The 135,486-nt window shown below is 41.3% G+C and overlaps 2 protein-coding genes and 1 pseudogene across 3 annotated transcripts in view; 2 read left to right on the top strand and 1 right to left on the bottom strand.

The window, feature by feature from the left end:
• The window catches only part of LOC132002909 (cuticle collagen 1-like), a 13,793-nt gene extending 13,015 nt beyond the window's left edge, over nt 1-778 (top strand). Inside the window, exon 4 of the mRNA XM_059378220.1 lies at nt 338-778. Coding sequence (XP_059234203.1) covers nt 338-778 — 441 coding nt within the window. The remainder of the gene's footprint in view (nt 1-337) is intronic.
• A 17,074-nt stretch (nt 779-17,852) lies between these two features.
• On the bottom strand, nt 17,853-111,932 carry USO1 (USO1 vesicle transport factor). Of its 2 annotated transcripts, XM_059385280.1 has the most exons (25): nt 111,705-111,932; nt 85,532-85,618; nt 84,267-84,331; nt 74,512-74,588; nt 62,958-63,058; nt 62,437-62,539; nt 62,235-62,290; nt 55,555-55,675; nt 48,414-48,592; nt 44,313-44,453; nt 42,276-42,364; nt 41,728-41,882; nt 41,114-41,325; nt 39,615-39,635; nt 33,353-33,463; nt 32,910-33,028; nt 32,572-32,753; nt 31,520-31,641; nt 28,793-28,931; nt 27,436-27,599; nt 26,440-26,529; nt 23,940-24,038; nt 21,423-21,530; nt 19,612-19,827; nt 17,853-18,887 (listed from the first exon to the last, which is right to left on the bottom strand). In XM_059385280.1, exons 1-25 carry the CDS (start codon nt 111,768-111,770, stop codon nt 18,798-18,800), a joined length of 2,913 nt encoding a protein of 970 aa, XP_059241263.1. In that variant the 5' UTR covers nt 111,771-111,932; the 3' UTR covers nt 17,853-18,797. The 2 variants fall into 2 exon arrangements, with proteins under 2 accessions (XP_059241263.1, XP_059241269.1); XM_059385286.1 differs by lacking the exon at nt 39,615-39,635 and having other exon boundaries at nt 111,705-111,931.
• Nucleotides 111,933-131,060: 19,128 nt separating this feature from the next.
• Nucleotides 131,061-131,180, top strand: LOC132009514 (small nucleolar RNA SNORA70; annotated as a pseudogene).
• Nucleotides 131,181-135,486: the final 4,306 nt, after the last annotated feature.

Raw genomic sequence — 135,486 nt, 5'->3', positions numbered from 1 at the left:
AGTGCGGGGCTCTAAGCAGGACAGTGCGGGGCTCTAAGCAGGACAGTGCGGGGTTCCAAGCCTTGGTCAGGGCCTGGCGCGCTGATTCGGACCCATCCCCAGACCCGGGGCCCCGAGCTCTCAGTTTGTATCGGAGAGGGCAGATGGCCTCAAAACGCAGGTGAATCAGGCAAAAGCCGAACCAGTGCCTGGATGCGTCACCCCAGCCTCAGGGCCCCCCTTCGCTTCACCTCCCGCAGGGGTCCCCTGTGCCCGACCCCCCCTCATCTTTCAGGCCACGGCTCTGAGCCTGGACACGGGGCCACCTGTGACTCGGCCTCTGTCCTTCCGTCCGCAGCCAGTCCAACGCGTGAAGGGGAATCCGGAGAATGCCGGCGCCGGGAACACGGCCGACGCGCCAGCCCCGGGGCCGTCCCGTGTCGGGGGCCCGACGGATACGGTGAGGCCCGCGGTCGGCACGGTGGCCTGTGTCCAGCTGCCGCCCGCGCCCCGCGAGCCTCGACGCGACCCCGCCGCTCCCGCTCCGCCCTGGACGGGGAGCGCAGCTCGGGGAGGCTCTGACCCCGCACCCCCCGCCCAGGCCGGGCTCCCCGACAGACAGCGAGGGGCCTCTGTACCCAGGCACCCGGGGGACCCCGGCACCGTGGCGGCCAGGCTTCCCCCGACGCCCCGAGTGCTGCGTCCTCCGGGTCCCCCCACGGACGGAGCCCCGCGCAGCACCGGCTCCCCCGCCGCCCCCGCCGCCCCCGCCGCCCCGGAGCCCAGAGGGGACGCGTGAGCGGACGGCGGCGCCCCTGCTCGGGGGAGGCCCGGCCCGTCTGTGCCGCGGTCTGGGCGCGGGGAGCAGCGGTCGCGGTCGCGGTCACCAGCCCCTCCAGGAAGGAAATTCCTCGGGAAAGAGTTTTCGCAGCCCCAGGAAGGTCATGTCGCCTGAGCTCTGTGGCTCTGAGCAGTTTCTCTCACGGTTCCCGAAAAATAAACCAGTGCAGCTCTTAAATCATTGCTGAACTGTCTAGGATTTTTATGAAAAAGTCCATTTCGGGGGCGCCTGAGTGGCCGAGTGGGTCGAGCGCCGGACCCTTGTTTTCGGCTCCGGGGTGATCTCAGGGTTGTGGGGTCAAGCCTGAGGTCGGGTCTGCCCAGTGGGGAGTCCGCCTGGGATTCTCTCTCCCTCCCCCCCAACACCCCCCTTCTCAAATAAAATCTTTCAAAAAAGGAAAAGAAAAGAAAAAACCAATTTCAGGCAAAATTGGGAAGCCACAGGAATTTGCTATCTGGTGCCCTGTCTCCCCCACCCCATTTTTCTTCCTGCCCTGGGAATTAAAATCGCCCATGCTCAAATTGTTTCTACCAAGTCTGGAAAGATTCTAAAGTCGGTCATTTACACTTTTAATGCTTACAGTGCTCTTCAGACGATTAAAATAATCCTGACATCATTGGTTTCTAGTACTGGAGCTGTGGCCTCCGGAGTGAAAGGGAGTAGCCCAGATGGTAACAAACGGAATAATTCTAAATTGGAAAAATCTTAAAGGAAAAGGGTCAGAAAGGGACTGGTTTAGCAGGAAATATTTAAAAATACGCCAGTTTTCTGCACGGTTCAATCAGATTCTCCTTCAAGTGGAAACAGCTGCGCTGACCAAACGGCTTCAGAGAGTGAGTGCAGAGGGATGGTCATGGGGGAGAGCGATCCGGAGAGCCTGAAACCGCATGCCCCGCCGGCCACCAGCCCCCGGCCACCAGCCCCCGGCCACCACCATTAGGGACAAGCTGCCACAACACTCGATTTGACTGTCGCGCAGCTGACACAGAGGCACTCAGACTTTTCGTGGCGTCTTGTGCGCAGCCAATGAAACCATAACTGAGAGCTGGCCTGGGCGGGGGGTGGGGGGGAGAAGCTAACGCACTTGACAAACGAGCCCGTCTAACCTTCAAGCTAAGACCACCTTGTTTAGATGGGGTTGAAGGGACCAAGCAGGCGACTTGATAAGAACTTTCTATGGACTTGGTTGCATCAATCTTGACCTTGGAAGAAGAGGAACGATGCAAACATGAGCATTTGGTCATGAAAGTTTCATATGAGCAACATTTTGTGGGCTTAGACAGTGGCGTGCTGGCAAGCGGTTAGCAACTGGCTTCCTGGGGCGGTTGGCGAGCTGATGTGTAGTTTTGCGGTGGCATCACTAGCGGAGTTGTGAGGGGTGTGCAGCAGCCACGCCGTAGCCACGTGTCCTCCACGCAGAGAGATATGATGGGCCCAGGTGGCCTCGGGAGCGTAGATAAGGACAGACGTAGCAAGCAATTAGGAGCTGGTGAGCTTAGGGTACTTGTCACCTTTGTTCTTAATTTAGTTTATTTAATGGTATGTTTATATATTTGAATTTTCATGAGGCCATTGTTTGAACGCCAGCTCACAAAATCCCTAAAAGAGTAACCAGCTCCAGCACACCAGTAGGCAGGAAGATGAAATCAGAAGGTACAAAGAGGCAGCCACAAGGGAATCTTGCCGTAGGAGGGTGAGTCTCATCCAGTTCTCTTACGTCTATGTAGTATCTTATATTCCCAGACATGACACAGAAACATTGAGAAAATTTGTAAAATAAAAAGATTATTTTTATGGTGATTACAATTGTATGGTACCTCTGGAACTTTTCTGCATTGTCCTTGATGTGGAGAAGTGTGTTCACGAATCAAGAGTCGAGAAGAAAGCTGGGGGCACCTGGGTGGCTCAGTGGGTTAAGCTGCTGCCTTCGGCTCGGGTCATGATCTCAGGGTCCTGGGATCGAGTCCCGCATCGGGCTCTCTGAATAGCAGGGAGCCTGCTTCCCTCTCTCTCTCTCTGTCTACTTGTGATTTCTCTCTGTCAAATAAATACATAAAATCTTTAAAAAAAAAAAAAAGGGGATTAAGAGTCAAGAAGAAAGGAAAAGGAAGTATTCGGACAGACAGGGCTGTCGTCACCGAAGCACGTGCTAGCACGGGATGAAGGAAATAGGAGAAAAGGAAGAAAATCATCGAGCTGGGCAAAACCAGAGCAACCTGAGAGATGCAATGTGGCCCTTCTCTGATTTGGAATAATCTCTGTCCTTCAGAGTCTCAGACATCACAAAAGCTCTTGTAGCAAGACATGAAGTTTAGAAATAGAAGTTTACTCTCTTGCGTTATAGATTTGCTGACTTTTAAAGGAGATGTGACAAGAGAAAACATTTTGAAAATCAGAGGGTAAGGAGCTGGGGAAACATGTGATTTTCACTTCTTTCTTACACCGGAAACTTCTACCCTGAAATATGGGTTAGCATTTGAAGGGGATTAGTATACGTCTCCCCGAAATATGCCACTTTGACATAGGATAATTTTGAGCGGAAGGCAATTGAGAATTAACACCTTTGGAAGGAGCAGATTCCTACCTTCTCCTTATCTGCCTGAAAGCAGGGCTCCATCTCCCTTTGTAAGGGTGCCCTCCCCCACCTCTACCGGGAAGAGAAGGGCACTCTTAGCCTCGGGCACTGAGACGGAGAATGGAGAGTCCACGCCGACGTGAGTTTGCATAAAGAAATTTTACTAAAATAACCCTATCCTCTATTGGCTCTCCCACATATTTCCTACTTCCCCACACTTTCTTGTCTTGTGAACCCCAGATCTACCCCCAGGATGAGCCCTTCTTCTTAGTTTCACTTTTTTTGAAAAAATATTTTTAAAAAAATTTTAATTAACATATAATGTATTATTAGCCCCAGGGGTACAGGTCTGTGAATCGCCAGGTTTACACTTCACGTAGTTTCACTTTCTTTGAACTTCTATGCACATAAAAGAAATGAATAAATTTGTATTCTTTTTCTATTAATCTGTCTTTTGTTAGTTAAGTTCGCAGGCCCCCGCTCATTAAACCTAAAAGGGTAGAGGGAAAGCTTTCTTACTGGACATATTAAAGGTAACTTAGTGGTTTTCAAAGCTTGCTTGAAGATTTACTGGGCTTACCTGTGGCAGATGCACAGCCCATCAAAAATATCTATTCTTGCAAATCAAAACCACAATGAGATATCACCTCACATCTGGCAGAATAGCTAAAATAAAACCCACAAGAATAACAAATATTGGCAAAGATGTAGAGAAAAAGGATCACTCGTGCAGGTTGGTGGGAATGCAAACTGGGCAACCACTGAGGAAAACAGTATGGCGGTTTCTCAAAAAATTAAAAACAGAACTGCCACATGACCTGGAAATTCCAGTACTAGTGTTTACTCAAAGGATATGAAAACACTAATTCTAAAGGACATATGCACCCCTATGTTTATTGCAGCATTATTTACAGCAGCCAAATTACGAAGCAGCCCAAATGTCCATTGATAGATGAATGGATAAAGAATATGATATATAGATATATCATATTCTTTTATATATAAATTAGTATATATAAACATATATTTTTATATATATATAAATTAATATCTATAATGGAATATTATTTAACCATGAAAAAGAATGAAATCTTGGGGCGCCATGGCTCAGTTGGTTAAGCGGCTGCCTTCGGCTCAGGTCATGATCCCAGGGTCCTGGTATTGGGCCTGCATTGGGCTCTCTGGTCAGCGGGAGCCTGCTTCTCCCTCTCTCTCTGCCTGCCTCTCTGCCTACTTGTGATCTCTCTCTGTCAAATAAATAAATAAAATCTTAAAAAAAAAAAGAATGAAATCTTGCCGTTTGCAACAACACGGATGGACCCAGAGACTATAATGCTAAGTGAAAAAAATCAAAGACAAAGATCATATGATTTCACTCATATGTGGAATTTAAGAAACAAAACAAATGAAGAAAAGGAAAAAAAAAGAGGCAAACTACAGAGAACAGACTGATGGTCACCAGATGGGAGGTGGGTGGGGATGGGGGATGGGGGATAAAGAGCATATTAAAAAAAAAAAAGAAAGAAAAAGAGTGCACGTATTATGATGAGTACTGGGTAATGCAGAGAATTATTGAATCATGATATTGAACACTTGAGACTAATATAGCGTGATATATTAATTCTACAGGAACTAAAATTTTTTTTCAAGATTTTATTTATTTATTTGAGAGATAGAATGAGAGAGAGAGCATGAGAGGGGAGAAGTCAGAGGGGGAAGCCGACCCCCTGCCGAGTCCCTGTGTGGGACTAGATCCTGGGAGTCTAAGATCATGACCTGAGCCAAAGGCAGTTGCTTAACCAACTGAGCCACCCAGGTGCTCAGGAACTAAAAAATTTTTTTTAATTTTAAAAATAAAATATCTGTTCTTTTTCCATGGTAGACATGACTAATTGAAGAGAATATTACGCCCCACTGAGCGACATGTGGTGTCATGATCTCAGCTCAGTACTAGCTGTCATAGAGTGAAGCCGACTCGCCAATTCTGGCTAAGGCAAGTCATCAAAAAGGCCAACAAACATTGCCAAAGAAATAAAAAGAACAAAAATTTCATGTGGTCATAGGCAACCCATGAGTCCTCTTCTCTGCCACTGAAGAAAATACTCAGCAGCTTCAAGGCAAACTCATGGTTGCAGGGAGCTCAGAACCCATCGCCCCCGCTCTACAGATTGCAAAGAATTGTATCTAATTCCAAGGACGTGGAAAAGAGCTTAATGGCTATTTAACTCCATTAAGGACAATTGGATGGGCAGGCCATTAACGGTAGGCTCAGTTTCTGTGCTTGTGCCCAACAGAAATCATCTGCATTTCAAGCCTTTAGAAAAATTGCCGTCATTTAGATTTTAGTCGATAGAGGTTTGGGGAAGTTGATGCAGTGATCAGTGCTGGATAGATCCCAGCCGTCTGGTCTGTAATTCCTTACTAACAGGGACAGAATCCAGGGTGCCGGCATCTGTGAGAACCATCTTCCAAGGTCATCTCTAGTCTAATACCCTTTTGACGACAAGTGCAAATGTTTATTAATATAGACGTACTCTTCTCCTACAATTTCCTTAACTGGTTTGGGTAATTTCAATTATACCGAGTAGGAAGGATAGAAAAAAGAGAATAAAGCCCAAAACTTTCCCGATTTTTTTTTAAATGTAAAGAATGATACAGAGTCAGATTAGTTGCACAAGAACTTAGTTGCTGTGTCATGGGCCGTAGTAAAACTTTCAAAAACAGTGACTGACTATGGGTCCATTTTCCTCCAAGGTCCTGCAAATCACCTCTAAGAATGCTTTCAAAGTAATCTGAACAGAGAGCTCCGGGCTGGCTCCGTTGGTGCAGCTTGCGACTCTTGATCTCGGGGTTATGAGTTAAGCCCCATGTTGGGCATGGAGCCAACTTAAAAAAAAATTAATTTGGGATCGCATGGGTGGCTTAGTTGTTAAGCAGCTGCCTTTGGCTCTGGTCATGATCCCAGGGTTCTGGGATCGAGTCCCACCTCTGGCTCCCTGCTCCACGGGAAGCCTGCTTCTCCCTCTGCCTGTTGCTCCCCCGACTTGTGCTCTCTCTCTCTCTATGTGTCAAATAAATAAATAAAATATTTCTTAAAAAATGAATTTGAACAAAAGTTGCCCTTTTTTTTGAAGATGCAAAAAAGAACATAAAATTATCAGAGGACTGTAGGCATTGTCAGATAATATAAAGCAGAGGAAAATCAGAAAGAAAGAAGAAAAAGTATGGAGGGCACAACTCAGCAGACTATTCATCAGAGGACTTAAAGGAAATATTTCTTTGCCCAAATAAACATAAATACAATGGAGCACATAAGCCAAAATTGCTGTTCATCATTATAAATAAATCCTCTATAAAGCTAAATATAGCAAGATAGGCTTATAAAACTTTGTCAAAGAGACTGCCACATCATTTGAAAATGACTTCTCTAAAAAAACACCAGTTCCTTCCCTATGTCTCTCTCTCTCTCTCTCTCTCTCTCTCTCACACACACACACACACACACACACTGGAGAGAAAACTTAAAAATGCAAAAAGAAGGAAAGTCTGAAACAGATGAACATCATCAATACTTTAATTTTAAAAATTTAAGGAGTACTTAGGCTAATTGAATGGCATTATAGAAAAATGTGGTTCAGGAAGGCCCACAAAGTCGATGGGCAGCAAACATCAATGAGCCATAAGGAGTAACCATGTTACTCCTTAGCTAGGACAGGAAGTGAGCTCCTTATTAACAAAGATTAAATACCCAACCCGAGAAAAACACTCATTATGACCAAACGGATTCATCATGAACAAACCTTTGGTGGCTATTAAGAAAAATTTTTGTTCATGACTATAAATTGCAGAAAATGCCCAAATTAATATAAGCTACTTATAAAAGACATTTCTTTGAGCATTTTAGAAGAAAAGGGTAATTTCAAGGAAACCTCCTGAATTAATTCATAATTAATGTTCCATGTAAGTCACACACAGACCCCAGCAATTTTAAGTCCTAGGATCTCACAGGGAACCGGAACAGGAGACGACCGCCCCCTCTCCCTTTCTTGAAGGCGATCGTCCTAACACCAGGATCGCTGGGAGAAATCATCCCAGATCCCCCTACGCGACGGTCCGTGAAGCTTCGCCTTCCCAAAGTGTTGCTATCATGCAACTCACTCCATGCAGTGTAGACTCTTATGATTTTAAAAGTCTCAGGCTTTAAAATTAATCACAGAAAATTATTATTTGGCCAATTGAATGAGCAATAAGACAAAACAGCAAGATCTTTGAAATGATGGCACACAAGTTCTCAGATTTCCGATGTGATTGTGAACAAGTGAACGGGACGCATTTATAGAGTCAGGATTTACGGAGTACCCGCTCCATGCCAGGCATCCGTCGAGGCACTGGGACCCAGGGATGAGGAAGACAACTTTCTTACCCTCGTGGTGCCTGCATTCGTTCTTGCAGTTATAGGGACAGAAGCAAGTATTTGTGGGCAGTGATTGTGTTGGGAGGTGAATAAAACGGCGTCATGGGCCGGAGGCTGGAGGCTGCTGGGCGGCACGGCGTCCTCCAAGCCCCGTCCCATTCCCACCCACCTGACCTCCGCCTCGCTCTGCTCTACAGATGGCCTTGTCCACCCCCCGGTCCCCTGCCTGGGGAAGACCACTTCCCCTCATCCCTTCGGTTCACATCTTCCTGCTGTAGGAAGCCAAAACAGAACACACAGACAACTTCTGGAGTGGAGAATTTGGCCCGTCTTGGGTCAGGGGTACAACCTTGAGTCCAGTCAACTAACCAGACAGAAACATCTAGAAAAGGACAGATAAAATGTACTTACAAAGAATGCAAGGGAACAGGCTTCCCAAATTAAAACCAAAACAAACAAACCCCACACAAGTACTTAAAGGAAAAGAAACTCAAATTGCCAAGGTTATGACAATTGTATCAGTCTGCTCGTGCTGAGAAAACAGCAACTTTCCCACATGATTAGACTTTTCCCAAAGGTCACTGTGCTTTTAGATATCAGCACAGCTTAAACAGGGATCAAGTTATTTTGGTTAGGGAGTCCAGGTTTACCAGAAACATTCAGGCTGTGTTATTTCAGAGGTCAGAATGAGTTAGGGGGACTCTAGTCTCTTTGGTTTATCTCAGGGAGCAAAGCTGTGCTTGTCCTGAATGTGATGCGGAAAGTGCTCAGTCATCTTGGAAGCAGGCCCAAGTGTCAGCTTTTGCCCCTGCTGGCCGCGGCTTCCTCTTCCTCCTCCTCCTGTCCGCCTTTTCTTCTCCCTCTCCTCCTCCTTTTTAAGTGAGCTCCACGACCGGCAGGGAGCCCAATGCAGGGCCTGAACTCAGGACTCCGAGATCAAGACCTGAGCTGAGACCAGAAGCTGGACGCCCAACCGACTGAGCCACCCAGGCGCCCCTCAGCTTTTGCTTCTACAATACACAAGCTATAAGCACAGCTGGGGCCCATCCCCACCTAAAGGAGGCAGCTAAGGGGGTTGCTCTGAAGTAGACAAAAATCTAAAAGAAAATGTTCACGGGACGTGCTAATCCTGGATGATGCTAAGCCTGGTTAAGCCTAATTACACAGCTGTAGACATCTACACTGCAGGCGCCCGAGTCTTCCCGTGTGACCAGCACCTTCTGTAACGCGCGTTCATGCCTACCTCAGGCACGTACAGGATCGGCATGTGTAGCCAGTGCTCAGGAGCCTGGGAGAGAAGAATGTTAGTTACGACTTGTTAACACTTCCTCCATGTGCCATCCAGTTATTAAACGTGTGTGTACTAAGTTGCAAGCACTGTTCCATATTAACAGTGCTTGCAACTTAGTACCTACACGTACTCTCATATTAACTGGTAATCATGTAATTCCTGCAACATTCCTACGAACACGAGGTAGGATTATTACCTGTTTTATAGGTAATGAAGCCGAGGCACGGGGGGGTTAAGTACTTGGCATCAAGTCACTCAGCTAGAATGTGGTGTAGTTGGAATCTGATCCCAAGCAGTCCAGCTACAGAGTCTATGCTTTATAAAAAATTTTTAAAGCAACCTCTAAGCCCAACATGGGACTTGAACTCTTGACACCAGGATCAAGAGCTGCATCTCTACTGACTGAGCAGCCAACCAGCCCTGCAGTCTGTGCTTTTAACCACGGTCGCTCTAGAAAGGAGTGTTACTCCAATTTTACAGATGAAGAAATAATCAGTGCTGCAAAATTAAGTAACTTGCTCAAAGTGACTAATAGAATGAGTGGATATTTAAAATCAATATTTCTTTCCAATATGACTGAGCACTTCACATGTCTTTGACTTCAAGCCAAGTTTCTTTCAATAACAGTAACAGCAGAAGCAACAAGTTAACAGTTACGTAGTGCATAGTATGTGCCACACACTGTTGTCGACACGTTACCTACCTGAACGAGCTTAATCCACAGCTCTGTGGCATAGATACTATTATTCCCATTTTACATGGGAGGAAATGGAGGCACAGAGAAGATAAATAGCTTGCCCGCAGCCATATGGCTGGAAAATGGCAGAGTCTAGCTTCCGACTCAGAGTCAGATCTAACTAGGGTTGGGGGCCGTCGCGACAGCGGACCTGATGATGGGATGAGTCTTAAAAGAAGAGACACCAGAGCTTTCGTTCTCTCCTTCCACGGGCAGAAGAGGTCATTATGAGCTCATAGCAAGATGGCCCCTTCCTACAAGCCAAGAAGAGGCCTCGGAAGGAAACCTACCCCTCCCGTGCCTTGATCTTAGATTTCTCCATTTCCAGAAATGAGAAATTCAGTTCTATTGCTTAAGCCGTTTAATCTATGTAATTTTGTTATGGTAGCCTGGGATGCTTAAGACACATGGAAATTAAAAAGTGTAGGAGCAAGGGTTTGACCTTAGGGCTGCCTGTTCTTTCTACGACAACTAGTAGAGCATTTGTTCATCCCTATTAAATGCATAGGGTAAGTGGAAGAACGACCTGACATCAGTTCTCACCAGCAGGAGAACACGATGTTTCTAACGAGTTCAGTTTGCAGGTGAGCAAATGCTTGTTAAGAAAGAACCAATGGATAAAAAGAAGTTGTTTAAGAAGACACTGATGTAATGAGTTTTTCACTAATCGTCAGACGCTGGTAATTTTACAGGGCTCTATGCACGGTTGGCCCTCCCAAAAAAATATGTTAAATGAAAATTATTTAGTAAGACAGGACTTAGCATTCCAAGTATTTTTAAATAGTTCAAAGTCTATTTAAAACCATAAAATTTGAATTTCATATAAGTATGAAGATTATGTTAGAAAACTGAGAGGTGGGGTTTAGTGCTTGGTTACATCTGAGAGGGGGACAGTGAGAGACAGCATCAGCCAGGAGAAGGTCAGAGGGAGAAGCAGACTCCCCATGGAGCTGGGAGCCCAACTCTGGACTCGATCCAGGGACTCTGGGACCAAGACCTGAGCCAAAGGCAGTTGTTTAACCAAGCGAGCCACCCAGGTGCCTGAGAAGGTTCTACTTTATCTTTCTAAAAAAAGATTGTATTTATTATTTGGGAGCGGGAGCGTGCAAGCAAAAGCAAGTGAAGGGAGAGGGAGAAGCAGAATCCCCGCCGAGCAGGGAGCCTGATGCAGGGGCTCAGTCCTGGAAGCCCAGGATCATGACCTGAGCCAAAGGCAGATGCTTCACTGACTGAGCCCCCAGGTGCCCCCAGCTTTCCTCCTTAACAGTATTTTAACTCTATCCACATCTTTCCACCCCCACAAAGCTGTGTGCTCTGAGAGGGGCTGCCCAGTCACTCTCCGCACCCCACGGTGAACTGCGATTAGCTGAGACAGTCTCTGTGGCCTTCTTTCCTTTGATGCTAACTGGTTTGCCAGCAAAGGGGTCTGCCAGCCAATCCTGGCCCAGAGACCCGAAGACACAAATCGAGTTAAGGATCTGAAAACCAGTCCTGCTTCAAATGCCATTCCATCGCCCATCAGTCACTGTCACAGGTGTGGATTGCCAATCAAACTCATAAGATACAATAGACTTTATTCTAACACTTCATTTTTTAACTTTCCAGAGGGATACAAACAGGAATGGTAACTGGACATTATCTTTACGCCATCAGGAGGCTCAGGGACTGTCCACGTATTCCGCTTCTCGCCCCCATCACCCCCGGGTCATGCACAACTGCTAACTAAGTTCAAGGTGCCCAGGTTCTCGGGACCGCTTTCTCACTGGTGTTACCGCCGCCAACGTGCAGCTCGCCCTGGGCAGGTTCTGCAGATCGGGATTTCAAAGCCGGCCAGGCGGGGAGCTGGCTCTCAGATGATTCCTCTCCAGCTTAACGTGGTCATTGCCAAGGAAGTAGTGAGGTGAGACGGCAGATCCAGGGTCACCGTCCCCGGCAGGCTTAAATCTGTCCTGAGACCCAGGCCTGATGTTAACCTCTCCAGGACATTGGCAGGCAGCTTCAAAGGAAAGGTTTCTGGCCTCTTAGGAGACACAAAAGAACATGAAGTCTCATTCGTCCGGGCATTGTTGTGTCTGAAGTTGATGCTCAGAACTACATTTTCCTGGGCCTTTCCATTTCCCGCGCTCTACCCTAAAAGATCTCTTTTCCCATCTTCTCCGCTTTCCTCAAGCCTCTTCCACAGCTCCTACTTCCAGCAGATTTCGTGCTTTCTCCCGGAGCGAACAGCCGCAAGCAGAAGAGAACTTCTGCACATTCCTGCAGCACGTTCCGAACAATTTCTCTTCCTCCCCCCTCCCTGTCCCCCGCCTTGTTCCTGGGGTTCGCTGTCCACACTCCACTGCCAGGTCACACCCTGCACGTGCGCTTTGGACTTTGTCACTCAGGGACATAATTCCAGCCGCTGAAAGCCTCCTGCTCTCTGGTTCATCATTCCCGCCCCACACAGCCTTTAGATTTTCTGTTTTAAAATCTCTCTCACTCGACCGCACACCCCCGTCCGGCTATGGCCCGTTTCCCTACGGCCATTGTGTCGACACATCTCAGGAGCTTTCCATGTCTGTTGTCCCCGAATCTTCCAGTCTCCCTTTTCTGAATCTTCCGTGACTTCGTAACCCATTACCTTAACTATTTTAACTCCATAAACTCCATACATTTTTTCCCATTGAACACGGGTGGCTACTATGACTCAAGATGAGTGGACTGGGAGAAAGTGCTTCCGTGTGCGAACGCGAACACTGAGACAGCGGCGCATTGCAATAACCGTCCAACGCGACTGGACTAAGATTAAGAAATGCTCATGCCCAGACTGGAAGGGAACAAGCCCTTGAGAAGAGCCAAGGACTGAATAAGGGCAAAATGGAAGAAAATGCAGAGATGAGGACGTTTTCGGTTTTAAAACCAAACGTGAGAGTTCGGTTCCAAGGAGGAGCCTGAAACTTCCTTTGTACGATCAGGGAAGCGGACGGGGCCGATCGGCGGGGACCGGCATCAGGAGCAGCAGATTTAGGGGAGGGAGGAACATGGGTTTGGTTTGGGATACGCTGGGTTTGAGGAGCCCTTGTGACTCCAGCCAGAGACAAGGAAGGGGACGCGAAGCGGAGAGAAGAGAATCGGCCTGAAGATACGCGTTTCTGACACAAACGTCGAAGCCCTGGGTGGTAAGTTTCACACTGTTGCGTCTACTCTTGACCAATGTGACAGTTACTCTGACCTACGTCACCGTCCATGTGCAAAGCACCCAGCCTGGAATTAATTAAATAAGGTGGGGTTCAACACAACCATCTGCTATTGAATTTACTACCGCCTTCCAACTGCACCATCCCCCTCCCAGCTTATTCTGAGAATTTCTGACAGATTAAGAACTAAGGTTCAAGAAGGTAGAAGCATGTGGTATTCCAAGAGCTTCACCTCCCCTTCCTGCCTTTGTATAATTCCCTCCTACAGGCAGGCGGGACCTAACTCGCTTTTAACCAAAAAAGTATAGCAAGATCATGGAGGTGACTCTGTGATTATATTACTTTTTGTTTGTTTTGTTTTGAGAGAGAGCAAGCGAGCCGAGTAGGAGTGGGAGAGGGAGAAGCAGGCTCCCCCCTGAGCAGAGTCCGATGCAGGGCTTGACCCGAGGACCCTGGGATCATGACCTGAGCTAACGCAGACGCTTACCTGAGCCCCCCAGGTGCCTCGATTATATTATGCCTCAGCCTAGACACCTGACCGGGGCTACAGGGCTCCTGCCGGTCTGATGAAGCGAGCGAGCGTACTGAAGGACACGGGGAGGCAAGGAAGCAGGGGCGACACCAGTTGCTGAGCGCAAACTCCAGCCAAGCACCCAGCAACAAACTGAGGCCTTCAGCTCTTCAGCTCTGAAGACATCGATTCTACCATCATTGTGAATGAGCTCTGGAAGCCTGTTCTCCCCAGGTAAGCCTGCCGATGGGATCACAGCCCGGCAGACCTGTGATTGCAGCCTTGCGTTGCGGAGCAGAGGGCCTGGTTAAGCTGTGTGCAGACTCCTGACCCAAAGACTGTGAGATAATGTGTGTGGTTTTTTTTTAAAGATTTTATTTATTTATTTGACAGATAGAGATCACAAGTAGGTAGAGAGGCAAGCAGAGAGAGAGAGAGAGGAGGAAGCAGGCTCCCTGCCGAGCAGAGAGCCCGATGTGGGACTCGATCCCAGGACCCTGAGATCATGACCTGAGCCGAAGGCAGCGGCTTAACCCACTGAGCCACCCAGGCGCCCCTGTGTGTGGTTTTTAAGTCACTAAATTTGTGCGTGGGTTGTAATGTGGTACAGAAACCCATGTAATACTTTAGCTTTCATTCAGCTCATCCTACCCTTAAACCTGTTTTCTTTGCTGCAAAACAGTGGTCTACTTTGTTGCTGTTGCTGTTATTTTATTTATTAGAAAGAGGGAGAGAGAGTACAAGTGAGGGGGTGGGCAGAGGGAGAGGCAGGCTCCCCGCTGAGCAGAGAGCCAGATGCTAGGCTCTATCCCAGGACCCTGGGATCACGGCCTGAGCTGAAGACAGACGTTTAATGGCTTAAACTGAGCCACCCAGGTGCCCCTACGTTTTTTGTTTTAAAGGCTTTACTTATGCAAGCATATTTTGGGTTACGAACAGAAGGATAGGGGCTCCTGAGTGGCTCAGTGGGTTAAAGCCTCTGCCTTCGGCTTAGGTCATGATCCCAGGGTCCTGGGATCAAGCCCCGCATCGGGCTCTCTGCTCAGCGGGGAGTCAGCTCCCCACCACCCCCCATCTGCCTGCCTCTCTGCCTACTTGTGATCTGTGAAATAAATAAATAAAATCTTTAAAAAAAAAAAAAAAAAGAACACAAGGGTAAAAAAGAATCAGAATGTCCGCCCCATGGTCACCACGGCATCTAACTCACATCTATCTACCAGGCTTGTGATGAGGAAACAAGCTGTTTTCAGGGGCGTTAGGCACATGAAATGCCCCAGAGATGTGAAAGCACTTTTTTAAGCAAAGAGCTGTGAAATGGCAAGCTTTGCCACTATAGATATTCCTCTAGACTTAGAGAATAAATTTTTGTATGTATGTATGTATGTGTTCTAATAATAAATTTATTTACGTAAGTCTAGAATTCAAAGCCAGAATTGGAAAATGAGTTGCAAACCAGATATTAGAAATTCATGTGTCTACATTCTCATAGGTGGAAAATGTAATCACAAAATTGTCTCACGTGTTGTAATGAGTGAAGTCAAAAGTAATATATAATTGCAGCAAGGGCAGTGTAAAGCATTTCAGACTAGAACAACTAGTCACCATTGCTTACGGTGGATATGGAAAAAACCTACGTCTAGACAAAATTAGTTAATTTGCAGGAAGGGAAACCACATCTTAAGATGGGTATGTGTCACATATTAATGTTTCCCCTCTGGTTAATTTTGAAAGATTGCAGAAAATCCTAAAGTTTTTGAGTTGTAGATGGAAAAATTAAAAAATAACTCGTCAGAGTTTCTGATAGGGAAGCAAGTCACTAATCCACTAATGGGACAATTTAATAACTTGCATTAAAAAAAAAAAAAAAAACCTTTCAGTGGGTTAAAGCCTCTGCCTTCAGCTCAGGTCATGATCCCAGGGTCCTGGGATCGAGCCCCGAATTGGGCTCTCTGCTCAGCAGGAAGCCTGCTTCTCCCTCTCTCTCTCTCTCTCTCTCTGCCTGCCTCTGCCTACTTGTGATCTCTGTCAAGTAAACAAATAAAACCTTTAAAATAAATAAAATTTTTAAAAAAGACTCCCTCCTCAACACTGAAGACCGAGTCGCACACAGGCTTAGCTCTCGGCCGCCTTCTCTCCCCACTCACTCCTTACAAGAACTTATCTTGCGGGATAGACTTAAATACCATCTATGTCTTTTTCCAGTGCTAATGAACTCCCATCTTCTACCCACCTGCCTATCAAACATGTCTACTTGCATAAATGTATCTGCTTGGGTCTCAGATTCAGCAAGCCTAAGAACACAGCTGTGGACCACCACCCCAAACTGGCTCTCCCAGTTTTCTTGAGCTCAGCACGAGACACCACTTTCCCCTGGAGTTACTCTTGACTTCTGGCTTCTTACGCCCCTGTTCCCGCGGGACACACGCAGTTCAAAGAGTCCGCTCAGCTCTACCTGGAAAACCTATGCCCAGTCCTACCACGAGACACTCCACCCCACCGCACTGCCTGAACTACATCTGCCTCCTCCCCATAGGCGTTTGCCACAGAGCAGAGAGTCATCTGTGAACCAGAAATCAGACCTGGTCACTCCCCCGGCTTCCCATCAAACACAATAAACGGCGCACTCCTTTCCAGAAGGTACTACCATTTACTCTTCCAGCATGTAAGTTACGTGGGAAAGGGACGTGCTCTTACTCTCTGCTCTATCCCCAGGGCCCCAGCGGTAGCCACTCAATACTCATGAATGAGTTTTGCTCGAACCGTGAAGGTGTTGAGGAGCACTAGGAGGCCCTTACCTGGTCGCAATAAAACTCTGAACTTAAGGGTTTGATACTCGAACAGTCGACCAGCCTAGTAACTGAATGCTTTCGAATGCGAGCTATGACTTTACTTTTATAGTAACTTCGGGTGAGTCTTCTTTTCGTGCAGAGGGGCTAGAGGTATAAACCATACTTGAATAAAATTCAAATCGTAAGGACCGACGTGCCGTGCTTTGTCACAAATGTCCCAGCGCCGCAGCTCTCTGAGTGCAGCAGCTGCCTTTTGTGTGGGGCTGATGTGACAAGGCAGGAGGTGTGCAAGCATCGTAACAAGTGCCTGGGGTGGTCGTCAGGCCTGCGCGGAGGCGAAGCTGGGGAGCAGCGGGGCACACAGGGTCTTCCCCAGCGGGCTGCGGACTCGCAACAGCAGACACCGGCAGTCTCTTCCACTGGCCTGCGCGCTTGGGGATGCCTCCTGTGGGAGCACACAGGACGGGGCAGGCGGGGCGGAGGCACCGGAGGCAGCCACTTGAGGAGGTTCCAGAAGCAATCCGAGCAGAAGCCTATGGCTACAGTTTGGAGGATATCCCTCTGGGCTCTGGCCTACGCAGTGTAGCCACAAGGCCTCCATGTGTCTGCTCTGCTCCAGGGCTGCCTAGAAGACAGCTTTGGCAAACTATCACTGATTTTGCAGATGTTTTTTCCTGAAGATCTTCGTTATTTCATCATCTACAGAAGTCTTTTTTTTCCTAAGATTTTATTTATTTGAGACAGGGAGAGAGCGAACGAACACAAGCTAGCAGGGAGGCAGAGAGAGAAGCAGACGCCCCACCGAGCAGGGAGCCCAACTCGGCACTCAACCCCAGGACCCTGAGATCATGACCTGAGCTGAAGGCAGACGCTTAACCCACTGAGCCACCCACCCCCACCCCTTTTTAAAGTCATCTACAGAAGTCTTATTCATACTTCTGACCTATTTTTCTTTATCCTTGTGACAGCAGCCTGAAATAGAGTCATTAGCCATTTGTTCATTATGTGGTGTCAAGTTCAGGAAGACTTTTACAGAGTCGAAGCTGGTCCAGTAATAGCCATGAGGTTCTTGGGGGACAGGGGGCAGAAGCGGGCCGGAGCCCTCCTGGGTGCTCGGTGACACACAGCCACCTGCCCTTTCGGGACACGTGAAGCTACTTCTCTTTCAGAAGTCTGTGCCCCTGAGCGGACCAAACTCTTCCTGAGGTCGGGAGGCAGGCGCTACACATTATCCTCCAACTCTTGCTGTCTTGCGTTTAAGTAAACCTCCTTCTTTAAATGGAAAGCATTGCTAAGAACTCCAAGGCTCAATTTAGAAACACCCGAGCCCTTCTCCAACCTCTTCTGTTTCTGTTCCAAATTAGACCCTCCAGTCTTATGGAATCCTAATGAGTTCTGAACGAGAAGACTGCTTTCAGCAGTCAGTTATAATTACGTACTTTCAGGAAGAGAATTCCTCTTACCACTTCCATTTGCCTCAGCTTTTAGTAAGAATAAAATACTTTCCTCAAAATCTAAAAAAGGGAACCATGACCAGGGATTAAGTGAACATAGTATCTATTTTTATTATGAAACATTAAATTTTGACACATTGCTTCATTTGCTTTTAAAAATCTATTATCTGACTTAAGCCTATTCAGCAAAAATGCCAATAAATTATATAAATCATAGTTCGGGTCTTTTTAAAACTAGGTCCATAATATGTTTCATGATAATCAAATAACAAAACTAAACCTGAACTGTGTGAGCTGTTCATTTGTAATGTTTTAAAGTTTAGCTTAAAATAAAACCAAAGCCAACCACATGCCAATATGCTGTTGCCAAAGTTTCCAGAAACACCCTCCTCATCTCTGTGCGCCAGTATCCTTCCACTTCCCTGACGTACACGACGCAGCCAGATCAGGTGTCAAGGCACTCGCTCTACCCTGTCCTAGCCTGCCCGTCTCAGGAGTCACACCGGCTCAAGGGCTGATGATACACCCCGGTCTGTGCTCTCTTGCCTTTGAGTAAATCCACTTCTTTAAAGGGAAATCATTAGCTAAGAAGCCCAATACTGAATTTAGAAACAGTGATTCCAATACATGTTAAATCAAATGTGTTAGTATTTAAAGTCACATACTCTGAAAAGTGAAAATAATAGACAAATACAGAACTTATGTGAACAACCAGTAAACTAAGATAAATAGCACTGCCACCACATGCTCCAAAATGGTGCGTTTTTAGTGTCTGAAGTTCTTTGCAAATTATCTTTTGGGTCAATTCAGATGAATTTCAATAAAGGATGTGTGTTCTGCAAGAAGTCAGTTTTGGGGTTTCCAACATGGGTGGCATCATTTAAGAAAAGTACATCAACAGTCTTACTAGTGAGTGTTTTCAACTTGGGTTTCTAAATCTTTATTTTCTGTGGAGGCAAACCAAAGCACTGTCTTAAGACTCCATCTTCAAAGTTACAATACAATCTCTATCATTCCTAGAGGTCTGGAGGCTAGATCGGCCCCTGGTCCTTGCCATCGTCTTCGTCTTCATCTTCCTCATCATCCTGGTCTCCGGATTCAAGTTCATCCTCTTCTTCTACCTAAAGGGAATATGCACACTTACCATTATTAACATCTGATCACTTCGCATTCAACACATACTGACACAGTCTTTGATAAATTCTTTATTCCTTCCAGTAATTGTCGATTACAAGCCATCTGATTTCCTTGATTTACTGCTCAAGGCTCTCTGCCATTTTTTTTAAAAGATTTTATTTATTTATATATTTATTTATTTGAGAGAGAAAGGGAGAACACAGAGGGTGAGTGAGATGGAGAAGCAGACTCCTCGCTGAGCAGAGAGCCAGACTCAGGGCTTGATCCCAGGACGTGGGAGATCATGACCCAAGCCAAAGGCTGACACTTGACCGACTGAGCCACCCAGGCGCCCCCCTCTGCCATCATGAGACCAGATGGACAAGTTGACTTGCTGACAGATGGCCATACCTCTCTACACACAAATGTGGATCAAACATGACAAAAGAGAATGAACATGTGGATGATGAGAGTCTTGTGACCACAGGAGCCAATCAGTTCACCTGTAGGCTCAAAGCCCAAAAGAGAACAGTTAACAGATGCTGGAAGTGGTACCTGTGTGTCCTAAGTCGACTCAATGACCACTACAGGAGAAGAGCAGACGATCCTGCATTCACAGACCAACACAGTGACGCCTGCGACACGGATGTGGAGGCACAACACTGCCACACTACAGTACAAGTCTAGAAAATACACTCTCGGTCATTTCTGGGAACATTTCGGTCTTACCGGATGACCAAGCTCCTTGAGTTTATTCTTTAATGAAAATATTTTCTGGTCCTGATCAGCCAACAGCACCAACAGATCGTCCTGTTCTTTTTTGGAATCTGTAACGTCCATCTCGAGCTTGTTTTTTTCGTTTTGTAAAATGGCAATGGTGCTGTTCGAGGCGTCCAGCTGCTCTTTGATGGCGCTCCGTTCCTCAGACAGAGCTTTAATTTCATTCTGGGAAAAGAAAGATCAACCCATCTAAGATTAGTCCTCACTCTCACAGGTGTTTTAACAAATGGGTTCAATTCTCTCTCTTTAAGATTTATTTATTTTTTGACAGACAGAGATCACAGGTAGGCAGAGAGACAGGCAGGGGGTGGGGGAAGCAGGCTCCTTGCTGAGCAGAGAGCCCGACGCGGGGCTCGATCCCAGGACCCTGAGATCATGACCTGAGCCGAAGGCAGAGGCTTTAACCCACTGAGCCACCCAGGTGCCTCTCTATCTCTCTCTTTTATTTTTAGGTTCATTCTTTCTGTGACAATCTGAGGATTTTGGGGGGGGTGTGGAGGTTTTGGGGATAGAACACACACATACACACACCCTCATCCAGTAACATGAGAATTTATGTTAGGCTGTATATCAAAGATGGTTATTGTGAAAAACAGAGTTTAACATCCAAAAAATAGTTTTAAGTAGCTATTTTTCAAAAAAACCTAAGAGATAAAACCATTTCAGATAACCAGAGTAACAAAATAAAGACAAAAAACATTTTACAGGTGAAGCCTGATGGGCATCAGAATTAGAACTCAGGATAAAAACATTTTTTTAAAACCCAACTTCATGCATACGATCAAATGGGAAAGAAAAACAGCTGCAAATAAAATCCACGGCATAAAGACAAAATAATCTGACCACGCTCCAAAAGACATCATCACACGGGTTGTATTCATGCCTTTTAGTTTTATTACTTTCACCTCACTCTTCTCTTCATGTTACTTATTCCGATTTCTCTGTCACACAGGCTGGCAGGCTCTTTCGTGCCTGTGTCCTCAGCCTAATGGAAAGCCTACGTGTGGCCTGTGTTTTAGCCAAAGCTATACTCTTTACTTCTTTTTAAAAATTTTTTTAGGTTTATTTCTTTATTTGAGAGAGAGAGAGAGAACATGAACAGGGAAGCAGAGGGAGAGGGAGAAGATTTCCAGCAGATTCTGCGCTGAGCGTGGAGCCCGGTGCAGCGCTGGATCTCACGACCCTGAATTCATGACCTAAGGCGAAACCAAGAGTCGGAGGCTTAACCAACTGCATCCCTCAGGTGCTCCTGTATTCTTTATTTCTTACTGTCATTAAAGATTGACAAGAAAACTTAACTTTTCGGGCGCCTGGGTGGCTCAGTGGGTTAAAGCGTCTGCCTTTAGCTCAGGTCATGATCCCAGGGTCCTGGGATTGAGCCCCACGTCGGGCTCTCTGCTAAGCAGGGAGCCTGCTTCATCCTCTCTATCTGTCTGCCTCTCTGCCTACTTGTGATCTCTGTCTCATAAACAAAATCTTTAAAAAAAAACAAAACTTAACTTTCAATGATTTCTACTTTCAAATTACATTCGTAGCCACTCTTACTTCACGTATGTGGTATCATTATCTGAAACAGCATTTAAAAACCTTCACTCATGCGATCTTCATTCATCCAAATAGCAATGCACACGTTGTGAGATAAAATTACACCCTACAAATTTGCCTCATAAAGCTAAAGATCTGAGACATCAAATAAGATCAAATTTCCTGAGTTCATTTTATAGCATATGCAATAAATCAAAGTTTCACCACAGCGCAACCTTTAACTCCTTCGTCTCCTGTAACAGCGCCGACAGCCTGCCTTCCACGTCGGTGGTCTTTGCAGTCGTTCCGGCTTCACTGTCTCCTGGTGCAGGAGCTGATTTCGCCTGAAGGTAGAAATTGGAGGGAAAAAAAAGTTTCTTTAAAGCACAATCAGTGTGAAATCCCAAAGGTGACTTAATTTTCTCGCTACTTTGAAACTGTATTTCCAGTAACAGGAAGCAGAATTCCTATGTACTGACACACATGCTAGCGAGGACAAGCGGTGCCTGTGGTGGAGCGGGAGGCCGAGGCTGAGGCAGGGGTGGTGCAGCAACACATCTCAGGGGAGCACGGGGAAGGTTGGGTCAAGTAGCCTCAAGGTCAGACCACAGCTCTAACAGCATGTACTAAGCAGAGAGTAATTCTCAGCGCCCTCTCCTCACAATACTTCTGCAAGTGGAGTCCACACTGTCATCTCAGAGAAGCAGGTGGGAAACTGAGCTGAAGGCCATTAATTGGTGAAATATAAAGATTTTTTCTTACTTTTTTTTTTTAGATTTTATTTAGCAAGCATGGAGGGGAGGAGCAGAGGAAGAAGGAGAGAAACTCAAGTAGATTGAGCAGAGCACGGTGCCCGATGATGTGGGACTCGATCTCATGACCCTGAGATCACGACCTGAGCCAAAACCGAGAGTCAGACACTTAACCGACTGCACCACCCAAACACCCCAAAATGCAAAGATATTCTTTCTTTCTTTCTTTTTGTTTTAAAGATTTTATTTATTTGAAAGACAGAGATCACAAGCAGGCAGAGAGACAGGCAGAGAGAGAGGAGGAAGCAGGCTCCCCGCTGAGCAGAGCCCGATGTGGGGCTCCATCCCAGGACCCTGGGATCATGACCTGAGCCGAAGGCAGAGGCTTTAACCCCCTGAGCACCCAGGCGCCCCAATGCAAAGATTTTCTTAAGTGCTCCAGGAAATATTCTTAAATCATGGTTTTCCAATCTTCCCTGCCCTTTTTCTACAAAGAACTGGGAAAGAGGGTGTTGACGTAACAAATACCTAAAAATGTGGACAGGATGTCAGAATTGGTAGTGGCCGGAAGAGCTCTGAGGTACATGTCAGATGAAGCCTACACTGCCTTGAAGAGACTGTCAGTAGAAACACGGATGATAAAGGCAATTCTGGTGAATGCTCAGAAAAAAAGGGAATAGAGAGAAAGCTTCTGTGGTCTTGGAGAAAAGATACCACCACGGGGCATCTGGGTGGCCCAGTGGTTAAAGCCTCTGCCTTTGGCTCAGGTCATGGTCTCAGGGTCCTAGGATGGAGCTCCACATGGGGCTCGCTGCTCAGCAGCGAACCTGCTCCCCTCCCCCCCCGCCCGCCTCTCTCTGCCTGACTCTCTGTCAAATAAATAAATAAAATCTTAAAAAAAAAAAAAAAAGAGAGAGAGAGAGAGATCATCATCATGAATAGAATGTTGGTAGAAGTATGTAGGGAAAGGAGGTTTTGGGGAGGCCCCAAATGGAAATGAAGAACACGTTACTGGAAAGTAGAGCATGGAGATCCTGGTTATCACGTGGCAAAGAAACAGGCTGAATTCTGTTTTAGTGCTTTGTAGGAAGTAGAGCTTAAAAGCGATGAACTTGGGATACTTTGGTGAGGTGATTTCTTTTTTTTTTTTTTCTTAAAGATTTTATTTATTTATTTGACAGACAGAGATCACAAGTAGGCAGAGAGGCAGGCAAAGAGAGAGAGAGAGAGACAAGCAGAGAGCCCAATGCGGGACTCGATCCCAGGACCCCAAGATCATGACCCGAGCGGAAGGCAGAGGCCCAACCCACTGAGCCACCCAGGCGCCCTCGGTGAGGTGATTTCTAAACAAAGTGTTAAAGGTGTGGCGTGGTTTCTCCTTGAAGCCTACTGTAAACTGTAACAGGAGAGAAATAACTTGAAGAAGAACGTTAAGCGAAAGGGAATCAGAACATGAAGATTTAGAAAATTCTCAGCCTATCCCTATCGCAATAAACAACAGAGCGTGTTCTGCTGCAATACAGAGGATATGGCTGGGCCACCTCCATAAAGAAGTTACTCGGGTGGCCCGGGGACCCAGCCAAGCACCTCGGCAGAGGCTGGAATACAGCAATGATGATCCGGATCTCGTCTGGCGACGTGGATCCCTGGGAATGGGATGGGTCACTAAGAAGGTTTTTGACAATTCTAGACCAGCAGAAAACCTGTCAGCTTGGACTGACGGACCGAAGGGGACACAGATGGGATAAAATACAAGATACCAGCACAATGAACCATGAAATCACTGATTACACGGATCTGCTGAGTCTGACACTAACGCGCCTGCCAGCTGGCCCAGAAGCCTGGGTGACCAGAACTGCGGCCAGTGAGTCACCTAAAGGGAAGGTGCTCTCCGACACATTCACTTCTGTTCCTTTCGCTCCTTTTACCGAGTGCCTGAGAAAGAAGCCTTAGCCTTGTGTTTACTATCTTGCAGGAATAAGAAAGTAATAATGAACATACAAATGTTTCGGTTTTCCTTAACAGCTCCTGCTTTTCTGTCTGCAGTCTGCTGATCTCCACAGACTGTGAGTTTAACTGAGACTTTAATGTCGCCAGCTCCTAGGAGACAAAAATAATTGCGTTGTAATTTCAGTAAGGCAATGTGTATTTACAGAAAGAAATTTAAAATTATTTCCTTTGTTGGTCCCTCTCTCTAAAATCACAGCTTCCAAGTTTTAAAATCTAATTCTAAAAAACTGTCCTTGAACTTTGCGTTCAAGATAGAGAATTAAGCAAGTTCCTTATACATATTTTCACCTCTGCTTCCTCCTGAGATCCCATGTAAAAACACCGTAAGGGGGGAAGAGGGGAACGAGGAAGGAAGGGAACGGGGTGGGGGGGGGGGGAGGGAAGGGGAGAGAAATGCACAAGGACAAAGAGAATAAGAGAAACGAACAAATAAAATTGGGGAATTTCAGAAAGCAAATGTCCGCGGTAACGGACCGCAGCGCACCTGAGAAAGCTAAGGACCTAAAGCGATGTGTGGACTTGCTACCTGACAAGCAGTGCCTGCCTACCGAAGGGCTTGGAATCTGGTCCCACCAGGTATCTCTGCAAGTGTGGGTAAAAATGGGGTCAAAACCAGCAGGGCTGGTTGAAGTCTGCTTAGGAAGACCACTGGATCCCTGTTTCAATCTCATGTACGTTCTTCTTCTCTGGCCAAAGACTAGACATTTAGTATTTGGAAAGGGAAAGACAGGACATATTTAGACCACGGGCCTCCTAGCATAGATCAAAGTAGTTAGTGCTGTAGTGAGAAGGAGGGAATTAACTGGAAGTTTATGTATCCTTGATGTTGACATTCCCAACCTTCTCGCCCTCTCCCCACCAAAACCGCCCAAGGGTAAAAAAACCAATTATAACTGTGGTTCTCAACCAGGGGCATCTCCCTGATAGGACTTGACTCTGTCTGCAGACACTGGGTAAGCGGTGGGATACGGTCATGTAGAAAGCTCTTTTGTTCTCTTAAAACTTTTTATCACATACATATGAGGCTTTCCTTTGATGTTTTATTCAGTTATCTCAACGAGTTACAAAGACATCCAGGCTACGGACAATTTTAATTCTCTTTTTATACAGGATTTTGCTATATAACAAAACTGTCATTTAAAACATCTTTCTAACAATGTAAAACTGATAAGAAATAAATTACAGAAAGTAAAAATCCAAAGACAATGCTCTTTAGAGATATCTAACTTAAAAAAAAAAAAAGGAAATAAAGAAATAAGTTTCACTGGGAAACACAGAGTACAATTTTTACTTGGGACTTATAAACCCAGCTCATTTATCAATAACTTAATTCCCTTTAATTTTAATACAGTTCTCATGTAAGCAGGCTTCAGAAAACCAAAATGGCATGTGAATTTTCCTCACACAAACTTGTAACTTAAGAATCCTTAACAACAAATTATCTTTTTTGAAAAGACCAATTGTAGAATGTACTTTGGGGTTCATGGACATTATCAAAACGTGACCCAGTTTCTCTGTCTACAGTCATTCCTCTCAGATCAGCGATGTCCGTGGCTGGGATCACGTGCCCAGCGGAGAAGCCAGTCAAGTCCTGGGATGGTGGGCTTGTTCACTTCCTCCTTCAGTATTACTTTTTTTGTTGTTTTTTAAAAGAAACAGAAGAAACGTATGTTCCTTTTTATAAGAAAGGAAGAAGGGAGGGTAGGACAGAAGAAACAGGAAAGGAGGAAAGAAAAAAAATTGTATAGGAAAAAACACAACTTATTTAGGGAGAATCTACTAACGAGCAATCTGGTACTTTTCTACTCTTTTCTTCCCAGTACTTAATTCTGTACGTAAGTGGTTCTTTTCTGGCTCTTTCCTCGAACAAACACATTTAATATTCTCATTGGATAAAGTTAAATTGGCACGATCTAGTGTCACAGGAAATTATAAATATTACAAATAAGCAAGTATGAAAAAGTTTAATTTGCTTTTCTAGATATTATAAATTACTACAGCAGAAAAAGTCTGTTTTGCTTTTTAGGTAGTCATCTAATTGAGATAAACACAAATTTATTCCCTTTTCCAGTTTCAAAAACAAACATTCTTCTGGACAGAATGGTTTAAACACTCAATACCTTTAACCATGCAATTATCATGGTCAATAGTATATGAAAATTAGGCATAAGATTTTATATCTTCATATTTGCAACTTATAAATATACTTAAATTTTCCTTAACTGTTAGCTCACTGATAATCTAAAAATAACCTAGGTGAGATGCTCAAATCTGTTAAAAAGAACACAATTAAAAAATAAAAACAGTTAACAAAAAGCAAAATACCATTTCCATATAACTAAAAAAGCTTCTGGACTTCCAAATAACTATCTTCACTATCAAGTTTTGCTTACACTAACAAAGTAGTTCTCAATTAATGAAACTACATGGCTGTTACTCTATTATAATTAAAACAACAGGAAATAGAACTTGGATCAAGCTGGAAAATTACCTGTTTTAATTCTGCAATTTGTTCAGAATCTCTAGCAGAAGCTGGTGCTGAAGACTGTTCATTTGTGCCAGGCGACGCTTGGGAAGATTTCTACAAATAGCATAGAAATAAAATATGAAATCAATTCAGTCCAAAGAGACAGGAAACAACAGAAAACTGTACACATATAAGCTATGCCTTATAGAGGTTTACCAAAAATTTCACATCAATATTTTAATTTTTATATCCAAGATAAAATTTCAACCTAGCACACACTGTCTACAAATTTTCCATAGCTAATAAATTTATACTTATACCAAGTAATTTATTAAATCTAAGCACTTATCTGAGGCCATATGGAGAAAGAGCATAAACACAGGTATTTACTAAGCGATTTCAATGTATTAAAAGAGCTTTCTACAGAGTAGTCATTTAATTCTCACAGTAACAAGACAGATATGACCACTACCCATTTAGAGATCAGGAAACAAGTTTAAAGAGGTTAACTAAGTTGCTTAAATTCAATTAGTCAGGAAGTGCTGAAGCTTAAGACAGTCTGACACCAAAGCTCATATTCTGATTTTTTTCTTAAGTAAACTCTGTGCTGAACGTGGGGCTCAAACTCATGACCCCGAGATCAAAAGTCACATACTTTACCAACTGAGCCAGCCAGGCACCCCCAAAAGCTCATATTCTAAAGCCTTACTACGACTCTTTGGCTTAAGGGATCCAGGAAAATCAACAAGCAAGATAATGAGAATTATTCTTTTTAATTTTTTTTAAAGATTTAATTTGTTTATTTGACAGAGAGAGATCACAAGTAGACACAGAGGCAGGCAGAGAGGAGAGGGAGGGGGAAGCAGGCGCCCCACTGAGCAAAGAGCCCGATTCGGGGCTCGATCCTAGGACCCCGGGATCATGATCTGAGCCAAAGGCATAGGCCTTAATCCACTGAGCCACCCAGGTGCCCCATGAGAATTACTCTCCACTTCTTAAACCTTTTTACCACTTACTCACCAAATTCTCAATCAGAGAGTCCTTTTCAGCCAGCTGGCTTTGTAAAAGTTCCTGATTACTTTTTAATTCTTCTATTTCTTCTCGTAACCTACCAACTTCTTCTGGCTGAACGCCATTCACCTGAGTCCCATCACTGTAGGAACCTTGATGCTGATTATCTTTTCCTATGAAGACAGGAACAAAATTTGAAAAGCCAGCATAAAACTTAAGTTTTTCATTTCCTGAATGAGAAGATTTAAATGTAAAAATATAAAATTTCCTTAATTCCGCTACTTTGGCAGCACTTTTGTAGACACACTTCATTTTTGCAAAACAGTGTATTGATAGAAATGGGAAGTGATGATATTTTCAGGTTTCTGGGAAGAAAAAAGCATAGTCTTACTAAGACTAAACTGCATGGTTTGGTGATCTATAATTAAGAATTGCAGTAGTTTCCAGGCACCTGGATGGCTCAGTCAATTAAGCATCCAACTCTAGGTTTCGGCTCAGGTCATGATCTCAGGGTCATGACCTGAGCCCCCTGTTGGCCTCTGTGCTCAGTGCAGAGTTTGCTTGGCATTCTGTCTCTCTCTCTCTCCCTCTGCCCCTTGCCACCTCTCTAAAATAAATAAACAAATCTTTTAAAAAATTAGAGTAGTTTCAATTCCATTTCGGTCAATTAATATGAGAGAAAACAAAATCCCTCTTAAAATCTTCACAAAGGAACCGCTTTCTATACGTACTAAAATCACTGACCAATTGTTATAAATAAGGAAGTGAAAGAGGTAGTTTTTTCTGAAAATTTTAGTCACCTTCATATAAATAAAACTATTTCTAAATGGCTAGGATTCCAATCATAAGCACTACAGGATGATACTATTCACAAGCATTTGACTCTTACCATGTGCCAGGAAATGAACTAGAATTTTATATATATTATTTCATTTAATTCTCAGACGACACAGATGCTCTTATCAGTTCCATTTTGCAGAGGAGGAGATAGAAAGGTTAGAGAAGTCATTCTCAACTGGCCATACACATCAGAATCACCCAGGAAGCTTGTAATAATTATTGCTTGGCTCCAACACCAACTAATTAAATCAGACCCTTGAGTGGGTTCTCTGTATGGGCGGCATTAAAAACAAAACTAAACAAAACAAAAAATGGGTCTCAGGATATTCTATCTAACTGCACTCAAGGCTGAGACTCAATGGATCAGAAACTGAAACAGGTAGGAAAGAACTTGGACTTCAAACTCTGATTTAAAAATTTGTTAACGGTGATTAAGGTTAGAGAAAAACTAGTCCACAAGAATAATCTATTTGATTTAGTTCAGCTTTTGGGGACACTATAATAATTATGGCTAGCTATTACCTACCTAGCTGTACTTTAAGAAGATTGTACTGATCTTTGTGTTGCTGAATCTGAGATACTTGCTGTGTGACTGCCGTTTGGAGCTGTTCGTTTTGACATTTTAACGTAGAAATCTGCTGCTTTAATTCCTCAAGTTGCAGATCCTGGGAAACAAAACATAATTCAGTGTTTTAAATTTTGTACTTGATTAGCATTAGGAAAATGAGCAAATTAAAAATCAGAGATTATTTTGGGTCATGATATTTTTAAAGTACTCAACACTTCCAGAATCACTCAATAATTAAGTAATAATACTTTAATGTATGCACCAAGGTCAATCACCATGCAGCAGAATGGTACGATTGCCAGGAAGGCCCCGTTAATAAGCACCATGGCACGGCCTACAATCTCACTGCAATTACTGGGGTGGGGCAGTCAATTTTAAAAACTCCATTTTATGGTCCATCAAACCATTTAAGAAATTTATACCAAACAACTGAAGAAACTTAGTATATAAATATATACATGCATCTATACTACTTTCAACATCAAAGATAGAACAGAACATTTAGAAGGCTAAGAAAAGAGCCTCCAACTCTCATCACCCTAATATAACTAGTTGAATTTGATATATTTATTATCTGCTAATTTTTTCTCAATTCAAGTGTTTTCAAGTTGTCATACTCAATCCATGTCATTTTATAGCCTTTACTTACTATTCAGTTTTAAGCTCCTCCTCATATTGCTAGTTTTTCACAGTCATAACTTTCAATGCTTACTCATCAGTAGATGCAATATAATTTACATTCAAAAGCAACACTGAGGTTGCTTTCCTTGTTTTCTAAATAATAAATATGATTACAATAAATATCATAGTCATATTTTTGTTTTCCTGAATCCTGAAGAATTTCCTTAGGATGGATTCTCAGACGTCATTCAGTTTATATAAATATTTTATAGTTCTCAATGCTTGTTGCCTAATTGTCAAATGGCATTTTAAATGGTGAGAATATTTAAAATTAACATTTCTGAAGCAGAGTCATTATGGTAATTGTGTCAAATCACTCTTTTCTTCTTCTAAATTAACCACATTTATCAGCCCCATGTGTAGGCTGTAACATCGCATTCCAAGTATTTCTTTTCCATTGCTCTAAAGATATTACATTTTACCATCTGGAAATGACTCCATATTTGTACCAAAATATAGATGAAAAATCCTAATAACCATGGGTAGTTTAATGATTTAAGTTTGAATCGTTCAAAGATGATTCTAATTTACTGATCTGCTTACAAACTGAAAAGCTCAGGCTAAATGCTAAGTATACCACTGTATTTTTATTCTTAGAATTCCAATCTCAACAATAAAGATTGCAGGGAAGGACACAGGCCGCTCGTGCTGAGAGAGCCCTACCCAAGCTCTTACTTGCCACACTTGCTTCAAGCTGTGCATAGTCAGCAGCGGGGGGAAGCGGGGGTGCGGGGTGCAGCTGGCCCCCCCATGGACAGCCACCAGTGTATTGTTTTCACTTTAATAGCATTTTAATAACAACAGTAATCTCAGGTTCCAGATAATACTGCAGTCCTTTTTAGGATTCCCATCAAGGTATATGCCATGACAAAGAATTAAATGAAAGCAAAAAACAAGAAACACACTTTGCCGAAATGTAATGGGAAATCTAAGGTGCTCACACAACTCAAGCGTGCAGGTTCTCTGGTAGCCTGCCCAGAAACTGTCAGTTAACGACTTTGCGGGGATAGTTTCACTCTCATCATCATTCTCCACGCTAACACACCCTCCGCTGCTCTTAGCATCACCTATTCAGTCCTGCAAGACGGAGATCTCAGGACGGCATCTGACCCTTTCTGCCTCACGCCCCAACCAATCATCACACAGTCCTGTCACTTAAGCCCACTCGGCTTTCCACGTTTCGCAGGTCTGCCCTCTCCACAGCTCACTGGGAGGAGTCTGAGAGTCCCAGGGACACACGTTTTTGAATCCTGTTCCGACCACTGGGTGATCCTGGACAAAGTCAAATTCTCCAAAGTCTCAGATTCCTCATTTATTCTTGGATGGAAATATGAACTACCTTGTAGGGATGCTATGGGAATTAAATGGAAGTGTCTGAATTTGTTTTGTGAGCACCTAGAACACAATAAACAAAACACCGTAGCCATTATCCCCATCAGCGCCCCCACTTCCCTCCCCCAGCCCCTCACGACCACCTCCTTCTGGACGGCTCTCACCTCGGCCTTGCTTCTCCAATTTCTGCTTGGCGCAGCCACCAAGCGTTCTGTGTGTGTGCCGGGGACATGTCCTGCTCCTCCTCTTCCTGATGCTTCCTTTTGCCCAGCTTGTTCCTAGCTATCCGCTGGGCACTCACTCACATTCTGTTTTCTCCAGCTCCTGCTCTTACTTAGCTACATCAGCTGCCTCTCTGCTGTAACAGGCCCTCCAGTATCTGTATCACTAGACTTCATGTTACGTGTGTCACAATACCCTATTTATAGTTTTCTCTCCCCGGGACTGTGATAGGGGAACATGTCTCATTCATGACTTTATCCACCACATCCTGCACAATGCTTAGCACAATATTGAGCTCTGCTTGTTGAATACTCAGATAGCTTTGAATTATTTAGGAAAATGTGCTCTAATTTCTGTAACTTCTTGCATATGAAATGCGAGCAAAAATCCTGCCCCAAAGTAGAAAAGTATCAGTACATCAGACAGTGTTTACAATTTATCAGTACATACTTGTTCTCGAATCATATTTTTGTAGTGAGTCACAATACTGTCATGTTGTTCTAATGTTTTCTTCACCTCTTCTTCTTTTTTATCCTCTTCACTGGACTTATAAATAGCCTTAGTTATCACACCTATAAAAGAAAGCTTATTAAAATGTATTTTAGGGGCACCTGGGTGGCTCAGTGGGTTAAAGCCTCTACCTTCAGCTCGGGTCATGATCTCAGGGTCCTGGGATCGAGCCCCACATCGGGCTCTCTGCTCAGCAGGGAGCCTGCTTCCCCCTCTCTTTCTGCCTGCCTCTCTGCCTACTTGTGATCTCTCTGTCAGATAAATAAATAAAATCTTAAAAAAAAAAAAAAAATCCTATTTTAAAATTTAAAATCTGGTGCACCTGGGTGGCTCAGCTGGTTAAACGAGCAACCCTTGATTTCAGTTCAGGTCATGGTCTCAGCATTGTGAGATCGAGCCCCCATATTGGGCTCTGTACTCAGTGTAGAATCTGCTTAAGATTCTCTCCTGCTGGGATGCCTGAGTGACTCAGTCCGTTAAGCATCTGCCTTCACCTCAGCAGGGAGCCTGCTTCTCTCTCTGCCTGCCACTCCCGCTACTTGTATCCTCTCTCACTCTCTGACAAACAAATAAATAAAATCTAAAAAAAAAAAGAAAGATTCTCTCCCGCTCCTTCTGTCCCTCCCCCGACTCATAAGTGTGCATGCATACATGTGTGAGTTCTTTCTCTTTAAAATCAACAAAATCTTAAAAAAAAAAATTTAATCCTATTTTAAGATTTAATCAGCAAAACATATGGCCTAACTGTATGACAGAGAAGATATAATCTTCCCAATCCTCTTGAATGCCAAAAATCTTTCAACGAACTATAAACCAAGAGCTACTAAAAGAAATAACAACCCACTTTTGGCTTACTATATAATCTACATGTGTCCAAAATATACACATACAAAATAATCATAGGTACTTTTTTTAAAAAAAAGATTTTATTTATTTGACAGACGGAGATCATAGGTACTTTTAAATGAAAATCAATATAAACTCTGTCTTACCTTCAAGTTCTTTTACCAGCTTCGTGAACTCATGATCAAATATCATGTATTCTGGACTGGGAAAGTTTGGCTGTGGTTTCTGAGATGCTCTGGAATACAACTCATGTTTGCTGATAAATCCTAGTTTCTCTATGAAGTTTTCTTTGCCAATCCTCTTCTCTATTAGTTGTTTTAATTTCTCTCTACAGAAATAAGCATATTGAAATGCTTTAAAAAAAAGTCATAAGAAAACCTAAAACTTGGCTCTATATTATATTTTGGCAGAAAAAAATTTATCATTATCACTTGGATGAAATCAGCAGGTCATTTTTTTCCCCTAGCGTGTTCCCCTCACTTACTTCATGTAGCTCTCAAGTGAGTTATCATTGAAGTAAATTGAAATGCCCAACAAAAGGGCACATAAGCCTTGGACCAACTGCTCTTCCTCGCCAAGATTTTCTGCAATTTGTCCTGTAAGCTGAAATTTTTGTTAAGGAGACTAATGGCTCATAACATCTAGAGTGTTCTCCTTCACAGTCTGAATCGGACGTGTATCTCATGTAAGGGTTTCTACAAAGCTTCTATATATAGTCCGAGCAAGCATGAAACGAACAAAGGCACCAGACACACACACACACACACACTTAAGCGAGCATCATCTCTATCTTAACAGTTTAAAAAGATGCAACACAGCTTTTTAAATATTATAAATTCAAATATTTAGAACGCAGAACTCCCTCTCGCTGAGAGGAAGAAATAGGAAGAAATACTTACACGCATCTTACTAAAACATAAAGGATACAAATGGAACATTGGCCGAATTGTGAAGGAAATGCGTGACCGCAATGGGACAGTTGCTCAGCCAGGTACAGAGCAGCATCAATAATCCAACTCTTGTCTGTATTTTGCTTCCCTGCAGCAAACAGATAAGTTGGCAGAAATCTCATTTTACCTTTTTTCAAACTTAACGTTACCCTAAGATCCCTCTCCATTTGCATTAAAGATTTTTTAACACCTTACAAAAGATATGTTAGGAATCCACATGTAAAAAATTGAACAAGAGAATGCACTCTTGTGTCCTCTCCGGGCTGTACTTCCCAAAATGAACAGAGAGCAGAAACTGGAATTGATTTCTCTTCATAAACATATACCAGATTATCGAAAATACTGCTAGTGGGAAAACCTGGTCTGCTAAGGCAGATGCACGATGTGGCTGCTTAAAAAAATTATCAATCTGAAAACACTTCACAGTAACATAAAGTTGCCCAGATGTTTCAATCAAAATTTTAAAAACAAGTTTCTGATAAAAGGACAAATTCTACCTCCTTCAAAAAGTATCAGGAAAAATAAAAGGAAATAATCTCCTGAATTATTTAGCCAAATTCCATCAGAGAATATATTCCCTAACAAGATAATAAATAAACCATGTTGCAAACTCACTGGCAACATGCCAGACAATGAGAATCACAAACATAAGGAAGAAAAAGATTTATTTAAATTAGCTAACTGTCCCAAACCACTAACTATACTACTGCCAACCAAACAATATTGAAAACTAGTACATCCATCAAAATGACACTTTCTTACATTTTAATGAACATATTTATATCTCCTATGGGGATAGTCTCTTAGCTCATACAGCCACTGCCCATATTATATTACATAACCTATTTTTTGTTTAAGAGTACAAAAGTTGTTTGAAAGAAATAAATGGAATTTAGCACAGTAATGGATTACTTTGAGGTAACTGCAGAAAACATCCAAAATACAATTATTCAAAGCCCAAAAATGGATTTAAAGTAACCATCACTGTGCTTTGAAAAATTACTCAAGGCCGTTCCAATTTCATGAATCTTGAGGACAGTATCTTGGCCTTTCTATAATCTATTTTCAAGTGTATTTCATATTTACTTAAAGAAATTCAGACTAGACCTCTTCAAAATGATCCGCAAAATAAGCATTAGCTTTTACATGATGCATTATTCTTACTTTTTTCTTGCCTCTATGTCATTACTATGCCTATGGTATATCTTCATGTTACCCAAGTAGATTTGAAAGTTAAAAAATATAGTTATTCTCAACTGACTGTGTGCCACAGAGGACTTTCAACTAGTTACTCAAGTAAATAAATATTTCATTGATTTCCCCTCGTTATATATAAAAATTTTATTATGACTTGGAATACCATCTGCAAGTGCCATCAACACCTACAGTGTATATAGAGGGCTCTATCAGATCACGGGCTGGTGTCTGAATAAACAGAAATGTAACTATCTTCTAGAAGTATACCCTTTGGGGTCTAACTGAAGAATAAGAAAGCAAAGCTAAACAAAACTAGTTAGAATCAAGATAGAATGCAACATCTCACTTAAACTATGGCATCAAAAGAAGATAAAGTATTCAGGAAATGAGCCTAACCCGAACTGTCTAACACCTAAATGAGGCTGGGGCACCTGGGTGGCATAGTCGATTAAGGTTAAGTGGAAGACTCTAGATTTCAGTTCAGGTCATGATCTCAGGGTCCTGGGATTGAGCCCTGTTCACCAACCCCATTTGGGTTCTAGGTTCAGCAGGGAGATTCTTTCTCTCTCAAATAAATAAATAAACCTTAAAAACACACACACACACACACAAAACAACTAAACGAGGAAAATTTTAAAAACACTCCTGAAGAGAACTAAAGCAGACCTAAATCAGTAGAAAGACACCAGTGATTTCATCATTTTGATGAAAAACTCAAAATCATGGAGATAGTAATGGTACATTGATCTGTAAAATCTAGGTAATCCAAATAAAATACCAAAGGGTTTTTCTTCTCCCCACCGCACTAAACAACCTGGTTTTCAAATTCATATGGAAAAATAAGGAGCAAGAGTAACTAAACTTAGTTAAAAAAAAAGAAAAAGAAAAGAAAAGAGAAAGGGCAAGGAGGTGATACTAGGTCATAAACGACAAGAATCAAGGGACAGAATAGGAAGTCCAGAAACGATTTTACAAATGAGAATTCAGTATATGAGAAAGATAGCACATAATCGTTAGTGGGATACAGGAGGACTTACAAAATGTTACAATGAGCTAGCTATCTACAAAAGGTCAGAGGGGGACACCTGGGTGGCTCAGTGGGTTAAAGCCTCTGCCTTTGGCTCAGGTCATGATCTCAGGGTCCTAGGTTCGAGCCCCACATCTGGCTCTCTGCTCAGCAGGGATCCTGCTTCCTCCTCTCTTCTGTGCCTGCCTCTCTGCCTACTTGTGATCTCTGTCAAATAAATAAATAAAATCTTTAAAAATAAATAAAAATAAAAAAGGTCAGAGGAGGGTGCCTGAGTGGCTCGTGGGTTAAGCCTTTGCCTTCAGCTCAGGTCATGATCTCGGGGTCCTGGGATCGAGTCCCACATGGGGCTCTCTGCTTGGCAGGGAGCCTGCTTCCTCCTCTCTCTCTCTCTCTCTCTGCCTGCCTCTCCACTTACTTGTGATCTCTGTCAAATAAATAAATTAAAATTAAAATTAAAAAAGGTCCGAAGATCCATAACTCACATAGTTCATCAAGAAAAATGGAACAAAGATTTAAATAAACACAAAAAACGAAACCAGAAAATATGAGACAAAAATATAGGCAAGTTTGTTCAAATCATGAAGTGGGGAAGGCCTAAGTATGATATAAAATGCAGAAAAGTGATAAAAGTCTGATACAAAAAAAAGAAAAAATCCAAAATAAAACTTCACCAAGGTCAAAAACCAAATGACATATCAGGAAAAACATATTTGTAACTTATCACAGATAAGGGTTGGATTCCTTATTATAAAATGAGTTTCTATAAAATTAGAAATGATTTAACAACCCAACAGAAAAATGAGCAGATGATATGAACTGTAAGAAATGAGAGTTCACAGAAAAACTTTAAATTGTGTATAAACACATAGAAAACTATTCAGCCTTTTGGAAAGAGAAATGCACATTAAAACTCACTAAGATAACATTTTTTCACCTCTCAACAGATTGGCGAAAATACAAGTCTGATAACATACTGTTGGTGAGACTGTAGGGAATTACATAATGCAACCCGCAGCAGTCTTACTTGATTTTGCTGGTGGTTCAAAATGGTATTAGGTAGGAGGAAAAAAAACAAACAGTGGCTCTACACAAAAAGCACCTGAAGGCAACAGAAGAAATAAGTAATAAGAAGGCAGGGAACCAGGACCAGGGTGGGTGGGGCCGACACTTCTTATTGTATACTTTTTTTGTCATTTTGATTTCTAAATACATATATATGTATTTTAAAATATGTACATGTATTTTTAAAGACTAAATTTAATTCTAAGAGTGGCAGTATGGTATCAGTGAAAACGTGGCTGGAAATTAGAAGAACCAAACCCTCCACTGCCCTACCTTGTACAAGTTCAATATGTTATATGTAATAGTTAACAGAGGACTTTGGATTAGATAATCTCAAACACAGAAGTTAAAAGGATAGGCTCTGAATGTCAGGATTTGTATCCTGGTTCTAAAACTCAACAGCACGAAACCTTATCATCATCCTTCAACAGGTTAGATAGTGAATACCCACCTCACTGAGCTGGGGAGCGGATTAAATGAGTTACTACATGTTAAGAACTTAGAACGGCACATGGTACACAATAAGCGTTCTACGGGTGCTATAAACTGCGAATTATTCCCTCTGGTTACGCAATTCTTTGCTCTCTACCTATTAAAAGTAGGACTAATGCCCCAAATTTAAAATAGACGGCGGAATAAAGATTGAACTAGGAAAATGAAAAAACAATAAATATTGCCGGCATAATTTTTTTTAAAACTCAACGAAATACAGGTGGTCCTTGCTTTGCTACATTCATATAAAGTTATGCATATTGGAAATAGACAGTGAGGACTGTGTAAGAATGCTTTTTTGTGCAAACTATATTATTCTGATGTTCATCAAACCATGATTTATAATAAAGAAAATGGAAGATAATTAAATGTCTGAAAATAAAGAGATGGTTAGCTGATCAATGGTGTATCTGGTGAAGTATTATGCAGTCATATAAGGTGACACTTATTTAGTGTTTAATGACAAAGAAAATATTTGTAAGAAAAGACTCAGAATATAAAATGGAATCTCTTGTATGAGCACTCCTATGTAAATAAACAGTATAGAAAAAAAAGACTGGGAGGGCCTGGCTGGCTCAGTGCGTAGAGCATGTGGCTCTTGATGTCAGGGTCATGAGTTTAAGCTCCATGTTGGGTGTGGAGCCTACTTTAAAAAAAAAAATTAGCCAACAGTTACTTTTGGGTAGTAGAATTCTTACCTTCTAGTTTTTATTTTTAGTTTTCCAAAATGAAAAGAAAATAAACTATTAATACAAAAATGCTATAGTATTTGTCCAGTGTACAATTACACACTGTCAGAAAGATCCAACAAAATCCTGATCAAGCTACTTTAGCCTCTAAAAAAAAAGTTAGATATTAGACCTTAAAGGCTAGTGATACATTCTATGTCACTGCATTCTGATCTTCTGATGGATTCTTTACAAGATAAATACCCAAGAATAGCAAAAAACAAAACCCACATTCCACTTTGCAGAATAATTTCATGGAATTATTCATTTTATGTTTACATTTGTCTGTATGATTGTTTATAGGTTCAAATCAAGAAAAAGTACACATCTCTTCTTAGCCCCCAAGAGTGTATGAACCACTATGAGTTGGAAAAACAAATGGATGCTGAAATTATCACTTCAGCACATTCTGTGGGTTCAGTTACTAGAAATCACAGATTTTATAGGATGAAAGAGAACCACAAACAAAATAAATGAAGCTGAGTCATCTTACCTTTAACACAGACTATTATGTTTTCCTTTTTATTTTCTAAATAAAAATCCCTCTTATTCCTAGTCTGTGGATTTCAAATTCAGTATTTTACATTACTTATAAAAATAAATAAGCTAACATTTTAAACTTCTACCCTTCGAGTATTAAAATGAGTTTCTAGAGTATTATGATTAGATTTACTTTCTAGCAGTGGCCTCTGGGAATAGAAAATTAATGGGAAAGAGGCATGATGGAACTTTCTGAGATTATGAAAAAGTTCTACAGCTGATTCTGGGTGGTGGTTAGAGGTATATCCACCCATCAAAAACGATCTGATTGAATACTTAAGGCCTGTACATTTTACTGTGTATGTTATACTTCCAAAATATTCCCTTCTAAATGATTGACACGCATATTTTAAAATACCTAATATTAAAATACCTAATATTAAAAATTCTGGAAGCTAAAGCTGCCAAGTTTGTCTGTGTGTGTTATTAGCAGGTGTTAAATCATACTCATCCACAAAGATACAATTCCTAACAGGACTTCAGTTTATTACTACCAACACTGCACAACTGAATGCATGACCAAACGTAAATATTAAGGTACACTCCTTTTTTGCCAAACACTCTGCAAAAAAAAAAAAAAAAAAAAAAAAAAATCAAAACCGAACACAAATCACACTCCCTCACACACATCAAAAACTAACCCCTAATGGTAACTGTACCATATGGGTTACATCCAGAACTACCCATTGTATTCAATTAAAAAATCTTTCAAATTACAAAGTTACATTTACTATTGTACATTTTCTGTAATCTAAGTAATAGAAAAGTCACCATATTCTTTGACATACTGACTAGCTGAAGACAAAATCCTTCACCCTCAATTTTACTAGCCTCAAAATGGTTTCAGGGGGAAATAAAGAAACAAGCTTAGGTGAAGAAACACACACACAAAAAAACCACCAAAAAAACCCAAACCAAGGAATTCCAGAAAGTGCAAGCATACCCAGAGGAAGCACAGATACAGCTTCAGCCTCATCCCCACAGTTCTTAGTAACACCACTACACGGAGAAAACATCCCACGGAGAAAAACCGGAAGCCACTTATGACAGAGAGAAACTTGCTGATGCATGAAAGTGTGAGTAGAATACAACTTCAAACAAGCAGTTAATAAAACCATCAGCAAAACCGAAGACAAAGAAAAGCCTTGTTGTAAGAGGGAAGTGCCTAAGCTTAAACAAGCGATACATACCCGTCTGTCGATCTTATCACCCTGTAAATTACACATGACAAATTACTCAGAAATATTACTGCTTTAGAAAAATTTAAATCTAGAAAAATCCCTCACAGATGGTCTCTACAAACCCAATACTTTGGGACAGGACAGTTCAAAACCTTTATTATGTAACAGTGTTTCTACATTTTGGAGGAGAAAGGATCATTTTATAGCACTGTGATAACTCAGAGTAGAAGACATCACATCTGGAGAATTTGTCGTTATGCATTAACTGTGAAGACAGTGGTAAAGCAAACTCTCTGGTGGCGGTGGTCAGTTAATTGCTGTTAAGCTTAAGAGAAGCTGTTTTCAACAGACAACAACACGAGAATGACAAGTAGTAAATACATAAAGATATGAATATTTGGGGGTAGTTTTTTCAAATCACGAAGAAATAAATGATAAATCAAAGATAAAATAAGCTTTCAACCTAAGTAAACAGATTTTAAACAACAAAGGGAGCGGAAACCCCCCTTTCACCACAGTTAATTCTTCATAATTCTTTACCTTTAATTTATAGCTTTCTGTGGATGGCACTGATGTTTCTTTAAAAGCTCACAATAAAACAATTCAATGAGTGTGACAAAATTCAAAATTAAGAAGGACACAGGACCTTATCACAGGGAGGGAGGCAGGAAAATTGGAAAATTCTAGGGGACAGCACAATTTTAGACTTAAGTACATGTTTACTCTGAGTGGTCCTGAGTGGTTGATGACCGTAGTTTCACCGAAGAGTGAACCTGAACTGTTCAACAGCAAGGTTGGTGCATGGGGACAAATCATCCATGAGTAAGTGATATTCCTAAACAGCTTCACACCCACACTTCAGTGAAGCTCTGCTGTTCTCACTGGGGTTTAGATGTTCTAGATGTTCACCGGGGTCTAGATGTTCTCATCAGGGGTCCAGAGGTCTGCAGTTACATTTTTGTCTGTCTTACTACCTAAGTTATTAGCTTTAGGATTTTGATGATTTGAGAGCTCACAGACATCAAGGAGTCCAATGGTTAACTGTATCAGCGATGGGCTGGTATCCTACCTTTGCTTCCTACAAGGAAGACTGATTGGTTTGGGAAGAGAAAAAAGGAGGCACATAGCTATGAACCACTTTGTTCGATGCCCTCTTATAAGCTGACCAAATTTGGCCACAGGGAAGAACGCTAGCAGAACTGTGCAGGAACACCGCGGATGATATAAAAGGAAACAAAGAAACACAAGTCCCCTTCTGTCCAGAATATGCGTTTCTATCATGAAGCAGACCTTACTAACAATTTGACAAAACCACTCACGTAAGAATATCTATTGCTTTCTCTCCATAAACTGTTTCTGGTTACAATGAGCCAATGGGCAGGTAGGTCCACACCGCTTTCCTTTTCTATCTGCATGTACTAAGGATATCCTTAAATTCCTGTATCGCTGACATGCAAATGTGTGGCAGAGACTTTTCCCGCCTTCAAGTGTTCCACTCACCACGTTACCTGTGAAAGGATGTTGGTGCACTGCTGTAATAAAGACACCGGAGGGTTGCCAATACTCGTAGCAAGTTGAACCCTGAGCAACTGTTCCTTCTGGGTAGCATTTTCTTGCAAAGCGTGGGCAAGGGCCACGGCAGCACACCAGTTTGAAAGCGAATCGGTGGAAAATAGACCTCCGCACAGTAACTGACCCGCGGAGACCGAGTTACCTGTTGCTACAAAGACAGCAAGCAGAGGGTAATAAAAAATTAAATGTTGCTTTACACACACACACAAATAGTTCGAAATAATATTTTAAATTTTGTTAATTAGCAGTATTGAGCTACATCTGTAAAAGTCTGCTTTTCAAAACAAAATGAAAGATGACAAAAAGGACTTTAGAAGAAGTGTGATAGAATAAAGAGATGTAGAACATGTTAGGCATCAAGCTGATGAGATGATATTCCAGAAAATCACTGTCTTAATTAAAAACTATATTTCTAAAGCAAATTCAAGGAAATGCTGTATTTCAAATGTTCCACTACATCTAGGGTTTTTCATCTTAGGATATGTTTTATCATTAAAAGCTTGAAAGACTACTTACTTTTTAAAACAGAAATTAGAAAAAAATTATTTACCATCAATAGTGGAAGGTAGGAGCGTTGACACAATTTCTCCTTGTCCTTTCTGATTTTTATATAAGAAACACTGGAAACAATAGAGAACAGCACAGCGCAGTACAAATGGCTGCCTTTCATTGACCATGGACATGAGAAGAACTACAATTGCCGGCCTGTTGCGTTTAAAAAGAACAGAACAGAAAGAAACATTGCAACCTAAGTATATGAATCAACAGCCAGTCGTTGCCGCTGACTGAAGAACCATAATAATAAAATAGTATTTCCATCAAGTTAATATTTCCATCTCCATTTCACAGGAACATTAACTGCAATGGAGACAAGCGATCTGTTTGCTTAAAGCCCAGAGGAGGGGGTGTGGTATCTGAGCCCAAATACCTAAGCTCCAAGGACCACAAACTCTTTTAAAACAGCAACATGCTTATCTTGTCAGATGATTTCTAGTTTCAGAACATACAGTTGAACTTCTTAAGGGAATAAGATGTATATACGAGATATACTAAAAACCCGAAGTTTTCAGAGAAATCACAAGATTTCCCTTTTCCTACCTTGGTGGGTTTGAAGGTGCATTTACAGAAGCAAAGTAGTCTTGGTTTACTTGGTAGCCTCGAATAACTTCTGATACAGTATTAATGGTCTATTAAGGGGGGAAAAATAAAAGTTTAGAGAGAGAACGTCCAGGAAGAAAACCCGTTTTCAAAGGAAGAAAATGTTTTATCCTTCTGTGTTTTGCTTTTAAATGCCAAAACTCAGACACCAAAAAAAGCAGAGACAGCATTATAATCTTCTAACACTTTTTTGAAATAACATTTTAAAACATTAAGTGCAGGCCTCTAATTAGAAATAACACCTGACTACAAGCATTTAAAATATCAAAAAACTAAAATTAATAGTATTCTCTAAGAGACAGAATCTGTTTCTACAAAACAAGGATGCTTTAGGATAAAATCAGAGAAGACATTTAAAATCTAACAAATTAAATTTCAATTTAAGGATGAAGTTGAAAATACCTCCAAGAAAATAGAATAAAAAGACAAACTAAGTCCACAGAAAGTCCAACAATCTTTCAATAGAATTGCAGAAGCAGGACATAAAAAAAATTATCAGAAAATATGAAAAACATTCCCAGAACTGAGAACACATGTCTATAGCTTGAAAGGGCCCAGTGAGTGACAAAAAATAATTGAAGAGGGGAAAAAAAGTCTGTAGTACTGTACATCATCAGGATATTTCTGGAAACAAGAAAGAAAGAGAAGATCCCAAAAGTTTCTAGAGAAAAAAAGATTATATAAAAAGGATTAAGATTAAAAATGGCTTCAGATTTTTAAATGGCAGTATCGAAATAATGTCTGAAAGTTGAGTGTTATGGTTTCCAACTCTGAATGGATACCTAGTCAAGTATTTGAACTGAAAGTAGATGACATCAAAGAGCTAAAACCAAGTTCTCCTGCCATTTACCTTTTTCGGGAAGTTAAATAAACTAAGATAACGAGCCAAAAGGTTTAGGGGTAAAGACACGGCCTGGTCACTAAGGGATTTCAGTCAAGAGAGAAGTAAAAAGAGATCCTAGGGGGCTGGTCAAAGTCCCAGGACAAGAGGTGAGCACAGAAGGAGACAATAACCAGCCCATACTGGAGCAGGAGGATGGAAGCTTCCAGAAAGAAAACCAGCTGGGATAAAAATGATATATTAAGCACGTGATAGCACTAATATGCAGGCACACAGAACATCAGTAAGACGAAAAAAGAACACTACTACAACTTAGGAAAGAGAAAGGGATATTTAACAAAACATACGGGCAACCTGTCAGGACCCCTCTCACTCTTGAGAGCTTTTTCTGTATCTTCACTTAATAAACTTCTATCACTTAAAAAAAGAAAGATAATTAGCTCTGTTCCCTGCTCTGGCTTAGCAGGGAATAGTATTTATATAGTCATAAAATTATAAGCCCTGAGTACTGATTTACACACAAATTACTGGGGTGACAGAAGGAAGTCAAGTGAGAGGGTTATACAATGGGAAGCAAGACTGAAGTCAGGGTGGAGGGAGGCTAAAGATAGTGGGTTTTGTTACAGAACTTTTATTATCATCTCTTCTTTTAATGTGCATGTGTTAATTTGAGAAGAATTTCAAAACAGTTCAAATAAACTCCACCTTTCTTTCCTTCAAACTAACTTCCTTTTTAATGGGCAGGCAAGAAAAAATGCCAAACATCAGGGAGAAAGAATGTACCATTCTAGGAATATGTAAGACTACTTAAAGTCTCAAGTCTTATTTGACTAAATCATACTGTTCTCAAAATTAAAACCATCAGTCATACTGGGTATTCCTGCTGAATACAATAAAATTAATGAAATCCTGTATGCTTTCACATTATTCATATACTATTGAACTTGAGGACGGAGTATACCTTTGGGGCTTAATACTGTCATATTATGCTAAGTAGATTTTTAGTAGGACCAGTTAGGAATTAAACATATAAAAGTGGTTCACTTCTACTGTTTTTCCTTTAGCTGACATCTAAGTCCTCTTAGGATTCCCGATTTCAACGGGCCCCAAGCAGCCCCCGGCCCCATGCAGTTTACCTCGGTCAGGATGTCAGCAGGAACGCCCGTGGCCATGAGGATGGTGCAGAGCTGCTGCAGTAGGCCGCACTGGAACATAGCTTTCTGGCAGCTGCTCGTAGCCCCGGGAGGGTTGGTGGGAGAGACCAGCACGCGAACAAGCTGCGAAAGAAAGAGCAAACAAAATGTGTCTTTTTTTTTTAACTTTTTTTTTCTTTTTAATTTTTTTTAATAAACATATAATATATTTTTATCCCCAGGGGTACAGGTCTGTGAATCGCCAGGTTTACAGACTTCACAGCATTCACCATAGCACATACCCTCCCCAGTGTCCATAACCCCAGCCCCCCACCCCCCCCCCCATCACCCTCAGTTTGTTTTGTGAGATTAAGAGTCACTTATGGTTTGTCTCCCTCCCAATCCCATCTTGTTTTATTTATTCTTCTGTGTCTTTTGAAGATTTGAAAAGTCTGGAGGGAAAGGATCTGTATGAACATGAGTATCTGGGTGAAGGCTTCCCTCCCCTCCTCGGCCAGATCTAGGGGCTCTTCCCTTCACGCTCTCAGGGAACAGCTCGGCGACAGCGCGCAGTATGCTACACCTTTTGCGCCACTTTGTCGCCTTCAGGGGATTGTGAATTCCCGAGCAGAGACTGCCTCAGTCATTTTTGTTCCAAAGAACAAGCCCAGTATTTATAACGTAGTTTATATTCAACGAGTGAACGGATGAATGGAGTAACAGGGTGGTATATTTCTTATCAAAGTAAAGATGAACTACCTAATTACAGAGCAGATCTGGGAACAGAGTGGCCTGAGGTGTGATAAATTCCCCTTCACTGGGAGCTACTTAAAGAGAGACCAGAACAAACTGAAGACGTGGTAGAAGATTTACGCATTACGCAAGCGGTTGGCCTCATTGATTGTTAACACTAATTAAATCCTTACAGCTCAATGATTAGTCTGAACTTGAACATGAAATCTGAGAAACAAAAAAATGTCATCCCCAACATTTTCAGCACTGTCATATCTACAAAATAATTTTATATGCATCTTGTATTTTAAAACTACACTCACAGGTCTGTGTGTGTACAAAGCCTTATATATTAAGATCACATGGGAAATTTGTGATAACACTTTATTAAGAGGGTTGATTAAGGGGTGCCTGGGTGGCTCAGTCAGCTGGACATCTGCCTTTGGCTCAGGTCATGATCCCAGCGTCCTGGGATCAAGGCCCAAGTTGGGCTCCCTGCCCAATGCAGAGTCTGCCTCTTCCTCTCCCCCTGGCCCTCCCCTGCTTATGCTCTTTCTTTCCTCTCTCAAATAAATAAATAAAATCTTAAAAAAAAAAAAAAAAAAAGAGGGTTGATTAATACACTGATGTCACTAGAAAGCAACTTTAGGATTCCCTATTAGTTTAAATCCTTAAACCTTTCTAGTTAGGCCTCCGAGGCTTTTGTTTTTTTAATTTATTCTCCTATCCTTATGAGGCTGGGTGGGGGGTGGCAGAGGAAATATATATTCATGTATATATGTATATATGTGTATATGTGTATATGTATATGTATATATGTGTATATGTGTATATGTATATGTATATATGTGTATATGTATATGTATATATGTATATATGTGTATATGTGTATATGTATATATGTACATGTGTAAAACAAATACCAAGCTAGATGTCATTTCTCCCATAAATATTTCTATATGCATCTCTAACTAAAAAGGATTTTAAAAAACATAATCATCATGCTATCACCATACCCAACAAAATCAACAGTAATTCCCTAATACAATCTAATCACTTGGGTATCTTTATTGATGATGTAAAAAAAAGAAAAAACAATTATCCATTTTCTAGATGACAGAGAAGTAGGAAAAGGTGACTGAAGAAAGAGGTAATACTTAATATGAGGGTAAGAAAATAAGGGAAGACTTAATAACAACATTCAAATCTGTAAAATACTGTAAGGAATGGACTTGTATTTTCCCAGAAAGCAAACCAAGGGGAAGTCTGTAGAAGTTATATCAAGACAGACTTTAACCCATTATATGGATTAAGTTTTTAATAACTGGAATTATCCTAAAACGAAAAGGATTTTCTCATAAGGTACAAAGCAATTTTCTCATGAGCTTTCTGAGAGTTGCTGGCAGTAACTGTTCAAAAAATGAGGGTATATATGCCCGTAGGCATAGGAGGCAGAACTAGTCATAACACTATCATTTAAGGACAAAATTAAAGTGTTTTACGACTAAAAAATGTCTTGAAAAGATGAGCATCCCCCAAATTTAATCTGTAAAAGCTGAATAAAATATTCTTAAGCACATCAATTTCAACTTACAGAATTTTTAAGATCAATCATGATTTCAACTGCAATGATGAATAAACTCCAGTTAGGATGTTTACTATTCGAACAGGACCATTTATCACCATTTTTGGTGTATTTTCATTTGGTGCAACATAGAGAACTCAAAGTACAAGCAACCCTACATACAGCTATAAAGAAATAGCATTGGACAGGTTGAAAAAACAGAAGATAACCTGCGACCTATGAAGTCATGAATGTATCAACCACTCGATTTTTGACATGGAGATATATTAAAGTGAATTAAACTCAAGCTCTTTATTTTGAAGTTTATGTTCAAGATTTTATTCAGTTTTTTTAAGTCAAGAGTACTTAAAGAACCAATTTACTACCTACCTAATTTTTGTTGATATTCAGTATGCTAGTCTACATTTTTGGTTTTGTTTTTTGGTAAAATAGTACTTTACATTTTAAACAGCAACACTTTCTTCAAAAATAATTCCTTACATAGTACCCTAAACTACAAAACACGTGTGGACTCCTCCAGCACTTTAAAGATCACTGCTCGGCAGGACAGACCTTAGTTTTTGCCCATCACCAGACCCTTCACTCTGTCTAATCACCTTTTGAAAGGTACTTTTCTAGAGGAAGTTCCTTTATTAAGAAAGTGGTATTGGGCAAAGATATCAAGCTTACTACTTTGGATGCTATTTTGAAAAGATAAAAACTAACACAGTCTTGAAATATGTAATACTGACATATGAAAACAGAAGTGATGAAGGGAGGAGTGTAAAACAGAAAGATTCTACCCATGTTGTCCTATAAAATATTTTCCTAACCACTATAATGTATTATCTAAATAGGGACAGTTTAGAAGTGAAAGAGGGCACTGTTACAGTAATTACAAAATGAATACTATCCAGGCGAAATGGGGCATCTGGTCGTCCTAATAATCGATCAACTCCCAGGGTATGCAGCAATATTCAGACTCTAATTATTAGAGAAACTATCCATTTAGTTTTAAGGAAAACAACTTCAGAGATGCAGACATAATGCAGAGATATTAAAAAACCCACAAGACTCACCAGAGAGTCGGTAAGTTGGGAGGCTAGCGTATAAATTTAAGGATTGAGAAGGCATAATAAAGGAATAAGTAAGTAAAATACTTCAAAGAATTTCATATATTCTCTGATGCAGAAATCATTTGGGATCCTACTGTCTTCAATTTTACTACCATCACCACTAAGCTTTCACCATAAAGCTTAAATAAAATTACCTGTGATGTGTCAGTTTAACCTGCATCCGATTTAAAACAGATTATTAATCTTTGGGGGCAGGTACATTAATATTCATTTCCTAGCGGTCAGTGCCTAACTCCCAGTAAATGTTTACTGAATGAATTTATTTGTTGAACGTAGTATTCTGAATATTAAAGCCTTAACTGAAGAAATCAGATTTTAAAAATTCAAATCGACAATCTAACCTCTTATTCTCTGGGTGCAAAAGGTTCATCAGGACACTATATATTTGGATTTGCTTTAAAATAATGCAGCAGGACAAGAAAGTGGGATAAAATGAAACAAAACTGCCAGGCGTTAATAATTATCGAAGCTGAGTGATGGACGTGATAATGGGGCGGGGGAGGCCGACGGCAGAGGATCTCTGAACATACCTGCAAATTATACTAAAAGATTTTTTAAAGCCCATCTGAAACCAACTCAACATCCTAAATTTATCAAACACGAGCAATTTGCTTTGCTTTGAAAGGAACAATATCAAAATTCTTATCACATTTGTATCTAACTACAGTATACCTGTAGCATTACGTGCAGATTAGTCACTTTCTGTGCAGACCAGCCAGAATTTTCATCTCCAACATGAAACCAAGGTTTCATACGTTGAATATATGAGCCTTCTTTAAAAAAATTTTGATTGGAATTGTTGTTTTTTAACAAGTTTTGGAGCAAAATCAGACAATCTTCCACTACTATACCTGGGAAAAGAATGTAAAATGCAAGCGTTAAGGCTGATAAAACCCAAAGGTAAATTCAATCCCCAAATACTTTTTGCCGCTGGGGCGGGGGTTGGGGGTTGGGGTGGGCAGGAGGGTGATGTGCTGAGGGAGGCGGAGAGAAATTTTTTTTTAAGATTTTATTTATTTATTTGAAAGAGAGAGAGAGAGAGTGAGAGAGAATACAAGCAGGGGAAGCGGGAGAGGGAGAGGCAGGCTTCCCAAGGAGCAGGGAGCCCGATGTGGGGCTCGATCCCAGGACCCTGAGATCATGACCTGAGCTGAAGGCAGAGGCCCAACCGACTGAGCCACACAAGTGCCCCGAGAATCTTTTTTTTTAAAGATTTTACTTATTTATATTAGAGAGAGAGAGAGAGGCAGAGACGTGCGTAGGCATGCGTGCAGGGGAGAAGCGAAGAGGGAGGAAGAGGAACCAGCAGATTACGCTCCATGCTGAGCTCACAGTCCCAGGCAAGGCTTGATCTCCTGACTCTGAGATCATGACCGGATGACCTGAGCTTGAGCCAAAATCAAGAGTACAAAACTTAACTGACTGAGTCACCCAGACCAAACACCCCCACCACTCTTTAAAAAAAAGACAAATCTCCAAGCTCAGCATTTCTTCAGTTCCGCAAGGTAGAAAGCCTCTGCTGACTCCTGATGGCCACAGGCCACAAGCTGTATGCTCTGATTCAGGTCCCCACCGATCTCTTGACCACTGTGTTCAACTATCCACTCACCTCAGTAACTCATATTTTTTCTTCAGATTCCAGATTAAACATCAAGCCCTGATGACCGGGCTAGTCTCACCAGCTACATGCTTCATAAAAGCCTGTTCCTTTTATTATGCAGTATGTGTCTTGTCCACTAGGTTATAATTCATAAAGACAGGAATGTGAACGTCCTACTAGGATATAGTGACTTACTCTATGTCCTCAGCAGAGACAGAGAAAAGATATAACTATCAGGTTCCTATTAAATATTTGTTGAATGAATCAACCATATCTTAATCTCTAAGAAGTACCTGACATTGTCGTCTTGATGTCTTCCTTGAAACTTCCTCTTGCCTTGGTTTCTAAAACACGAATTACTCTCTTCTCATTTTCCTTACATGCCTCTGGCCACTCCTCAGGCTTCCCATGGTTCCTGGCTCCGGTTCTCCATCTACTCCTCTCTCTGCTCACGACATACTGTTCCACGGGGTACTTGCACCCACACCACAGCTTACACTGCTTTCATGGCTTAAAGCTCTCCAATGATCTCCACTTCAAGTGCCAATTTAACCAAGGATCTGTTCCCTCTGTTGACAATATGACTGATACTGGATGCTCACAGCTGATAGGCTCCTATGCATACTACATCCACACTTTTACCTCTACTAGTTGAATTTTATGTTTACAAAAATCAGTTGCTTTTTTTTTTTTTTAAATTAATAGACTTTATTTTGGGGGGCACCTTGGCAGCTCAGTCCGAAAAGCATAACCACTGTTTATTTTGGGGTCTTTTGAGTTCAAGCCCTTTGTTGAGTGTCAAGATCACTCAAATAAACAAAACTATTTTTAAAAAGGACTATTTCTTAGAGCAGTTTAACAGTGTTTTGTAGAGAAATTTTCAATGTTAATGTAGTCTATGTACCCATTTTTTCTTTCATGGATCGTGCCTCTAGTATTGGACCTAAGAGTAAACAACTTCTGTTTATGTTTCCACATAACCTTAACTACAGTATATTGTTACAATTGTTCTTTTCTATTATTAGTTGTTGTTAATCTCTTACTGTGCCTAATTTGTAAATTAAACTTTATCATAGGTATGTATGTATAGGGAAAAAAAACTGTATACGTAAGGTTTGGTACTATCTAGGATTTCAGGTATCCACTCGGGGTCTTGGAATATATTCCTTATAGATAGGGTTTTTATAAAAACTAAGTCTTTGGCAAAACTCAATGAAAGCAAGTCATTAAGAACAGCTGTTGTTATATATGGGTAATGTAAGTCTAAAAAACAAGAAAAACCCACGAAGATCTTGCATTTCACTTTAAAGAAACCCAAAAGCAAACCCTACCTGATGTATTATAGATGTGATATAATAAAGATGCAGAAAGATGATGGGAAAACTCCAATCAGTTGACCCATATTTGAAGAAAAGGGTCTGGCCCTGACTCAAAAGATCACTTTATCAATGCATATTGAAAAAAATTATTACATTTAACTTGAAATAAAAATGTTTAAGGTGTATATTTAAAATATGTTTAAAATCTCTGATTTAACCAGTCCTGCGCTCCAAATGAGAGGCTTCCTGACTTCATACTGCTGGACCATGTGGATCCTCACCTCCTGAGGAGGAATCACTGTATGTCTCTTATGAAGGCCCATAAATCTCCAATAAATAAATCTGCCATTAAGGAGCATCAGAAGACCCTGGAGGAAAGAGAATGTCAGAACCCTCACCATCACTGGCAGGCCTTCCCTCCACTGTGCAAAGTTAATTCTAGAGCTTTGAAGGCTACCATTGGTCACAAGGAGCCACTGCAACTTATCTTAGAAATCCTAAAGACAAGCCAATTCTACCTTGTCTTAAAATTGTTTTCCTTGGTCGCCTCTGAAAATATATACCTCGCTAATCACCTTTGTACCTCCTTCTCATCTTAGAATGCTTAATCTTTCAACTCTTTCAAGATGCTACCTCTAATTCCTAAATACTGGTTAATAAAACCTACTATATACCCTCAATCACTTCATGAAAAAAATTTTTTTTTAAGATGTATTTATTTTGGAGAGAGAGAGCATGCACAAGCAGGGGAGAGGGGCAGAGGGAGAGGGAGAAGCAGACTCCCCACTGAGCAGGGAGCCTGACGCGGTGCTCGATCCCAGGACCCCCCAGATCATGACCTGAGCCGAAGGTAGCCGCTTAACCGACTGAACCACCCAGGTGCCCCAAAATATTTTTTTCTTTAAAGAAGCTACCTTCGGTGCCTGGGTGGCTCAGTCAGTTATGCGTCTGCCTTCGGTTCATGTCATGATCTCAGGGCCTGGGAATGAGTCTCACATGGGGCTCCCTGCTCATTAGGGAGCCTGCTTCTCCTTCTCCCTCTGCTGCTCCCCCTGCTTGTGTTCTCTACCTGTTAAATAAATAAAAACAATCCTTAAAAAAAAAAAAAAAGCAGCTGCCTTTTAACATTCTGAAGGGCAGGCAATTCATGCTCTTGATTCCATGTACGAGTCAGAATGTGGAACCTCTGACCCTCCCAGCCCAGTGTACTTTCCAGAGACCACAGTTCCTCTGCCTTCTCACAAAATCTCCTGTTTCCTTGAGGATCAGGCCATGTGCCCATATGATCCCTTACCACTCCTCATTGCTTATGTAACAAAACCATGGTCACTATTCTGTTCACTGACAGCATCACTGGCATCTTGCTCAAAATCTTCTTTCTCTACTTCCTGCTGTCACTCTTGACTTCAGTGACAATCCCTCTAATACCTGGACTTCTCAGTTCCCTGACCTCACTGTCAGAATTCTCATTCTGTTACAAAACCTCCCACCTTTCCCGCTCCAGTATTTTCAACCTAGCTGTTCTACGGCTTCCCTGAGACTTTCAACCCAACAAGTCTTCTTTCTTCCTTTTTAGGAACCTTCTCTATCTCTACTTTCAAACTCCCTGTCTAGCTTAGATTATACAAAACTTCATTTCTTCACTCTGTAGATAATAAACTAAGTTCTCTTGTCTTACTTTCTTTTCATAGCACCTTCCTTTAAAAACAAAATCCTGTGAAAAATTAACTGCTTGGGTTTTTTTCCTCTAGTGCACCTCGGCAGCTGAGTACTGGAAGGGAGTGGGGAGACAAAAGCACCTAATCAAGCAATCTGCAGCACTGTAAAATCACAGTGAAAACCCTCAATGGGGCTTTTATCCCTGCCTGGAAATCTACCTAATTACAACAGTCAACGAGCTCTCTTATTCCCCCAAAGACTTTTTACCTCCCCATAATTCTCAGCTGGGTCCTCTTCTTTCCCTCTCAGCATGACTCTATTTTCAATTCAACTTCCTACCACCAAATCTGCAAAAGGACCTACCTCTCCACCTGTGCACTCCCCATTATGATGGAAGATGGGCTTCTTTTCCTGTCTTAAAAGCCAACTCCAAACCTACTCTGGATTCCAATCCTTCCTCCTTTGTTAGGTATTCTGACTCAATGACTGATCATCCTCTCTCTCGTATCCTCCCTCTTCTCAACTTGCTTATATTGGTTGTAGTCCCTCTCGTTTTAAAGAAAAGACCCTCATAGATTAGAGAAGAATAATCTGTATCTCCAAAGATACAGAAAAAAAATTCACAAGAATTCAAGATTCAAGGGCACCTGGGTGGCTCAGCTCGTTAAGCAACTGCCTTCAGCTCAGGTCATGATCCTGAGGTCCTGGGACTGATCCCCACATCAGACTCCCTGTTCTGCAGGGGAGCCTGCTTCTCCCCCTCCATATCCCTGCTGCTCCCCCTGCTTCTGCACTCTCTTGCTCTGTCAAATAAATAAAATCTTAAAAAAAAAAATTAAAAAATATGAAGATTCATTCATGATAAAAACTTAGCAAAAATAAAATTTAATGGCGAGACGTCAGTACTCTTAATAAAGTCAACAACATTCAACAGTGTATTAAAGATTGTAATTAGTGCAATGAGATGAAAAAGAAAAGAGGTGTAAGAATTGAAAATGAAGAAAAAATGATTAATTTTATGAGTAGAAAATGTGATTATCTACACAGAAAGCCCAATTAGAACCAAGGGTTTAATAAGGTGGTTGGACACAAGATTAACATACAAAAATCAAGTAATGACCAGTTTGAGAATGTAAAAGAAAAAGATCACACTCATATGGTAACAAAACAAAATGCTTAGGAATCAATTTAATAAAAAAAGATGTAATAGGGGTGCCTGGGTGGCTCAGTGGGTTGGGGCCTCTGCCTTCAGCTCAGGTCATGATCTCAGGGTCCTGGGATCGAGCCCCGCATTGCGCTCTCTGCTCAGCAGGGAGCCTGCCTCCCTTCCTCTCTCTCTGCCTGCTTGTGATCTCTATCAGATAAATAAATAAAATCTTTAAAAAAAAAAAAAAAGATGTAACATTCTTTGGCTCAAAATTTTGAAACATGACTCAAAGATCTAAAAGAAGATTTGGGTTAAGTGACTTGGTTATGAATGGGAAGTCAATACATAAAGATGATAATTATCCTTAAATTAATCTGTAAATCCAATATATTTCCAATCAAAATTCCAACGGGTGGTGCCTGGCTGGCTCATCAGTAGAGCATGTGACTCCTGATCTTGGGGTTGTAAGTTTGAGATCCATATATATATTTATATTGTTATTGTTATTACAGTCATATTTAACATATAGAACTTGATTAGCAAATGCATTTCATTCAAATGAAACAACAAAAGGAAAAGGCGTGTTAAGGCAATTAAGAAGAGGGTTTCTTCTTAATTTGTGAAAATTCATTTTCACAAATTCACAAGTGTACAAAAATACACTTCTCGGATATAATTGATCTTTACCCACAGTTCCTGAAAACCCTTCAGAGCCACGAAGGCGAAATGGGGATCTTGCTATTTATTAATGAAGGTGATTTTGGGATGCCACCCAAGGGTAGGCACTGGTTGCCAGTAAGACCAACCACTTGACTATAGGTTGGAACTTTTCAGTGCCCCCAAGAAATCTCCCCACCTCCAGGGACAAGGAAGAGCATAGAGCTTCAATCAGCTAATGGCCAGTGACTTAGTCAATCGTGAATTTTTAATGAAGACTCCATAAAAACCAAGAGGACAGTTTTTTGCCCCTTTTCAGAGAGCCTCCACACCTGGCAAACCAAAATGCTTACATGTGTCATTGAGCTGGGACCCAAGCTTCGTGAGGACAGAAGCTCCTTTGTTCAGGACCTCCCCCTATGTATCTCTTTATCTGGCTATTGATTCATATCCTTTAACAAGCCAGTAAACGTAAGTGTTTCCCTGAATTCTGTGAGGTAGGTCAGAAGCACAGGTATCAGCCTGGGGCTTGTGACTGGTATGTGAAGGGGGAGGGGGAGGGAAGTCTTGCAGGACTAAACCTTCCACCTATGGAATCTGATGCTATCTGTGGGTAGACAGGGTCAGAATTGAGTTGAATTCTCAAATACCCTGCTGGTATTTAATATTGGAATTGGATGTGGAACCAACCAATATAAAAGATTTTCCCTATATTCTAATGGATAAGATATTATTATGAGGTTTAGTAATTAATAAAGTGTAGTTTCAGTGCAGAGCGAGACCAACGGAATGAAACAGAGAACTCAGAAACAGACCTTCACATGTATAGATGTTTGATTACAAATCTCATACCATCATTCAAATGCAAGATCCTACTAATTAAATGTAAAAGACAATTGCAAAGCCTTTAGTAGAAGAAAATGATGAAAACTCTCTTTACAACCTTGAGGTAGAGAGAAATTTTTAGAATAAAACACAAAAGAACAAACTATTTTTAAAAATTCAATATATGGGGGTGCCTGGGTAGCTCAGTTAAGCAGTTAAGCTCAGTTAACTGGGTAGCTTCAGTTCAGGTCATGATCTCAGGTCCCGGAGCCCCCAGAGCAGGCTCTGTGCTCAGTGGGGATCTGCTTGTCCCTCTGCCCCTCCACCTGCTTGTATTCTCTCTCTCTCAAATAAATAATAAAATTAAAAAAGAAAATGCAGTCTTTAAAAAAAAGCCAATATATGTGATTGTTAAAATTTTAAACATTAATAGAAACACTACAAATAAATAGGATAATTAAAAAGAAACCATACTCCACAAACCATAACGAAGGTAAGAATATAAAGTATGAGTCCTCATTTCTCCCTCTAAGTGCATTCCCTAAAAGTTAACAATTCAGTGAACACAAAAGGAAATCTCTTTCAATCCATCTCCTCATACTGTACCTCCATCACTGTTCCCCTCCTCTGTAATAATGTCCAGGAGTCTCTCAAAAGCATTTTCAAAAGCAACAATTTTCTGGATTGCTCCATTGCTTCGTGTTAGTGCCTGCAGTAGTAACACACCCTTATGGAGGAAAAAAGACCACGTTTAGTAGAGAACAACTTCTACAAGACATTTCAAAATCACAGAATTTTAGAAGTGCAGGAATTTTGCAAGTTTAACTCTTTCACGTTACAGACAGGAGAGAAAAACGGCAGGTAAGGTGAGCAACAGGCCTCCCTAGCATTACAGATCTCAGAGGGACGGAACCTAGACTGGAATCCATGTCTACTAACTCCTAATTCCATTCTCTTTTCACTGCACAATATAATATACAACAATTCTTACATTTTCATCAATCATTACTTGGCTTTAATTATGGCCTAAGAGACCTGGGCATAATTCTACATATCTCAGGGATGATTCTGTTTGTGCTTCACAATAGTAATGGTATGAAATTATGAATTAAATAATATAAATCTTCAAACATCATCACATTCTAGGGACGCCTGGGTGGCTCAGTTGGTTGAGCAGCTGCCTTCGGCTCAGGTCATGATCCCAGCGTCCTGGGATCGAGTCCCACATCGGGCTCCTTGCTCTGCAGGGAGCCTGCTTCTCCCTCTGACTCTGCCTTCCACTCTGTCTGCCTGTGCTCACTCTCGCTCGCTCTCTCTCTGACAAATAAATAAATAAAATCTTTAAAAAAAAAAAAAATCATCACATTCTAGCTGAGAAAGTTCACATTTTCCTATAATTAGCTTGCCCCTAAATTCCCAAGAATTCCCACAGTAGTCTTTGCTTCTGATTCTTAGTTTGTCTCAGCTAACCTGTATTTAGTTTATATATTCTGCAACCTCTTCATTATCATTCAAGAAAAACTCAGTTGCCCACTTCTGCTTATTTCACCATTAAATAACAAGTATTTTGTAACAATAGCATTTGCTATTTCTTTGAAATAGGATTTTTTATGAAAAATTTTTTTTAGGATAAAAGCAGGTATTACTTAAGAGAAAGAAGAATTGCAAAGGGGTAGTTCAAAAGTCCTAAAAAAGGCAAATTAGCTTACTGAGTAGGTATTCACATAAGACCAAAAGAAAAAAAAAATTGCCCCTGGTCTTTATCTATTTATTTATTTAACAGAGCGAGACCAGGAACACAAGCAGGGGGAGGGGAAGAAGGAGAAGCAGGCTTCCCGCCGAGCAGCGAGCCCCATGCAGGGTTTGATCCCAGGACCCTGAGAATGTAACTGGAGCCGAAGACACTCCATTAACTAGCTGAGCCACCCAGGCACCCCGCCCACAGTCTTTAAACTAGACTTGTTCTACTCATTTTCCTGTCAAGTTTCAACACTGAGATAAGAGAAAGGCAAAGGTAGTTTTTTTTCAGGTGTCAAATTCTCCCATTTAATGCTGTTCGGTTTAACTGCTACGAAAGTGGGGAAGGAATACAGTAGAAAGAACATTAAAGCTCTGAGTTAGATAAAGTGGGTTTTAAAAATGATTGTCCTATGTACTAGCTGTGTAACCTTAAGCAAATTACATAAATTTTTAGTATACCCATGTGTAAACTAAAGATAATATATTTGTTATAGGACTTTTATTAAAAGTAAAGGAGATAAAATAACTTCTATGGAAGCTACCAGGTTTATATGTACACAGTACTTATATTTTAAGTTCTTAACACATGTTCATTTATTTTTCCTGACTATAAAGAGATATATCGCTCTAATCAAACATATCCACTAAATGCTATTAAGAATGGAAGTATACTCACTAGTTATTTAAAGTAAGTGGATACCAAGTCCTTACTTTAAAAACTGTTAATTAAAGGCATTTATTATTCATTAATTCTACTTTTCAAATATGTACTATATTTCAGGGTAACAAATTAGACTACTTGATGAAGTAAAGTTCTTCTTTGCAGGAGATTATAGCTTAATACATGTGAAATAATGACAGAATTATAGAAATCATCATTTTGGAACTCTTAACAAAATAACCGATTAAAGCAATGATCACTAATGGAGGATCAGATGTACCTGATGAATCTGATGTAAGTAAGGCTGGTAGAGAATTTACAGTGGAGAGATCCAAATCAAACCCACTGATCACTAAATGTGAGACAGGCAGATATTACCTGTCTCCTCATGTGTTGTAAAATTAAGTTCACTGTATCATTAGGAAACATCCTAGCAAATAGTTGAACCAAAACCTAATCAAGTCCTTTAGATAAGTTAACAGACATAACAGTCAAATGTAAGAAGAGAACCTTCTCTGGAAAACAACCATAAAAGATATCTTTGAGACAAATGGAAAATCTGAATATGGAATGGTAATCTTATTGAAACTGAGGGCTAAGACATCATTGTTAACTTGTTAGATGTGATAATGGCATTATAGTTATATCAGGATATATCCTGATATATTACATACTTTAATATATATACCATATCTATCTATATATATCCTGATATATTTTACTATATAAATACCCTACGTACTTTAGTATACATACCATATATATATATAATATATATAATATGTGTGTATGGATACACATACTATACATACACAGTATGTATACTAAAGTGTGTAATGGTGAAATTATATTGATTGTTTCAATGTTTGTAAATGTCCCAGTCAAAAATAAATGACAGTGGTGAGGAGGAGAGAGAGATGAAACAAGTATAACAAAATTTTGAAAACTGATGGTTTGTCTGTATTCTCTTCTTTCTCATAATAATTTCTTATAATAAAAAATTAAAGGGGGGCCTGGGTGGCTCAGTGGGTTAATAAGCCTCTGCCTTCAGCTCAGGTCATGATCTCAGGATCCTGGGATCAAGCCCCGCATCAGGCTCTCTGCTCAGCGGGGAGCCTGCCCCCCCCCGACCGCCGCCTCTCTGCCTGCTTGTGATCTCTTGTCTGTCAAATAAATAAACAGAATCTTTTAAAAAGGAAAGAATATTAAAAAAAATTAAAGATGGAATTACAGTCTATCACTTAGGAGTGAGCAGGTAGTTAACTCCTAGAGTTTTTCAACTTTTCTTGCTAATTTTTAAGCACGGTAACACAAATAAAGAGGATCATGTCAGTGCACCTATGGTAAATGACCAACTAATTCTCTAATCCAGATCAAAATTAATCTTTCAAATATAAAACAAACTGGGGCTAAAATTCTTTATAGATATGCACCCTGGGAAGCTAGTCAATGTTGACAACTATTACTGAGTACAATTAGAAAGCTGATTAAAAAGAAGAAAGGAAAGAATTTTTAAACGAGAATTAAAAAAAAGAGAAGACACAAGAGGAGGAAAAGAGTAGCAGACGGTTCCACGCGACCACCGGTAAGTGCCAATAAGAACTACCGGAGCTGCTGTTTAGTTGCCTCGGGGGGCTGGTGTCAACCAGCCAAAAAAATTTCAAATGAATCAGTTTACTAACCTCAAGAAAGGATGGCTATAAAACATAAAAGCCAAGAATCTAGATGTTAAAAATATATAACTTAATTCCTAATCATAAAATTAATGAAAAGCAAAATAAACAGAGAATCATTTTATCTGTCTCAAATAAAAATTGGGGAAAAGATGGGGTGCCTGGGTGGCTCAGTCAGTTAAGCGTCTGACTTTCTATCTCAGCTCAGGTCTTGATCTTAGGGTCATGACTGCTAGGCTTGGAGCCTACATTAAAAAATACCAAAAAACAGGGGCGCCTGGGTGGCTCAGTGGGTTAAGCCTCTGCCTTCCGCTCAGGTCATGATCTCAGGGTCCTGGGATCAAGTCCCGCATCGGGCTCTCTGCTCAGCGGGGAGCCTGCTTCCTCCTCTCTCTCTCTGCCTGCCTCTCTGCCTACTTGTGATCTCTTGTCTGTCAAATAAATAAATAAAATCTTAAAAAAACAAACAAACAACAACAACAACAACAACAACAAAACAAAAAAAAATTGAGAAAAAGGTTAAGAGCAGGAAAAAAGTAAAGGTTAAAGGAAATGGTACATTTAAGAATGAAACTAATGCAGTTATACACACACACACACAAATTCTATGTGCAAATGGAAATAAATGGTAATGATACTAATAGAAATCCATGAAGAATTTCCTTATTAAATGGCTTAAATGGTGGTGCGCCTGGCGGGCTCAGGCAGTGGAGCATGCGACTCTTGATCTCAGGGTTGTAAGTCGGAGCCCCATGTTGGATGTAGAGATTACTTAAAAATAAAATCTTTAAGGGGGCGCCTGGGTGGCTCAGAGGGTTAAGCCTCTGCCTTCAGCTCAGGTCATGATCTCAGGCTCTTGGGATCGAGCCCCACATCGGGCTCTCTGCTCAGCAGGGAGCCTGCTTCCTCCTCCTCTCTCTCTGCCTGCCTCTCTGCCTACTTGTGATCTCTGTTCATCAAATAAATAAATAAAATCTTTAAAAATAAATAAATAAATAAATAAATAAAATCTTAAAAAAAAAAAAAAGGTAAACAAATAATAAAATAAAATAGAATGGAATTTTTTTTAAAAAAAAGGTTTGTATGGTATCATTTTATTTATATTGAGGGCCAAGAGAACAGAACAACATCAAATTTAAGATATATGGTAATATTTTAGTGAATGGAAGATTCTCAAAATTCCTAAGTAGATGAATACCCATCTAAATAAGAAAAAAATTTTTTTTAAAGATTTTATTTATTTATTTGACAGAGGGAGATCACAAGTAGGCAGAGAGGCAGGCAGAGAGAGAGAGGAGGAAGCAGGCTCCCTGCTGAGCAGAGAGCCCGATGCGGGACTTGATCCCAGGACCCTGAGATCTTGACCTGAGCCGAAGGCAGCAGCTTAACCCACTGAGCCACCCAGGCGCCCCTAAATAAGAAAATTCTTAAAAGAATAATAGAGATTTGGGAGATTCCTTGGTGGCTCAGTTGGTTAAGCATCTGCCTTTGGCTCAGGTCATGATCCCAGGGTGCTGGGACTGAGTCCTTTATCAGGCTCCTTGCTCAGCGGAGAGCCTGCTTCTCTGTCTACCTGCCGCTGCCTCTGCTTGTAAACGTGCACTCCCTTTTTCTCTCTCTCTAACAAATAAATAAAATCTTAAAAAAAAATTTTTTTTAAATATCCCTCTTATGAGTAATATTACTATATTATTTCACCCCTGACAATACATACTACAAAATGTTAAATACAAAGTTTAAAAACTGTGTATGTGAACCAGAATTCAAGAGCACTTCACTTGTGTCTCTGCTTTGCCACTAACCAGCTGTGAAGCTAAGAGCAATCCAAATGGTATTTACTGGCAGTTAGGATGAGAAAGGCACAGGCCAGTTACTACACATACAAAAATGAACAGACGTCACTAACAATAAATCATTTGGCTTCCGTTAGTCTTGGGCTTCTCAGTGTTAATATGGAGAATGAATTAACCTGATATGCCCTCCTAGCTCTAGAATCTGATTTTATTTTATTTATTTATTTTTTTTAAAGATTTTATTTATTTATTTGACAGACAGATCACGAGTAGGCAGAGAGGCAGGCAGAGAGAGAGAGGGGAGGAAGCAGGCTCCCTGCTGAGCAGAGAGCCCGATGCGGGACTCGATCCCAGGACCCTGAGATCATGACCTGAGCCGAAGGCAGCGGCTTAACCCACTGAGCCACCCAGGCGCCCTAGAATCTGATTTTAAAAGGATTTTTCCAATTGTTGTCTCAAATATTACGGTCTGGGGGTGCCTCTTTGGCTCAACTGGTGGAGTGTAAGACTCTTGACTTCAGGGTTGTGAGTTTGAGCCCCATACTGGGTGTCAAGATTACTTAAAAATAAAATCTTTAGGGGCGCCTGGGTGGCTCAGTAGGTTAAAGCCTCTGCTTTTGGCTCAGGTCATGATCCCAGGGTGCTGGGATCGAGCCCCCGCATCGGGCTCTCTGCTCAGCAGGGAGACTGCCTCCTCCTCTCTCCCAGCCTGCCTCTCTGCCTACTTGTAATCTCTATCAAATAAATAAATAATATCTTTTTAATACTTAATTAATTAATTAAAATCTTTAAAAACACTTAAAAAATTTTTAAAAGTACTACAGTCTTGACTAAATTGTAGCTAACGACCAGAAAAATGTTCAAACAACAACAAAAAATACCACATCAATACAAAATACTCAAACTAATATGCAAGTAATAAAATAAATCAGAATGGAAAATAACCCCAGAGCAAATCATGCTCTAAAGTTAGATGAAGATTACAAGGAAAACCCTTTGAAATGTATATTCAATCAGAAGAGGGTGAGGATTCCAAATGCAATGCTTTAAGTTTACCCAGTTCAGTGTCGGGGGATGTTTCCTTTACTCTTCCTAGAGGCAGAGTTTGGTGTCAAAAAGAAAATGAAATCCTAAACTTGTAGAAAGCATAAATTTGAATATGAAAATCATATGTCTACACCAAAATACTGGACAGGCAGGAAACAAAGAAATAACAAATAAATAACAAAGAAAGAAAATAAACAAAGAAAAAACAAACACCTTTTGTATATGACTTAAAAAGGTCTAAAAGATTGGCCAATATCCCTAAGTTCCAAAGCTAACTTCTTACAACACTGAGTAAGGATTGACAAAGATTTCGTGCAAAGAGAGGGAGAGAAAGTTGCATATTCTTAGACTTCTTTTTCAAAATTAACTTACATCATTACGTATAACTTCCCTGGAATCCGCTAATAAGTCCATCAATCTTGAAACACCTAGAACATATAACCATGTGAAAACCAGTGGTTTAACCAAACTGAAAATAAATTATACAATTTATTAACACATCATTTCAGTCCCCCTCTTTAGGTATGAGCCTCACTTTTAAATCAAAATTATTTAAGGAAGGTGAATCACTTACCCATGGGACTGACTAAAATAATTTGCTGCACCTGAGGTCCTAGTTGTTTTAAAAGAGAAGTAAGAAGCTTCACACCAGGCCAGCGGACATGGAAATCAAATTCCTGCAATATAAAAATTTAAAATATTTAAAATCTACATATTTTACATATTTAAGAAAAACATTTACATATTTAAGAAAAACATTTTTTTCAACTAATAGTGGTGTCAAAAACCACAAACATAGTTCAACAAACTTTAAAAAAGTAACTTGAGAAATAAATAGAAAGCAGTTAATATAAATTGATTAAACGGTTCCTGACTAGGTAAAATAAAAACACATATAAGCAGACAATATTTTAACAAATTATACAGTCCTTAAAACATGCATGTGAATCTCTTGCAATGATACAACAAATTTCATGACCTTAAAAAGGTATATGTTTATATAGTATATGTTGCTTCCTCAACAACACCCAAAAAGGCAAAAATAAAAAAAAAAAAAAAGCTTATTAAGATGACAAAAATAGCAAGATTCTTTACCTCCAACAAAGATAACAACAGAGTGACATTTTCCGGCTGCTTAATAAAAATTTCTGTAAACTGGCTTCCCAGATCCTCACTCTGTCTTGTGGAATTTTCTTCTGTAATATTCAAAGATAAAGTACTTCAATATGATGCTGTTATTTTAAAGTATCCTTTTTGTTGAGGGGTTAAGCAGAAATGAAAATTTTCTTAGAATAGTATGGCTGGTAATGATAGCACAGTTATGCTGAAAAGATTATCCTTAAAATAACTGTCAATATCATTTAAATAAATAGTTATTCTTTAAATGCTTAAATATGGGGCACCTGGGTGGCTCAGTGGGTTAAGCCTCTGCCTTCGGCTCAGGTCATGATCCCAGAGTCCTGAGATCAAGCCCCACATCGGGCTCTCTGCTCAGCAGGGAGTCTGCTTCCCCCTCTATCTCTGCCTGCCTCTCTGCCTACTTGTGATCTCTGTCAGATAAATAAATAAAATCTTTTTAAAAAAATAAATGCTTAAATATGATATTCAGGGGCACCTGGGTGGCTCAGTGGGTTAAAGCCTCTGCCTTTGGCTCAGGTCATGATCTTGGGGTCCTGTGATCAAGCCCCCCATTGGGATCTCTGCTCAGCAGGGAGCCTTCTTCCCCCTCTATCTCTGCCTGCCTCTCTGCCTACTTGTGATATCTCTGTCAAATAAATAAATAAAATCTTAAAAATAAATAAATAAATAAATATGATAGTCAAAGAAAAGATCTAAATTTTCACGTCTTTTCAAAGACATTTTTAGGTTAAACTTCTCATTAGGGTACAAAGCAGCTTAGTAGGGGGAATAGCTCAGTGGTAGAGCATTTGACTACAAAGGAGCTTAGTAGAGTGATGGAAATATTCTACCTCAAATATGATAGTGATCACACTATGGCATCCATATGCCAAAACATACAGGACTATATAACTGCAAAGAGTAAATTTCACTGTGTAGAGATTATACCCAAAATCAGCCTCCCCCACCAAAACATTATTAAACACAAAGTCCTTGTTGACTGTTAGTGTAGCTGTGTTAAACGATTTAATTACAAAATTAAACCAATCATCTGCATATTATTCAGTATTTTCTCAAAAATATCAACATGTATATACTATAAATTGTCAATAAAATCAGAATTTGATATTTACTTTTACATTTATTCCTTAAAAGATTTTATAATTGTCCTTAAGACTCAACAGTCTTTAGATTAAACTATACATTGTTTCAATGTCAAAAAAATGTAAAAGACCACTAAAAACTGAAGTGATGATCACCAAAACAAATTACCATTTAAAATCTGCCTATGCTATATACACAACTTAGAGACGGCAAATACACTACTCCCCATACCCTCACTCATGCCACACAACCAACCCTTTCCTACATATTGCTCAGGGCAGTGACTATAAACCAATGGAGCTGGCAGTCAAGCTTCCTCAAATAGTCCTTTTCTAATGTGAGATTTTAATATTAACATACTTTAGAAATGGAAAAAACCCAACAGATGATGGGAAAAGCAAAGCAACCCAACAGTGACAGCGATAATCACATCTAATTATTTGTAGAAAAAAGAAGAGAGCAAAAGTAGAAGTGTTTTTCAATCCTAAGTACCCACATAAGCCGCTTTACCCTTCAGAAACTCTAGGAAATATTTCTCTTATCATCTCATGTCAGTAAAGAACTAAATGCTTTTGGGCCTTGAAATTACATTACTTACAAAATACTTCAGTTTTAAAAGGATTATTCTGGCAGCTGTGCTGAGAACAGAATGTCAGGGGAACAAGGAAATAGGGAGACAATAATCAACCGCGACAAAAGGGAAGCATCGATCAAAGAAAGCAGTAAAGATGGCTTAGACCTCAGTGGTAGTAATTTTTATGAAATTTACTGTTTATTGAGATGAAAAACAGTGTGAAGAAGCAAGCTAAGAGTACAGAGAGAAGTTCATTTTGACATAAAGATTTGAGCGGAGACATCAAGTAAGCAGTTGGACAAACAAGCAGTTTGGATTGGAGATACATATGAGTGGTAAGCATATAAATGATATTTAAAGTCACAAAACTGGATGATAAAGAGCATTTATAAAGTACTCCCAGCTAACATCGCACTTAATGGTGAAAGACTGAATGTTTCCACCTGAGATCAGTGAAGAGGCAAGAATACCCATTTGACCACTTCCAGTCAACTCTGTACTGGTCATCTTTGTGCCATAAGGCAGAAAAAAGACAAAAAAGGCATACAGATTGAAAAGGAAGAAATAAAACTGTCTTTATTTACAGGCCACATATTTATGTAAAAAATCCTATCAACTCTATTAAAAAGCTATTGGAACTAGTAAGTGAGGTTAGCCAAATTATGGGATAAAGGGTCAGTATACAAAATTAACTGATTTCTATATATTAGCATATATAGAAATTGGCATATATTAGAAACTGAAAATTTTTTAAAAACTACCACTTAATTTTTTTTTTTTAAGATTTTATTTATTTATTTGACAGACAGAGATCATAAGTAGGCAGAGAGGCAAGCACAGAGAAGGAGGAAGCAGTCTCCCTGCTGAGCAGAGAATCCGATATGGGGCTCGATCCCATGACCCTGGGATTATGACTTAAGCCAAAGGCAGAGGCTTTAAGCCACTGAGCCACTCAGGCGCCCCAACAGTACCACTTAAAACAGCACCAAAAATTATTAAAGATTTAGGGATAAATTTGATGAGATATATAAGAATTATGCTTTGAGGGGGCACCTGGGTGGCTCAGTCAGTTAAGCATCTGCCCAGGCTCAGAGTCCTGGGATTAAGCCCTGCATCCGGCTCAGCAGGGAGTCTGCTTCTCCTTTTCCCTCTGCCTGCTGCTTCCCTTACTCTCTCTCTCAAATAAATAAATAAAATCTTAAAAAAAAAAAAAAAGAAGAAGAAGAAGGAGAATTGCTTTGGAAACTCCAAAATGGTACTGAAAGAAATTAAAGGAAGTCCTAAATAAATATATCAGTGTGTTCTGATATTAGAAGGCGCAACAGTGTTAAGATGTCAGTTTTCCCCAGATCAATCAACAGGCAGAACAGAATCTGAGTCAAAATCTCAGTCAGCATTTTTTGTTAGAAATTGACCAACTGATTCTAAGATTGATAAGGGAATGCAAAGAACCTAAAAGAGCCAAAAGAACTTTGAAAAACAACAAAGTTGGAGGACTTATATTTCAAAATTTCAAGATTATAAAGCTACAGTAAGCAAGACAGTATCCTATTGGATTGGCAAAATGACAGACATACAGACCAATAAAATATGAAGTCCAGAAACCGACCTATTAGTTCAAAATGGATCACAGACCTAAGTGTAAACTAGAAACCATAGACCTAATCACAGGAGTTAGAACTACAAAACTTTTAAAAGAAAACATAGGAGAAAATCTTAGTGATTTAGGTTTAGCAAAGATTTCATAAATAGGAAACAGTGTAAACTACAAAAGAAAAATAATAATAAAGTGGATTAAAATGTAAAGCTTTTGCTTTTCAAAATACTATGTTAGGAAAATCACAGACCAGAAGAAAATACTTGTGAAACAAACACTGCAAAGGATTTATATTTAGAATATATAAGGAATTCTTACAACTCAAGTATAAGACAAAAAAAAGGAACAGTAAAAATGAACAGAAGATTTGAATAAATACTTCACCAGAAGAAAGTTATATGGATGACCCCCCCCCCCAAAAAAAACCAACCACATGAAAATTTGTTAAATATTATTATTCATTACAAATTAAAATTAACATGAGATACTATCTCACACCTATTGGAATGGCTAACATTTTAAAAGACTGACTGTATCAAGTACTGGAGAGGATGTGGAGGACGAATTCTCACATATTCTCACACACATCCCAGTGGGCATGTAAAATGGTACAACTACTTCGAAAAAAGTCTGGCAATTTCTTATAAAGCTAAACACATGCCTCTTATATCCCTTAGCCATTCTGCTCCCAGGTATTTACTGAAGAGAAATGAAAACATAGATCCACACAAAGACTTGTATATGAATGTTTACAAAAGCTTTACACGTAATAGCTGAAAGCTAGAAACAACCCCAAATGCCCTCCAAGGGGGCAATGAACTACAGAATACCACTCAACAATTTTTGAAAAATGAACTGTTGACATAAATGGGGCACCTGGGTGCCTCAGTGGGTTACATACCTAAGTCCTGATTTTGGCTCAGGTCACGATCTTGGAGTCATGAGATGGAGCCCCACCTTGGGCTTGGAATTTTCTGCCTCTCCCTCCCCTTCTGCCCACCGCCTCCATCCCCCTCTCCACCCCACTTAAACTCTCTCACACGCATGTGTGCTCTCTCAAATAAATATATAAAATAAAATCTTAAAAAGAAAACAAGAAAAAAAAAAAGAAAGCTGTTGTGAAGGAGAAATCCGAATCTGGTTTTTATTAGAGTGGTGTGAATATGGTGGAGAATAAAAACTCAACCATAGGGGCCAGGCGGTAATATATGAGTGAAGCGGGCTGGGTGTGAGACAACAGGAAGGCTGGAGAGTATATGCCCCGCCGAGGGGAAACAGCAACCGACTGCCAAGTGTGAATGCAGGCCCAGCTGTAACTGGACCTTAAGTTTTTTAGAAACAAATCTAAAATCCAAAATCTCATGTGAAAGCTCCCAATTTGTAATACCAGCAACTTATTTAAATTATTTTAAATATTAAGTGGGTCAAACAACCTTGCTTCTTAGACAGACAATGCCCTTGGGGCAAAAGATCGTGACCTCTAGAGAAAAACTCAAAATAAAAGTATTGACATTTAGAAGATTATTATTAAAACTAATCTAAAAGAGAAAGGGAAAAAAATACACAGACTTAGTGAACTCTTCCTATGAAATGTTTTTTAAAATGCTTAAAAGTTTTTATATGGATCAACGTAAATAACTGAACTATGGGTTTAAGCTTTGGTCAGTATTTCTCAAAATGCAGGACAGTGTGGCATGTTAGTGAGTATCTCATGAAATCAAGCGCCTTTGTCCAAATGTATGTGGATTAAACAAAGTTGAACAGGTTTCTTTACTGCAGAATTCTCAGCACTTAATGTACTAATGTATATCTTGTGATGCTTCAGAGGGGAATGTTACGTTTATTTAACTATGGGCTCTTTTAATACAGAGGACTCTGGGACTTTTGTGCCACACTTTAAGGAATGCAGGTTTAACCCAAGAAAATATTTAATGTAATGTCTGCATTGAGCACAAGCTAATAACTTGGCAAGAATAAGAATTAATAATCTGATTTGGGGGCGCCTGGGTGGCTCAGTGGGTTAAAGCCTCTGCCTTCGGCTCAGGTCATGATCTCAAGGTCCTGGGATCGAGCCCCACATAGGGCTCTCTGCTCAGCAGTAGCCTGCTTCCCTTCCTCTCTCTCTGCCTGCCTCTCTGCCTACCTGTGATCACTGTCTGTCAAATAAATAAAATCCTTATGAAAAAAAAATACATCTGATTTGTTCTGTAGTTAAACTATATCAAATACTGTAGTTTAACAGGATAGAATTAAGATCTATGTTTTGAATCAAACTAGTAAGATATGATCCTGTTCCAAGGATCTATGATTCCTTCTGTTTTAATATTGTTGATTTTAAAAGTGTTAGTAAGATAAACTCTACTTCCTTTATGTTATAGTCATAACACAGCACTTCTGAACTTTATTGTAGAGCCCTTCAAAAAATTAGCTAAGCAATTAAAGTAACATACAAAACTATTTTGATATAGCAGTAGATTAAGCTATTTATAGTAGTTTACATACAAGCAGTTTACATAAGCCAACTACTATACTAATTACATCTAAAAGCTATAAACCAAAATTAAATTCATGAGAAATTAGATTTATTTAAATGTAAGTCAAGGTATGAAACAAGTCAACCATCCTCTCTATCCAATATACTTATTTTAAAACTCCTAGAGCTAAGTCTGGTTTTTTTTTTACATTGTATAGATTATATTATGTACTATATGTTACACTTATTTAGGCTGTAAAAGTAAATGGCTCTTTAGTATAAGATAAATGAAAATTGTAAGAACATAATGGTCCTTTTTTTTTTTTTTAAAGATTTTATTTATTTATTTGACAGAGAGAGATCCCAAGTAGGCAGAGAGGCAAGGCAGAGAGAGAGAGAAGAGGAAGCAGGCTCCCCATGGAGCAGAGAGCCCGATGTGGGGCTCGTTCCCAGGACCCTGGGATCATGACCTGAGCTGAAAGCAGAGGCTGTAGCCCACTGAGCCACCCAGGCGCCCCAATGGTCCTTTGTTACTATAGTGAAAATAAGTCTAAGATAGTTATATCAAATTCAAGATTGCTTTTTTAAAGTCCTTATAATATACACCCCTGGAAACATTTTATATGACTGGCTTTCAAAACACACGTATATATATTTTTATTCTTCAAATGTTTATTTACAATATCACTAGAGATTGTAAATTTTTAATTTCTCAAGAGGTATAAACAATATTCAAAAAGATTTCTGAGAGACACCTGGGTAGCTCAGTCAGGCAAGACTGAGTCTTGATTTTGCCTCAGGTTATAATCTCAAGGTTCCAAGACTGAGCCTGGCACTGGCCTCCAGGGTGGGATCTGCCGGGCCTGGAGGCTGCTTAAAATTCTCTCCTCCCCTTTGCCTCTTTCCCCTCCTCCTATAGTCACACCTGCACTCTCATGTGCTCTCTTTCTCTCTCTCAAAAACAAAAATAAACACAAAAACCAAAAACAACACAAAGAAAAACCACAAAAAACAAACAAACAAAAATTTCTGGACCTTCTCTTCGGAATTCCATTCTATATCAAGGTCATAAACCATATGGTGGAGGACAAAACTGCTCCACAGAAAAAGATATTCTAGTAAAAGTTGTCCTAACTCACAGTGACGGAATATCACTGTGAATATTTTGCACTGTGCTCAATTAAACAAAGACATCTGTATTTTTTAATGTTTCTCTAAATCCCCTATAAACTAGTTAATGTAAATTAGAAGACTAACGAAAGATAATCTGGTCAGAAAACAACTACAATTTATTAAATCAGAAATTTAACAAACCAGAATTTAAATAACAACTTGAAACCCAAAAAACCAAACCAAACCAAACCAAACAAACAAACAAAATCTATGGGATACTTAGAAAAAAGTATATTAAAAAATACTATTGGGGCACCTGGGTGGCACCATCGGTTGAGCATCCAACTCTTGGTTTCAGCTTAGGCTGTGATCTCAGGGTTGTGAGATCGAGCCCCACGTCAGGCTCTGCACTCAGCACAGAGTATGCTTGGGAGTCTCCCTCCGTCTGCCCCTACTGCTCATGTTCTCTCTCTCTAAAATAAATAAATAGGGACGCCTGGGTGGCTCAGTTGGTTGGACGACTGCCTTCGGCTCAGGTCATGATCCTGGAGTCCCGGGATCGAGTCCCACATCAGGCTCTCAGCTCCACGGGGAGTCTGCTTCTCTCTCTGACCTTCTCCTCGCTCATGATCTCTCTCACTGTCTCTCTCTCAAATAAATAAATAAATAAATAATCTCTCAATAAATAAATAAATAAATAAATAAATCCTTTTTTTTTTTTTTTTAAATTTTTTAAAAATGCTGTTATCCTACGTACTAGATGACATTATGTAAGTTACATGTTTCTGGGCTTCTATTTTCTCACCATTAATTAGTTAATTAATTAATTATTTTTTCTCATATCTACAAAAGAGAAAAATACCACCTACCTCACAAGATGCTATGAGGCTCAAATAAGACAGTGGACATGAAAGCACTGTAAATTTTAAAGCTTTATACATACATGATGAAATAATAATAGAAACAATGATGACTAATCTCTATCACCCAGCAAGGAAACCAGCTTATTATCACAAGAGTAAAAGCATCAGGCTTTGATATTTTCTGCTTTCAAACAAGGGGTTCAAATATCACAAAGGTAAGGCTATCCATTTTAGTGAGTGAGTTAGCTTCTCGTTAAGTACAGTTAATTTTGTTATGCACCATTTAAAACCTACTTTAGATAAGACTATTCCCCTCCTCATTTTTAAAAAGTTAAGGGGATCACAGGAAAAATGGCAAAACAAAATAAAGTTGGTTACTTTAATTATTGGGAAAAGAAATATTAATGTTAAAAATAAATGGAACTTGAAACAGACCACTAGGTGAGTTCTATGAATTAATACAAGAAATGTCATTAACCAGACATTATCGTGCTTGCATTATTTTAAAGGGACAATATCAACATGTAATATTCTCTAAACTGGAATATCTTCCAATTCTTGCTGAATACATGTAAAATGTATACGTATACATACGGATGTATACATATTCAAATATTTTATATAAACCGCCTCAAAAGTTTTCTCCAAGAAGGACACAAAAAGTAATTTGTATAGACTGTCCTGCTAGAGAAAAAGCTTGAACATTGTTAAATAATGTACTAAAGTATTTTCTGTGATCTGGACAATATACAGACTTAGTAACCATGGAAAAAATAAATAGCAATATAAATTATCAAATATTTCCCTTTAATTAGGGAATTCTTATACAGTGAAACAAATCTCTACATTTTTTACCAGCCAGAAGAAACATCACTTGACAGTGTCCTTTTATATTACCAGAAATTATGCCTAAAAGCATCATGCATAAATGCAATCTTTTACCTTCAACATCATCTGAAAAGGTAGACAAAAATAAATAAATAAAAAGTAGGTGATGAAGAAAATAGTTTCTATGTAGTAGTATTCACAATAAAATAAATAAGAACTTAAAAATGTCAAATAAGCCATAAAATCTCTTAGAAGAAAAGGCTCATTCATTTTATTCAAAATCTGAGATAGCTTAAAAGAGGTACAGCAAGCATATACTATATATTCAGGATTATGAGAGAGATTTATCATTAAATTAATGGATTGTAAATATCCCCAAAGTAAAAAACTCTAAATAGATTTCATAATATCAGCTAAGAATTACCTTTTGATGAAGCAATAGAGAAAAAGTATTAATAATAGAAATGAAGGGCATATTTCTCAATATCTAGATTTTTTTTTAATTGTTCCTTCAGAATAAATAAATTTTCAGAACAAAGTTGTAAGTTCCTATTTTAATCTTCCCTGGAAAAAGTGATCCTACTATTGTTTCCCCAAGAACTGTTTATCTTATTTTATCCAAAGAATCTTTTTTTGGATGCTGAATTAAAAATAAAGAGCCCAAACACATAGAGACAAGCAAAAAATTGGACTCTAACTATATTATAAAATTATAATGAAGAAAAAGCACATAAATAAAAATATTGCTGCTAAAGAGTCTTTAAAACACAAAAGAAAGGGACGCCTGGGTGGCTCAGTTGGTTAAACAGCTGCCTTCAGCTCGGGTCATGATCCCGGTGTCCTGGGATCGAGTCCCGCATCGGGCTCCTTGCTCGGCGGGGGGCCTGCTTCTCCCTCTGCCTGCTATTCTGTCTGCCTGTGCTCTCTCTCTCCCCCCCTCTCTCTCTGATAAATAAATAAAATCTTAAAAAAAAAAAAAACCACAAAAGAAAAAGAGCTATATTTCTAATATTAAACAAAAAAAAAAGAAATATCTTTTATTGTAATGTGTTCTAACAAGTGTGTTGCACCTGGTTTTCTCATCTGAGAAATAACTAGAAAATAAATGTCTTTTTTTTCAGAGTGCACTCTTGCGTGCATTGTATTTAAGTGTTGTTCAGTGAGTGACAGCATCTTATCCTATGGGTACCAAATCATGTTTACTAAAGATTTTTTTCAGGGTGCATGGGTGACTCAGTCAGTTTAGCGTCTGCCCTCCGCTTGGGTCATGATGGCGGGGTCCTGGGGATCGAGCCCCATGTCGGGCGCCCTGCTCAGCAGGAAGTCTGCTTCTCCCTCTCTCTGTGACCCTTCTCCCCACTTGTGCTTGCTCTATCTCTCACATAAATAAATAAAATCTTTAAAAAAAATTTTTTTTTCTGACCTCTGATTAATAAAGTTAAGTTGTTAGCTATCACAGAGAGAGAAAAATTTAAGAAAAACGGTATTTAAGTCCAAGAAATTGTGACCATTCGACATGATCCAGTTTCAAATGTTCCTATTACTGGTATTCTGTGAAGTTAGGACCTATATATATTTCCACTCTATTTTTATCATAATAAAGTATACACAAACTTATAATTATCTATATTTCCTTATAATTTGTCTACTTAGAATTTTGAAAGATCTTATAATCTAAATTAAACTTCTAAAATGCACAAATACGCCCACCTTTTCTGGCTGTCTAGAATAATGAAACACCCACCATGTCCTTCAACAGGCAATCTGGTGTGAAGAATGCATTCTTCAACGGCACTGTCAAATGTTACTCAATGAGTATGTTTTTATAATATATAGAAAGAAATGTATATAGATTTCTAGTTAAGTACTTCACATACTGACAATAAAGGTGACAGACCACCTTATTTTATATATGCAAGTGATGTGAAACAAAAAAAGGAAAATTCACACCAAAGTGTGTGAATTTTGAACTTACTTGTATCATTTCACATCAGATTAATGTAAAAAAACTTCCTAAAATTTAATAAGTTGTTGCTCTTTATAAGTTAACAAAAGTCCTACGTTAAAAGTTCATTTATTAAGAAAAACCCCTTCTAATTTCATATTGTTCACCAGATAATAACATATAAATAAAAGTTTTTTAATAGGTAAAAATGATTCATTTAATATGAAATTACTAATATTCATACTACCTAACTAAAATCAAATACAAAAAGAGAACAAAATATTTTATAGAGGCACCTGGGTGGCTCACTCAGTTAAGCTTCTGCCTCTAGTTCAGGTCATGATCCCAGGATCCTGGGATTGAGCCCCACTTTAGGGCTCCCTGCTCAGAGGGAGTCTGCTTCTCCTATTCCCTCTGCCTGCTCATGCTCCCTCTGCCACTCTCTCATTCTTATAAATAAAATCTAAAAAAGGAGTACCTGGGTGGTTTTATAAAAAAGGAGTGCCCCGGTGGTTCAGTCAATTAAGTGTTTTTTTTTTTTTTAAAGTAGGCTTGACGCCCAGCGTGGAGCCTCATGTGGGGCTTGAACTCATGACCCTGAGATCAAGACCTGAGCTGAGATCAAGAGTTGGATGATTAACTGAGCCGCCTAGGTGCTCTGTTAAGTATCCAACTCAAAGAGAGAAAGAGAGAGAGAGAGAGAGAGAGAGAGAAAGAAAGAAAGAAAGAAAGAAAGAAAGAAAGAAAGAAAGAAAGAAAAAAAGCAAGCAGTGGAATTTATTAAAAAGAACACTCTAATTCTACCTCCAAATAACATACAAAGCAATCATTTTAAATACATTTTTCTGGAACTAAGCTTATGTCTTTCCTTACTACTTAAAAAAGAAAAATACCCTTATGAATAAATTTATAAAATAAATTCAATTTTAAAACCAGCAAAACTGGCACAACTCCAGGATATACAGCATATGCTATTTTATGTACAGAAACACCATAGAAGAAAAAAAAAAGAAAACCTAATAAAGAAACTTACCTACTTCTTCTTCTTCATCATTAGATATTATATTGTACAGTGTGTCCAAAGCATAACCTATTATTTCAGAATCCGAACTGGAAAAAAGAAATTATTACACTTACATGTTGCTAGAGTGTAGATGGTTACAATCACTTTTAGACAGTTGTTAAAACGTTAATCTAAAATATATGCTAAGAAAATAACAGAGGGCAAGCTTAAAGAACATATAAAGGTTATTTATAATAGTGGAAAATTAGAAGCAACCTAAATGTGTAATATTTTAAAAGTACAGTAGCAATGAAAAACAGTATTTTTAAAAAATATTTTATTTGGGGCGCCTGGGTGGCTCAGTGGGTTAAGCCGCTGCTTCGGCTCGGGTCATGATCTCAGGGTCTTGGGATCGAGTCCCACATAGGGCTCTCTGCTCGGCAGGGAGCCTGCTTCCCTCTCTTTCTCTCTCTGCCTGCCTCTCCATCTACTTGTGATTTCTCTCTGTCAAATAAATAAATAAAATCTTAAAAAAAAAAAAAAAAGAATTTAAAAATATTTTATTTATTTATTTGACAGAGATCACAAGTAGGCAGAGAGGCAGGCAGAGAGAGGAAGGGAAGCAGGCTCCTGGCAGAGCAGAGAGCCCGATGCGGGGCTCGATCCCAGGATCCTGGGATCATGACCTGAGCCAAAGGCAGAGGCTTTAACCCACTGAGCCAACCCAGGCACCCCCGAAAAACAGTATTTTTAAAGAAAGTTTAATGACACAGTAATTAAAACACCCTTGATATAATGTCAGCAGAAAAATTAAATAAAAAAATTAATATACAGGGGCGCCTGTATATTAATTAATAAATTAAATAAATATTTAATTTATATAAATAAATAAATGCATATTAATCAATTAATTAATTAATTAATATGCAGGGCCATCTGCCTCTCTGCCTACTTGTGATCTCTGTCTGTCAAATAAGTAAATAAAATCTTAAAAAAAAAAAAAAAAAAGGCGCGCCTGAGTGGCTCAGTGGGTTAAAGCCTCTGCCTTTGGCTCAGATTGTGATCCCAGGGTCCTGGGATCAAGCCCCACATCGGGATCTCTACTCAGCGGGGATCCTGCTTCCTCCTCTATCTCTGCCTACCTCTCTGCCTACTTGTGATCTCTCTCTCTCTCTCTGTCAAATAAATAAATAAATAAAATCTTAAAAAAAAAAAGTAATACATAGAATGACCCCATTTAGCAAAAAATACATATATATTCCTGTGTGTGACTATATATTTTAAAACAATTTATAAATAAATTGGTAAAGTAAATTCAACTTTAAAACCAGCAAAGTTAGTATAACCCAGGTTATTTTATTGGTATATGTTTATGTTTATATACATGTTTTTATTTTTGTTTTTTAGATTTTATTTATTTGACACACAGAGAGAGAAATCACAAGTAGGCAGAGAGGCAGACGGGGGCGGGGGGGGGGGGGGCTCCCTGCTCATCAGAGAGCCCGATGTGGGACTCCATCCCAAGACCCTGAGATCATGACCTGAGCCAAAGGCTGAAGCTTAACCCACTGAGCCACCCAGGTGCCCTATATACATGTTTTGTCATAGGAATCTTTAACCGTGTTATCCCTGATGGGACTACTAGAATTTGTTTTCCTGCTCTAGACTTTATTGTCTAAAAACACAAACAGAACAAAAAACTTATGGTAAAGATAATACTATTTATAAAATCAGGGAGTATGAGACTATAGCTGTTGATAGACAAATTTTGTTTTGGCGTTTTTTTGGTTTTTTTTAAGATTTTATTTGTTTGAGAGAGAGAGAGGGAGCGAGAGAGAGAGCACAAGTGAGGAGAGGGGCAGAGGAAGAAACAGGCTTTCGGCCAAGCAGAGAGCCCGATGCAGGGCTTGATCCCAGGACCCTGAGATCATGACCTGAAGTGAAGGCAGACGCTTAACCCACTGAGCCACCCAGGCATCCCTAGATATTCCTGAGATAAAGGTTAAGAAACAGATTTTTAAAAATATTTGTCACACATTTACCACCATGCTTGGCAGTAGGGTGCACCAGGGGCCAGTGAATGTGTGAAATCCTAACTGCACCACGTAGGGGCTGCTTTGGTGTTTTATTGTGCCTCTTAGACAACAAAGCTCAGCATCTACGAGTCTTCTTGCATTTCATTCCTTTTCTTGTGCTAAATTAAATTCCCCTTCCGTTTGCCTCTAATTGCTGTTTTCCAAGTGTTCGAAGTGATTTAACCTCATGGAATGCGAGGAAAGGTCTGTGTTCTGCAGCCGTCTCCTTCCATAGCTCCTCTTCATTCATGCTTTTTATGCTTTTTTTTGTTTGTTCGCTTTGTTGTTGCTGTTTTAAGTAAACTCTATGCCCAACCTTGGGCTCGAACTCACAACCCTGGAGACCAAGAGACGTATGCTCTATGGACTGAGCCAACCAGGCGCCCCTTGTCATTACTGTTTTACGCTTCTTCGGGCCTTTGCAGCTAACACTCTCGGAATGCGTCCACTCAATCCCCTTCGTCCTTGGCCACATCTCAGAAAACTCTGTTCCCTTTCCTGACAAGGCTTGAAGTCCTCCATCTGTCGGTGGGTCTGCTTCTTTTACCGTCATATTGAAGAGAGACTGCTCATTTTCCTAAGTCCTACACTCAGAGCCTGAAAGTTGTCTAATTTCTCACTGTTTCCAAACCATGACACCTGATAGTAATTTTAATAATTGAGATAATTTGTATGCCATAAAGTTCACCCTTTTAAAGTGTTCACCTCCATAGGTTTAGTATATCCACAGAGCTGTGCAACCATCACCACTATCTGAAACCAGAACATTTTCTTTTTGCCTTTTTAAAGCTTTTTTTTTTTTTTTAAGATTTTACTGATTTATTTGTCAGAGAGAAAGAAAGAGCGAGCATAAGCAGGAAGAGCAGCAGGCAGAGGAAGAAGCAGGCTCCCCGCTGAGCAGGCCGCCCAATACTAAGAAATCCTGTATCCTTTAGCCATCATTCCTATCCTCCTCCCCCCAGTGCCTGGCAAACACTAATCCACTTGCTGTGACTATAGATTTTGGGGTTTTGTTTTTTTTTTTTTAAGAGGGAGGGGGAGGGATGGATGGAAACAGACAAGAGAGAGAATTTTAAGAGGCTCTACGCCCAGCACAAGCCCAGCTTATTCTAATCACTGCACATACATCAAACCATTGAAGCCTCAGAACAATCCAACAAGAGAGGAGCTATGGTCACCACCATTTTATTTTATTTTATTCCTTAGAGAGAGAGAGGGGGGCATGAGCAGCTGGAGGGTAGGAAGGGGCAGAGGGAGAGGCAGAGAGAATCCTAGCAGATTCCAATGGCTATTGTGGCTCTTACGAACAACACTGCTATGAATTTTCACGTACTAGCTTTTGTGTCGGGCCATGCGGCAACCCCATGTTTGACTTTCTGAGGAACTACCACACTTCCACAGAAGCTGCACCATTTTCTGTTCCCACCAGCCGTGCTTGAAGGTCCAGTTTCTCCTCAGCAACATTTGTTATCATCCTTCTCTGTCCCCCCCCCGAACAGCCATCCTAGTGAGTTCAAGCTGGCGTCTCGTTTTGGTTTTGATTAGTGTTTCCTTAATGACTATTTTGAGCATCTTTGAATGTGTTTATCAACCATTTGTATACCTTTTTGGGAGAAATTTGTATTCAAACCCTTTGCCTATTTTTCCCCCCAAGATTTCCTTTATTTATTTATTTGAGAGCGAGAGCAGGAGCGAGATAGCTAGAGAGAGAGCGAGACAGCTAGAGAGAGAGCGACAGCTGGAGAGAGAGAGCGACAGCTGGAGAGAGCATGAACGGGAAGGAGAGGGAGAGGCCAGTTCCCTGCAAGCTGGGAGCCTGACTCAGGGCCTAAAACCAGGACGCCAGGATCATGACCTGAGTCAAAGGCAGACACTCAGACACGCAGGCGCCCCAACTGCCTGTCTCTATTTGGGTCACTTATCTTTTTATTGTTGAATCGTGTATGTATTCTTGATGTAAGTCCCTTATCAGACATATGATTTGCATATACTTTCTCCCATCCTTTGGGTTGTCTTTTTACGTTCTTGATAGGGTCCTTTGAAGCATAAAAGTTTTTAATTTTAACAAAGTCCAGTTTATCTGTTTTGTCTGTTCTTGCTTATGCTTTTAGCGTCATCTGTAGGTAACCACTGCCTAAGCCAAGGTTTTGACAATTTACGCCTGCAGTTCTTCTAAGGGTTTTAGCTTTAGCTCTTACATTTAGGTCTTTGATCCCTTTTGAGCTGATTTTTGTGTATGGTGTGAAGTGAATATTTAGTTGTCCCCGCACCATTTGTTGAAGAAATTGTTCTTTCTCCATTGTGGTCTTTAACATCTTGACAAAAATCAGTTTAAATTAATGTTGGGTTTTATCTCTAGCTTTTTTATTTTGTTGATCTATATGTCTATCCTTAATGCCACTGCCACAAAGTCTTGTTTACTATCATTTTGTGGCAAGTATTAAAATCAGGAAATATTGGGACGCCTGGGTGGCTCAGCTGGTTAAGCAGCTGACTTTGGCTTGGGTCATGATCCCAGCGTCCTGGGATCGAGTCCCACATCGGGCTCCTTGCTCCGCAGGGAGCCTGCTTCTCCCTCTGACTCTGCCTGCCATTCTGTATGCCTGTGCTTGCTCTCGCTCTCTCTCTCTCTGACAAATAAATAAAATCTTAAAAAAAAAAATCAGGAATATGAGCCCTTCAACTTTGTTCTTTTTTAAGGTAGTTGGGATCCACTGTGGATCCTGTGCATTCCCATACAAATTTTATGATCAGCTTGTTAATTTCTACAGTAGGGCCAACTAGGATTTCTATAGTGATTATGTGAATCTGTAAATCAAGTTGGGGTGCACTGCCATCTTAAAAATATATTCCTTCTTTCTGTCCATGAAGGACACAGAACGTATTTTCACTTATTTGAATCTCAGGTAATTTCTTTCAATAATGTGTTGTGGTTTCCAGTGTACACTTCTTACGCTTTTTTCATAAAATTTATCCCGAAGTATTTTAATCTTTTTTATGTTACTTAAATGGAATTGTTTTCTTAATTCTGTTTACTGATTGTTCATTGCTAGTATACAGAAATATAATTTAAAAATTTTTTTAATTTAATTTTTTAATAAATCTTATTTATTTATTTGAGAGAGAGAGAGTGAGAGAGAGCATGAGAGGAGATAAAGTCAGAGGGAGAAGCAGACTTCCCAAGGAGCTGGAAGCCTGATGTGGGACTCGATCACAGGACTCAGGGATCATGACCTGAGCCGAAGGTAGTTGCTTTACCAAATGAGTCACCCAGGTACCCTAGAAATATAATTTTTTTATATTGAGCTTATATCCTTCAACTTTGCTGTATTTATTCATTCTGATAGCTTTTTGGTGGATTCCTAAGGATTTTCTATATACAAGATCATAGCGTCTATGAATATGTGTAATTTTACTTCAGTATACCTTTTATTTCCTTTCCTTGCCCAACTGCTTTAGCTAGAGCTTCCATTTCAGTGTTGGACAGAGGTGGTTAAAGGGAACATCATGATCTTGTTCCTGATCTTACATGGAAAGTGCTCAGTTTTTCACCATTGCATCTGATGTTCTGGGATTTTCATAGATTTTCTTTATTATTTTGAGGAAATTTCTCTCTATTCCCAGTTCCTTAATACTCTCTTAAAAGATGCTCCTCAGGGGTGCCTGGGTGACTCAATCGCTAAGCATCCACCTTTGGCTCAGGTCATGATCCCAGGGTCCTGGGATCAAGCCCTGCATTTCCCGTCTGACAGGAAGCCTGCTTCTCCCTCTCCCACTTCCCCAGCTTGTGTTCTCTCTCTTGCTGTGTCTCTCTCAAGTGAACAAATAAAAATCTTAAAAAAAAAAAAAAAAAAAAAGATGCTCTTCAAAATTTCTAAAAAACAAAATGATAAAAAATATTTTTATAAATAAAAATTTTTAAAGCCTACTTTACTTGAGATTTTTTTTTAAAGATTTTACTTATTTATTTTTGAGAGAGAGAGAGAGAGAGCATGAAAGGGGAGATGGTCAGAGGGAGAAGCAGACTCCCCGTGAAGCTGGGAGCCTAATGCGGGAGTTGACCTGAGCTAAAGGCAGTGGCTTAACCAACTGAGCCACCCGGGTGCCCTCCCTTGAGATTTACATCTGGTTGTGATCCACTTTGCCTATCATCTTAATTTCATTTACCACTCCTAATCACTTCTCCATATTCACTGAATCTTTGTGTCCTGTATCTTACTCTTGTTTTCTACTCTAAATGCCATCATCATCCATCAATGCTTTCAAAATCTGTCTATTGGGGCGCCTGGGTGGCTCAGTTGGTTAAGCGTCTACCTTTGGCTCAGGTCATGATCCTGGGGTCCTGGGATCAAGTCCCTCATCGGGCTCTTGGCTCAATGGAGATCCTGCTTCTCCCTCTCTCAAATAAATAAGTAAACTCTTAAAAAAAGAGAGAGAGAGAGAGAATACCTAAGATCTACACATCCATTTTCAGCTATGCACTTAAAATGACAATAACGTTCACTTTATATAACAGGTAGCATTCTATTTTCCATACTGAGATGTTAGTGATCTCATTAGTAACTTTGAAAGACTCAGTGAGAAAAAGGTATACATGGAGTAAAAAAGAAAAATTATAGATTATATGTATGTATAATCATCACACTAAAGTTTTTTTGATCTAGGATCCATTTTCTCTAACCTGGACTATTATTTAAAGCACAAAACTAACTTTAGTTTACCGTAATCGTTTTCAACTGATGCTATAACAAATTACCACAAACTCAGTGGCTTAAACAATACAAATATATTATCTTAAAGTTCTAGATGTCAGAATCCGAAATGGGTCTCCTGCAGCAAAATCAAGGTTTCAGCAGGACCACCTTCCTGTCTACAGGCTCTAGGGGAAAATCTGCTTCTGTGCCTTCTGCAGGTCTCTAGAGACCCCCTTCCTCCATCTTCAAAGCCAGCAACGACAGGTCCAGATGTTCCATATCACCTCATTCTGACCTCCTGTTGTGCATTCCTGTTCCACTTTTAAGAAACCTTGGGATTGGGGCGCCTGGGTGGCTCAGTGGGTTAAGCCATTGCCTTCGGCTCAGGTCATGATCTCAGAGTCCTGGGATCGAGTCCCGCATCGGGCTCTCTGCTCAGCAGGGAGCCTGCTTCCCTCTCTCTCTCTCTGCCTGCCTCTCCATCTACTTGTGATTTCTCTCTGTCAAATAAATAAATAAAATCTTTAAAAAAAAAAAAAAAAAAAAAAAAAGAAACCTTGGGATTACACTGGACCCACCGGGATAACGCAGGATAATCTCTCCATCTCAAAGTCCTTAATCGCATCTGCAAAGTCCCTTTTACCCTCCAGGGTAGCATTCATAGGTTGTGGTAATAAGGATGTTGAACATCCTTGGGGGGCTATTATTCTGCCTGTGGTAGGCAGATGTCATTAAACATAATTTTAACACATTTATTCAAATGCATTAGAATGAGCTGGCTTTGAAGAGGTAGCCAATGTGGGGTGTACTGTCTGAGAAGAGGAAAGGTCCTAACTGGTGCAAACAAGCAATTGGGCATTGCTGAAATATAACTGAAACACAGGCTCTAAGGTTGGACAGGCAATACCAAGACCTTTAAAAAGCTTACATGCATAGCTTTGTTTAAGAACTTGGGACTTCAAGGGTGCCTGGGTGGCTGAGTTGTTTGGGCATCTGTCTTGGGCTCACATCATGACCTCAGGGTTCAATCCCAGGATCTTGGGATCAAGCCCCGAGTCGAGTCGGGCTCCCTGCTCAGCGGGGAGTCTGCTTCTCCCTCTCCCCCTCCCCCTGCTGCATTCTCTCTTTCAAATAAATGAATAAAATCTTTATACAAACACAAAAACTTGGACTTCACATTGCACTGAGCTGCTGATATTCATTAAATAAAAAAAGGTTTATACATCAGACTTACAGTGCATAGACTGGAGGGACAAAAAGATCAGAGGCAAAGAAGACAGTTTGGAGATAGTCATGGTTTTAAGCTATGTTCAAAAACTCTTTGATACAGATCCCTTCAAGGGATGGAACCAAATTCTCCTCCTCTTAGGTATATGCTGTATTTATAAGCTTGCTTCTAACAAACAGGATGTGATAGGCTTGATGGTGTGTGACTTGTGAGACTAAGCCCTAAAAGGCCTTGTGGCTTTCTCCTTGTCTCTAGGAGAAGCCAGTTACCGCAACATAAGGATGCTCAAGCAGCCTTACAGAGAGAGCAACATGGTGAGGTAATGAAGCCTCCTGCCATTAGCAAAGTAATCGAGCCATCTTGGAATCAGATCTTTTCAACTGAGCCTTCAGATGACTGCAGTCCTGGCTAAAATCTTGACTGCAACTTGGAGAGAGACCCTGAGCCAGAACCACCTAGCTAAGTCACTGCTGAATTTCTGATCCACAGAAAGTGTGAGATAATAAATACTGATCATTGTGAGCCACTAAGTTCTGAGGTAACTTGTTATACAGCAAAAAGTAATAATAATAATAATAATAATAATAATAATAATAATAACAATAAAGATAACTAATATAGCAGCTCTGAAAATCATTTCAATGACTAATACTGAGCCAGAACTAAAGATAAACCAAGGAAATTGGGAGAATTTCATGAATTTCAGCGGGGTTTTGGTCTAGATAAGCATAATGTGTTAAGGAGAGGGCCAAGTTCAACAACAATCCTATAGTTTCTTACTGAAATGGAAAGGCACTATCAACTAGGTTGGACTTGGGTCAAAAGGCAGTTGAAGGAGATGATGGAGGCAGCTGGGAGCGGGAAAACAAGATACAAATTAACTCTTGAACATTCTGAATTGGAGATATCAGCGAGAGATCTTGATATGGTAGAAGTGTTCACTATGCAGTTAAAGGTTGTAATACATATTCACTTAATGGTAAGATTTTTGAAAGCTATCGACGCACTGTTGTTCATTAAAACCAAAGGTGCAGGGCCTTTGGGTGGCACAGTCGGTGAAGTGCTTGACTCTTGGTTTTCACTCAGGTGGTGATCTCGGGATCCTGGGATCAAGCCCCACATCGGGCTCTCTGCTCAGCAGGAGTCTGTTTCTCCCTCTCTCTCTGCCTGCCTCTCTGCCTACTTATGATCTCTCTGTCAAATAAATAAAATCTTAAAAAAAAAAAAAAGAATCACTCTCCTCCCTCTGCCCTTCCCTCCCCCATGAGTACTCACTCTCTCTGTAAAATAAATACATCTTAAAAAAAAAAATAAGATGCAGATAAAATCTCTTAAAAGGTAAACTGAAAGAGAAAAAAATAGGCTGAGTGACCCTTTTTTTAGAACATGCTCAGCTCTAACACTTAGTCCAGTTTATTTCTCCAAAAAAGCAAGTCTGGAAACTGATATACAATAATATATATTATACTATAGAATAGCATATTATATCTAAGTGAATATCAAAACATCCAACTGCCCAAATCAAACCCCAAATCTTCACCTTTTAATGAGAAGTCACTTCATTTCATTTTTATATAATGGAAAGATTTCAAACCTTGAGATTATACCTCTCTTAATGCTTACTAGAACAGTGGTTTGCACCTTGTGTCCAATATTTATTGAAATAAGATTATTAAGTTTAATAATCTTAATTTTTAAAGTTAATCATTTCTAGAATAGTGACTCTAAAACAAATTAATTAAAATTGCAAGAAAAATTAGGGAGAAAAATCATTAAAAAGAAACTTACCGATCTGTTTGTAATACATGGATAAGATGTTCCATAGCTTGTATACCCACTTCCAAGCGGTATTTCTACATAAAAAAAAAAGATATTAAAGTAACTAATGTCAAGGGAACCAAGGGCAAAAATGAACTATTGGGATTTCATCAAGATCAAAAGCTTTTGCAGAGCAAAGGAAACCGTTAACAAAATCAAAAGACAACTGACAGAATGGGAGAAGATATTTGCAAACGACATATCAGATAAAGGACTAGTGTCCAAAATCTATAAAGAACTTAGCAAACTTAACACCCAAAGAACAAATAATCCAATCAAGAAATGGGCAGAGGACATGAACAGACATTTCTGCAAAGAAGACATCCAGATGGCCAACAGACACATGAAAAAGTGCTCCATATCACTCGGCATCAGGGAAATACAAATCAAAACCACAATGAGATATCACCTCACACCAGTCAGAATGGCTAAAACCAACAACTCAGGAAATGACAGATGCTGGCGAGGATGCGGAGAAAGGGGAACCCTCCTACACTGTTGGTGGGAATGCAAGCTGGTGCAACCACTCTGGAAAACAGCATGGAGGTTCCTCAAAATGTTGAAAATAGAACTACCCTATGACCCAGCAATTGCACTACTGGGTATTTACCCTAAAGATACAAACGTAGTGATCCAAAGGGGCACGTGCACCCGAATGTTTATAGCAACAATGTCCACAATAGCCAAACTATGGAAAGAATCTAGATGTCCATCAACAGATGAATGGATAAAGAAGATGTGGTATATATACACAATGGAATACTATGCAGCCATCAAAAGAAATGAAATCTTGCCATTTGCGACAACATGGATGGAACTAGAGCATATCATGCTTAGCGAAATAAGTCAAGCAGAGAAAGACAACTATCATATGATCTCCCTGATATGAGGAAGTGGTGATGCAACATGGGGGCTTAAGTGGGTAGGAGAAGACTCAATGAAACAAGATGGGATTGGGAGGGAGACAAACCATAAGTGACTCTTAATCTCACAAAACAAACTGAGGGTTGCTGGGGGGAGGGGGGTTGGGAGAAGGGGGGTGGGTTTATGGACATTGGGGAGGGTATGTGCTTTGGTGAGTGCTGTGAAGTGTGTAAACCTGGCGATTCACAGACCTGTACCCCTGGGGATAAAAATATATGTTTATAAAAAATAAAAAATTTAAAAATAAATAAATAAATAAAGTAACTAATGTCCAACTTAGTAAACTTAGTAAGTGATACAGCATTACTGACCTTAGATAATGATTTGAGAGCACGCACAGCATTTCTTCGATCATCTAGTAAAGTAGATGAAGCCACTCTGTCACAAAGCTTTTGAATCTGTCATGGGAATGAATGAAACAGCATTAACAGAATCCAAAAAACAAAACAGAAACATGAAGTTCTCCCCTAAACTTATACCATCTAATTTTGGGGGAAAAAAAAAATCAATAAATGGGATGTCATGGAAATGGTCTAAATAACTATTCAGGTGGTTTTATAAGCTTATTACTGAGAAACAAGATTTTTCACACTCTTGACAACGAGAAGTGGTGGAAGAAAAGTCAGTCACATAAATTGAGGAATTAAGAGAAATCATTAGTAGAATAAGAGCGTTCTAAACATGCTGTTTATAACTGTTTGAGCCAAGAGGGGAGCAAGGTTATGGTAGAAGATGTGAAGTTATTTAAAAAGAAATTTTTAAAAAAGATTTTATTTATTTGACAGAAAGACAGCAAGAGAGGGAACACAAGCAAGGGGAGTGGGAGAGGGAGAAGCAGGCTTCCCGCTGAGCAGGGAACCCCATGTGGGGCTCGAACCTAGGACCCTGAGATCATGACCTGAACTGAAGGCAGACACTTAATGACTGAACCATCAGGCGCCCCTGAAAAAATCTTTTTTAAATACTTGTTTACATTAAAACTTCACCCTAATATTTCCACTAAATATTTGAACAAGAAAAGCTGATATGTCAAAAATTTTAAGTGTCCCTCAAGATTTATAAAGATTAAATGTTTCTATTAGAAAAGCTTTTAACAAATTTGCAGGAATTAAAGTTCAAGCTGAATTTTAAAATAAACCTTTGGGCATTATTTATAATAGAAAAAAAACTAGAAACAACTGTTCCTCAAAAGAAGAAAAACTAAGTAAACTGTCATACATTCTTTGGTAGAACACTATGCAACTACTCAAAACAATTAACTGTACTGATATGAAAATACTATATAATAAAGAGTTGGGAAAAAAAGAAGAGCAAGTTATAAAACAACTAGATGTAAATTATGAACCCACTGAAGCAAAAGTACCAAACAGTATACGTAAAATTGCATTAGAAAAAATATGGAGGGGTGCCTAGGTGGCTCAGTTGATTAAGCCTCCAACTCTTCTTCTTTCTTTTTTTTAAAGATTTTATTTGTTTATTTGACAGAGAGAGAGATCACAAGTAGGCACAGAGGCAGGCAGAGAGAGGGGGAAGAAGGTTCCCTGCCAAGCAGAGAGCCCAATGCAGGGCTCCATCTCCGGACTCTGAGATCATGACCTAAGCAGAGGCTTAACCCACTGAGCCACTCAGGCGCCCAAGCCTCCAACTCTTGATATCATCTCAGGTCATGATCTCAGGTCATGAGATGGACCCCTGCATCTGACTCCATGCTAACTGTGGAGCCCGTTTAAGATTCTCTCTCAGGATGCCTGGGTGGCTCAGTTGGTTAAGCATCTGTTTTCGGATCCAGTTGTGATCTTGGGATTGAGGACTGAGTCCTGAGTGGGGCTCCTTGCTCAGCACAGAGCATGCTTCTCTCTCTGCCTGCTGCTCTCCCTGCTTGTGCTCTCTCTCAAATAAATAAATAAAAATTTTAATAAATAAAATCTTTCTTTTTTAAAGATTTTATTTATTTATTTGAGAGAGAAAGAGAGCATGAACACAAACAGGGAGAGAGGCACATAGAGGGAGAGAAAGAAGCCTGATGCAGGGCTCCATCCCAGGACCCTAGGATCATGAACCAAGCCTAGGATCATGTACCGAGCCAAAGGCAGATGTTTAACCAACTGAGCCACCCAGGTACCTCTGAATAAATAAAATCTTTAAAAAAAAAAAAAAAATTATCTCTCTCTGCCCTCCCCCGTCCACACCCTGGGGCCACCCCCTCAACTTGCTCAAAAAAATATAAATTAAAAAATAAAATTTGTAACAGACTTAAGAATTAACTGCATGTCTTAAGATTAAAAACAAAAAAGAGTGAAAAGATAAGCCACAGACTGGATGAATATATTTGTTTGTTTGTCTTTTAAAGATTTTATTTATTTATTTGAGAGAGAGGGAAAGCAAGAGAGCAAAAGCACGCAGGGGTTCTGGCGGGGGGTGGGGGGGGAGCAAAGGGAGAAGCAGATTCCCTGCCCAGCAGGGAGCCAGATGTGGGGACTCAATCCAAGGATTCTGGGATCATGGCCTCAGCCAAAGGAAGACGCTTAACTGACTGAGTGACACAGGAGCCCTGGATTAAAATATTTGAAAACATCTGATAAAGAATAGTTTTTAAAATCATGATACTCAGATCCTTTAAAGCTCAACAGTTACTATTTCAAGTTATTATTCACTCTTTAAGGACAGTTTCTTACTAAGAGTCTAAAAATAATACTTTGGCCTATTACTCACACTTCTGCACCCTATGTATCTGAATTAGTGGTGTTTAAATACACATAGTGTGTGCCAAATTATGTTCTGCAGACTTCTAGTGTCCCAGAAGATATTAATAGATTTCTAGTGATCATAGAAGCAGCAGGAAACACAAGGTCATATAAAATTAAATAGGTTTCTGCACTGCAGGATTTCTAAGTTTTACTATGCTGATTTGCATTTCTTCATACAGCAGATATAGTATGATAACCAAGCCTAGCCTTGCTTTTTGATTTTATTCATCTAACTGCTCACATTTAGAAATTATTCCTACCTTAAACTGCATTTACTTTCATAATAATTACACTGACTTTCCTAAGTGTAAACAACACAACTTTCTCTTTATTAAACAACTGGTTGATTTTTTTTCTACCAAAAACTTTTTTTTTTTTTTTTACCACTAGAAAAACTGCATAATTATCCCTTGCAAACATGAAGCATGTTCCTCTCCATTTAAGGAATATCTTAGGCCAAAAATAGTTTTCCTAAGTGTGACTGTAATTTCCTTTGCTTGGGTCTTATACAGCTTTCATTAGTTTTTTCTAGGTAGTTTATAACTGAGAGTATGGATAGGAAATCGTATATAGGCATTTTCTGCTTTTTCCTAGCCCCAAACTGCAAGCACTGGTTCTAGATGTGGGATTTTCGTCTCTCATGGAACACTGAGTCCCAGGACCACGCAGAGCTTGAACTTCAGCCACAGCCTCAGTCTCGTCTCTGTTCGTGTATACAACGATCTGTGTCAAAATAGGATCTTCCATGTCGAGAAACTCTTCAATATTTGTTGAATCTGGACACTTGAAATCTACTAGATGCTGATGGAGAAACTTAGCTTTAGAAATACTGGCCCAAGACGATGGTAATTCTGGAGTTTGGCGGTTTGCTTTTGCTTTTATTCTCAGTCCTTTCTGTGCTCTAAATATGCTAATATTTGAGCCTTGTTGAATTTTTTAAAAAGCCTTGAAATATACACAAAGATAATCTTAGTTAAGATAAACACAAGTTAAAATAGCAATGAGGTTATTTTTACTTATGACTCACTACGATTAAAATTAAACTATAGTACCAAATATAAATACTGTATGATTTCATTTCTATAAAATAAAAAAAAAAGGCAAAGCTAATCTGTGCTATTAGAAGTCAAAATAGTGGTTACTCATGGAGATGGGCAGAGACTGACTAGGAGCACGAAGCTGACTTTGGGTCCTGGTAATGTTCTGGTTCTTGTTCTGGTGCTTGATCTGGTTGCTGGTTACATAGGTGTGTACAGGTTGTGAGGTTTACATACAAGTTTGAAATGCATTTTTTCCTATACACTTTAAAAAATGATTTTTATTTCTTTTTTAAGATTTGATTTTGAAGCAATCTCTACATCCAGTGTGGAACTTGAACTCACAACCCTGAGAGGGAGAGTCACACGCTCTAGAGACTGAGTTAGCCGGCGCCCCAATAAAATGATTTTTTAAACAGAACGACTGGGTCACCTGGGTGACTCAGTTGGTTGAGTGCCCAAGTCTTGATTTCCATTAAGGTTGTGATCTCAGGTTGTGAGGTCGAGCCCTGTGGAGCCTTGAGTCAGCCCTGCACTCATTGTGGAGTCTGCTTGAGATTTTCTCTCTTCCTCTGCCTGCCTCCCACTAGCACTCTCTCTCTCTCTAAATAAAAAAATAAAATCTTGGGTGCCTGGGTGGCTCAGTAGGTTGAGCCTCTGCCTTTGGCTCAGGTCATGATCTCAGGGTCCTGGGATGGAGCCCCACGTTGGACTCTCAGCCTGCCTCTCTGCCTACTTGTCATCTCTGTCTGTCAAATAAATAAATAAAATCTTTAAAAAAAAAAAGAGAGAGAGAGAGAACAAAAAAATCTTTAAAAAAATGTAGAACAATTATTCATGATAGGTAAAGATATAGATTAACTTGCTTATATTCTATCATAGGAGAAGTATCCTAAAAAAGTGGCAATACGACAAAAACTACTACAACTTAAGATGTTCATACTCTTTTTTTAGCCAGACATTCCTACTTCTAGGAATTTATCATTTAAAAACACCCCCACAATTACGCAATGTTTTATACTAGGATGTTCTTTGTAGCGGTACTTTTAATAGCTAAAAACGAAATCCAGCTTTCATCACATAATATAGTAAGAAGTCTGAGACCTGGCACCCTGATCTCTGACTTCAAGTCTCCAGAACTGTGAGCAATAAATTTCTGCTATTTATTGGGGAAAAAAAAAAGTGTGTGTGGGGAGAATACAAAAGTTCATCCACCAATCAGAGAACCAGTTAATTAACATATAGTACACACAGACTATGAGGTTGATCAAATGAATGAAGCAGATCATTTTTACTTGTATGAAAAAATGTCCAAGATAATTCAGTGAAAAAAAAAGAAAACTTTAAGCAGTATGTTTAGCATTAGTTCATTGTGGTTTAAAATGATACCATTAATAAACAATGTGGGGGTGCCTGGGTGGCTCAGTGGTTAAAGCCTCTGCCTTTGGCTCAGGTCATGATCTCAGGGTCCTGGGATTGAGCCTCACATCGGGCTCTCTGCTCAGCAGGGAGCCTGCCTCCTCCTCTTCTCTCTCTCTGCCTGCCTCTCTGCCTACTTGTGATCAGTCAAATAAATAAAAAATCTTAAAAAAAAAAAAACAATGTGAATATATATAGAAACAATTAAGACTGTAGCATATTGTCTTTTGGTAAATTGCAGAAAATGCTCATTTTTAAACATTATTTTTCATGTTTGAATTTTGAAAAACAGGTATTTATTACCTCTATAAACATAAAAGAACAAGAATGGAGTAAAATGAAATGGTTTATGTTTTACTGGAATTTCTAGGATATTTTCATGACTGACTAAACTCATCTTTTTTTTTTTTTTTTAAAGATTTTATTTATTTATTTGACAGAGAGAGATGACAAGTAGATGGAGAGAGAGGCAGGCAGAGAGAGAGAGAGGGAAGCAGGCTCCCTGCTGAGCAGAGAGCCCGATATGGGACTTGATCCCAGGACCCTGAGATCGTGACCTGAGCCGAAGGCAGCGGCTTAAACCACTGAGCCACCCAGGCGCCCTAAACTCATCTTTTAAAGCTACTATTTTCACTCTAATCAAAATACTATGAAATCAACTCTTGATTGATAAAAATAAACTACCATAATAAAAAATACCAAGTGGTTCTCCATTGATTATGAGGTACAAATTTTTTAAACTAGAATGCACAGCAAACATGTATCTGTTGTAGCCAAAAGAAGACATGGTCTGGCCACAAGTTTGCACAGGAAGAGAGTCACATAAAGTCTGATAAGGAGTTAAAAATATGTAAGTATGTGCTGAATAAAGTGAGACACAAAAGAAAATGTAGTCAACTCTACCTGACAGTGAAACTGGTACTGAATGGTTATGTCCCCCCAAAATGCAAATTTAGAAATCCTAACCCCTCATGTGATGGTATTAGGAAATGGGGCTTTGGAAGGTGATTAGGTAACAAGGGTGGAGCCCTCATGAATGGGATTAGTGCCCCTATAAAGAAGACCCCAGAAAGTTCCCTCTCTTCTTTTGCCAAGCGAGGACACAAGGAGAAGATGGCCAGGGATGAACCAGAACACAGGCCTTCAGCAGACACAATGCCTTGATATTGGGACATCCCAGAGTCCAGAACTGTGAGAAATAAATGTTTGTTGCTTCAGCCACCCAGACTGTACCATTTTTGTTATAGCAGCCCAAACAGACTGACAGATACTGCTTAAGAATGGCATATTAAAGGGACTCCCGGGTGGCTCAGTCGAGTAAGCATCTATCTTCGGCTCAGGTCATGATCCCAGGGTCCTGGGATGGAGTCCCACATCGGGCTCCTTGATCAGTGGGGAGTCTGCTTCTCCCTCTGCCTGATCTGCCGGCTGCTCCGTGTTTGTGCTCCTCTCCTCTGACAAATAAGTAAAATCTTAACAACAAAAAAGAATGGTATATTAAGGATACCATGCTTGAGTCAAGAATTAAAGGATAAGTAGTTCATCAGACAATATGGGGAAGGAATTTCAGGCACAGAAAATACTGCTTTATAACTGCACTTATTTTAATGTAAAAAATAGCATTTCATATTTACAATAATAAAATTGGTTTAATTTTTAAATTTTATACATCTATGAACCAAAAAACTTATTTTCATATTACATACAAATATATATACTTGTTCTATTAAAATAATAAACCAAAGGAGGCATTCTAAAATATGAAAATTTCCCCTTTTACAATAATTTGCCATTTCTGGGAATGATGACTGATCTAAAATAACGTGGGGGAAAAAATATGTAAGACTAGATTGCTAGCTAAAAATATTTCTTCTCTAATGAGTTCAAAGTACCTGTTTCAATAAGCTCTGATTAATGAGCAAATCATAATTTTTAGGTAGTTGCAAAATGTAACTTAAAAATATTAAAAATGGGGTGCTTGAGTGGTTCAGTCGTTTAAGTATCTGCCTTTAGCTCAGGTCACGATCTCAGGGTCCTGGGATGGAGCCCTCCAGGGGGCTCTCTGCTCAGCGGGTAGCCTGCTTCTCCCTCTCCCTTTCTCCCCTTTTCATGCTGTCTCTCTTTTAAAAATATATTAAAATTAATCACTATTTTGAAGTGTACTATTTCTACTTACAGAAGTAAAATCCACTCTTGAGTTTTGGTAAATACCTATCAAGACAATTTTTAAGAACATAAACATGCTTTTCATCTATTAAACCAGGATTTTAATGCCAAGTACATATTCTTCCAAACTGGGAATTTTATTTTATTTTTGACATTTATTTATTTATTTATTTGGCAGAGAGAGAGAGAGAGAGAGAGAAATAGAGAGAACACAAGCAGGGGAAGTGGGAGAGGGAGAAGCAGGCTTCCTGCTGAGCAGGGAGCCCGATGTGGGCCTCAATCCCAGGACCCTGGGATTATGACCTGAGCCGAAGTCTGCAGCTTAATGTCTGAGACACCCAGGCACACCAAACTGGGGATTTTAATCAGAACTTTCTCTGTTGCAACTTAAGATAAACTCAAAGCAGTCAATCATACCGCAAGCCAATGAGAATCAAGGTGAATATAGGTACAGCTTATTTATCTAGAGCCGTAAGATTGAACTATCTCAGATACCTTCGGTCAGGCACGGAAATGGTCTTTTCATTTAGTTCTTTTTTTCTTTTAAGATTTCATTCATTCATTCATTTATTTGACAGACAGAGATCACAAGTAGGCAAAGAGACAGGCAGAGAGAGGGGGGGGAAGCAGGCTCCCCGCTGAGCAGGGAGCCTGATGCGAGGCTCAATCCCAAGACCCTGAGATCATGACCAAAGGCAGAGGCTTAACCCACTGAGCCACCAGGTGCCCCTCATTTTAGTTATTTCTAATAGTAATCTAAAATTAATTACAAGCCTCCCTGTCTTTTTTTTTTTTTTTTAAGACTTTATTTATTTGACAGAAAGAGAGAGAGAGAGATCACAATCAGGCAGAGAGGCAGGCGGCGGGGGGAGAGCAGTCTCCCTGCTGAGCAGAGAGCTCAATGCCTGAGCTGAAGGCAGAGCCTTAACCCACTGAGCCACCCAGGAGCCCCGCTTCCTTGTCTTTTTAAACAAAGAACATAATTATAAGCTTTCTTAGCATTTAAACCTAAGTCCTCTTGAAAATCACATATGGGGATCTCTTAGATGTTAAATGAAGTAATGAATATAAAAGGTTTTGCCTAGTACTCAGTACCTAATAATGATCAATAAATACTAACAAACTCTATTATTTCTAAGCTTCTTATGACTTTTTATAAGTTTTTAACAAATCATTCAAATTTTGCAGATTTTAATTTGCTACCGAGTGAGAATTTGATAGTTAAGCTAGATACTAATATAATTTTTCTTTAACAAACAACTCAGGCTTGAAATCAAGATTGAGTACATGGACCTTATAACTTCTATTTTTGCTATAGGAAAGCCTACTACCTCCTGCTAATATTTCAGATGGCTGAAGTTTCTAATAAGTAATCTCTCTATAATGAAGTGCTACATTACTACTCTTTACAGACAACTGAAACCTAATGAAAGGAAAACATATTATATATGTCCCAAACCTTACAAAGATGTGCCATGTTTTAGGCTGAACACTGTCTATATGTTTTAGTTGACAGTTACCAACCAAAAATTTTGTAGTACAAGAATGCTGAACTTGGGGTGCCTGGGTGGCTCAGTGGGTTAGAGCATCTGCCTTTGGCTCAGGTCGTGATCCCAGGGTCCTGGGATCGAGCCCCACATCAGGCTCTCTGCTCAGCAGGGGAGCCTGCTTCCTCCTCTCTCTCTCTCTGCCTTTCTGCCTACTTGTGATCTCTGTCAAATAAATAAATAAAATCTTTAAAATAAAAAAAGAATGCTTAACTTACATTCAGAAATTACAGATCTTAAAGACTGTTAGTGCTATTTATTCCTTACTTGAAAAACCAACTTAATGCAGTATAATTGTCCCTCACTTTCCATTTTCTCCTTTCAGTTGTTAGAACCCCCAGTTTTTTGCTGGGCACACATACCTAGACTACTTTTCTTTTTTTTTAAAGATTTTAAAAGATTTTATTTATTTATTTGACAGACAGCGATCACAAGTAGGCAGAGAGGCAAGCAGAGAGAGAGAGAGAGAGAGGAGGAAGCAGGCTCCCTGCTGAGCAGAGAGCTGGATACGGGGCTCGATCCCAGGACCCTGGGATCATGACCTGAGCTGAAGGCAGAGGCTTTAACCCACTGAGCCACCCCGGCACCCCCTAGACTATTTTTCAAGTCTTCCTTGCATCTAGGCATACACAGTGACTAAACTCTGGCCGACGAGTTGTTAGTACCTTCCAGGTCATGTCCTTGTGTTTAAAAAGGACGCTATGTGGGGCACCTGGGTGGCTCAACTGGTTAAGGATCTGCCTTCAGCTCAGATCCTGATCCCAGCATCCTGGGATCAAGTCCTGCGTTGGGCTCCCTGCTTGCAAAGAGCAACCCCCCACCCCCGGATCGTACTCGTGCTCTCTCGTTCTATCTCAAATAAATAAATAATCTTTTTTTAAAGGAAGTTATTTGTTCTTCAGTCCTCTTTCTTTTTCCCTCAACCTGGAACTTGAACCTGGTGGTAATGAGGCAACTTTAAAAACGTGAACAAGGACAGCATCCCAGGGAATGGCAGAACAAGATGAAAAGCAGCAGGTGGATCCCAGGACCACAGTGAGGGGCAAAACTACCCTATCCTAGGGATTGCCTTCTAATTAGGACTTTAGCTGGAGAAAGATGTAAACTTTCATTTTGGTTAGACCCATTTTCAGGCCTCTGTTGTAGCAGCTGATGTAACATTTAAGCTAATAAACTCATTTTACAGAAGAAACTAAGACTCAGAAACAGAGCAATGCACCCCAAAATACATTGCCAGTTTGGTGGCACAGTCCAGATTCCTTCTACCCAAGCAGTAGATGTCTGACTCCGAAGCCCACACTCTAACAGCCTAGATACTGCCTCCTATGCAGAAAAATGTGAAGCTGAGTTACTACTGCAAACGACATGGACAGCAAGATTTTTTTTTTCTTTTTGTAAATAGGAGATTGAAATGCAGTTCTGATGAATAGGTTTTACTTAAACCACAGCCCACTAAGGACCCTGATAAGCATATGCTTAACTGCTCAGCCAGGGTAGTCCCTTGTTCTCAGGGAGTTGGGAGTTTTACTTTGGGAAAGCTACAATCAGAAGCTACCAAAAAAAAAAAAAAAAAATCAGGGGGCACTTGGGTGGCTCAGTGGGTTAAAGCCTCTGCCTTCGGCCCAGGTCATGATCCCAGGGTCCTGGGATCGAGCCTCACATCAGGCTCTCTGCTCAGTGGGGAGCCTGCTTTCTCTTCTCTCTCTCTCTCTGCCTGCCTCTCTGCCTACTTGTGATTTCTGTCAAATTAAAAAAAAAAAAAAAAAAATGAGGACTCTTGTAACTACTTCAGAAAAGCTACAAAAGTTAATATCCTCGTACTTTTAAAAAAAGATTTCACTTTAAACTAATCTCTACACCAAACATGAGTCTCAAACCCACGACCCTGAGATGAAGAGTCATAGCCTCCATCAACGGGGCCAGCCAGGCACCCCCGTACAAACTGACTTTTTGAGAATTAACTAGGCCGCGGTAATAAGGACAAACTGGTGTGGAGAAGTAAGGACAAGCTGGAGTAGAGAGAGAGAAAAGATGTCAGCTCATTATAACAGACAAGGAATAAGGTTAAGAAAAAAGTGTTTGGGTGGTGGTGATGGACAAAGCGCTGAAGGGATAAACAAGGCAAAAGAATAATTGAAAGAGCGGAATTTAAGAAGCTGGGGCTTCTTAAGGAATAAAATGTCTGGGAGAGCCACTGCTTGGGATTCGACCACAGCTCTTCCTCAAATAAACCTAAAGTCAAATATTGTTTTTTAAAAGATATAATTAGAAAATCAAAAAAAGCAGTAGTGATTAAGCTAGCTGAAGTTTGATATCATGAATCAGCAATCACTTTTCTACATCTCAGCAAATACTCTGGGTCTTAGCAAGGTAAAGGTCAAAGGAGCAATATATCTGAAGAACTCAGTACCATCATCCTAAGTGGGTGATTTCATTCATTCATTCAACAAATATTAGAGTGCTGGGCGCCTTGACTTGGTCATTAAGCGTCTGCCTTCGGCTCAGGTTATGATCCCAGAGTCCTGGGATCAAGCTCTGCATTGGGCTCCCTGCTCAGAGGGAGGTTTGCTTCACCATCTCCCACTCCCCCTGCTTGTGTTCCCTCTCTCGATGTCTTTCTCTGTCAAATAAACAAATAAAATCTTTAAAAAACAAAACAAAACAAAAATTAGAATGCTAACACCCTCACAGGAGCTATTATCAGGGCGAACAAAAAGGAGTGGTCTGTGACAAGTTCAGTTCAGAAACTGGGACTAAGCATTTAGAAACTTCTACAACTGGATAATTATTTATATCTATTTAATTAAAAAAGAACCCCACGGTTTAATGTTTTTATGCACATGAGTATCTGTATGTATACTGTCATTCCACTTGCCCAGCCATTCATTTTTATTGTATTTTACAGAAGTATTGATCTGTGATCAATTACATAAAACAAAACAAAACAAAACCAAAGACTAACAACTAAAGCAACTGGTCTTTCACCACAGACAGTTTGAGAAATATTAAAGTGCTTAACATTTTGAAAGACCCACAAAATTCTCGTCTGCAGGAGTAGCAGTGAGCCACGATAGAAGGTACTTATTCTAATGAAAAGGTAATTGCAAAGAGACTACAAAATAAATTTTAATAAGTAAAACAAAAAGATAAAGTGATGAGTGTGACCAAGGAAATAACCAGGGAAATGAGACAGTACTAGGTGGAGCCCGCTACTTCACATAGCCTAGCTGGTCGGAGCCCCCGGTAAGCATGGATTCGGACGGCAAGTGTGGCCCCAAGTGTGGGTAATGGGCAACAAGGGCAAAGCGAACTGGAAAAGCAGGAAACAGAGTGAATGATTATGGCATACCTTCACAAGGGAAAAGGCAATATTTTAGAGTTGCAGGATAAATTTATGCAGTGTTCCAAATGGGATCCTGAGGCGAGGGACTTTGTTACTAGCAATTCGCTATCTCAGAAACCATCCAAGGAAGCCACCTTACAGTTTAAAGAAAAAGTCACAAATGTACTGGGTATCTGAAGTCACAAACTCTTGTCTGAGTCCTTAACACTCTCACTGACATGATGGCAGGGGCGCCTGGGTGGCCAAGTCGGTTAAGTGTCTGCCTTTGGCTGAGAAAGGGATTCTGGGGGTTGGGTTCTCTGCTCAGCAGGGGGCCTGCTGCTCCCTCCATCTCTGCCTTCTACTTCCCCTCTGCCTGCTGCTCCCCTGCCTGTGTTCTCTCTCTCTTTTGCTCTAATAAATAAAATCTTAAAAAAAAAAAGAAATTTATAGATGTTTTTAAAACTCTAGGGGAAAGGCGTATGGGTGGCTCAGTTGGTTAAGTAGCTGCCTTTGGCTGAAGTCCATGATCTCAGGGTCCTGGGACAACCCCCATATGAGGGGTCCCTACTCAGTGGGAATCTGCTTCTCCCTCTCCCTCTGTGCTCCCCCTGCTTGTGCTCTCGTGCTTACATGCTCTCTCTCAAATAAATAAAATTTTAAAAAATATACTCAGTCGGGGAAAAAACCTGCTTACTAATTAGTGAACAGAAATATCCTACTGCCTACTACTAAAATGTTAAAGGCAGGGTCCTGGGATTGAGTCCCACATCGGGCTCTTTGCTCAGCAAGGAAGCCTGCTTCCCTCTCTCTCTCTCTCTCTCTGCCTGCCTCTCCACCTACTTGTGATTTCTCTCTGTCAAATAAATAAATAAAATCTTTAAAAATAAATAAATAAAATGTTAAAGGTTTATTTATTTATTTATTTATTTATTTATTTATTTGTGCAAGGGAGGGCACAGGAAGATAGAATCTCAAGCAGACTCCCAGCTGAGTGCAGAGCCTGATGCAGGGCTCTATCTCACGACCCTGATAACATAACCTGAGCCAAAACCAAGAGTCAGATGATTAATCAACTGTGCCAACCAGGTACCCCTATTAAAATTTTTCAAAAAACATGTATAACCTCGTTTTATGCAATTTATTTTTTTATTATTATTATGTGTATTTCTTTAAAGACATGTCTTTCAATACATGTCCTTGATTCATTAACACTGAACTCAACAGCCAGCAGCACAATTACTCATGCCTGAAGGAAGCTTATCTAGAACACACACTGTTTCTGTGAAAACACCACAGCCTTCTTGTTCTTAGGAACACTAGAGAACACTTCCACATTAAACTGGGGGGTCATTTTTAACAGCGAAATCACAAACAAAAAGCACAAAAATTCAAAAAACATAAAACACGACACTAAATAAGACTGTGAAAAGGACACTGGCTTATTATGAGAGTTTAAACAAGAAGGCAGAGTATCTTTTTCTTTGACCTCAATTGGGGACATACACATCAGGTAACTCAACTTTGTCACTACCCTACACAACTCCACAAATGACCTAAAAGTGCTACATGTACTGATTTTGGAGTTACAAATAAATTTTAGCACAGAGATGAATTTGTAAATATGGAATCCATGAATAACAACGACTGATTGAACCTAAAATATAATCCACAGGATGGAAGAACAGACGAGGTGAACTCTAAAGCTACGTAGTACCGAAAAATGAAAAGAAATTTAAAATATTCAATTTTAACTAATAAGTAATAATGTATTTGTTTGGTATACTATTTGAAAAATCTATCCTGGTCTATGACACAGTTTGAAATAATTTTTAAGCCAACAGTTCAAAATTGAAAGTTTTCATATCAAAATCCAGATTTTGGGGGCGCCTGGGTGGCTTAGTCGTTAAGCATGTGCCTTCAGCTCAGGTCATGATCCCAGGGTCCTGGGACTGAGCCCCGCACTGGGCTCCCAGCTCAGTGGGAAGCCTGCTTCTCCCTCTCCCACTACACCTGCTTGTGTTCCCTCTCTCTCTGTGTCGCTCTGTCAAATAAATAAATAAAATCTTAAAAAAAAAATCCAGATTTCCACCACTTCCTGATGAAAATTAGCCTAATAAGAGCTAATACTGTATTTCACACAAGCTAAGAAGCCATCAATTATAAGATTCATCGTTTTTGAAAAATAATCTCTATGTCCAACATAGGGCTCAAACTCACAAACACATTGAGAGTTATACGCTCTACTGACTAAGCCAGCCAGGCACCCCAACATCCACCAGTTTTTAAAGTAACACCAAGGGGCGCCTGGGTGGCTCAGTGGGTTAAGCCACTGCCTTCAGCTCAGGTCATGATCTCAGGGTCCTGGGATCGAGTCTCGCATCGGGCTCTCTGCTCAGTGGGGAGCCTGCTTCCTCCTCTCTCTGTCTGCCTCTCTGCCTACTTGTGATCTCTCTCTGTCAAATAAATAAATAAAATCTTTAAAAAAAAAAATAAATAAAGTAACACCAAGAAAAAAGAAACACAAGCAGTTATAATTACATGATGGAACCTGAATTCAGAGATGTTTGCATGCTAATGTGCATCTCAGAATTGTTAAAATATGGCAATATACAGCACTCAGTATGTGCCAGTCTGTTCTAAAGATCTATGTATTTTAAAATTCATCTAACCAGGGTGCCTGGGTGGCTCAGTGGGTTAAAGCCTCTGCCTTCGGCCCAGGTCATGATCCCAGGGTCCTGGGATTGAGCCCCTCATCAGGCTCTCTGCTCAGCGGGGAGCCTGCTTCTCCCTCTCTCTCTCTGCCTGCCTCTCTGCCTACTTATCATCTCTGTCTGTCAAATAAATAAATAAAATCTTTTAAAAAATACAATAAAATTCATCTAACTTATGCAAAAACTCTATACAGCAGGCACTATTATTATCCACATTTTAGAGGTGAGGAAAGAGAGGCACAGTGGGTAGGTCCAAGTTCACAGAACTAGTAATTGGTTGGCTGGAATTCAAAGCCAAGCAGTTTGAGTGCTTAACTATTACATTAAGTTGGCTCTCTGAGCCTACATTTCTGGCGGCAACGACTGGCTGGAGCTGAGTTCCATCTCCACAGTCAAGTCAGGAAGGCAGGCTCCGGCTTCATCCAGGGCTCTGCTCTCTTCTAACCTGACCTGCTGGACTGAACAACAAGGCTACCCAGCTGACACTTGGGACTGGATTAAACAGCAGGATACTATTTATTAACAAAAACAGTTCTACAGAGAAAAAACACATTTGAATAAAATTTGACACAGAGTTAGTTTTATCTAGAAGGACCAGAAAGGGGTAATGAGGAAAAACTCGAAGACAGTAGTTCTTCCATTAGTTTATATTATGTGAAGTATTAGGTGCTCTGAGAGATAAATAAAATGATGAAATGAACATGTATCCTGTTATCAAGATGCTTTTATAGTCTGCATATAGTGTAGTTAACAAAGTAACTGAAAATCCGGTTATCGTTTTTTTTAAAGATTTTATTTATTTATTTGACAGAGAGCACAAGTCAGCAGAGAGGCAAGGAAGCAGGCTCCCCGCCGAGCAGAGAGCCCGATGCAGGGCTGGATCCCAGGACCCTGGGATCATGACCTGAGCCAAAGGCAGAGGCTTTAACCCACTGAGCCACCCAGGCGCCCCAAATCCGGTATTTTAAATAATTCTAGTAAAGTGGCTCCATGTTTTAATATGCAAAGAGCTCTAAGACATGTCAATGAAAAAGGTAAGCTGTGAAAACTATAAACAGTATATTATTTATGAATTAAAAATATGTTCCTACAAATACATAATTCTATTGTACAAACGCATAATTATTCAGAAACCTCTGGAAGGATTTATATCACATTAAGAATCATGGTTACTCAGGGCGCCTGGGCGGCTCAGTGGGTTAAGCCTCTGCCTTCGGCTCAGGTTATGATCCTAGGGTCCTGGGATCAAGCCCTGCATTGGGCTCTCTGCTCAGCAGGGAGCCTGCGACCCCCTCTCTCCGCCTGCTTGTGATCTGTCAAACAAATAAATAAAATCTTTAAAAAAATTAAAAAAAAAATAATCATGGTTACTTCTGGGGGCACCTGGGTGGTGCAGGTGGTTAAGTGCTGGCCGGTCATGACTCACATTTGAGGGACTGAGCCCCAGGAAGGGCTCCATGCTCAGCATGGAGTGCGTGGAGTTAGCTTGTGATTCCCTCTCCCTCTCCTCCTATCCCCTGCTCACACAGGTGCTCTCTCTCTCTCTCAATTAAATAAATAAATCTCAAAAAAAAAAAAAAAAGAATCATGATTCCTTCTGAAACGAGAATGGAAACTAAAGATGGTAGTCAAAGGGGCCTTAAACTTTACTAGCACTGTTTGCCACTTTGTGTCATAAAAAAAAAATTAAAAAGCGGGGACCTGGGTGGCTCAGTGGGTTAAGCCTCTGCCTTTGGCTCAGGTCATGATCTCAGGGTCCTGGGATAGAGCCCTGCATAGGGCTCTCTGCTCAGCAAGGAGCCTGTTTCCCTCTCTCTCTGCCTGCCTCTCTGCCTACTTGTGATTTCTCTCTGACAAAAAAAAAATAAATAAAATCTTTAAAAAACTTAAAAAGCTAATTAACAAAATAATATGTACAATATAATGCAACCCATGGAGGTGATTATGTATCAGAACTCTTAGTCTTCAGTAATTGCCACATGACATTCACAATTTTACCAAGAAAAACCTGAAAAGGACAAATAATCTACTAACAATTGGTAAACTGAGCATAATCAGAATGACAGCCTAATAATCCTAATTTAATATTTGTTTTGCTAACCAACAGTCCTATTTATTTTTATTCAGATATACACAAAGGAGACCAAAAAAAGAAGCACTGGGAATAGGAGTGACTAGGAAAGAAATAAGTGAGATGAGGCATGTGAAACTGAAAAACCACTGAAAAGTAAAAAGGGAAAAAAGGAAGGTGGCATAAAACTAGCATGCTGAAGGTGCGTTTACAGCTTAAAGACACTGACATAATGTAGTCTGCAGTATTTCCTCACCATTCCCAATAGAAACCCCGATTTTTTTTAAAGTACTCAGTAACTACTTAACTGACGCAAAAATGGAGAACAAAATGCCAGTTCAAAAAATCTAATTCGACCATTCATTTATTCAATAAATACTTACCAAGCATTCAATACCAACATATTTGATCATATAACTGTCTTCATGAAGCTTAAAACATAGTTACAGCTTCCCTGGAGTGAACTTCCCCAACCATGACTATTTACTATAGAACTAAAATAATTCATGTTAACCAATAATCAATTCATTTACATTGTTTTAATGGAACAACAAAAAAAATTAGTGTTTTAGAACACTAAAAGAACCAGATATTTATTTTAAATTGAACTCTACAGCTCAGAAGATTTTAAAAGAAAAGCAAAGGTCAAGCTTTATCCTCAGATGACCTAAATTATCATGATCTAAAAAAAACGTAGGAACATTATGAAGTCAAACACCAGTCTCTTTGCAAAATAAATCCAATGAATCTAACACACTCTATTTCCATTACAATTAACAATAAGTCAGCCAAGGTAAAATACTGCCTCATTTATTCTCCCTATTTTCTCTAAGAAATGAACAATGCTTTCCAAAAATACATTCTTTCCAAGCAAGGCATCATTATGAAACTTGTCTACCAACTAACCTATCACAAATGCCAGCATCTCAAAGTCTTAACATCTAAATGTTTTCAAGTTAAAGGTAACTTTTTGTACAAAAATGTGGATAGCATTTCTGCCTAAGGTATAAAAATATAAACAGGCCTTGTCTAGGATCCTCACACAAACCAAAAACAACAACAAAACAAAACAAAAAAACAGTATAAACAACAGAAGCGTATAAAAAGAGAAAAATGGTACTTCCTATCAGCAAATTTACCTAATTCTTCTATTCTCTTCTAAAAGATAATCAGATTCAAGAGTGATTATAACTAATTCTCAAACCATAAAGCACTGGACTTAATTTACCTTTTAGGTATTTAAATGGGTTACTTCAAAAACTACATAAAAAAGATGCTAACGAAAGAGTTCTTAAGGGATGCCTGGGTGGCTCAGTAGGTTAAGCCGCTGCCTTCAGCTCAGGTCATGATCCCCAAGTCCTGGGATCCAGTCCCACATTGGGCTCCTTGCTCGGGGGGAGCCTGCTTCTCTCTCTGCCTCTGCCTGCTTGTGTGTGCTCTCTCTCTCTCTCTCTCTCTGACAAATAAATAAATAAAATCCTTAAAAAAAAAAAAAAAAGACTTCTTGAACGTAGCATTCCTTTAAAAAATATATTCTCTAGAATGTTTTCCCAAGGTATGTTCTTCAGAACACAGTTCTATAAGGTTTCCTGAGGAAAAAAGGGATCTGGTCAAAAAAATTGGCAAATACAACTTACTTTATATCTCCATCTTGAAAATATCTGTGAACTGCTTAATAAACCTTGTATAAATATTAACTTTTTGTTTGGTTTTTGATCATCACCCAGCACATTTCTTTGGCAACAAATTTAAATACATCTGTTCACGTTTTTGGGAACATACATTGGTACCAATAGGGTGCATAATATTTAAATGATTCTAGGTTTTTAAAATTGCCCTTAATAATCTACAACAACCGGGGGGCGCCTGGGTGGCTCAGTAGGTTAAGCCTCTGCCTTTAGCTCAGGTCATGATCTCAGGGTCCTGGGATTGAGCCCCACATCAGGCTCTCTGCTCAGCAGGGAGCCTGTTTCCCCCTCTCTCTCTGCCTTCCTCTCTGCCTACTTGTAATCTCTGTCAAATAAATAAATAAAATCTTTAAAAAATAATAGTAATCTACAATAACCTTCAGAAAAGCCATATAGTTTTAAAAAGAATATGAGACATCCTTGGGTGGATATAGAAGTGATCAAAACATCAATCATTATTAGGTTTTCTCTGACACTGTCACTGCAAGAGAGAAAACACTTTCCAGTTATGACACTGACCGGGTTATTAATGTAGAATATGAAACTTGAACCCAAATAGGAGTTTCAGACTATACATTTATAGTAACATGGTATAAAATGCTTGACCAAACCAAAACTATGTCTAAATTTAAGCACACATTCCTTAATAATGATTTTATAATAAGAAAGTACAGCTGTCTCTTTATTGTTAGCCTTTTTGCTTTCTAAGCCAGTTATGATCAAACCTAATTTAAAAAGAGATGACTTTGAGGCCCCTGGCTGGCTCAGTCAGTACAGCATGTGACTCCTCATCTTGGGGTCTTGAGTTCATGCCCCATGAAGGGCCTGGAGCCTACTTTAAAAAATAATAATAAAGGGGCTCCTGGTGGCTCAGTCCATTAAGCAGCTGCCTTCGGCTCAGTCATGATCTCAGAGTCCTAAGATCGCCCGGTGTCAGGCTCCCTACTCAGTGGGGAGCCTACTTCTCTCTCTCCCTCTGCCTGCTCGCTCTGCCTACTTGTGCTCTCTCTATCAAATAAATACATAAAATCTTTAAAAAATAACAATAATAATAGTATAAAAAAATAAAAAGAGATGACTTATCAATACAGTAATTCCACACACTTTTTCAGGACATAAGCAACTTTCATGCCTTGGGATACAGCTTGAGAAAAGAAACCCTCACTATGATTTACCATCAAATGTTAACACTTGGGATTTTCTTTTTTAAAGATTTTATTTAATTTGAGAGATAATGAGACAATGAGAGAGGGGGGTGAGCAGGAGAGGGAGAAGCAGACTCTCCACTGAGCAGGGAACCCAATGAGGGGCTTGATCCCGGGACTGCAGCATGATGACCTGAATTGAAGACAGTCTTTTAAACGAGCCACCCAGGCACCCCAACACATGAAATTTTCAAGAAATTAGCTTTTAAAAAAAATTTATTAGGGGCATCTGGGTGGCTCAGTCACTAAAGCGGCTGCCTTGGTCTCAAGTCATGATCTCAGGGTCCTAGGATGGAGCCCCGTGCCAGGCTCTCTGCTCAGCAGGGAGTCTGCTTCTCCCTCCCCCTCTGCCTGCTTGTGCTCTCTCTGTCAAATAAATAAATAAAAACCAAAAAAAAAAGTTATTAGTTGAAAGGTAGATGGAAAATTAAGTATGTATGAGCATTCAAAAAAATAAGTAGGAATTTTAGTAGAATTAGTGTTTAGTTGCACCCAGCAAAGTATGTCTAGACTAAAGAAGCTTCAATCACCAGAAATCAGTGCCTTTATTTAAGGCAAAAAGGAGAAATCAAATTTAAAAGTATTTGACTCTAAGTGGCACCTGGCTGGCTCAGTTGGAAAAGCATGCGAACTCTTGATCTCAGGGTCATGAGTTCAAGCCCCACAATGGGTGTAGACATTACTTAAATAAAAGTATTTGACTCTTAGGGGTGCCTGGGTGGCTCAGTTAGTTAAAGTCTCTACCTTCTGCTCAGGTCATAATCCCAGGGTCCTGGAATTGAGCCCTGAACCGGGCTCTCTGCTCAGTGGGGAGCCTGCTTCCCCCTCTCTCTTGCCTGCCTCTCTGCCTACTTGTGATCTTGCTCTGTCAAATAAACAAATAAAAATCTTTAGAAAAAAATAATAAATAAATAAAATATAAATATTTTACAAATAAATATTATGATTTTTATAATTATAAATAAATATTATATAAATAAAATAAAAAATAATAAACCAGACATTATTTAAAAAAAGTATTTGACTCTAAAATATGCAGAGTTTGGGGCACCTGGGTGGCTCAGTGGGTTAAGCCTCTGCCTTCGCCTCAGGTCATGGTCTCAGGGTTCTGGGATCGAGCCCTGCATCGGGCTCTCTGCTCAGCGGGGAGCCTGCTTCCTCCTCTCTCTCTGCCTGCCTGTCTGCCTACTTGTGATCTCTGTCTGTCAAATAAATAAATAAAATCTTTTTAAAAAATAAATTAATTAATAAAATAAAATATGCAGAGTCTAATCAGGATGAAATTCTAGACTTAAAATATTTAAAATTTTATAGAATTATTCATTATCATATAAGTATAACAATCCAAAGTTACTCTTACCTGACAGTATGAAAAGTTAGGTAATATAAAATCAGTAACAGAGGCACCTGGCTGGCTCAGTCAGTAAAGCTTGTAACTACTGATCTTGGGGTGGTAAGCTTGAGCCCCATGATGGGTGCAGAGATTACTTAAAAATGAAATCTTTTTTAAAAAGATCAATAATGTGACTCTAATACATCCAGAAGATATTTAAGTTCACTAACTGAAAAGAGTCCTCTCGGGTCCCCTCCCTATTGGAGAGCTTTGTATTATCACCCAATATCGCTCAATAATGTTTGCTTTGCTGCCCACCAAAAAAAAAGTATTGGTCTAGGGGCACCTGGGTGGCTCAGTGCATTAAGCCTCTGCCTTTGGCTCAGGTCATGATCCCAGGGTCCCGAATGGAGCCCTGAACCGGGTTCTCTGCTCAGCGGGGAGCCTGCTTCCCCCTCTTGCTCTGCCTGCCTCTCTGCCTGCTTGTGATCTCTGTCTGCCAAATAAATAAAATCTTAAAAAAAAAAAAAAAGTATTGGTCTAGCACCTAGTAATTTGTAAGCTGCTATGATTATAGATCTGGGATTTCATTCATATAACACTATAATTCATTCTTTTATTGAAGATTTATTTATTTGAGAGCCAGAGAGCCAGAGAGTGAGCAAGCACAAGTGGGGGGAGAGGCAGAGGACGAAGGAGAGGGAGAGGATCTCCAACAGACTGCTCATGGAGCACGGAACCCAACACGGGGCTCCGTCTCATGACCCAAAGATCACAACCTGAGCTGAAACCAAGAGTCGGACAATTAACTGACTGAGCTACCCAGACACCCCTATAATTCATTCAACAAATACTTATTGAATATCTACTACTATGGAAAAACAAGGACTGAAATATTTTAAAACTCTTCCCTAAAGACATTTAAAAGTCTAGAAGAGATGGGGCACCTGGGTGGCTCAGTGGGTTAAAGCCTCTGCCTTCGACTCAGGTCATAATCCCAGGGTCGAGCCCCACATCAAGCTCCCTGCGGAGCGGGGAGGCTGCTACCCCACCTCTCTCTGCCTGCCTCTCTGCCTACTTGTGATCTCTGTCTGTCAAATAAATAAATAAAATTTGGGGGGAAAAAAGTCTAGAAGAAATGATACAAATAGTAGAAAGCATAAGAAATGTACCATCTAGTTAAAATGTGAAGATTGCTGAGGTGGGGGGAACAATATGGGTGGATTTAAAGGACCGTGATGGGTACCTGGGTGGCTCAGTTGGTTAAGCATCTGACTCTTGATTTTGGCTCAGGTCACCCCCTCAGTGTCCTGGGATGGAGCCAACATAAGGTTCTGCACTGGTCATGGAGCCTGCTTAGCACTATCTGTCTCTCTCTCTCCCTCTGCCTCTGCCCGCCCCCGCCCCTACCAGGCACAGGCTTGTGCTCTCTTAAAAAAAAAAAAAAAAATTTAAAGGACAGGTACACTTTAGGTGTGTCTGTGTGAATGGCTCAGCCGCTAGAGCATGCAACTCCATCTCAGGGTTGTAAGCTTGAGCCCCATGTTCGGTGTATAGATCATGCAAAAATTTTTTTAAAGATGTTATTTATTTATTTGACAGACAGAGATCACAAGCAGACAGAGAGGCAGGCAGAGAGAGAGAGGGGGAAGCAGGCTCCCGGCCAAGCAGAGAGCCCGATGAGGGGCCTGATCCCAGGACCCTGAGATCATGATCTGAGCCGAAGGCAGAGGCTTTAACCCACTGAGCCACCCAGGCGCCCCAGATCATGTAAAATTTTTAAAAATCTTTAACCAAAAAAAAATAATAAATAAATAAAGTAAAATAAAGGACAGGCAGACCTTAGACAAAGAGGCTTTCTGCTGAAGAAAAGCACAAAAGATGGAAAATCACAATGAAGATAATTTAATTTTACAGAAATGGAAAAAAATGCAAAATAGTAAACAATGATGTGTGATTGGAGATTCCCAATTCTGGCAACTTAAATATCCAGACCAGATCAAATCACCAATTAAAACATCTAAAATTGTATCACTCATTCTATTGCTGCTCTACAAATACTTTCAAATTAGTGACCCATGACCATTTTTACCCATTATATTTCCTAATGGAATGAGATGATGACACAAATTTTATTCACACTGTAACTTGGAGCAAACTTTTAATTCTCTTCATAAGACAAATTATTTTCCAATTTTGAGTATACAAGCTCAAACTTAGGCAAGAACAAGAACCTTCATTTTTGGGCGCCGGGATGGCTCAGTGGGTTAAGCCTCTGCCTTTGGCTCAGGTCGTGATCTCAGGGTCCTGGGATGGAGTCCCGCATCGGGCTCTCTGCTCAGCAGGGGGTCTGCTTCCCTTCCTCTCTCTCTGCCTGCCTCTCTGCCTACTTGTGATCTCTCTGTCAAATAAATAAAATCTTAAAAAAAAAAAAAAAAAAAAAGAACCTTCATTTTCCTTTCAATTTATATAAACAACACACAAGTGATAGTCAAGCTTCATTTTGAAGTCAAAGTGCAAAAATTAAGTTGTTCCATTCACTATGGAAGATCAGTGTTCTAGTCTCAGTTCTGTAATACTGTGCAAGCTGCTTTAGTGATCTGTGCCTGAGTTTCCTAACTTGTAAAATGAGGTGGTTCAACCGGGATGATCAGCAAAGGACATTCTAATTTCAAAATCCTATACTTGATGCTACACCATCTTTTCCACAGAAGTCATTATGATAAGGCCAACTATTAAGAAAAGGGGGGGGTCTTCCTCCAAAAACATGTAATAAAAAACTATCCTTTATTGAGCACATACTAAATGCCAGGCTCTATTTCTTTCTTTCTCTTTCCTTTTTTAAGATTTTATTTGGGAGAGACAGAGAGCTAGAGAGCACAGCATGGTGGAGGGGCAGAGTGGGCGGAAGCAGCAGACTCCCCACTGAGCGGGGAGCGCAGAGCAGGGGCTAGATGCAAGGGCCCTGGGATCCTGACCTGAGCCAAAGACAGACACTTAATCGACTGAGCCACCCAGGCGCCCCATCAGGCTCTATTTCTTATTTCACTTAATCCTCATTTACAACCATAAAAGCAGGTGGTTCCCCTACTTTACTCACAAGGTGTTATCCATCTCTTGACTGGTCCAATCAAATTAGGGGTGAAAGACAAGGATTCAAATCAGATCTAAATCCAAACCAAGCTCTAATAAACCATACTTGCTGCCTCAAATGAAAAAATACCAGAAATATAGGGGCGCTGGGTGGCTCAGTTGTTAAGTGTCTGCTTTCCGCTCGGGTCATGATCCAAAGATCGGGCCCCAAGTAGGGCTCCCTGCTTGGTGGGAAGCCTGCTTCTCCCTCTCCCACTCCCCCTGCTTGTGTTCCCTCTCTCACTGTGTCTCTTCCTGCCAAATAAGTAAATGAGATCTTAAAAAATATATATATCAGAAACAAAACAAACAAAACCTGAAGACATACGCTGTGACTTGGGTAATCTGGAGAGAGTATGGTCTTATAATAGGCAGTTTGAGTGCCTTGTAACCATGTGGGAGCAGACAGAAGGCAAACATGGAGTCCCGCTTCGGGCTCTCTGCTCAGCAGGGGGTCTGCTTCCCTTCCTCTGTGTGTGTGTGTGTGTGTGTGTGTGTACACGCGGCCCCCCCACACGCGCGTGAAATCTAATTTTCAAATGAAGGAAAACAGATTCACCAGCTTTCAACTTACGCTTTAAACAGTTCTAATCCAGATCTGAGAGGTTAATTTTAATATTATGTAAATTTCCAAAATTCCCAGATAAGTATTAAAATATGGGCATCAGCAAGAAAACTTCCTTGAAAAAGGCAAACCATGGTTGAATCCTGACCCTACTACTAACAGTGCACGACCTTGGTCAAGTTACTTCATCTCTCGAAACCTCATTTCATTTGTAAAGTGAAGATACCATCATCCATCTTGCAAGGCGGTTAGATTAATGGAGAATACAGATTATAGAGAGCTCAGCATAGTACCTTCCTCAAGGTAAGAGCTTGACAAACGAAAGGTATTATTATCCCTCCAGATCCGGGCAACACAGAACATAGGGCCTATGTTCATAGACATCCCAATTATGTCTATGAATACGACACAAAGTTTACCTTTAAAATGCCATACTTTGTCACTTTTCTGTAGATCTAAAATTATTCTCGGGGTGCCTGGGTGGCTCAGTCGTTGGTTAAGCCTCTGCCAAGCGTGGCCTCAGGTCCTGATCTCAGGGTTGTGGGATCGAGACCAGCACTGGGCTCCCGGCTCCGGGGAGAGCCTACTTCTCCCTCTCCCGCCCACCCGGCTTGTGTTCCCTCTCTCGCTGTCTCTCCCTCTCTGTCAAATAAATAAATAAAATCTTAAAAATTATTCTCAAATAGTTTATTTTGAAAATGCCGCACACACTAATTTCTAATAGAAACTAACCAAACTTCAGAGTAAGTTTATGCTAAACCTAACGCTGAACCAACGATCCAACACAGCTTTCCATGGCTGACAAGTTTTCAAAGTGACGCTGCAAATCCTGTTTGCACCGACGGTTCAGACTTCTGAATGGGGTGAGCGTAAGGGAGCGCCACGGAGGCGTCCCGGGGCGGCGTGAGCGCGAAGTACCCCGACACGCTCAGGCGAGCATTTCCCCAAAGGCACAGAGTTGGAGGAGCCCGAAAAACGAGGTCTGAACTAGTAACACCTGCCAGAAGGACCTCCCTGCAGTTGAAGGGGCAGGAGCAGGTGGCTCTGTGCCCCCGTGCCCCCAAACTATCTTTTTACTCTCAGCCACAGGCTCGGTCAACAGCTGGGTTTTCAACCTCGCAGCCCCCCCAGGCCCCACTCCAGGCTGCGGCGGAGGCAGCAGCACTTCAGCTTCCTCTCGACGCGGGCGAAGGCGGCCAGGGCCCGCAGCCCCCGGGGGCACAGGGGACGAGCCACCTGGGCGCAGGACCGAGCCCTTCCCGGGCGGCACCGGCGGAGGACCACCCCCCAGGCCGGGCCTGCGGGGCTCCGGGGCGCGGCTCCTGTCAGCCCGGCCGGAGCGCCGCGGAGGGGGCTGCGCGGGGGGCGTCAGGGAGGAACTCCGCGGTTTCAGCAGAGGAAGGGAGGCAACGGGAGAGGCGGCATGTGGACCCCCAGCCCACGGCGGGGCGCGGGAAGTCACCTCCAGGCCCCCGAATCCTCCGTCCCGTTCCTGCCCGAACCCTTCCCAAGTCGCGGACCCATCGCGCTCCCCTCACCGTCTCGGCTTCTGTGTGCTGGGGTCCGGCGCTCTGACCCCCCATCACCCCGCGGAGGAAATTCATCTCGTCGCTCAGCCACCGGCTCTACCGGCCCCTTCGGGAAAGGAAAGGTAACTTTCCCTGCCTCCGGCAGGGCCTGGCCCCCAAGCCCGCACTCTGCACTCCCCAGCCGCGGCCACCAACGCCTCCTACTCGGCGGCCGCTCCAGCCCCCTGAGCCCGGAAACAGCCGCCACCACGAGTGAAGATGCGCATGCGCGGGGACGTGGCATTACGTGGCGGCTCGAAGGGCGAAGGCAAAGGGGAAAAGTAGGCGAGCGGAGGCCGGTAGCCCGTACCCGCCCAAGCCCCGCCCACCGCGCTGGCCCCTCCTCCCTCGGCAGGGACACGCCTCCTGCTCCCGCCCTCCGCGGGTAGCGACCGCCGGCCCCCGTCACCCACGTGGTCGAAGCCCGGCCCTGCGGGCTGGAGAGAATCCCGGTAGTGTGCGTGTTTGGGCTTGCGGGGTGTTTAATTGTCGCCGGAGGGGACGTACTGCCAGCTGTCGAGTCTGGGGTCGTATTCTGTGGAGTCGAAAGTGAAATTTTACTTCGGCCGACGTGACAGGTAAGGGGTCCCGGCCCCTGGGAGGTTCCTTGGGGTTTGCGGTTGAGCAGGAGGAGCCTTGGGGCCTTCCGATCCTTGTAAACTGCTTGTCTTCACAGGGCTTTGTTTGGTGGCAAAGAGTGGTCGAGCCCCCTCGTTCCACGGCCACCGGAGGGCGCGTTTCCCGGTCCTTGCTCTCCAAACCTGTTACAAAAGGAATTCCTAGATCCTAACGCCAGGTACGCCGCTGTTTGCAGGCGGTGTGAGGTGGTCGAACCCTGCGTTTAGTGCGAGAAAAGGCATGGATCTGTAGTGTCAGCTGGGCAGCTAGGAGCATCCTGTTTTGCTATTCACTCTCAAGCCCTGCATTTTCAGTGCTTTTTCTTTTTAAACGTGAAAAATGTCATTTTTCTCAAAATGGAATGCCCTGTTCCTTTCGAAATGAGATTGCCCAGGTAGACACACATGCTTCTGGAGTAGGCTTGTTCTTGACCCTGAAAAGCGCAGGGTCGAGTTAGCTTACTGATTCATACACCTCTCCACTTGGATGCCCTGCAGGTCTCTAATTCAGCGTTTAAAACTGAACTCATCATTTCCCCCCAGGCTCCACTGAAGGAAAAAAAAAAAAAAAAGGAAAGACAGACATCAATATGCTTCTTTGTGCCTTGCCACCCTCAACAGTACCGCTAGACAGATAATTGCCTAAGCTAGGAGGACACTGGGAGGAATCTTAGGTTCTGGATTCCACCCCCACATGCCCAGTACTCAGGTCCTTTCATTTCTATTTCTAGACTATTTCTCGAACAGGTCCTATGTACTTCATCCTCTCTGCCTCTGACATAGTTTATGTTCTCATTATTTTTCACCAAGATTATAGCAGTAGCTTCCTAACCAGTTTGTCTGCATTCAAGCCCTGGCTTCTGTCCAGTCCAGTCACCCTTCCATGAGTCTAACAATGACAAAACATCTGTCCATGTTGATACTCTTCTTAAAATCCTCCGGTGGTTGTCCATCTGCTCCATAATAAAACCCAGTCTCTGCAGCTTGCGGTACAGGCCTGTTACGTTCTGGCTTCTATCTTTCCAGCTGATGCCTCCCCCACATACTCTGGAATTAGGCCTGGATATGCCCTTCCCCTCCCACATCCTCATCCAGGAAACTCCTACTGGTTCCTTAAGACTTAACTCTGGCATCATCTGAAAGCTTTCCCCGAAATCCGGATACATATGTCTATGCTAGCACTTGGCCGTGGTTAATATATGGAAAACACTCAGTAAATGCTTGGGAAGCCAAACTGTTAAGGGCAGGATTATGTTCCTTGTTTCTGTATCTCTGTGTGGTCGGCACTATCATAAAAGATGAGACTGATGGATGAATGAAGAAGACATTGTGGATATGTGAATATGATGCTGAGGAGGAGGGTCCTTTTCTCATTGTGCGGTGGAATGGTAGATAACACATACCGTGGAGGTTATGGTGAAAGTTCCTTTCCTACTGCCAAGGTTTTAAGCTTGGGTGACTTGGAGAATGGTCGGGATCGTACTGCCCAAAATACTGTGCACTTAGCATTGTCTTCTGCTTTAAAACTGGACGCTTGACATTTGCTTCAGACATTTTCCATGGGTGCATTTTGTTGCAGCCTTTAAAAAGTGACCAATAAATGCTCAGCATTGCTATTACCAAGTAAAGTATGCAAAGAACCTCACTCAGTCCCTAAGCCCCAGCCTTTCGGGAGCCCCTCCTCCCCTTCTTCCTGTGCCTCACTCTACCCCATCATCTGGAGTGGGGCCCATGGATATCTGCTGCATGTATTCTTTCATAGTAAAAAACAGTGCCTTGACATTTGAGCTAAATTCTTTTAAGCACCGACCTTGTCAAAGTGTCCTGCTTTGTTTTAACCTGATGAGTACTGTAGGTCAGTAACAGCATACAGTGAGTTTTCCCTCCAGTTGACCTGTTTTCTTTCCTAACAGCATCCCGTGGGCTGGAAGGACTATGGGCAGGAGGGATGGACAGTGGGTCCAGAGGAGGTAACGGTCGAGCCCCCATTCTCCCTGCAACCTCAGAATCTTGCCTCTGTCTTGGTGTCTGGCAAGGGGTGAAACTCCTCACCACTCCCAGTCTCAAGAGGAAGTAGAGAGGGGACCGTGGCTAATTTGTCCCACGTTTGGGGTCTGAAAGAGGACCACAGGCATCATGATTGCAGAACAGCCATGAAATGGACTTCTTATTTAAGCGAAAAGGAGTTACATATGAATGTACTTCCACCAATTTTATAGAGAAAAGTCAGGGACCTTGTCTTGTTCCTGTTTGTGCCCTTTAATCACCCAGTATAATTTCTTTAATGTGGTAGATGTTCAAGGATTGTTCCTTAAATAAAGGAAGAGAAAACGTGAAAAAATTGTGACTACCTGACTTACGCTTCAGACTTCCATAAATCTAAATATTCAGGATAAGAGTGCCACAAATCGTTAAAGTACACATAATCAGAGGCGCCTGGGTGGCTCAGTTGGTTAAACGGCTGCCTTAGGTTCAGGGCTCGATCCCAGAGTGGGATTGAGCCCCACACCGGGCTCCCTGCGCAGTGGAGAGCCTGCTTCGCCCTCCCCCTTGCCTGCCACTCTGCCTACTTATGCACTCTCTCTCTCTGTCTGTCAAATAAATAAATCTTAAAAAATAAAATCAAATACACATAATCAAAAATTCTAACTTGGGTGAATAAAAGTGGTTTTTCTTTAAACCAAACCGGATAACATAGCAACAACAAAATTAACTGGTGCAAAATTCATGATTTAAATTGCTTCCTTACAATCCCCTACTTCAGTGTCTCTGCAGTGGCCCCCTTTCCCCATCCTAACTTTCTCCTGGCAAACTCAACTAAGCAATGGAACATAATTGCACAAGATTGTTTTTTGGTTGGGGGGATGGTGGTGTGATGGAGTATTATCTATACCTGCTTAGAAAGATGAAATGATAATTTGTACTTGAAATATACTGGGGCGCCTGGGTGGCTCAGTGGGTTAAAGCCTCTGCCTTCAGCTCAGGTCATGATCCCAGGGTCCTGGGATCGAGCCCCATTGGGCTCTCGGCTCTCTGCTCAGCGGGGAGCCTGCTTCCCTTCCTCTCTCTCTGCCTGCCTCTCTGCCTACTTGTGATCTCTGTCTGTCAAATAAATAAATAAAATCTTAAAAAAAAAAAAGAAATATACCATACACAGGTGTTCAGAGACTAATTACTGCAGAACTTTGTTTTGTTTTGCTTTTTTTTAAGCCAACTCTGCACAATGTGGGGCTCGAACTCATGACCCAGAGATCAAGAGTTGCATACCAGCCAAGGGCCCCCGCAAAGCATTGTTGATACAATTACGCATTACTAGCCCTTAACCAAACAACAGAGAGAAAAATAAATTACTAAGGATGAGACAGCTATCAAAATTCATAACCAATCAAGAATAACAATATTAAACACATAGGTGGTACGCCTTATTTACCAGGCTCTGTCTATCCAAAGTGTTTTACGTGAAATACTTCACTTAATCCTCACAGCAACCTCATGAGGTAGGTAGTGACAATAGCCCCATTTTACAGATGGTGAAACAGGAAGAGAGTAATTTGCTTGATGTCATATAGCTAGGAAGTGGCAAATGTAGGGCATAAATCCAAGATCTGGCTCCAAAGCCTGCGCTCTTAGCTACAATGCTACCCAGCCTCTTGTACACTAAAGGCAATGATCAAGTCCCTATGTAATCTGGCCCCCCGCTTCTCCCCAACCTCTTCTCCGGCTACATTCCCTCCACTTCTGCCACACTAGCAGGTTGTGTTTCTGAAACTTACTCTCCCCTCCCCCCTTGTTCTTTTCCCGTATTGGGGATGCTGTTCCACCCGGACAGAGGAATGAATGGCTCGCTCCTTCACCTGTTTAATTCTGCTCAAATGTTACCCAGATCTCTGCCGACTGTTATAAGTTGCAGTTTCCTCATACTCTTTCTCCCTCTGCTCTGCTTATTGTTCTCTGTAGCCCTTGTCAGTCTGGGACGGTATGCCCCCATCTGTAGTATTTTCCTGTATTTCATCAGATCTAAGACACCATTAAGAGCCCCTCAGAGAAAGAAAAAAATTAAGCCCTGCCAGCTGTCACATGCATCTACCGAAAGATACATCCCACTTTCAGGTTTCATAAAATGTGAAAAAAATATTCACTGTAGCACTAATGGAGTACAGTATGTATTTTACATCTTTATCTTGTTTATTGTCTCTGTCCTCATTGCCAGCAAGATGTAAGTCCATACGGGCAGTGATTTTAGTCCTTTCGTGAAATGTTTTGTCCTCAGCGCTGAGCACAGTATCTGACACGTACTGAGCACTTGGTAAATCTGGGTGAATGAATTCCCGAGGGGAGGAAATTCCTGCTTTCAGCCTGTGTGCCTCGGAGCAGAAATTCTGCAGCGTTGCTCAGCATTGTGTGACAGCCGACTTCCTCAGCAGAGTCTGCACCGGGGTCCCCAGAAAATGTTATTAACGTGCTCATTTTTTACTTGATGAATATTTTGTTGGCCTTTAATCACTATCTTAATAGCTCATGTTTAGTCATATGTGAAGGTAAATGTTGGGTGGGAGAAAGAATTTATATTTTGGGGACTCGATCTCAGCCCACTGGGAGAACCATCTCGACCTCCCAGTGGCCCGCTTACCGTGCTTGGAGATTCACACTCATAAGTGGTTTTCTTCTCCTCCCTGTTCTTCTCCTCTTCCTCTTCCTCCCTCCCCTTCCCTTCCTCCTCCTTTTTCTAAGACAGGTGATACATTCACATGGTCAAAATGGAAAGCACAATAGGGCATATAGTAAAAAGTTGCCCTACTGTATTCCGTGGCTACTCGGGCGATCAGTGAAAACAGTTCTTGTTTATCCTTCCAGATATCAAAATCGCCCTCTGTCTTTCTCTTTTTAAAAATAACATAAATTAATGTAGCACATTGTATATGCTGTTCTACATCTTCATCCCATTTAATATATTTTAGAGACTGTTCCGCGCGGGTATGCAGAGGGTGTACATACCTTCCTCCATATTGGGTCCCATGAAGTTCTTTTCAAAAATTGTTTTTTATTTTTTTAAAAATTGTATTTATTTATGAGACAGAAAGAGAGAGAGTGAGCAGGGGGAGGGGCAGAGGGAGAAGCAGACTCCCTGCCGAGCAGGGAAACTGATGGGGGGTGGGGGGCTCAGTCCCAGGACTCCGGGGTCATAACCTGAAGGCAGATGCTTAACGAACTGAACCACCCAGGCGCCCCTCAAAATATTTTTTCAAAGTCCTAAGAATTCCTTAGGAGAGGAGGATGCAAGAAAGAAGGTTCTGGGCCCCATCCTGTTCCACTCTATCGATTTCATCTGTTTACATTGCCTATTTCATTTGAACAAAAAGATTGAGAGGCTCAAATTTTGGGCAGCCACGTCCCTTAAGAGATGAGAAATGTAGCCAAGGCATGGACTCACAATAGTCAAGCAGCCTCATGTGCTCTAGAGTCTAGGGTTCAAATTCCTGCTCTACCTGTTTTGAAAGGAAGTAAAGGTGGTTGTTAGGATTTTATTAGAGAATATCTTGAATGTGCCTAATACTTAATATCTGAGGGGCCCCTGGGTGGTGCCCTCAGTGGAGCAGCCAGCTCTTGGTTTCAGCTCAGGTAGCGATCTCTGGGTCATGAGATAGAGCCCTGACTTGAGATCTGCTAAAGTTCCTCTCTCCCACTTCCTCTGCTCACCCCCACCCCACCCCTGCACGCACTCTCCTGTGCGTACTCTTTCTCTCCAAAATACGTAAATCTTTTTTTTTTTTTAAAGATTATACTTATTTTTTTGACAGAGAGAGACACAGTGAGAAACAGAATAAAAGCAGGGAGAGTGGGAGAGGGAGAAGCAGACTTCCTGCTGAGCAGGGGGGCCTGATGCAGAGCTCAATCCCAGGACCCTGGGATCATGACCTGAGCTGAAGGCAGACCCTTAACTGCTGAGCCACCCAGGCACCCCTAAAATACATAAATCTTTCAGAAGAAATACTTGAATACCTGAATCATAGTAAGAACTCAGTAAAGATTAGAGTGGAGAGCCAGATCCCAGATCGTCTGGTGTACGCGATCATTTTCTTAAAAACTGAACATATAAAGATATTACTCTATAATTGTGCTTAACTGAAACTATATTGATTGATGTTACTGGAAAGACTGTTAGTTTAGATATGGTTTAATCTGGGGGCATCAAGACAATGTCCTCAGGATCTGGGTTTTCTCTATTTCTGGGCTCTGCTCTTTTTTTTTTTTTTTTTTTTTAATTTTTTTAAAAATTTTTTTTTTTTAAAGATATCAAAGGGGGGGGGGGGGGGGGGGGAGGGGGGGGGGGGGGGGGGGAAGCAGGCTCCCTGCTGAGCAGAAAGCCTGAAGCGGGACTCGATCCTAGGACCCTGAGATCATGACCTGAGCCGAAGGCAGCAGCTTAACCCACTGAGCCACCCAGGCGCCCTCTGCTCTTTTTTTTTTAAGATTTTTTTCATTTATTTGACAGAGAGAGATCACAAGTAGGCAGAGAGGCAAACAGAGAGAGAGAGAGGAGGAAGCAGAGAGGCTCCCTGCCAAGCAGAGAGCCCGATGTGGGACTCGATCCCAGGACCCTGAGATCATGACCTGAGCCAAAGGCAGAGGCCTAACCCACTGAGCCACCCAGGTATCCCTGGGCTCTGCTCTTTTATCAGTTTTTTTCTCTGGCTCCACACAGGGCCAGGACAGCTGTCAGTCCTATAATCTCCCAGGTCCAAGTTTACCAGGGAAGACTCCTAAGCTCTCTCATGACTCTTGGCATATGGCTGAGTCATGTGCCCATGTGTTGGGTCAAGTTGTGTAGCCCAGTGTGTGAGATACACTGATGGACCTTGATTCATGTGCCCACCTCCAAAGCCAGCAGTGAGTCCTCAGTTCATCTCAAAGCAGAAGGCATAAGAGCAGGAACAGGGACTTTCTTCAAAGGAATTCTGGAATACCGTGCCAGGGGAAATTTTATCAGGACAGGAAAAACAATAGATGCTCACTATGCCCTAATGGACTTGACTACTGGCCAATTTTTTTTTGGAAAAATATTTTCCCAGCAATGCTACTAGCCTATTGCTAGCCTCAGTTCTGTTGCTCTGCAAAAGGTTCAAAGATCATGTTGCATTATGTAATAAAAGCAATTTCACTTTGCATTGTGTTTCTCTCGACAAGCAAAGCTGTATCTTTACCCTTTAAAAAAAACCAGCAAAACAAAACTGCAATCCAGGTGTGTTTCCATTTTTGAGAAAATACCATAAACAGAATTGCTTACTTAGGAGACATCTACATTGGGAAATCCCATTTTCAGTTCCAAAAGGACTTTTTATTAAACTATTTATTGGGGGACGGATTTATCGGATCCAAGCCCCGGTGCTCTTGCCCACCCTGGAGAAGTTGCAGTCACTTCCCTACCACACCCACCATCTCCCCCCAAACCTTCTGGCTAGCCGAACAGGCAGGTCTAGAACAGCTAGAATGGGGTTTTTTCATTACTGCAGTCCATAGCGAGACCAAATCCTTTGAAGTTCACGATACTAGCTGCTGCCAAGATCCCAGGGAAGCTTGAGATGGTTTATTGTGGAGTCACTGCCACCTCTACCAGCAATCCAGGATCCCGGAGCAAGTTGCAGCTGACCTAATTCATTTGCCTGAGTCTGCGGCCCAAGTGAGTACATGTATGGAGACAGGATGCCAGGGGACTGTAGGGTGACTCTTCAGATTGGAAAACAGTCTGTGACGGTAGACTGGGCCTTCAGGCCAGCAGGATGGTTAGCTGACCTGGACCAGAACTTCTCAAAAGCCAGCCCACACCTCCAAAGTCCATTCTCTTCCCATTTCCAGCCCTTCAGTGCAGTTGACCATAAGGTGCCAGTAGCCTGTGGTTGTTGAATACAGCACACATAATTAGGGGTGGGCTCAGTCACTTGCCGATATGAGCTGAAGAGCCCAGAAATGACATAGGCAGACGATTTGAGAAAAGAAGGGAGAGTTGGGTGTGGATCCAGTTCTCTGCCAGGGGCTCAGGTGTCCAGTGCAGAGAAATGGACGATTAGAAGATCGGGAGCACAGAGAGGCAAAGAAAAGTCTCCTCTTTGGCCTGACCATTCCCTCGCCAGCTGTAGGTAGCGTGAAGAGTTGGAAGGGCTGCGGCTTGTTCTCCAGTTCTCCCATACACCGGGGGTTTTCCAGAGCAGGACCACACCCTGCCGCACCCACGCGCCCCAGACCCAAGTCCCCAAACCGCTCCCTCTCTCCCAGGTATGTGAATAGCGACTCCTAAGTAGCTCAGAGTCCAAGGTCCCAATAGGTCCTTGCCACAGCCAGTCTCCTTCCTGTGAGGGCCCGGCTATCTAGGTCTGGTTCTAGTATCTGGGTCAGAGCAAAATGACTCTCCTGGTACTTTGGTACTTATGGCATGGTATAGTACGTCTCAAGATCTTTGTTTTTTTGAAAGTTCACAATTCAGACCTTATCAAACCAGTCCAAAGTACACATTTAACACATTTGCTTGCAATAGAAATGAGCGATTCCAAGCCCTGCTGTGTCCTTGCAAGTCTGGCGAGGAATCAGTACCTTCCTGCAGCTTTAACTCCCCTGCCTGGAGCTTTTCGCATCTGCTCCTCTGGACTGCTGCTCAGCTCCCTGTTTTTGATTTTTCCCTGCCGGTCTGGAAAGGATGGCCCCTCCCGTGGGCTTACTCCTCTCTTCCCAGCAGAATGAGCCGCTCCGTTCATAGAGCTTTTCTCGCGGAATCCATACGCCCCGGCCCCCTTTTTGGGGGGTGGGCTGGGGTAGGGAGCCGGGCTTGCAGGGGCCCACTGGTGAGATGAGAAGGCCTTCTAGGAAGGAGAGGGGAGGCAGAGAAGAAAGAGGAGGGGGACAGAGCGGCCAGAGAGCTGAGAAACTCAATGAAACTGCTGACTCATTTCTGCAGCTAGAGTAGTACACCCACAGAAACAGTTGGTTGTTGGTTTTTTGTGTTTTTTTTTTTTTTCCCCTCAGCACTTAAAATAGCTCTGTAGAGCTGAATACTGAAAACAGTTGTACTTGGGTCCTTGAACTCCTGACTCAGCAAACACTGGGTGTCTGTCCTCGGTGACAGGTGCCGCTCTAAGCGGTCTATCATCCAGGAAGGTTAGAAATCCTTCTTTTTATTTCCCAGAGAGAGAAGCCTGGGCTTCAGCATGGCAGAGGCCAGAAAGACAAGTTTTTTTTGCAGACCAAGACACACCTGGGTTTTCATTCTCGTCTTGCCACTTTCGGACAGTGTCGCCTTGGGGAAGTGACTTCAGTCGGCTGTCCCAGGTGGGATGGCTGTGTGCAACAGCGGGAAACCAAGGAGTGTCTTAGACAAATTAGGAGGAAGGAAGAGCGGCGCTGGCACAGAGTAGCTCCGAGAAGTCATCTGCAGTCTAAGTCGGACGCTTTCTGCTCAGCCGTCCCCGGCTTGAGCCTTTGGTCTTTGTGGGGACGAGATGGCTGCTTCACCTCGGCATGGCATCCTCATTCCAGGAGAAGGGCAAAGGTGAAAGGTCAGAGAATCAAAGATTCTTACAGTAAAGAAGGAAGAAGAAACACGGAGTAAGCAACTTGCCAACCCAGGAGCATCATTGTAAGGATTAAATAATGCTTGTAAAACGACCCCCAAGAAGCTAGTAACTTGGCTGGTACTTAAAAGTACCCCTCCCTAGGGGCGCCTGGGTGGCTCAGTGGGTTAAGCCTCTTCCTTGGGCTCAGGTCATGATCTCAGGGTCCTGGGATCCAGCCCCTCATCAGACTCTCTGCTCCGCTGGAAGCCTGCTTCTCCGTCTCTCTCTGACCGCCTCTCTGCCTACTTGTGATCTCTCTCTGTCTAATAAATAAATAAAGTCTTTAAAAAAAAAAAAATACCCCTCCCCAACTTGTGGGGACAAGTTTTTATTAATTTGTTTGGGTTTTAATCATTTGTAGTCACACAGGTGATGAATAGAACAGGTAATAAATAGTCCCTAAACCTTAGTTACCTTTTACTGATTTGGAAATTCTGTATTTCCGGCATCCCTTGAGCTATACAACTAAAACTACCTCTGTGCTGTACTAATCTACATGACTGTAGAGTGGTTGGTCCTAGGACCATTTACTAGGACGGCATTACGTGTATATTAAATAAGAACTCGATTCAAATTTATATATATTTGTGCTGATCACCTTCTTAGAGTCTAAAACATTTGTTCTTCTCTGGGGCAATGGCTCTTCATTCCCCAAGTGATGATAATTTGGGAAGCCCTGGGAGGAGAAAATGGTTCGAGAATAATGGCATTTGTTCAGTCTTATAAATAAACACAACTGTATGTTTTATTGATTTCTTGCAGTTCCTAAAATATTTAACAGAGAGAGGGAAACTTTTTTCCCTCTGCCAATAAGACTTGGAATTTTAAAATTCCCTTGTCACAGAATCAGTATGTAAGATTATGAAAATTTAATACCAATGGGCAGCAAAGTCTCACTTCATTTAACTGAGGATTTTACACTGAACATCAGGGAATAATATCAGTATGGAACAAAAAAGTGATGGTAGAAAAAATAAATCAGGATTTAAATTATATGTACTGAATGATCATAGCTAAGTTTAAAATATAAGGGGCGCCTGGGTGGCTCAATGGATTAAGCCTCTGCCTTCAGCTCAGGTCATGCTCCCAGGGTCCTGGGATCAAGCCCTACATCAAGCTCTCTGCCAGCAGGGAGCCTGCTTCCTCCTCGCTTTCTCTGTGCTGTTCTGCCTACTTGTGATCTCTCTCTCTGTGTCAAAGAAATAAATAAAATCTTTTAAAAATCATATATATATATATATGATAGGGAGGCACCTAGGTGGCTCAGTGGGTTAAGCAACTGATTCTTGAGTTTGGCTCAGGCCATGATCTCAGGGTCCTGAGATTGAGCCCTGAGTAGGGTTCCAAGCTCAAGTGAGAGTCTGCTCCAGATTCTTTCTCTCCCTCTTCCTCTCTCCCTACTCGTGTACGTGTTCCCTCTCTTTCAGATAAATAAAAATCTTCTAAAAATAATAAAAATATAAGCATAGGAAGACACCTAGAAGAAAATGTAGCAAGGTGTGAATTCAGAGTGGTTGTATTTTGGTAGGAATATCCTATGTAATGGTTTTCTTTCAACTGTTCCATAATTTCCACTGGATAATTATTTTTTTAACAAGCATGTTTTTTTAAAAAAATCACAAATAAGGGCGCCTGGGCGGCTCAGTTAGTTGAGTATCTGCCTTGGGCCCAGGTCATGATCCCAGGGTTCCTGGGATGGAGCCCTGCATCCAGCTCTCTGCTCAGCGGGGAGGCTGCTTCTGCCCCTCCCACTCCCCCTGCTTATGCTTGCTCTCTCTGTCAAATAATTAAATAAAGTCTTTTAAAAAATAAAAGTCTAAAAAATAAAATTAAAAATTAAAAAAATCACAAATAATAAGAAACTTAGGAAAGATAATAAATAGAAACCGTTTTGGAAGAGAAACAACTGGAGCCCTGAGAAAACTATCGATTTGCTTGGAAGAAGAAGCCAGCGGGCCCCAGGTTGCAGCTAATGTCTGAGCCTGTATTTCATTTCATCTATTTTGAGAAGAAGCCAGCGGGCCCCAGGTTGCAGCTAATGTCTGAGCCTGTATTTCGTTTCATCTATTTTGACGCCATCTCTCTTATTCCTTTCCTTTATTTCTCTTCTCTTTTCCTCTTAAGGTAGGTGACATGATACATTATAAGAGAAAGACCATTTCATATAGCAGAATGAACATTATACTTTAAAGCCAGACAGACTTGGATTTGAATCCTGATATCACCATTTATTCAGTCCAAATCCAGCTTTAAAGATTCATCAGTGATTAGAGACAGACAACAATGTCTGCCTTTACGCAATGTATATTCTAGTAGGGGAAGACCATGGAAAGACCATGGAAGGCCCTGGAAAGACCTCTGGATCAAAAAATACCTGCCCAGTAGAATGATTTCCTCTGGATCAAAAAATACCTGCCCAGTACGATGATTTCGGTGCACAAAATTATGCTAAGAAGGACTTGGCCTTTTGGATCAAAAAATATCGGGGCACCTGGGAGGCTCAGCGGGTTAAGCCTCTGCCTTCGGCTCAGGTCATGATCTCAGGATCCTGGGATCGAGCCCCGCATCAGGCTATCTGCTCCGCAGGGAGCCTGCTTCCCACTCTCTCTCTGCCTGCCTCTCTGCATACTTGTGATGTCTCTCTCTGTCAAATAAATAAACAAAATCTTAAAAAAAAAAACTTCTTTTAAAGTGCAAATGTCAAAAAAATAAAATACAATAAAGTGCAAATATTGGGGACACCTGGGTGGCTCAGTCTGTTAAGCATCTATCTTTAGCTCTGGTCATGATCCACAGGGAGTCTGCTTCTGCCTCTGCCCCTCCTCCCACTCGTTCTCCTCTCTAGAAAAAAAAAAAAAATGCAAATATCCGTGGGTAGAGTACATCATCTATTAGACTAAACAGTCCTTTATATATTAGCATAAATTAATCCATCTTTTTTTCTGTCATATATCTTAAGTGCTAAATTAGAGTCGTGCTTTGCAAGAATAAACATTTTAATTACAGAGAGGACCAGTAGGTAATATTCAGGAAGGGAAGACTTGCGTGGGTTTCAGAGTAGGCAGGATGCCTGTCCTGTGACAACAGTAACTTAGGAAGGACACATTGAGAAAAGAACAATGATAAGATTCTGGAAACAAATCTTACCCTTAATACAATATTGAGTTTGTCTTGGGGAAAGATCCAACAGTCTTCCCAAGTTTAGGAACAACATTTCTTCCTTCTCTTTGCACCCAAGTCTTTTTGAGAGTCCTTATAACCTGGATATTCCAGATTCTGGAACATAGAGGGATATGTCTGTGGTCTTCCCAAATCCTTCTCATTGTCAAATACTTCTTTTTTTTTTTTTTTTAAGATTTTATTTATTTATTTGACAGACGGAGATCACAAGTAGGCAGAAAGCAGGCAGAGAGAGGAGGAAGCAGTCTCCCTGTTGAGCAGAGAGCCCGATGCTGGGCTCTGTCCTAGGACCCTGGGATCATGACCTGAGCCAAAGGCAGAGGCTTTAACCCACTGAGTCACCCAGGCGCCCCTGTCAAATATTCTTACTAGAGTATACCATCTCCCCCACAAATGAGTAAGGTATAAATAAAGAAATAGTAAGGGGCACCTTACTCTTTATTTATTTTAGATATAAAGAGAGCAAGAGTGTGTGGGGGGTGCGAGAGTGGTCTGGGGAGGAAAGGAGAGGCAGAGGGGGAGAGAGAATCCTAAGCCAACTCTATGCCCACACAGAGCCCCCCATGGGGCTCGATCTCACGACTCTGAGATTGTGACCTCACCAAAACCAGAGTTGGGCACTTAACTAACTGGGCCACCCCATGCACCCCAATAAATAAATTTTAAAGAAAGAAAGAAAGAGTAACAGTCCCTTGAGGTACAAACGCCAGACCTCTGCTTATTCGGTAGCTTGCCTCTTGTTCGCATATTTAAGTGAAAGTTCACTAAGGAAATTTGAGCTCTGCAGGTGGCAGTATTCTGTCACTTACACTTGAGTCTCCACATCCTCTCTCTGGTTCAGCCTTTCCCTCATCCACAGCGATCCCGCTGTTCCTCTTTTTCTGAAATTGCACAATGGAAGGTTGTAAGGGTTGAGTTCTAGGACAGTCCCCGGCCCCTCCTGTTTAAGGAGCCACAACAATAAAAAAGAATGCAGGTCAAAGAAAGGTCTATTGTAAGGACATAGGGGATTTTTTATTTAATTTTTTTGTTTTTAGGATTATATTTATTTATTTGGCAGAGAGCCAGCAAGAGAGGGAGCACAAGCAGGGGGAGTGGGAGAGGGAAAAGCAAGCTTCCCAGTGGGGCAGGGAGTCCGGTGCGGGGCTTGAGCCCCGGACCCTGGGATCTTGACCTGAGCCAGTGGCAGCCAATACTGAGCCTCCCAGGTGCCCCAGGACGTAGAGGAGTCTTAAAGGAAATACTCAAGAAGTACAGCCCAGCCTCATGAGAACTGGGGAGTCAGTTCTCTGACAGGGTACTGTGTGTGTATGTGTGTTGCAGTCCAGGTTTGTCAAGCTTCATATTCTCTTTTCTGGGCTTTTTTCCCCGGAGTCTGATCCACTGACTTGCATCTCTCCTCCTCCATGCTTTCTCTGCTGACTCACGGCCCCTCTGCTGCCGCCATGTGCAGCTTGCAAGTGGCATTAGCTCGCTGCTGCCCCAGCCTTGGCCCAGACTCAACAGAACCTCAGGGCCCCGCTCCTTGTAACGAACTCAGTAAGACTCTGGAAGTCTGAGTGGCTCAGCTTGCGTCGGTGTTTCTCGTGGCCCAGGTAGGACCTGTCCTTAATCAGTGTTTCATTATTACCTGTGTTCTCGTTACCTGGGCTTACACAGTGGACGTGGGGTGGGAGGTCAGAAGAGTCTGTGTATCTTGTGAAGACTCATTGCGCTTCGGTTTTACCTGCGGGTAGTATAGTTGGTCTCACCTCCTAACACCAGCAGTTACTACCAACAAGTACTTGTACTAAGCACTGTGTATATTGTCTCCGTTAACTCTTTCTTTTTGATACTTTTTTTTTTTAAAGATTTATTTATTTGGCAGAGAGAGACGGCAGGAGAGGGAACACAAGCAGGAGGAGTGGGAGAGGGGGAAGCAGGCTTCCTGCAGAGCAGGTAACCCAATGCGGGGCTCGATCCCAGGACCCTGATATTATGATCTGAGCCAAAGGCAGAGGCCCAACCCACTGAGCCACCCAGGCAACCCTCAATATCGCTATTCTCATCCCCTTTTTGCGAGAGGAAAGTCGAAGGAGGGAGGTAAAGTCACTTGCTGAAGGTCACAAAACTCAATGGCCGGGCTTTGATCCAAGGTTCCTGATGCAGAGCCTGTGCCTTCTCCTGCTTTCCCACACCAGCCCAATCGTTTCATCGGCCGTTCCTGACAACTGCCATAAATTAACCCTGCCACCTACTTCCTCAGGCTAAGCTCTCTCATTTTGGGGGTAATAGATTGTTGTTGGTGTTTTGTTTTGTTTTGTTTTTAAGATTTTTATTTACTTGAGAGATAGAGAGAGAGAATGGGAGAGAGCACAGAGGCAGAGGGAGAAGCAGACTCCTCTGAGCAGGGAGCCAGATGCAGGATTCGATTCCAGGTCCCTGGGATCATGACCTGAGCCGAAGGCAGACACTGAACCGACCTATCCACCCAGGCGCCTGGGGAAGTAGATCATTTGCGGGAAGGGGAATACTGACCAGTGGGTTACAAAGTCCACCCAGTAACATTGTTGCCCAGTTGTTTCCAGTCTGTGAAAAAGCAGTGTTCTTGCCAGAACACATGGGGACAAGGGAAGGTTGCGCTCTCTCTCTCTCTCTCTCATGTGGAACCATCCTCCAACTCCAGAAGCAGTCCAAACGGACACTACACTTTGCCATTTATATAAGTCATTGTTAGTGTTCAGTAATAGCTCGGTGCTTAGCACCTGGCACAGTACCTGGTGTGTGGTGGGATGATCAAGAAACTTTCTCGCTGCCGTGAAACTGAGCTGGCCAACTTTAGCTTATAGCCTCTCATAAAATCGAAGCCAAGGGTGAGCAGAGCTGGTTTACTATTACCCAAGTGTCTTCCTCCATTTGAGTGGCTATAACAGAATGCCAGCGGCTGGGTGGCTCAAAACCAACAAGAATTTATTTCTTACAGTCCTGGAGGCTGGGAAGTCCAAGATCAAGGTGGTGGCAGATTCCTCTCTGGTTCACAGAGGGCTGGCTTCTTGCTGTGTCCTCACATGGCAGAAGGAACAAAAGTGCTTTCTTGGGTTACCTTTGTAAGGATACAAATCCCATTTGGAGCCCTCATAGGCAAACGTCTCAAAGGCATCATCTGTAGTATCACATTGGGGGTTAGGATTTCAGCGTATGAATGGGGGGGGGGTTGGAGGGTGGTGACACAAATATTCAGATTTTTAAAAAAAGATTTTATACATTTGAGAGTGTAGGAAAGAGAGAGGTCGTGAGCAGGGAGGAAAGGTAGAGGGAGAAGCTGTCTCCCCACGGAGCAGGGAGCCCGATGTGGAACTTGATCCTAGGACCCTGGGATCATGACCTGAGTGGAAGCCAGACACTTGACCGACTGAACCACTTAGGCGCCCACAAATATTCAGACTTTAGATCCAAGTTACTATTGAAGGGAATCATAACAGGCTAGCAACCTTTGGAATACATGATTCTGTTAAAAAAAATTTTAATGGGAGAAAGTAGCATTATTAAGACAGTTAATGGAGGGGCACTTGGGTGGCTCAGTCAGTTAAGCATCTGCCTTTGGCTGGGGTCATGATATCAGTCATGATCTCCAGGTCCAAAGATCAAGTCCTGTGTAGGGCTCTGTGCTCTGTGCTCAGCGGGGAATCTCTCTCTGCCCCTTCCCCTGCTCAGGCATTCTCTCTCTCTGTATCAAATAAATCTTTTTTTTTTTTTTAAGATTTTATTTATTTATTTGACACAGAGAGAGATCATAAACGGGCAGAGAGGCAGGCAGAGAGAGAGGAGGAAGCAGGCTCCCTGCTGAGCAGAGAGCCTGATGCGGGGCTCGATCCCAGGACCTGAGATCATGACCTGAGCCGAAGGGAGAGGCTTTAACCCACTGAGCCACCCAGGTGCCCCTCGAATAAATCTTAAAGAAAAAATTTTTAAAGACAATTTTAAATAAAAATAAGCCTTCCAAACTTTAAAGGTTTTTTTTTGTTTTGTTTTGTTTTAAGATTTTATTTATTTATTTGACAGAGATCACAAGTAGTCAGAGAGGCAGGCAGAGGGAGAAGCAGGCTCCCTGTTAAGTAGAGAGCCCAGTGCGGGGCTCTGATCCCAAGACTCTGGGATCATGACCTGAACCGAAGGCAGAGGCTTTAACCCACTGAGTCACCCATGCAACCCAAGCCTTCCAGACTTGAAGCTTAGAGATGATCCCAGCGGAGATGGTCACCTGGACCATTACATCTATTCCCCAAGGTGTATCTTTTCAGGTCCCTAACACATTACTGCTGCCACTGGCATGTTGGCCTCTAAGAGGCACTGTTTCCCCTCCAAGGCTGGGAACCAGTGGCTGTGAATCAGGTACACAGCTCAGCCTAACTAAAGCTATCTGCTAGGAGATGCCACAGGGAAACATACAGAGAGTAAGAGTGATGTCAGCCAGTAAACTGGTTATTAGGAAAGTTTGTTGATCCTCTGCCTGCAGTTCACGGGGTCCCTGAATTCCTGGCTCGTGGACCGTTGATGAAGATGGGGCCCTCCTTACTCCCACATCCAGCAATCATTTCTCGTGCTCGGTGCTAGGAGCGGGGACAGAAGAAAATGCAAGACCCTTCTCAGAGCCAAGTCTAGTGGGAGAGAGGGGTAGTCATCTAATTTCCGTAAGACCCAGCCAAGAGTCAGGGCAAGGGAGAGGTCCTGACAACCTTCCTGAAACCCACCCTCACGGAGCCTAGTTTTTGGTTTAAAATCAAGGATACTTCCCTTCAGAGGTATCTGGTTGTCAGGGTCGTGAGTTCAAGCTCCGCATTGGGCCTGGAGCTTAATTTAGAAAAAAAAAAAAGAATACTTCCATTCAAACAGCACCTGTTCCCCCGCAGCAAGGGGTAGCATTTCAGCACACAGCATGGTCCTAACTTAATTCTCTCGATGCCCATACTCCATAATAGAGGGTCCATTTGTGTTACATACACATTTACCTTTATTATGAAATAATTTCTATTTTAGATACAATTGGCCAAAAAGCATCTATCAATAGTAATAGTAATAGCTAATTCACTCAATTAAGATTATGTCTACATTTTTATCCTCAAGACTTATTGTCACTTCAGTATTTAATATTAAATAATAGTCTACTTTCATTAAATCCAATTCCACTTGAAACAAATGCCAATAAGTTTGAAAAAAACAAATATATTTTAATTTTATAAAATTTATATTTGACAAAACTAAGGAAGGCCCAATCCAACATTTTCCTAAATTGATTTGTTAGACTATAGGATTAGAATTAAGCTAACCTAGGGGTGCCTGGGGAACTCAGCCAGTTAGGTGGCTGCCTTTGGCTCAGGTCATGATCCTGGGATCAAGGCCCAAGTTAGGCTCCCTGCTCAGTGGGGGGCCTGCTTCTGACCCTCCTCCCCACTTGTAATCTCTCTCTTTCTCTCAAGTAAGGAAATAAAATCTTTTTCTTTTCTTTTTTTTTTTTTTTTTTAAGAGTTTATTTGACAGAGAGAGACAGCGAGAGAGGGAACACAGATGGGAGAGGGGCAGAGGGAGAGGGAGAGGCAGGCTTTCTGCTGAGCTAGCAGTCCAACGCAGGGCTCACTCCCAGGACCCCAGGATCATGACCGGAGCCCAAGGCCAACACCCAACCTACTGAGCCACGCTGGCGCCCCTAAATAAAATCTTCATTAAAAAAAAAAAGATCTGAGGCGCCTGGGTGGCTCAGTGGGTTGGGCCTCTGCCTGGGCTCAGGTCATGATCCCAGAGTCCTGGGATCGAGCCCCACATCGGGCTCTCTGCTCAGCAGGGAGCCTGCTTCCTCCTCTCTCTCTCTCTCTCTCTGCCTGCCTCTCTGCCTACTTGTGATCTCTGTCTGTCAAGCGGATAAATAAAATCTTTAAAAAAAAAAAAAAGATCTGCAGTCAATTAAGCCGACTGTGCTCTTTGTCTGTGGGGGCCCAGTGTGCCATGGCCTCCTCGGTACTCTATGCAGCCTGTTGATTGTATGGGTTTCCATAGGGACCTTGGAGACAGCCCTTTCAGTGGATGCTGAGGTCGGACCTTATGGCTATCTCCAGTTTAGGCTGCAGACAGGTATGTGGGGTGCCTTTGGAAACCCCCAGGGCACAGTAGCCAGGGTCCACATTCGCCAAGTCATCATGTCCATCAGTACCAAGCTGCAGAACAAGGAGCCTGTGATCAAGGCCCTACAGAGGGCCAAGTTCAAGTTCCCTGGCTGCTAGAAGATCCACATCTCCAAGAAGTGGGGCTTTACTAAGTTCAATGCGGATGAATTTGAAGACGTGGTGGCTAAAAAGCGACTTATCCCAGCTGGCTATGGGGTAAAATATATCCGACCATGGTCCCTTGGACAAATGGAGGGCTCTGCATTCCTGAGAACCTGGCACTATCCCATCCTGTCATATTCATGCCCACCAATAAATCCAACTTCCTGTCAAAAAAAAAAAAAAAAAAGAAGGGGCACCTGAGTGGCTCAGTTTTTAAGTGGCTCAGGTCATGGTCCCAGGGTCCAGGGATCAAGCCCTCCATTGGGCTCCCTGCTCAGTGGGAAGCCTGCTTCTCCCTCTCCCACTCCCCCTGCTTGTGTTCCCTCTCTCGCTGTGTCTCTCTCTGCCAAATAAATCAATAAAATCTTAAAACAACAACAACAAAAGAATTTTGCTAACCTGTAATGATGCTCTATTGAAGAAATGTGAATGAATCCTCATTCTTCAGTTTGGTAATTGTCTTACATGTTACAGATTTTTAAAAAAAATGTTATAGACATTACCCCAGGTCCATTCCTTCACCCTAACCTGGTTATGAGTGTGTGATGTTATCTGGGGACCGGAGGGTCATATGTTATATACATACTTGTGTTACGTATATAACATATTGTTATTATGCTCTTCTCCAATCAAATACATTTCCACTTACGCGCTTGGGTATTTGTTTTCCACATTTCCCTTCTGCTGTGAAGGTTATTAGCTTTCAGTTTCCTTTGCTGTACGTAATAGTCCTTCCACTCTTACCTTGCTACTTGTGACCTAATGTAGGTCTTCAGTAGTGGCCAACTTTTATTGAGCACTTACTGTATTCTAGGCACCGTGCCCAGAACTTTGCATATTAGCTAATACAGCCTCATACGCATTCTGTGGGGCATTCTGTGGGGCAGGCACTATTTTTATGCCTATTCTGTGATCATTTGGCCAAAGAGAGTTTGGGATTCAAACCCAGTCTGGCTCCAGAGTTTATAACACTAGAGAAGAATAAACAATACTGCCTCAATATCCAGTTTTATTAGAGTAGCTTAAGTTTAAGAGGAAGTGAGATCTTCAGAGAATGTCCAAAGTACTCACCTGCAAATTATATTTTGCTGCATATATAACCTCTTGGAGATCATTTCCTCCAACAGAAAATAGAAATAATGGAACTGACCTGGTCAGACTTCTTTGAAGAACCAGTGAGTGAGATGTGTTTGTATCATGTATATGTGTGCTTGTGTGTGTGTGTGTGTGAAAAACCGGACACAGTGCCTGACATATATGGAGTGTTCGCTTTTCTAAGCACTATTCCTGTGCTCAATTAGTGGTAACTATTGCTACTATTATCCACGAGTTCTATAGACAGCAGAACTTCTGATACCTAATGCTCTTGTCGATGTGGAGAACCCTTTATACTCATCCGGTCCTCACAACCCTCTTCCACAGGGCTTGTCCACTGCCTTTCTAAGGACCCTGCCCGTGCGCCTCCGGGAGCTCCGTAAGTGGCAGTAGAAGCAACTTTCTAAGGGCTTTCCCCTCTGAGCCCCGGCGCCTCCCTCCTCCGCGCCCAGACTCCTTTCCTCCCCGCCTGCTCCCGGCCCAGAGGGCCTCTCCCCGCAGGCCTACTGCTGGCAGGAGTATACTCTCCCCACCTGGCAGTTCTGACCAGTCCAGGCTGGATTTTTTTTTTTTTTTTTTAAATGAGCTTTACAGCTAATCAGCACAGGGAGACAGACTGGGCACAATTCATAGGACAATTCACAGGGAAGTACAAAGGTGACTTAACTTGACTCTGGTCTGTAATTCCTGATTTCCGTTGAAACGGTAAACAGAATGCCTGTGGGGCCTGCCTTCGGGCTTCCACTCTGAGGATAAAAAAATTTACATCACACTTCTGCCTCCAGCTTGCTTGGGGTGGGCCTTGACCCCCCAGGGAGCCTGAAAGTGCAAGCCCAGAATTTTGTGGGTGTTGTTTCCTCCAGTGGGCTGTTTGCATCTCTGAAGAACTCCAGGTGGGGACATCAGGCATTTAAATGTACTACCCAAGACCCTCCCCTCCCTCCTGGGGGATTCCCCTCTGGGCACTTCCTCCCCCAATTTTACAGAGTTTTGGAGATCTCAATGTAGGACTAGAGATAAAATACAAATAAAATTTAAAAAATCATGAAGAAACTAGAGGGAGGGGGTGCCTAGCTGGCTCAGTCAGTAGAACATGGCACTCTTGATCTCGGGGTTGTGAGTTCAAACCCCACGTTGGATGGAGAGATTAACAGCAACAACAAACTTAAAAAAAAAAAATTACAGAGGCGTATGTGTTTTGCCTAAGATTCAAAATTTACTTATCAAGAGAAGCATTTACTCCGAAATGGACAAAGGATAGTTGCCAACAAATGAAAATATATTTAGGTTAAAATTATCTTTAAAAGTCAGAAGAAAATGAAATGACCTTGAAAACATCTTATGAATCAAATGAATAGCAAAAGAGGGGAAGCAATTACGAATTAACGGTGAGTTATGATGCAGCTGCCTAAGTTGTTAAGGAGACTGACTCCCTGCTTTCTGTCTTCCTCCTGCCTCCTCCTCTCTTCTTGCTGTGGCGGGTGAAATTTTTAAGAAGACTTCGTCTGTTTTCTCTCTGGGCTAACATACCTCAGTACCTACCCCTTGCCCCAATTGCCCGGAGGATAAAATTCAGAATATCTGATTTATTACAGCCCCTCAGACTTCAAAACTGTCCCTCCCCAACCCCACAGTCCTCTGCTCTTCCCCAGGGCCTCTCCTAAACCCCAGCTTCTAGACTAAGTAGCGAACAGTTCCTGAATGTTGTTCTTACCTCCAGAAGTCTGCCTCTGCTTACCTCCACCTGGACCACTTCCCATCCACAAAACTGACTCCTGCGCCTCCTTCGGGTTTCAATTTAGAAGACCCCTCCCCGGCCCCCTGCGTCTGGCGCTCCCCTGTCCCTCTCCCACAGATCTTACCCCCACAGTGTTCCTTGGGCCTGACCGCTCAGCTGTACACCCAGTGAAGCGGACCTCGGGAGGGCTCAGTCTTCAGGAGGCCGAGAACCTGTTTTGTCTGTTTCATGGGCCTACACGCAGTTCAGTGTTTGGCCCTTGTGGACATTGAGTTAATATTGTCGAAGGGAAGGATGGAGGGCTGCGGAGACCAAGGGAAACTGCTGACCCAGCAGTGCTGTGGGTGGACGGCTGAGAGGTGGTGTCTTTTGGGCTGCTGGCTGCTTCCTCACACCTAAGTGCCCCCAGAGCCTGGTTTTCATTACTGGTCCACAAATAGCTTGAAATGCTGAGAAACCGGCTTCTGCCCACGGAACCTTGCACCACCCTCAAGTCTGCTCCTTTGTTGATGTATAAGAAGAAGTACTGTCAGGAGGAAGAGACTCCTTGCCAACACTTTCTCACCCTATAGGAAGTTAGGGGGAACCCATATTACAATCGGGAGGTTGCGCGTGGGAACCCCCTCCCGGAGGAGGATCCAGGACCTCCTCTGGGAACAAGGAGGAAACTCACTCCTTTTTTCCTTCCACTTACTAAGTGCCTACTCTGTTGGAACAAAAAAAGGTGAGCGACTTTCGGGCCTCTGGATAATGCTGGAATTGGAGCCCAAGTTTGTTCCCTGGGCTCCTTTCTTTTTTAATCCTTGCAGGGTTGATCAACAACCCTCTTCACTTTCTTCTGAGTCTGTAGGTATATTTACATATTCAGTCTGGTTATGGTCCAGCTTTACCTCATGGAATCGTTTGGAAGTCTCTTTGGGGTGACTTGAGTTATCGCTGCTCCGTCTGATGCCAATCTGATTTCCAAATTCCAGGGTGGGCGGGTGCCCAGGGCCATACAGGACATTAATTACCTTGCTGCAGCTTCCATATATAATCCTACTAATGAATCCATACATCACGCTTTCCCTATGGTACGGCACACAGGAAGTTCTAAAATTCAGCATTTGCAAATAAATATTGGAAATGCTAGATCACAAGGTTGTCGGGGAGGAAAAAAAAATTTTTCTTCTACTCTCTTAGATTCAGTTGTTGGGAGCCTTTGAGCTAAACTGACAAAAG

The sequence above is a fragment of the Mustela nigripes genome, chromosome 1 (genome assembly GCF_022355385.1).
Source record: "Mustela nigripes isolate SB6536 chromosome 1, MUSNIG.SB6536, whole genome shotgun sequence".
Classification (NCBI taxonomy): Eukaryota; Metazoa; Chordata; class Mammalia; order Carnivora; family Mustelidae; genus Mustela; species Mustela nigripes.
This window is presented reverse-complemented; position numbering and strand designations above follow the sequence as displayed.

Bases quoted from the DNA above. Each gene is read 5' to 3' on its own strand.
- USO1 (XM_059385280.1), bottom strand. From the start codon at position 111,770: ATGAATTTCCTCCGCGGGGTGATGGGGGGTCAGAGCGCCGGACCCCAG. The intron at 41,883-42,275 runs GTAGGAAAAGGG...TAAACGCAACAG, and splicing joins GCACCTTCAAACCCACCAAG to GCCGGCAATTGTAGTTCTTC. The intron at 33,029-33,352 runs GTATCCTTTATG...CAAAAATTTCAG, and splicing joins ATTCGGCCAATGTTCCATTT to CTTACAGGACAAATTGCAGA.